The following is a 142968-nucleotide window of genomic DNA, read 5'->3' on the forward strand; positions in this document are numbered from 1 at the left end:
CTGTGTGTGAGGTACCGTGTGTGTGGTGCTGTGTGTGAGGTACTGTGTGTGTGGTGTCTGTGTGTGAGATACTGTGTGTGTGGTGTCTGTGTGTGAGGTACTGTGTGTGTGGTGTCTGTGTGTGAGATACTGTGTGTGTGGTGCTGTGTGTGAGATACTGTGGGGGGGAGGGGTGTGGGATGTGGGGATGTGTCTACTGTGTAGGGTGTGTGCATGTATGTTGTAGGGTGTGTGTGGGTGTGTGTGTGGTGAGGGGTGTGGGATATGGTATTTACTGTGTAGGGTGTGTGCGTGTATGGTGTGTGGTGTGTGTGGGCGTGGGTGTGGGTGTGGTGAGGGTGTGCGTGCAATATGGGTAAGTGTTGTATAGGGTGTGAGCATGGGGGCTATATGGTGTAGGGTGTGCAGTGTATGGGGCAGTGTTTGTTGCGTAGGGTGTGTGTGTTGTATGGTGTGAGGTGTGGTGTGTGTTGCCAAGTGTCTGTGCCTCTTACTGGTTCTGCTGCCCGGAAGAGCCCTCACTAACCCATAGGAAAACTGTGCAAACATGGAGAGGAGGGCCTACGGACAGTGCTGACAAAGCATTGAGAGCAGCAAACTCTACATGGACCAGCAGGCAAAGAACACAAAAAGCCAGTTGTCAAGGAAGAAAAAAACTACTGAAAACCTGCAATAAATACACCAAACATATTCAACCACTTAAGTAATTCAAGAAATGGATATTGAAACAGAGCGCAGCCTGACGACTCAGTGGCTAAATCCTCACCTTGCATGCACGAGGATCCCATATGGGCACTGAATCATTCCCAGCGGCTCCACTTCCCATCCAGCTCCCTGCCTGTGGCCTGGGAAAGCAGTGGAGGACAGTCCAAAGCCTTGGGACCCTGCACTCATGTGGGAGACCTGCAAGAGGCTCTGGGCTCCTGGCATGGGATCTGCTCAGCTCCAGCTATTGCGGCCACTTGGGGAGTTAATCAGCAGATAAAAGATCATTCTCTCTGTCTCTCTTTTTCTCTGTGTAAACCTGCCTTTCCAATAATAAATAAAAATAAATCTTTTTTTAAAAAGTGAGTTGAAATAATAGTATCTTTTTTCTCAATTAGCAAAATAATTAAAAGAATAATGAAGTTAAAACAATCACTGGTAAAATGTATACACATTTCGATCTTGCAAATGATTCTACTTCTGAAAGTTTCTCCGAAGAAAGTACTCATGAATATACAAAGGATAACACGATAGAGACATCCTCCATAATGCTGTTTTTAATCTGAAAATTACAGTGTAAATATCCAACATTAAGAGATGTTTAAATTCTGTGGTGTGTTCAGACTAAAGAACTACTGAAGACTGTCTAATTATTTGAGAAAACAGTCACAGTCTGGGGTCAGATAAAAATAAAATCACAAAAGACTTCCTAAACAGACGAACAAGTATGTACAAAATAGTGGCAAAATACGATAAAATTATATTAAGAGCTATTTCAGAGGTTACAGGTGATATTCATGCTTATGTTCTTACTCCTCTGTATTTTCTTTAATGGTTTTATGAACACACATTACTTTTTTAATAAGAAGAAAATGGCCTTCAAGAGCGTGCCAAGGCACCATGGCTGAGACATTGGGCTGGATACCACATAATGGTGGAAACAAGCTGGGTGTTTGGCCTAACAGAGCTTGTGGTACTGAGGTCTGTTCAGGCAGAGGTCTCAGTGACACCATGAACTATGGCTGTAGGAGACACAGCCTGGCTGTCCCCTGAGCCCCAGGACTCTGAAACCTACCCCACAGCAGCCACACACAGCTCTTGGCAGCCTTGTTTGTTTTTAATGGTCATTATCTCCAGAAGTCTTTGCATCTTGCAAACTCCCCAATCCAATCCAGAACAACAGCCCCTGGAGACCACCATTCGCCTCTCTGCCTCTAAATTTGGCCCCTTCTAAGCACCTGAGCTAAGTTGAATCAACATAGGGTGTGTGCTTGGTGCCGGTTGGTTGTGTTCACCATGGGTCTCCCAGCTTCCCCTGGGTTGCAGCAAGTGCAGAAACTCCTTCCTTAGAAGGCTGAACAATTCACCACTGGTGGACACCGTACGCAGTGCTTCCCACCTGTTTAATGCTTCCATCCTTTGGCTAGTGCGGCGTACGCTGTTAGGAACATAGATGTACAATGCTGCAGCAATTAAACTCCGGAGTGTAGTTGCTGAATCATGGTCATCCTATTTTCAATTTTCTATTTTTGGGAACTCCATATTGTCTCCAGAATAAGGGCTCCATTCAATATTTCAAGTGCTCAGGGTTCTCCTGCTCACAGCCATTGGGCTACCTTTGCTATTAGGAAAAGGAATACTTTGGGGAAGTTCAGGGTGAAGATAAACCGAAAGACGCAGGATGGTCCTTCAGCAACATATTTATCTGAAGGCTGAGGAGGGAAAGGGGAAGGCAGAAGTAGAGCAGACAGAGGGAAGCACCAGGGAGTGGGGTGTGTGTGTGCCTTGGGGTGCTGTAACCAAGCCGGGAAGCCCCACAGCCTGGGGAACTGAGGCTTGCAGGAACGAACTCCCAGAAGGTCTGCAGCTGGGCATTAGATCTTTATGAGCGTCTCTGCCTTGGACCTAGGTCACTGGTGTTAAAAATAAAGCTGCCACGGAAAAAATCAAGAAGTCAGAATTGGATAAGGTCACGTTTTAATGCACGGAGAAACATTAGCCAGTGTGAAGCAGAGAGGCCACATTCCAGGAAATAGGAGAGGACAGAACAACAGCAGAGGGGCACCTGGAGACTGACAGACACGGGAAAGCAGCGGACACAACAGTGTGGTGTTGCAGTGACTGATACCCCAGGGCATCTGGTGAGTGGCAATCCGAATTGCACTAGCAGCCGGAATTCCACCAGCAATGAGGTAGGAAGGGACATCCACTGGGAGCTCAGGAGGTGAACCCAGACAAAGAACTGCCCGTCCTGTTGGTCTGTTTGATTTGACCAGGAGCAGAGACAGAGCAGCAGATCTCAGATGGGCAGTGAGGGACAGGGTGAATTTCACAGCCTAGTCTGCCCCGTAGAGCCAAATCGGGAGCCATTTTTTTTTTTTTTTTTAAGAAATCAAGGGCTGTGGGGCAGTACTGAGCATGCACTGAGCTGGGAGTGAGCTCATTTCAGGTTCAGTGAACTGCAACAACATGGCATCCTACAGATTCCCCCCAAAATAGGTCCAGGTAACCCTTAGACCTGATGTCCAGCAGATCAAGAACTCTAGTAGAGGCACATAAAGGGCCGTTTTGCACAGTGTGGCAAAGGCTTTAAGACTGTAAGGACAACAGTGAGCTGTGCATGTGAAACTCAGTACATTGCATGGGTAACACAAGAAAGTAATAATGACTATGGCATTATATCATACAGGTCAAAATAGGTCTTTGTGGTCCTCAGACATAAAAGCCAACAGGTTCTGGCAAGATCACCACCAACAACAACCTAGCTATATAGGACATTTGGTATCTCCCCAATCCTGGGAACTACTCCAACCAGAAGTGGGAGAAAGTTTGTACAGACAATGGTGCCACCTCAGCACGATATCACAGGAGGTGGAGACTAGTGAGTCAGGAGCTGGGGCTGTGGAGTTCTTTCTGGAAATCTAACATAAAACCTAGACTTGGAACTCACTGGAGGGAGTGGCACAAGTGGCTGCAAACAAAGAGTCGTGAACCAACTGCAATAAGTAAAATAAAACTGTAGACCTGTGGGTGACACAGCTTAGAAACCTGCCCCAAGGAGAAGACTCTGATAATTAGAAGTACAATGACCAAGAGCAAAAGAAGAGACAAAAGCACAACGAATATTACTGAAGACTCCCCTGCAAAGGAGCAAAACCCTACGCCAACCTCAGAGGTAACTGAGGAAGACATCGAGAAAATGGGACACACAGAATTCGAAACACTGGTTATAAAGCTTCTTATCAACAATGAGAAGCACATACAGGAGTTCAAAGAATTTAAGGAAGCAATAAAGCAAATCAAGGCTGGTATATCAGAAATTAAGAATATAGTACTGCAAAGTAAAAGTACAGTGGAAAGTCTCCAAAATAGAATGAAGCAAGCAGAAGAAAGAATCTCAGAATTGGAAGGTATTTCCTGTCTCTAAGGGGAGGCAAACAAAAAGCTGGAAGCAGAGCTGGATCAGGCCAAAAAAAGTATTCAAGAATTGAAAAACACTCTTAAGAGGACTAACATAAGAGTTATGGGAGTCCCAGAAGGTGTAGAAAGAGAAGCTGGGTTTACAAATGTATTTAATGAAATAATAAAGGAAAATTTCCCTAATCTGGAGAAAGAATTGGGAAAGAACAACATCCAGGAGGAGCACAGAACTCCCAACAGGGCTGATCAAAAGCAATCTTCACCACGACACATGATAATCAAGCTCTCTTCAATGCAACATAAGAAAAGATCCTTACATGTGCATGTGAAAAAAATCAACTGACATATAAAAGAATGCCAATTAAACTCACAGGAGATCTCTCACAGGAAACTGTACAGGCAAGAAGAGAATGGAGTGACATATTCCAGATTCTAAAAGAAAAAACTGTCGGCCTAGGATAACATACCCAGCAAAACTTTCCTTTGTCTTTGAAAATGAAATAAAATTCTCCCACAGTAAAGAAAAGTTAAAAGAATTTGCCTCTTCCAAACCTGCCCGACAAATGATACTTCAAGATGTTCTCTTCACAGAAAAGAGGAATAGCACCAAACAAAACCAAAGGCAAATGCGAAGAACATCACAGCAAAATAACAACAGAAGACTAAACCAATGAACAACCCATTCCTAAAATGACAGGACCAAAGTACCACCCAATCATATTAACCCTGAAGTTAAATGGCTTAAACTCATCAATTAAACATTATAGATGAGTAGACTGGATTGAAAAACAAAACCCATCTGTTTTCTACAGGAGACACATTTCACCAACAAAGATCAGCAGAAACTGTATCTCATGGACTTTGATTTTTTTGTTAGTTTCATCTCTTCAAAACACTTTCTTCTCATTAAATTCTTCAATGACTCATAGATCATACACTAGCATCATTTTCTTCAAGAAGGTTCTTGATTTTATTTTTCATTTCTTCAGCTACACGTTAGACGTTTAGTAGCATGTCATTTAACTTCATGGTGTTGTAAATTTCTATTTTTCTTCCTGATATTGATTTTGTTTTGTGACTTTCATTTATGGGATGTACAATAACTGTGTAGTAGAGACTATCATATCCAGATGTGAGGATACAATGCAGTATGCATCTCTACTTCCTCACAAAGATGGACTCCCAATGAAACTGTTTACTATATCTTGACAATAGGATGCTGGTCTCTCTGCCATTGTCCCTGCCCGCAATGATGGACATATGATTGTGTATGAAGAACTATACTATAGTAATGATGTAGGGGAACTCAGTGGGGGGAGGGAAGTGGGGAGAGGATAAGGCAAATCCCAGGACCTATGCAACTCAGTCATAAAAGGATAATAATAAAAAGAAGTGAAATTGTAAAAATAAAAAGGTTAGCTGCCGCCTGCGGCACCTCATCCTAAGTGGGCAGTGGTTCAAGCCAAGTCCCAGCTGCTTCACTTCTGATTGAGCTGCTTGTGTTCTGCCCAGGAAAGAGCAGACCATGGCCCAAGCACTTGGAACCCTGCATGGGAGATTCCAAGGAAGCTCCTGGCTCCTGGCTTCAGCCTGGCCAAGCTCTGTGTGGCCATTTGGAGAGTGAGCCAGTGGGTGGAAGCTCTCTCAATCTCTCTTTCATAAACAAAGCCCCAGACTTTCTTACTTGTGGCTACAAGGTCTCTGTCTTTGGTGACGTTTCTCTCTGGGAAAGGACACTGGGTCATTTGTGTTTAGGCCGCACCTTAACAACCTTGATTTGGTGCACCTGTAGAGACCCTGCTGCAGCTCCAGAACGCCCATAGGGAATCCCTGGAAACACTAACATTTCAGCCCCCACTGGAGGTAGAACATTCTCAATTACAAACACCACCTGAGATGGGAGTGGCTCTGTCCCATCCCCAGCTGTCGACCGAGGCATCAGGTGACCTGGGATGACAGGCCGGCTGGACAAGGCAGGTGGCCACTTCCACTCTTCCTCTCTGCCACCTGAGGCTTCCCTGGACCATGTGCAGAGCCCTGACCCCCTGTGAAGAATGGACGGTAGAGATGTGCCTGAAGGAGCAACCAAGAACCAGACACATGAATCCCAGGTGAGAAGCAGGTGTCTTTACTGAAGGTGACAGAGTTCAGGCTCCCGTGGCGGCTGTCAGACCCAGTGGCACACAGCTCGCACCCCAGCACGCCCCAACAAGGGGAAGGGGGCTGTGGCCCACGAGGACAGATGAGCTTTCTCAGACTTGAGGAGTGGGACACGTGTGGATCTCCGTGCTCAGCTGCGTGACCTCATCAAGCATGTGCGTATCTGCCGCCTCATCGGACACTCGCTACCAGGATTCCACACGGCCTCATCCAGAGCCTGACTGTGCAGGCACACAATGACAGTGAGCGAAAGCAACACAGAAGCACAGGCTCCACTGGACGCCCCGAGACTGCAGACCCCCGAGCATGCAGCATCCAGGTGCTCCACCTGACCACGCTGCTGCCTCCTCCCCAGGCCCTTCACAGAACCACGGGCTGCGCGGCGGAACAGCTTCCCACTCTGAATCTCCCACACCCCACTAACACGCCCTCAGATGTCTCCAGAGTCCCCTGTGAGAGACAGCCCTCCATTCCAAGGCAACTCCCAGGCAACAGGAGTCCCCAGGAAGTCACAGGTGCCCAGGACACCACAAAGGGATGCTCAGCATACAGTCATGGTCACATTTTTAACTGTTTCATTTTTTTTAAAAAGATTTATTTATTTTTTTATCACAAAGTCAGATATACACAGAGGAGGAGATACAGAGAGGAAGATCTTCCATCCGATGGTTCACTCCCCAAGTGGCCGCAACGGCCAAAGCTGAGCCAATCTGAAGCCAGGAGCCAGGAGTTTCTTCTGGGTCTTCCACGCAGGTTCAGGGTCCCAAAACCTTGGGCTGTCCTCTACTGCTTTCCCAGGCCACAGGCAGGGAGCTGGATGGGAAGTGTTACCACCAGGATTAGAACCAGCGCCCATATGTGATCTCGGCGTGTTCAAGGCAAGGACTTTAACCGCTACGCTATCAACGCCAGGCCCTCATGATCACATTTGTTAATATCTGGACATCAATCTCATCAGAAATAAAAATATCAGGACAGACTCAGCCGATTAAAGTGCCATTTGTATGATTGGACTTCAAATGCTTGTGGGAAAATGAAATTGAAAGTTTCTCTTTGATGCAAAAAATTTTTGAAATTTTCATGATATGATGTGCATCTTCATGAACTGTTTGGAAACACCTTGTGAGCATGGATTTTTTAAAAATCCCATTTTCCAGGAACGTTTTGTAACACCTTGTGGTTTATATTACAACCATTGACAGGCTAAATGAAGATCCTACATCACTCAACGTCAGCATGCCATCAACTGTTGACTGAGTTTAGAATGCAGGAATGTTGTGTTGGGAGGAAAATCATGGGAGGGGACATGGAGAGGGAGCAGGTGGGGGGGCCCTACACCTACAAAACTATCAGAGAAGATAATAGTAACAATAAAAAGAATGCAAGAATGGAAAATTCCCAAAAACAATTATTGGGCTTCTTGCTGTTTTTTAAGGTTTTTTTTTTCTAATCTTGAAATGCAAAGAGAGACATACGGAGATCTCACAGTTATTGGTCCACTCCCCAGGGCCCACAGCAGCCGCCCTGGACCAGGCTGCAGTCACTGGTCCACTCCCCGCAGCAGCCGCCCTGGACCAGGCTGCAGTCACTGGTCCACTCACTCCCCAGTGCCCATAGCAGCTGCCCTGGACCAGGCTGCAGTCACTGGTCCACTCCCCAGCTGCCCTGGATTAGGCTGAACCCACGAGCCCAGGACTCCCACACGGTGGGGGTGGGGGTGGGGGCAGGGACTCAAGCACTGAGCAGTCGTCACCTGCGCCCTCCCAAGTTCTGCATTAGCGTGAAACTGGAATCAGAAGTGGATTCAAGACTCGAACCCAAACACTCCAGAATGGGAGTCACTATCATGCCAGAAGTCCACCCTCCAATTACTGATTTGAACAGCTCTTAAAACTTCATATGTTGCCCAAAAGTAATTTACCTTGGATAAAAGCATGATAAGCCATACAATAATCGATTTACCAAGTGCTGCTTTTTCTATGGTTGATTTTAACTTACCATGTCCAAGAGGGCAGCAACGCCACAGGGAGAAGCTTGTGTTTTAGCCCCACCTGCTGGCCATGTGCTGCTATGACAACACACCAGAGGCACCTGCTCCTGGTGCTTCCGCAGGAAAAACCGTCAACCCGGCTTTTAAAGCAAGGGCTCATAAATATCCCTCCCCCGACCCAGGAACCCCTGCAGGCCGGCCGTCCTGGTATCTCCCTGACCTCCGACCTCTACTCAGGCAGACGGAACTCTCTCCAGCATGAACCATCTCCAGCAGGGACCGGATGGAGGGTTCTTAGAGATTGGAACCCACAGCAACAAGAGCGAGTCGGATAGGAGCGAGGAGGATGCCCACTGCTCAGGGACCAACAACGCGCATCCGAATGCTTCGAATTAAAACAATGAGAAAAGCCCTACCTTCCAACGCCAAGGCCTCCTTCCAACTCAGAAATCCCGCTCTTTGGACCCCAGCTTCGAATCATCACAGAATTATTGCATCTCTCTTCGTCTTTTATTTTTGCAAAGGATGTTGCTTGTTCGTGGTGTGTTCGTAAGAGTGAGTCCCTTTCGCCTTTCTCAATGTGTGTCGTTTCTAGCAGCTTCCGACGTGGATCGAACCTGTGGACGCCTGGTGACTGTGTTCTCATATCACACAGTCACATTTCCAGTAAGCACCGGGCTGGAGTGGTTCATAGAACTGAAACTAAGAGAAAACTGGGCCTATTTGTCTGTTCCTGTTGATCTAAATGATTCTGCATTGCAACGCTGTGCTGAGGAAAATGACATACAAATAAATAAATCCTAGCATGTTAATTTCCTAACTGCAGGAGAACAGACCATCTGAGAAATAATTAATTTGATTTTTTTTAAAGTGATCTGCTTTGTTATTCTTTGCTTATCATTAGCACAAATATTTGTTTAACTTATAAACGAGACATGGTGGGGGATATTGGCACCGAGCCAAATCCATCTTCGTTCTACCTAATTACAAAAGGGCTTAAAAAAAAGTTCAAGTCCTCTTTGTGTGTGGAGTTGTAAACTTAAAAAAAAAACAGGCTTTTTAGATACGACATAACTTTGAATAATGAAACAAAATAGAGATTAATTTTTAATTACACTAATTTCCATCTCACTGTAGCCTTCTGCCGTGTCTTCAGCAGACGGAAAAGTGTTTTTCAAAGTAGACGCTTCGAACCAGTGGCAACAAAATAACCTGAAGCGTACTCTCTGTTGCTAAGGTAACAAGAAATAGACTGTGTTGCAGAGGTTGCTCGGCCCGGGGTGACCCTGGACCGCATCCACATAGACCACAAACCCAACGGGCAGAGCTGGACGGGGCGGGATTTCCTCCTTAGGAGCCAGGAAGGAGGGGAAGGCCCTGCCAGGAGACTGAGCCCTTGGCAGCAGCGGGCAATGCAGGGAGGAGGGACAGCGCCCAAAGCTGACGGGAAACCCGTCTCCTGCAGAGCGAGGCCGAGCAGGGCATGGCGGTGGAGCCTACCTGGGGTGCGGTCCGGGAGCCGGACGAGCGCCTGCTGAGCTCACGGTAGGAGCAGTCCGAGGCAAAATCCCCGTGCGGGGCGGTGCACGCAGCAGCCATGGCCGCAAGTCAGCAGCAGCGACCGGGGCAGAGCCGCAGGCGGCAGGCAAAGACCCGGGTTGTAAACTCCCCCCTGCACACAGACACCCCACCCATCACCCCCTGACACGTGGGCCCCGCGGACCGCAGCGCTTCCGGGACACACCGTGATGGGACCAGACAGTCAAGACTGAATCATCAGTACGCAAAACATCCCTCTGCCACTGGCAGGTGGAAAGCACTGCAGGCTATGCAGGCAGCGCAGGCAGGCTGCAGGGGGGGAGAGAGAGAGAGAGAGAGAGAGACGCTCTGGGGCAGATGGAGGGTCAGCAAAGAAAAGATGCTCTTGGGACGAGAGTCACCATTCATCTTTATTTCAGCGCCTGTCTCAGGGAAGCAGCTCAGGCCCCAAACTAATTTTGAACCCCGGGCAAGGACAAGATGCTCTTCTGCTGGACCAGGGCAGCCTTGTTCCGGAGATTGAACAAGAAAGTCAAATCATGCAGGAAAAAAAGTCTAATTAAGTAATGATATTAAGAATGACAGGTGCGTGAAGCCACACTGAGTTTCAGGTTGACGGGAAGAAGTGGGCAGATCCCAGAGCAGCTAGGCGTTGCTGGCTGTGCGGCCTCAGTGAGCCCCGGATGCTGAGCGAGGAGAGCTAGTCTCAGGCCCAAGTACTTCGCTGAGGTTGCTTTGTGGGGAGGCTTTGGAAATGCTGCTTCATGGTTTGGGTGTTCTGAAAGAAAGGGGGAGGACGAGGGAGAGGATGTTAGGAGACAGGGACACGGTGCACTTTTGTGATTTTTAGGGTACAAGGAACAGCTCAAGAGACGTCCTGACCCAGAAGTCCCAAAAGCAAAATGTTCTGAACAAACTTTCTTTGGGATTTGGGGGAAGTTTGGGATTTGGGAGTCTCCCAATTAGGGATACTCACCTGTTGAGGTCTATGCAAATTATCCAAACTTGGAGACACACGCTGTTGGTTCCCCAGCACCAGGAGAGCGATTTTTCTCCCTGGCAAACCAAGCCAGGCTGGCATCCTTTCTCTGTGCTGAGGACACATCCAACCCCTCAGGAGGCCAATACCTAATGTCATAGCTTTCCTGCTGCCCCGTTAGTGGGAAAACCGATGGGGGTCTCCAGCCCGGGGCTGGAGGAGGTCTCTTCCCAGGTGCGTGGATGGAGCGGGTGATGCTGTGTTACCCAGACAGCAGTCCCTCAGCCTCCTGGGACCCAAACAGCAATCCCATTCCCACCTCCAGTTCCCAGTGAGGATTCCTTCCCCTGCTACATTCGTTGTTACCCATCTTTGCCAGCGAGGTGCCTGCACTGCCTGTCACCAGGGAGCTGGCTTGCCCTTGACAGTGAGTGGCTTGCAGGAGGCCTGGCTGATGGCAGGCTGCAGGAGAGAACAGCTGGGGGGAGTGGGCTGGCCAGCTCACTCCTGCACTGTCCACACACTGAAGGGCTGATGTCAAAGTGGGAACCCCCAGAGGAGCAGGACGCTGTCACCCCACACAGCTGGTGTGAGCCCCATAAGGAGCAGGGCACTGTCACCCCCACACAGCTGGTGTGAGCCCCATAAGGAGCAGGGCGCTGTGACACTCACACAGCTGGGCCCTGACTCCAGCTCTCTACTGGCTATGCCATTTTGCATTCAGTATTATCTCTAACAGCTGTCACACCAGGAGAGCAGGGGGCACAGCAGGCAACCCATTTAAACAGCACTTGGAGTTCTCTCCTGCGTCCCTCGCAGGGCTCTCTTTCTGCCCGCAACAGGTCTCTGTCTTCAATACTTCTTCAATAGGAATTTGTAAAAACAAGTTGCTAGTTTTTTTTCTTTCTTAAGAAGAAGGAGGAGGAAAAGGAGACTCCCAGCTCACCCTCACCCTTGAAGACCAGGTTCATAACCAAAAGGAGTATCAGATTTGGAGAAAACCCATCAGGTAACACATCCAATCATGGGCTGGATTTGCTCTGTGATTTTTTTATTAGGCAGATTTACAGAGAGAAGGAAAGACAGAGAGAAAGATCTTTTGTCCTCTGGTTCACTCCCCAAGCGGCCACAATGGCCAGGGCTGAGGTGAGCCAAAGTCAGCAGGAGCTTCTTCCAGGTCTCCCACACAGGTGCAGGGTCCCAAGGCTTTGGGCCGTCCTCTGCTGCTTTCCCAGACCACAATCAGGGAGCTGGATGGGAAGTGGAGCAGCCAGGACATCAAACAGCATCCATATGGGTGGAGGATTAGCCTGTTGAGCCACCTCACCAGCCCCTGCTTTGTGATTTTTATTTTTTTGTTGTTGTTGTTGTTCTTAGGTGTGGATGATGATGGAGTCCAGCATCCTGTTGGGAAGATACAGTAAACTTTCATTGGGAGTCCATCTTTGATCTGGAAGTAGCGATGCAGGCTGTATCTTCACATATGAGTCTATTGTACACTTCCTCTAGATGACTATATGCACACATACATGTTATCTGTCAATCTTGTGTTTTGCATGAAGGTTGCCTTAAATCAGAGAGAACATACGATATTTGTCCTTTGGGGATTGGCTTATTTCACTGAGCAGAAAGGTCTCTAGTCAGGACCATTCGGTTGCAAATGATAGAATTTCATTCTTTTAATGGCTGAGTAGCATTCCATGGAGTAGGTGCACCAATTTCTTCATTCACCCACCTTTTGACGGGCATCTGGGTTGTTTCCACGTCTTGGCTATTGTAGATTGTGCTGCTGTGAAGACAGGATTACAGATCCCCTTCTCATATGCAGATTTCATTTCCTTTGGGTGTATTCCCAGAAGCGGGATAGCTGGGTCATATGGCAGGTCAATTTTCAGTTCCCTTAGCACTCTCCATACTGACTTCCATAGTGGTTGTACTAGCCTACACTCCCCCAACACCGAAGGAGGGTACTTCTCTCCCCAAATCCACGCCAGCAGGTGTTGTTAGTAGAGTTCTGAATGTAGGCCAGTCTCACTGGAGGTAAGTGGAAACTCAATATGGTTTTCATTTGCATTTCTCTGATTACTAGGGAGCCTGAGCATTTTTAAATTTGTTTTATTTTCTTTTTATCGGAAAGTCAGATATACAGAGAGGAGGAGAGACAGAGAGGATCTTCTGTCCAATGATTCACACTCCAAGTGGCCGCAAGGCTGGAGCTGAGCCAATCTGAAGCCAGAAGCCCGGAGCCTCTTTCGGGTCTCCCATGTGGGTGCAGGGTCCCAAGGCTGTGGGCCGCCTTTGACTGCTTTCCCAGGCCACAAGCAGGGAGCTGGATGGGAAGTGGAGCCGCCGGGATTAGAACCGGCGTCCATATGGGATCCTGGTGCGTGCAAAGTAAGGACTTAGCAGCTAGGCTACTGTGCCAGTCCCACGCCTGAGCATTTTTTCATATGCCTTTTAGCCATTTGAATTTGTTCTTTTAAAAAATATCTGTTCATTTCCTTCACCCATTTCTTCACAGCGTTGTTTATTTTGCTGTCACTGAGTTTCTGAAGCTTTTTGTAAATCCTGGATGTTAATCCCCTATGTGGAGTGTGCAAAGATTTTCTCCCATTCTGTTGGTTGTCTCTGCACTTTGTTGATCGTTTCCTTTGACATATACAAGCTTCTTATTTTGATGTCATATCGTTTGTTTCTTTTTTTTTTTTTTGAAGTTAAATGACATGTTACTAGATATGACAGTCTCCATTACACAGCTACTATACATCTCCTTAAATGAAAAGCCACAAAACAAAATCAACATCCGGGAGAAAAAAGAAATTAACAACACCATGAAGTTAAATAACATGCTATTAAATGACTAATGTGTAGCTAAAGAAATGAAAATCAAGAACCTTCTTGAAGAAAATGATGCCACTGCATGATCTATGAGTCACTGAATGATTTAATCAGAAGGAAGTGTTTTGAAGAGATGAAACTAACAGAAAACACAAAACCCATGTGATACAGTTTCCGCTGATCTTTGTTGAAGTGTGTCTCCTCCAGAACAACCCATTCCTAAAATGACAGGAGCAACGTAACACCCATGTGTATTAAACTCTGAATGTAAATGGCTTAAGTTTAATCAAACGTCATAGATTAGTAGACTGGATTAAAAAACATATCATTTGTTTTTTTGCCTGTGCTTTTGGTGTCTTTTTAAGAGGCCTTTACCAGCGCCTAAATATTGTAGAGTACTTCCTATGTTTTTTCCAGTAGCTTGATGGTTTCTGGGTGCAGATTTAGGTCCTTGACCCATTTAGATCTGATTTTTGTACAGGGTGACAGTGATTGTTGAAGAGAGCAGGCTTCTCCCCTGGATTATTTTCAGATCTCTTGTCAAAGATTAGCTAGCTGCACATGTGCGGGCTCCCTTCTGGGGTTTCTGTTCTGCTCCATTGAGCTTCTCCTCTGTTTCTGTGCTAGTACCGAACTGTTCTGATGACCACTGCTCTGTACAATGTCTTGAGATCTGGAATTGTGATTCCTCCAGCTTGATTTTTATTCTACCGACTAGTCATGGCTTCTTGTGTTTCCAGGTGAACTTTTATATCATCTTTTCTGTTTCTGAGAAGAATGTTGTTGGGGTTTTGATTGGGATCACATTAAACCTGAATATTACTTTTGGTAATATGGACATTTTGATTATGTTAATTCTGCCAATCCTGCAACATGATAGGTTTTTCAGTTTTAATGTCTTCTATTTCTTTTTTTAATGTTTTATTATTTTCATAATAGAGGTCTTCCACATCTTTGATTAGGTTAAATCCAAGATTCTTAAGGTTCCTCTCTGATATTTTTAAAGGGACTGTACTTGGAAGTTCCTTCTCAGCCATGGAACTATTTGTATATACTAGCACATGTACATTAATTTTATCTTCTGCTACCCTGCCAAGTTCTCTTTTAAACTCCAATAGTATCTCGATTGTTTTAATCCTCCTATGTAGAGAATTACATCATTTGCAAATAGGGATAATTTTAATTCCTCATTTCCCATTTGAAATTCTTCAATTTCTTTTTATTGTCTAATAGTTCTAAAGCAAGGATTTCAAATGCTATATTGAATAGTGGTGGAAGTGGGCATCCTTGTCTAGTTCCAGATCTTAGTGTAAAAGCTTCCAGCCTTTCCCCATTTAGTATGAAGCCATTGTTGGTTTTTCATATAATGTTTTGATTGTGTTGTAAATGTTCCCTCTATGCCTATCTTGTTTAGGGTTTTTAACATGAAGTGGTGTTGGATATTATCACATACCTTCTCTGCGTCTATTGAAATGATCATACAGTTATTGTTTTTCAATCTGTTGATGTGGTGTACCACATTTATTGATTTGCGAGTGTTGAACCATCTCTGCATGCCTGTGATGAATCCTACCTGGTCCGGGTGAATCATCTGCCTGACATATCGTTGGATCCTATTGGCTAGTTTTGTTGAAGATCTTTGTGTCTATGCTCATCAGGGATATTAGTCTCTTTTTCTGTTGCGTCTCTCTCTGCCTTTGTTAATTAGGTGATATTGTCTTCATAGAAAGAATTTAGAAGGGTTGCCTTCTTTTCTATTGTTTGGAATAGCTTGTGGAGGATTGGGGTAGGGTACGTTTTTCTTGAAACATTTGGTAGAATTCTGCAGTGAAGCCATCTGGCTCTTGGTTGGGAGGGATTTAACTACTGATTCAATCTCAGTCCTTGTTATAGGTCTATTTAAACTATTAATTGCTTCATGATTCAATTTGGATATATTGTATGTGTCCAAAGATTTATCCATATCTTCTAGGTCTTCTGATTTGTTGGTATATATTTCTTGCAATATTTTCTGATTATTCTATGTATGTCCAAAGAATTCGTTGTTATATTTTCTTGTCTCTGATTCTTTTGATTTGTATCTTATCCCTCCTTTTTTGATTAGTTGGCCTAGTGGGGTGTCTGTTTTGTTGATTTTCTTGAAGAGCCAGCTCTTTGATTCATTGATCTTACGTATGCTTCTTTTGGTCTCTATCTGGTTTATTTCCTCCCTTATTTTGGTTATTGCTTTTTTTCCTGCTAATTTTAGGATTGCTTTGCTGTTATTTTTCTAGCTCCTTCAAACGTATGGTTAGGTCATTTACTTGGTGCTTTTCTAATTGTCTTAGGGTGCCCGGCTAGCTCAGTCAGTAGAACATGAGACTCTTAATTTTCTTAACATAAATTTTGATTGAGATGAACTTTCCTCTTAACTTTGTTGTTAACTTTGCCTTAATTGTGTCCCATAATTTTGATATGTTGTTTTGATGCCTTCATTTGTTTCAAGAAATTTTTTCTTTCCCCTTTGATTTCTTCTATAACTCACTGTTAATTAAGCAGCATATTATTCAGTCTCTAGGTATTTTCGTATCTTCAGGGGTATTTTGACTTATTGGTCTCCAGTTTCACTCCATGATGGTCTGAGAAGAAGCATGGTATAATTTTAATTTTTGTAAATTTGCTGAGGCTTGTCTTGTGGCCGATAATATCAACAATTCTGGAGGAAGTTTCATGTAATAATAAAAAAAGAAAGTGTGTTCTCTGTAGAGTGGAGGTTCTATAGATATCTATTGAGTCTATTTGCTCTAGTGTCTGGGTGAACTCTGTTTTTTTCCTGGCAGAGGTTCTGTCCTCTTGACCAGTGCATGGATGTTACTGAGGTATCAAGGTCACCCACTATTATTGTATTGGAATCTATTTCTCTCTTTAAATCCATTAATATATACTCTGGTTTCTCTTCAGATCGTATAAATCTTTCGCCTTTTTAAATCCATTAATATTTGTTTCACATAGCTAGGTGCCCTGGCATTTGGCACATATACGTTTATTTTGGCAGTCCCTTCTTGCTGAATATATCCTTTGATCTGTATGTAGTGTTCTTCACCTTTTTTAACGCTTTTCACATCAAAAGTCTATATTATCTGGGATGGTTACATCCGCTCATTTTTCCTTTCCATTAGCCTGGAATACTTTTCCCATCCTTTCACTTTCAGTTTCCGCCTATCTTTGTTGGTGAGACGTGTCTCTGTAGCAACAGACAGATGGGTTTTATTTTTTTTTATCCAGTCTGCTAATCTCTGGTGTTTGACTGATGAATTTAAGCCATTTACATTCAGGGTTAATGGATAGATAGTAATTTGGTCCTGTCAGTTTAGCAATGGGTTGTCCATTGTTTTATTTAGTCCTCTTTTTTCATTTTAATTGGGACATTCTCCATACTTGTCTTGATTTTCGTGGGTGCTATTCCTTTTCTCTGTCAAGAGAACATCTTTAAATATTGTTTGTGGGGTGGGTCTGGAAGAGGCTAAGTTTTTGAGCTTTTCTTTACCATGAAATAATTTTATTTCATCATCAAAGACAAACTAAAGCTTTTCCTGGTAAGTTATTCTGGGTTGGCAATTTTTTCCTTTCAGAATGTGGAAAATGTCACTCCACTCTCTTCTAGCCTGTAGAGTTTCCTGTGAGAGGTCAGCTGTGAGTCTGGTTAGAGTTCCTCTGTATGTTATTGGATTTTTTTCATGTGCACATTTAAGGATTTTTCCCCCCTTATGTTCAACTGAAGAGAGCTTGATTATCATGTGTTGTGGCAAGAATCACTTTTGGCCAATCCTGTTGGGAGTTCTGTGCCACTCCTGTATTTTGCTTTCCAATTCTTTCTCCAGATTGGGGAAGTTTTCCTTTATTATTTCAAGGAATAAATTTTTGAACTGAGCTTCTCTTTCTGTACCTTCTGGAACTCCCTTAATGCTTTTCTTTGGTCTTTTAATAGTGTCTTTCAATTCTTGAATACTTTTTTTTAGCCTGATCCAGCTCTGCTTCCAGCTTTTGATTGTTTCCCCATTGTGGCAAGAAATATCTTCCAATTCTGAGACTCTTTCTTCTGCCTCATTCATTCTATTACTGAGGCTTTCCACTGAATTTTCAATTTTTCCACTGTGTTCTTAATTTCTAAATGTCAGCTTTCGTTTGATTCCTTGTTGCTGTTTTCTGTGCGACATATTCCTTGAACTCCTGTATGTGCTTCTCATTGTTGTTAAGCTTTATAACAAGTTTTAAGATTCTTAATTCCCCATTTCCTCAATATCTTCCTCGGTTAACTCTGAGGTTGGCAAAGGCTTTTGCTCCTTTGTAGGGGAGTCCTCGGGAATATTCATGTGCCTCTGATTCTTCTTTTGGACTTGGTCATTGCTAGTCTGGCTAGCAGATTCCTCTATTAAGGGCTGGTTTCTAAGCTGTGTTGTCCACTGCTTGATTTTACTGATTGTGTTTGGTACCCGGTTCTTCATTTGCAGTCACTAGTGCCACTCCCTCCAGCAAGTTTCAGTTTTGGGCTCTTGCGCTAGGCTTCCATCACAGTCTCCATAGCATAGCTCCTGGCTCACCACTCTCTAGCCACTGTGATTCCATGCTGTGGCCACACTGCTGCCTGCATAGCCTTTCTCCCACTTTTGGCTTAAGTAGTGCCTGGGATTAAGCAGGCACCAGTTGTCCTAAATCACTGGGCTGTCAGCAGTGTTGGTCTTGTTGGAATCTCCTGGCTGTTAGGTCTGAGAACCACCTAGAACCACCTATTTAGGGTGGAGAATGAAGGATGCCAAGTCGGTACTGTTTTCCCTGTGGGACCAGTGCAAGGCGTTGAGCTGAACATGAGTTTGCTCTTGGCTTAGCACATCGGCAGCCTGCTGTTATCCCTCCGGCCCCACAAACTTTTCTTCAACACACAAAACGGTGCCTAATGTGGCTCTGGTGGATGTCTGAACTGCAAAATCCATCCTGTTCCTGCATCTGCCTGTTGGGCTCTGCTGCTCTGCTTCTGCTTGGGGTGGGATTAAGCACATCAGCAGGATAGACAGTTCTGTGCCTGGGTTCCCAGTGAACTCTCTTCCCACCTGGCACTGGTAGAGCTCTGGTTGCTGACTACCACTGGGGTGTCTGGTCACTGCAGCATCATTCAGCTGTCTCCGATGCTTCCCCAAGTCCATGGGTCTCCAGGTGTCCCTCTGCCATAGACCTGTCCTTTCCTATTTCCTGGGATCATGCTCTCTGCACTTCACTCCAGCTAACACGTCCGTCCTCACCCTATTCTGACACCTTTGCCTCCCCTGCTTTGTGATTTTTAAGAAAGGAATCTCCAAAGCTTGACAGTCTAGTACTCAAGGGGGCAGCCACTGTCACCAGCTCTGAGATGTCCAAACAATACAGCGAGTGTTGGAGACTATCCACATTTCCACTACAAGCTGGAAAGAAGGGCAGGTCCTGCCAGTGCACGCAGGCTTTGGGACAGGAAGGGCTGCTCTGGGCAATTACAACTTCAGGCTCCTCTGCTAGTAAGTACATGCCCCATCACAATGCTTTTCTGCAGACCCAATGTGGGGTGGAGGGCTTGGTTCTCTCAAGCTGATCCACAGCGCTGGAGGTGTGGTGTGGACAAGAAGGGGGTGATCTAAAGAAAAATGCTCTTTCAGTATTTTTTTTGAGGACCAGAGTAAGAGGGCAAGCAACTGTTTCCTAGTAACTAGATAGCAACCTCCAATGCGAGTGTGAGGCTCATCAATCAGTAACTACACATTGTGCAGGTTTCCGTCTAGGGCTCGGAGCCTCAGCAGGGCCACACACTCACCCGGCCCCCTGTGTGGCCCCAACATGAAGGCCTCCCCACAACCTCAGGACCCGCCACCATCATCTGGTTCCTCCTCTGAAAGGTCATGTGGAGGAAGAGGAGGGAGAGAGTGTGAACAAGACTCCTCCTAGCCTCACATCACACCCAACACCCCCAGCCCCATGCATGCCTGGGCCATACATCCCCAGATCACCGCCCCACTCCTCAGGAGGGTATGCACACAGCGATCTTGGGCAGGACATGTGGGCTTAGGACACAGGAGCACTCTTGACTACTGTTCCCCCCAGGGAACTTGGCACAAAGCCCCAAGATGGCACGCTATTTTCTGCCCTTACCTGGAAAAGGTGAAGAAATGCAGGCACAGGCCTAAGAGTCTTCCTCGCCCTCCTCCTCGCCTCCTTCCTCTGCCCCGTCTACCTCTGCTTCCTCTTCAGCTCCCTCCTCCTCTGCTGTCTCATCTGGCCTCTGTAATAGAAAGTGCAATGTCGGCGAGCATTGACCCAGGGCCCAAGGAGGGAAAGAGTAGAGCATCTGGGGCCAGAGAAGACAAGCCCACCTTGCACCCAGCATTGCACATGAACACACACACACAGCACATATGCCACATCCCCTATACTCTGTACAGGTGTGCCATACACATAACACATACTCCACACATACCACATCCCCTACAATCCATACAGATGGACCATACAGACATACACCACATGCTATACACACCCAACATACATGTGCACCACAGGCAGCACACATGCCATGTCCATACCCTCCATACAGATGTGCCATACACATGCCACATCCTATACACATTCAACACTCACACACAAACACCCATACACACCACACATGCCACATCCCTACCCTCCAAATACACCATACACACTCCACATGTTATGCATGTATCACACATACACACACATGTACCACACACGCACTCCCCACATTGCATACAGACACAACTTACACATACCACACTCCACAAACACCATAGACCCTACACACACATCCCACCATACACGCACATCACTCACACTGTGCATGCTCATAGTCGCACCCACACACCAGACACTATACACCCTACACATACATGCCCCACACAAACACATCACTCACATATCAAACAAACACACATTCTGTACAATTATACCACACAACACACCCATACATACTACATGTCCTACATCCCATACACATCCATCATATACATACCTCATACTAGACACACACCACAAACGTGCAAGCCATACAAGTTGCATAGCACACACCATGTAGTCTAGGTGCACACATATCATACACACCATACATCATATACACTGCATGCGTACATACATACAGGCCACAGACATATGTCAGACATGCACAAAGCACACACCACACAACATGTAACACACACCACGTGCCACACGCGAAGCACGCTGCACACAGTGAAACACATGAGTGGGGAAGGAACCTGTTTTCCTATGTGGACTTCATGGAATGCTTTAGGAAAACCGCACACATCTAAATCACGCTAAAATTATCACTAAGGGACCAGCACAGTGGCGTACCAGTTTAAGCCACCACCTGACACACCAGCATGTGGGTGCTGGGGAAGCCCTGCTGTTCCACTTCCCTGTTACAACTGAGAAAGCAATAGAAAACAGCCCAAATGCTTGGCCCTTGTCACCCACGTGAGAGACCCAGGAGAAGCCCCTGGCTCCTGGCCTGGCCCTGGCCGGCCACTGCAGCCATCTGGGAAGTAAACCAGCAGATGGAAGACTTCTCTCTCTCTCTCTCTTTCTCCTTCTCTCTCTGACTTTGAAATAAATAAATAAATCTTAAAGGGGAAAAAAAATTATCCCAATTTCTGCATTTAAAGAAAGCAGGCCTTTCCTTACACCTAGTGTAATAAATATTAGAGTCAAGTTCAAATAAGTTTCTGTGGCCTCATGCTAATTCTTCCAGTACTCAAATAATCTCCAACTCCAATATGGAAAAGCAAGCCTTCGAGCTATACTCAGGGAATGTCAGCTATAACAAAGTAGAAGCATGCGGTTCTAATCCCAGCAGCTCCACTTCCCATCCAGCTCCCTGCTTGTGGCCTGGGAAAGCAGTTGAGGACGGCCCAATGCCTTGGGACCCTGCACCCGCATGGGAGACCCAGAAGAGCTTCCTGGTTCCCGGCTTCAGATCGGCGCGCACTGGCCGTTGCGGCTCACTTGGGGAGCGAATCATCGGACGGAAGATCTTCCTCTCTGTCTCTTCTCCTCTCTGTATATCTGACTTTGTAATGAAATAAAAATAAATCTTTAAAAAAAAAAAAAACAAAGTACAAGCATGTTAAATTGCATGTAATAGAAGAAAGTCTTTTTCCTTTTTTTGACCCTTAAAAGCCTTTTAAAATTCACTTATTGTTGACTTATGTTTCTTTCGGCGGTGTAGATGCAGAAAGATGGCTGAGAGAAACAGAGTTCACATTACTGGCTAACTCCCCAAATAGCTGGGCCAGGGCCTGTGGCCTCAGTCTCAATCCAGGTCTTCCAAGGGGGTGGTAGGAATCCAACAAATTCAGACATCGTTACTGCCTCCCTGGGCCTGCCTCAGCACGAAGCAGGGGTCAGGGGCCGGTAGGGTACTCCAAGGCGGGTCACCTCCTGCCCCCTCCGGATCTGAGGTGGGCTGGTCTCATTTTTCTTTCAATGTGTTTATCATACCTTCAAGTCACGTCCTTAGTATACTTGAACAGTTACTTTCTCCTATATACAATCCCCAATCTCTTTACCTTCGTGTAATTTTACTCTCCTGGATTTTAGTTGCTCTTGTCCTACCTCTATTGTAAGACATCTCTTTCTTAAATGCTTTTACCCTACTACATTTATAAGCAGGAGCTTCAAAACATTCAGAGAAAAATGCAAACTATGAAAAAGTCATGCATGAGTTTCCCATTCCTTTTGCATAATAACTGTGTCATTTAATCCCATTTGTCTATGAGGCTCCTGCAGCACCCTCCCAGAATACCCAGCTGGGCAGGCAGGTTCAAATCCATCCCTGTCTGTCATGCTCTCCCTAGGGGACCCCCACCAGAAGTCCTGAGCCAGTGGTCACATCCCAGAGGGACGTCAGACTTCCAGCTATCTCAAGGCCAGACCACCCCCCCACCCGCCCGCCCCGAGAGGTGGCTGGGGAAAGGCCCCGGCCATGACCTTATTCTTTTCCAACCACTTCCACCACAGGCAATTTCTCTGCAGGTGGCAAGTGTGGCTTGCATCGGCACCTCTTTGCTATGAAATGAGTGGCTCATCAGAGCTGCTCAAAAACACAGACATACCTCCCTCGTGGCTCTCTCTCCATCTTCCTCCTTAGGTCCAGTGAGTCAAAGTTAAAGGGGAAAAATATTTAAATTTAAGTAAGTTTTAAGTTGAACCTGAAGACTCAATCAGTTATGAAAAAACCACAAAAGCTTATCAAAGAGAATTCCACAGCAATATCTAAGAGATAGGTGAATAACAAAGAAAGAAACAATGTTGTCTACTCATCTCATGCACTAGAAGTCTCTTAAACTCTCAGAATAGTGTAAGACTGAAACGTTTTCCATGCTCACCATTGAGAGGGTAGAATCCGTTGCTGACAGTGTTGGATAGTCTCTATAATTTTGTCTCTATATGCAAGGATTACCAAAGATCTACAGCGGTGTAGAATAAAATCCCTTTCATATATGAGGACAAGTAAAAAAAATATTGAAACAAAAATTGTCTTTTCTACCTTTTCGCCTCCATAGGTGTGAATTTACTTTGCATTTGGGCTCATTAATTAAAGCAAATCAAAGCCTACTGCTCTCTGGATACAAAACTATTTCATTTCTGAATTGCATAGTATTTCAAAACAGCGACTCCTGCTAACAGCCTCCACTTTCTAAGCCACCGCCCACTCCATTTCCACCTGCCCCAGAGCAGTCACGGCATCAGGCTCTAAGGAAACGAAAGCTTTTGCCTCCCTTCCCAAGAGAGCTCTCCTCTAGCCCCTGGGCCAGCGACTTGCAGTCTCCTTAGGTAAGTGGAGAGGGGCCCTGGTTCTCTCAGAGCAGTCCCTACAAAGTCCCAGAGGTCTTACCACAAGGGCAGGGGGCTCGTGGGATCTTGGGGTCACCTCTACCCTCTCTCCCTGCCCGTTTCCAGAGCAAAGAAGATGCCAAGGTCACAGAGTTCAGTCAAAACCTGCTGGTTCCTGATTCAGTGGGCTTCTACCTGGTTCCTGGCTCAGTGGGACTCCCCCTGGTTCCTGGCTCAGTAGGCTTCTACCTGGTTCCTGGCTCAGTAGGCTTCTACCTGGGTTCCTGGCTCAGTGGGCTTCCCCTGGTTCCTGGCTCAGTGGGCTTCTACCTGGTTCCTGGCTCAGTGGGCTTCCCCCTGGTTCCTGGCTCAGTGGGCCTCTCCCTGGTTCCTGGCTCAGTGGGCATCCCCCTGGTTCCTGGCTCAGTGGGCTTCCCCTGGTTCCTGGCTCAGTGGGCTTCTACCTGGTTCCTGGCTCAGTGGGCTTCCCCCTGGTTCATGGCTCAGTGGGCTTCTACCTGGTTCCTGGCTCAGTGGGCCTCCCCCTGGTTCCTGGCTCAGTGGGCTTCTACCTGGTTCCTGGCTCAGTGGGCTTCTAGCTGGTTCCTGGCTCAGTGGGCCTCCCCCTGGTTCCTGTCTCAGTGGGCTTTCCCCTGGTTCCTGGCTCAGTGGGCTTCCCCCTGGTTCCCAGCTCAGTGGGCCTCCCCCTGGTTCCTGGCTCAGTAGGCTTCCCCCTGGTTCCTGGCTCAGTGGGCTTCTAGCTGGTTCCTGGCTCAGTGGGCCTCCCCCTGGTTCCTGGCTCAGTAGGCTTCTACCTGGTTCCTGGCTCAGTAGGCTTCTACCTGGGTTCCTGGCTCAGTGGGCTTCCCCTGGTTCCTGGCTCAGTGGGCCTCCCCCTGGTTCCTGGCTCAGTGGGCTTCCCCTGATTCCTGGCTCAGTGGGCTTCCCCTGGTTCCTGGCTCAGTGGGCTTCTACCTGGTTCCTGGCTCAGTGGGCTTCCCCCTGGTTCCTGGCTCAGTGGGCCTCCCCCTGGTTCCTGGCTCAGTGGGCTTCCCCTTGGTTTCTGGCTCAGTGGGCCTCCCCCTGGTTCCTGGCTCAGTGGGCTTCCCCCTGGTTCCTGGCTCAGTGTGCTTTCCCTCCACAAGCCCAGGCTGTTCCTTCTGTCCTAAGGAAGGTAAAGGGCTGACATTACAACTTTGCGGATCAGATGCCACCTATAATGCTGGCATTCCGTACCAGGGAGCCACTTGGAGTCCTGGATTCTCCGCTCCCCATCCAGCTTCTTGTCTCTCAATCTCTCTCTCTTTCTCTCTTTCTCTCTCTCTCTCGTGCGCGCGCACAGAGGACTGCTCACAGACTAGTTCAGGAATATTGAGCTCGGCATTTTCAGCAGAGTCCATAATGTGAACCATGTGTTCTCTCTGATATACAGCTACAAAATAAACAGATCTAGGGAAGGAAGTCTGCATGTATTTGCACAGATAAACTGTAACAGAGACTAGCATACTGGGAAGTAAAGTTACATTGCAGTACACTTCTCTACTCCTGAATAAAACTCCCATTAAAAGAATGTCCCAAAGCCTTGGGACCCTGCACCTGCATGGGAGATCCAGAAGAAGCTCCTGGCTTTGGATTGGCTCAGCTCTGGCCAATGCAGCCACTTGGGGAGTGAACCAGCAGACAGAAGATCTTTCTCTCTGTCTTTCTTTCTCTCTGTAAATCTGACTTTCCAATAAAAATAAGTAAATCTTAAAAAAAACATGTAAACACACCTGTACAGTATGAGACTATAAATTTTCTACCTTTGCCTATCCCTAGCAAGTCAGTATACATTTTAATATCAGAAAGTTAAACTTCAACTGTTACTAAGGATCTATGCTATCGTGATAATTCAGGGGAACATAGTGGTAGGAGAAGACAAGAAGGGAGGAAGGGGAGGGACAGGCAACACCTAGACCTACAAAATTGTATCGTGGTAAGTAATAAAGACACTTGAATAATGAAAAGAGCAACCACTTCCGCTTTCTGAGGCACCTGACCGAGACAGGATATGCAGATTTCTCCAGCCCTGGGACTCTCCGAAGTTATCCTCTCATGAGATGCCACTCGGAATCACCAAGGGTCAGGGCCAAAACCACATCCAGGAAGAGGGATCCTGGGCTCTGGGGGCAGGTTCAGGACTGACGTCACATCCAGGAGGAGGAGGGATCCCGGGCTCTGGGGGCAAACTTCAGGACTGATGTCACATCCAGGAGGAGGAGGGATCCCGGGCTCTGGGGGCAAAGCTCAAGTCTTGTCTTTACGATGACCACTGCACTGTGCTCCTTGAAGGCTGCCCCTCACTCCCTGCGTAGCTATTGTTGCTTGCTCATCTGCTGGCTAGAAGGTGTTCCCACGGGATCATGATCCACTGGGCTTCCTCCCCAGTCGGCCCCCACACCATATCAGAGGTGCTGAGCTGCCCTCCCATTTAGAAACTCCCATTTCCAGAGGACTCCAGGGTCTTTGGATGATTACAAGTCACGTGGGTCCTGCCAGCCCCACAAACTAATCATTTCACCCCCCTCCTCCAGCCATTCAGGATCACAGGCAAGTTTTTCAGGTCACTAGCCCCTTCCAGGATATGGTTCAGAATGTTGTTTCCAAAGTAATTTCCTAAACCGTCAGGGAGAGCCGGCCCTACATGTCCACGCCTGTGTGCACCATCACCTGATTGGCCTCCCCAACTAGCGCATATGCTCCTTGGCAACAGCACCTGTGTCTTTTTACTTTGGGCTCACTGAGACCCAGCCACTGTCAGAAAGCAGAGTGTGAGCTCAAGAACTGTGTTGATGGGGTCGAGGTTGTGGCACCTTGAGGTAAACTGCCCCCTGAAGTGCCAGCATCACGTATGGGCACCAGCGTCCTGGCCGCTCCACTTTCCGTTCATCTCCCTGTTAACACACCTGGGAAAGCGCAGAGGACAGCCTGAGTGCTACAAGATCTGGAGGAAGCTCCTGGCTCCTGGCTCCTGCCTCCTGCCTCCTGCCTCCTGGCTCCTGCCTCCTGCCTCCTGGCTCCTGCCTCCTGCCTCCTGCCTCCTGGCTCCTGCCTCCTGGCTCCTGGCTCTGCTCTGGATCAGCCTTAGCTATTGGAACCACACAAGGAAAGAACCAGCAAATGGGACATTCTCTCTCTCACGTCCCCTCTCACACTACTCCCCCCTCCTCCCTCTCTCTTCTTCTTTCTTCTCTCTCTTCATTCTCTCTCTCTTTCTCTCTCTTTTGTACTCTCCTCTCTCTTTCTCCCTGTAATTGTGCCTTTCAAAGAAGATAAATAAATCTTTTTTTTTAAAATGGGATGGAGGAACAGCACAGTGGTTCAATAGGCTAATCCTCCACCTTGCAGCACTGCCATCCCATATAGGCACCAGTTTATGTCCCAGATGGTCTGAGTGCCTGGGCTCCTGACACCCACATGGAAACTCTGGATGGAAAATCCTGGCTCCTGGCTTCAGCCTGACCCAGCCCCAACCAATGTGGTCATCTGAGGAGTGAGCCAGAGGACAGAAGATCTCTACCTCTCCCTGTTTTTCCCTCTTTTTATCATTCAAATAAAAAATGATACACAAAGAAAATAAAGCTATAAATAAGTCAGAAATTTGCAGTCATTCTCAGGACCAGCCTGGGGAGCAACAGGCACCCTGTGGAAGCACCTGCCGGCTCCTGTAACAGCACAGGGCCTGGAGCAACGGGCACCCTGTGGAAGCACCTGCCGGCTCCTGTAACAGCAGAGGGCCTGGAGCAACGGGCACCCTGTGGAAGCACCTGCCGGCTCCTGTAACAGCAGAGGGCCTGGAGCAACGGGCACCCTGTGGAAGCACCTGCCGGCTCCTGTAACAGCAGAGGGCCTGGAGCAACGGGCACCCTGTGGAAGCACCTGCCGGCTCCTGTAACAGCAGAGGGCCTGGAGCAACGGGCACCCTGTGGAAGCACCTGCCGGCTCCTGTAACAGCAGAGGGCCTGGAGCAACGGGCACCCTGTGGAAGCACCTGCTGGCTCCTGTAACAGCAGAGGGCCTTGTGCTTTAACCATCATTGAACAGCTCTTGATTTCTGGAAGGGTTTGTTAACTGGAGAAAGGCATGGCTCTGCAGGTTGTTAGAAACACTTGACCTCCAAAGGTTAAGTTAGCTCTGTGGGCATCGTCCCCTCTAACAACATAAGCTCCAGAAAGCAGGGACACTGTCCATCTCTGCTGCCTCCCCAGCCTCTGGTGCTCTGCCTGGCATGTGGCACTGCTCATTCTGTCACTAACATATCAAATGGAAGCATTGGCGTAATGCTAATTCTACCTCCAATCCAGCTTCGGACAAGGTGAGCCATATTCATTTGAAAATAACTGGAAACTACCAAACTGCTGCTCCCTGGATTACAAAACCTCAGAACCAGACAGATCCTTATACGTCCTTTACGTGGACAGTGACAATTACAATTGGCAGCTAATGACATCTACAGAAGCATCTTGTCACGGGTGATTGTGCAGCTCACGCCCAGTTCTGGGAAGTGTCTCACGACAGGATAAGAAGCACACACTTGCGGGTGCAGAAAACTGAGAACCGTCACACTCTGCTCTTCCGAGAAGGCGAGAAGGGGCAGCCCTGGGATTGGACACCTTAGGACCGCCCACAGCGGCTACTTTTGCTGGGAACCCGGCCAGGGAAAGAGGCTGCTGACATGATGTGTGGCCAGGATGGAGGGCAGGTGCCAGCACTGCTGAGTGTCAGGCAGTGAACAGGAGGGGAAGACCAGGTGGCCCAGTGTGACCCGAAGGGACAGCTGGCCTGGGAGAGGCTGGGCAGAGGAGCGCAGGAGCGGAGTTTTCACTCAACCTCCTGGGCTCAGCCTGAGCCCCTTGGCACCTAGACCTACACCTGTCTTTGACAACGCCATTATTCTTGATGCCAGTTTCAAAGGAAGCCCCGGGGGTGACACCATGATCAGACCAGGGACATTCAGATGCTTCCAGCAGGTTGGCAAAGAACACAAATTGTACATCATCTTCCCCTCATGCAAGCCAGTCACAAGCACGAACAAGCCACAGCATTTGCAGCCTTCATCTAGTCTTGGTATTTCTCCCACTGGAATTCTCCTACAGGCAGTCCCAGGGCACCCCAGCTCCAGCTGGCACCTGGCGCAGCCAGGGCTACACTCTCACTGGCTTCCCAGAACTCCTGGAGCAGATCATACCTGGGCTCCCCATTATCTCTGCACCCAGCTTCCAGGTCCGGAGCCTGCTGCTGCTGACGGGAGTCCCTGAACAGGAGCCCCGTACAGTGAGACCCTCTGCTTGGGCTCCCTGGCCAGCCTGATGGGGCAGTGTCTCTCCACAAAGGCCCCTTCGCATCCCCATGCTCCTGTGATCTCGCACAATGCACCCACCCTTCAGCTCTGTCTCCTCAAAGGCAGGGCTCCCTTGGGCACTCCAGACCAGCACCTGCCAATAGCCGCGACCCAGGAGAGAGCGCCCCTATTTGATGAAGAACACGAACCTAGGGCTGCAGTTATGATGAAACAAACTAAACCTCTGCCTGGGATACCGACACCTCATGTGGGTGCTTGGTCAAGTTCCAGCCACTCCACTTCTTATCCAGATCCCTGCTGATGTGTTTGCAAAGCAGCAAAGGATGACTCAAGTGGTCCCTGTACCCATGTGGGAGACCTGGACGAAGCTCCTGGCTCCTGGCTTCAGCCTATCCCAGCTCTGGCTGTTACAGCCATCTGGGCAGTGAATCAGTGGATGGAAGGTGTGTCTTTCTGTATCTCTCTTTCTCTGTGTGTAAGTATACCTTTCAAATAAATTTTAAAAATCAATCTTTAACTGGACAGCAAGCTAAGATAGCTCAGATAGCTTCATCAGAGCCCTTCTCCCGGCTTCCCTTTAACCTTCTCCGTGCCAGACGACAGCGGTTTACACACTGATAGAAAGTGCCTGCCTGGTTTCCAGCTCAACGCCCAGCTCCTCACCGCTCTCCCACTGCCCTGACCCCGGGCGGCTGCTAGACACCCAGAGAGCGTGTGCCACGTGCAAGTGCAGCCAGCGAAAGCGCTGTGACCACGAGCCCAGCAGTCACTCACGTTCTTCTCGGCGGCTTCGGGGTCGTCTTGCTGGGCCTCGTTCTCTCCACTCTCTTCGGTTTTCTCTGTCCCCTGGTAGTAAAGGAGACCCAGGTGTCACCAACGCTGGGAAGCTCCCCGGGGAGAAGCAGGCCACGCTGGGCTGCAGCCTGCTCCTTGAGGAGCATGATGCATAAAGAATACACACTCGGACCTCCGCAGCCACATGGCTACCGCAGCAGGGTGCGCTGAACCCCAGAACTTACCAATCCATACATGGTTTGCTGTCTAGGATTTGGATGGAGGGCTTTATGGTTGTAAATACTAAAAGATGAATGTTAGGTACGTAGGTGGGTGGATGGGGAGAGAGAGAGAGAGAGAGAGAGAAGAAGGAAGGAAGAGAAGGAGGAAGGATGGATGAAGGGAGGGAGGAGGAAGAGAAGAAAGATAGAAAGACAGAAGGCAGAAAGGAGAGGAGGGGGAGGGAGTTGGCAGGTGGGCAGGCATACAGATGGCTGGACAGACACACGGGTAAGGTAGGTAGACAGTGACAGGACCCATGGTCAGCCTGACAAGGCCACTGAGAGGAGAGCAGGATCTGCCCCCAGCCCTTACCTCTGTGGGGCTCTCCGCCTCTCCCACCACATCTCCGTTGGAAAGGGACGAGGCTTCCTCTGGCGCTTTTGTCACCTGCGTCACAAACGGAAAGCATCTGGGTATTGCCTTGTGGAGCGCAGCTTGCACTTCTCAGTGTCCTTGATTGTGAAATTACACGTGTGTTCACCCCTCACTTTGCCCTCACAGCCACACGGTGACCTACCCGGGTAGGACACGCATGGATTGCCACCTCGCATTAGAGAACAGACGTAGAAAACATCGCACTCAAGTCAAGACAGAACTAGGCCCACACCTGCTACCTTCTGCTCTAGGAAGCTGTTTCTCGTCTTTCAAATATCGAATTGCTTTATTGCAAAAGGCGCTTCAAGTTCATGGGAACAAAGTAGACCATGCAGTCAGCCGCTAGGTCCACTGTCCCACAGAAATCAATATGGAAGAGTTGGTCTGTGCCTAATCCTATCTTCACACACTCAGAGGCGCTGCTGGGAGTAGGAGGTTGGCCTGTAGCTTTTCTGAGAAGCATGAACAGAGCGACATCCGAACATGGGCTTTCCAACATGGTTCGTCACAGTCGTTCTTCTGACTTAATTCTTACAGTTCTAAGTATTAAAGATATTAACCATCTCCAACCATCCAGAATGCTCCCACATCTACAAAGTGCTGAGGAAGAACTCCAAACACAGCTAGGAATGAGATGGTGGGATTTGGAAAACTAGGTTTCTTTCCCAGTGGCAGCAGTAATGTGTCCCTTTTCCTTCATTTTTGTGACCAGTGAAGAGGGTTGCTCTTCTTAATCTGTGCCAATCTGTTGAGGAAAAATGGAATTTCACTTTTTGCTCTTTTACACTTTCCTGATTACTAAAAAGGAAATTAAGATTTGGATGCACTACTAGTCACTTACACTTCCTGTCCAGATTTTCCGCCACCCATGTCTTGTCTAACGTTTATCTGAGATCCCTTGTCAACAGAAATGTGACCTCTAGTCCATAATGTAGGTAAATCTGAAAGTGTCCTAAGTAATGCCTCAACTGTTCAGGAATTTTAACTGTTTCATCTGTTCAAAATGTTACACACATATACACAAGGCTACTTCAGAAAGTGCACAAAGTGGAATTGAAAAAAATTTATAATACATGGTTTTTTCATAATATGCATTTTTTTCAGCAATGTTTTGAAGACCTAAAAAGATACAAAATTTGAAACTTTTTGACAACTGCAATCCCAGCATGGCCAAGTAAGTCTCTGTTAGGCACAATCTTCCAACAGATAACGACCATAAGGTGCAGACAAAGCCAGGAAATAACAGAAAACAGAAAATAAACAACTAAGCAAAGCAAGAAGATTCAAGAGTGATGCTAAAAATGAGACTGATTTGCACGCTGTATTCACAGTCGCGTTATCCACAACAGCCAAGAGGTGGAATTAACCCAAGCATCCATTGGCAGGTAAATGGAGGTTGGTCTGTACTCAGTAGAATACTGCTCAACCTTAAAAACGGAGGAAATCCTGTGACACACTACAACATGGACAACCCTTGAGAGGAAGTGAGACAAGCCTGTTTTATAAAAACATGACACACTTGAGACAGTCCAATTCATAGAAGGAAAAACAGTGGTTATCATGGGCTGGGAGAGGAATAAATGATTGCTCACAGAATTTCAATTTCGCAAATCAGGAAGTTCTAGAGGGGTCAACATTAGGGTGCAGCGGGTTAAACCGCCAACTACAATGCAATATCACACATGAGTGCCAGTTTGAGTCCCAGCTGCTCCACTTCCAATGTAGTTCCCTGCAAGTGTGAGTGGGAAAGCAACAGAAGACCACGTAAATGTTTGGCCCCTGCAATCCACATGGCGACCTGGATGGAGCTCCTGGCTCTGATTTCAGTCTGGCCCAGTCTCAGCCTCTGCAGCCATTTTTGGAGCAACCTTGTAGATGAAAGACACCTTTCTCTGTTTCCTCCAACCCACCTCTAAAACAAATGTTTTGGAAATATGTTGCATAATAATGTGAATATAACTAACATAACTGAATGGTACACTCAAAGATAGGCTTTAAAAAAAATAAAGATAAAATTGACACAAGATCAGTTGCTGTTTTCAGAGAGTAAACCAAAAACAAGATCTTGTTTAGGAAATAAAAGCAAATAAAAAGTCCATAGGTTTCCTCCCATGGAGGTAGATGGGTGAGGGGAGCTGAGGAGAGGGACAGAAACTGGAATTTTATTATCCACTATATAATGAGAACAGAATCCTAGACAAGAAAGAAAGAGGAGCCCCAAATTGTCTTCATAAACTGCCAAAAATATCTAGCTTCAACTATAGAAAAAATACAATAACTCAGCTAATATTTGAGTGCTACTGATTGTGGAGTCTACCATTTAAACCAAGTCAACGCCTGGAGAAACCGGAACTTTACTGCTACACCTGCTCTGAAAGCCTGATCCCAGAATGCTCCAAACCAAAGCCTTCTGAGCAGACCTGACACCCCAAAAGTGTCATTCAACTTGCAATGCAAATATAAAACCAGGGAGTTTTTGCCAGAGGTAGACACAAAAGAAAAGCTGATGAGTGCAGAAAGATCTGGAAGGTACAACATGAATGCCCCTAATCAGCCTTCAAGTGCGTGGGGCCTAAATGGACAGAGCTGGACCCACCCTCTCACCTGGAAACCAAACATGCCCTCAGGCCACTATGGGGGCCAGCACAGTGGCTTAGCCAGCTAACCTCCAACAGCAGTACCAGCATCCCATATAGACAGCTCTTTTTTTTTTAAGATCTATTCATTTTTATCACAAAGTCAGATATACAGAGAGGAGAAGAGAGAGAGGAAGATCTTCCATCCGATGGTTCACTCCCCAAGTGGCCACAATGACTGGAGCTGAGCCAATCCGAAGCCAGGAGCCAGGAGCTTCTTCTGGGTCTCCCATGCGGGTGCAGGATTCCAAGGCTTTGGGCCATGCTCAACTGCTTTCCCAGGCCACAAGCAGGGAGCTGGATGGGAAGTAGGGAACCCCTATGGGATCCCGATACGTTCAAGGTGAGAACTTTAGCCACTAGGCCATCACGCCAGGCCCATAAAAACCTATTCTAATCCCAACTGCTCCACTTCTGATCCAGCTCAGCTACGGACTGGGAAAACAGTGAAGGATGGCCCAGAACCCTGGGCCCCTGTGCTCATGCAGGAGACCTGGAAGAAGCTCCTGGCTCCTGTCTTCAGATCAGCTCAGCACTGGCCACTGTGGCCATTTGTCAAGTGAACCAGTGGATGAAAAATTCTCTCTCTCTGTAAATTTGCCTTTCCAATTACAATAAGTAAATCTTTTTAATAAGTGAAACACTGGGCAGAGATAAGAACTGATTCATTTTCCTAATTTCAGCCTCTTCAGACATATACGTTAGGCTCACTTCATCTCCTTCTGCTGCGTTCACCCGTGGCAGCTCGCCCGAGTCTTTCCTCCTGCTTTTCCTTTCTTTCTTGGCCGCCTGGAGCGTGTTTTCTCCTTGTTTGCCCAGCGCCACCCCTTAGTGGTGAGAATCCTTTGGTTCTTAAAATCACTTGGTCTGGCCCTGCCACAGCAACCGAGGGCGGGACTGGAAATTCAATAAATCTGTAGCACGCTAATTGTTAATTGGATGGGTTCATAGAGTCCACAAATGTTATAAATAGCTCCAATGGCCCAAATGACAACCAGATGTCCAAACGATGTTGTAAAAAAGAGCAGAAAAAAGGTTCCCTGCTCCAACATTCTTCTACTGTCTTCCTCCCTCTGCCAACGACCCCCATTAAGCAGACAGATCCCTCCTTGGTGGGGGGCGGGGTTCAAGTTCCCTCCCCTCAATGGCATGACGGCCTTCCTCCATCTCACATCTAAGAGCAGCTCTTGTCCCTGTAGCGCATATCCATGCCCACAACTCCTGGATTCTCCCCAGCTCATGGAAAATTCCCAGCTTCACTATTATTAACGCTCTCCTTTAAGAAACACTCCCTAGGCCTGCACTGCGGCTTAGTGGACAAAGCTGCTACCTGTGGCCTCGGCATCTCATCTGCTCCCCTTCCAGTCCAGCTCCCCGCTAATGCTCCCGGGAAAGCAACAGACGAAGGCCCAAGAGGTTGGGCCCTGCACCAATGCAGGCCATGCAGAGGAAGGTCCAGGCTCCTGCCTTCAGACTGACGGCCATTGCAGGCCTCTGGGGATGAACCAAAGGAGAGGATCTATGCCTTTGTAATACGGAATTTCCAGTAAATACATAAAGCTTTTTAGGAAGGAAGGAAGGAAGGAAGGAAGGGCGGGCTCCTCAGCGGGGCAACAGCTTGACCTGTACGCTGCACTCCCAGCCATCTGCCCGCGCCCCAGCACTGCAGCTCCCTGGAACTTCCCACTGCACAGGCTCTGACCTTCTGGTAAGGAGAGTTCCCTAGGGCCTGCTCTGCCTCCCAGCCAGCTCACATTCAGTGTTCTGACAAAGGACAGATCCCGCTACTGACGCTGATAGCACGGGAGACGGCAGAGGGGCGAGGAGCTGCTGTTTCCAGGCTCCTCCTGCAGCTACAATGCAGCACTTGGTGGACCGAGGGTCCCGGAGAGCCACTCCCGTTCTCTGGAGCGAGGCACTGACTCTTCTCCAGCCCTGCTGCCTTGAGAACTCCTCTGAGGCGGCGCCCCTCTGTGCAATCCTGAGACCAGGGCAGCGGGAGGGGCTGCCGGCGGAACTGCAGCAGCATCTGCTGGAAGAGACCCGCCCAGCACCTCTCTCCCACCTGCCTGTGGTGAAGGAGTCCCTCTCCTCCACACTCTAGACTCTTGCCTTCCGCTCCTGGTTTCTATGGCATAGAGGACGGGTTTGTCACTCTGGTCCTCTTAAGCTGGTCACGTGGGCCTCCATGGTGCCCATTCCCCCTGATGCTCGCCTCTATGGTTTTACACTGGAAAACTCCAGGCAGTGCTTTGGCATTTCAAGTTTACGTCTCTTATGGGTCCCACCTCTTGCTTTGACACTTCTTTGGTTGAAGCCACCATCATATGTTCAGCGTGGGCTTCTGCCCCCTGGTGGCTAGGAAATGCTGTGCTTACTGAAGTCTGGCCGCTACTCAAAGAAAAGGAAAAATGAATACCAAAACTTGTCACTTTAAATCCTGGACTACAAATTAGATTCCCCAACTGTATCATCTACGCCGTATTCCTCAGACAGGAATCCACCTGCCAACAGAAGATGCTACCCTGACTCTGAGACAGGGCTCCAAAGCCTGTGTTCAGTCAGCCTGCTGAGCCCCTCCCAAGGCAGCTCCCGTGAAGAGGCCAGCCCCCACTGAGACGGTCCACTGCCAACACCGAATGGTCACACACAACAGGACTCCTAAATTGCAGTCTTTTAGGAATGTTGTGACTGGGGAAAGCGCCAACCACCTGTGTGCCATGGCTTGGATAGGGTCTAGGTGTCCCCAGTCCATGCATTGGAAGCTTCTTGGTCTTCAGCGTGATGATGCTAAGAGGAGGTGAAACCTTTAGGAAGTGAGCCTGGTAAGAGGTCAGCGCTGACCCATCCCCTTTCTCTGGCTTCCCATCTTCCTGTGAGATGTCTCCTCTCCACACCTCCCTCCATGATGGTCCCCTTTATCCTTGGTGACTCTGGCTGGGGTGGAGGGATGCTCATGAAAAGCCGAATGGATACCACCACCCATTACAGCCTCCTTAACTGTAAGCTAAATAAACCTCTTTTCTTTATAAAGTGTCTGACCTCAGTATTTATAGTAGTAAAAATCAGCCTCGTTCAATACGTAGCTGTTTTGGTTAGCTTGCTTTACTGTGATGCTTCCCTGAAAGGTTGCTACAAGCAGCCAGAAACCAGAATGCTCCCTCCATGGAGGACTGCTTGGAACCCCATGAAAAAGGATTCCAAGCCAAACACGTCAAGGGGCAGGTTTCAGATCAGATGGCTAAAAGAACTTTAACATCGTTCATAGCAGCACAATCAGTAATTGTCAAAAACATGGAAGCAGCCAAAATGCCCATCAGCAGAGGATTGGGTAAGAAAGCTATGGTTCATCTACTTCATGGAATACTACTCAGCTATTAAAAAAAACAAAATACAGTTCTTCGTGGCCAAATGGGCCAAACTGGAAACCATAATGCTAAGGGAAATGAGCCAATCCCAAAAGGTTAGATACCACATGTTTGCCTTAGTTTAAGATGATATGTTATATAAAACACGTTATGTTATGTATGTTATGTTATATGTTGTGTATAAACTAAAATTGAAATGTCAATGAGGTGGTCACAGAAGGTGGTTAAGAACTCGCATTTATTTTTAACATATTGGTTACTCAATACTATGTCAATTACTTCCATAATGATGTAAATTTTTGCTGATGGTATGTTGGAGCTTTTAATTGATCGGGATGATATTCTGTTGGCTCTGTCTTCAGACCAGAGAGGGTATACCTAAGAAGCCGTTGAACTTGACTGGACAATAAGATGCTGGACTCTATGTTTGGTATATGCTTGCAATGGGGGAATCTCAACTGAACTTGAACTGTGGTTATGCAACAAGGTGGAGGAATCCACCATGGTGGGAGGGTTTGGGGACGGGTGGGGAGAATCCCAGTACCTATGTAACTGTGTCACATAATACAATGTAATTAATGAATAAATTTAAAAAGAAAAAGAAAAAAAAATGAACTTTAACATCAGCAGGCAGAGTCAAAATTTTCCAAAGCCTTAGTCAGGACATAAACGGATGCAAGAGACTGCTAACCCAGTATCCAGTGGAATGATGAATCACACGGACTAAAGGAATCGGTTGGAAAAGATGCACAGTTTCGCTTGGAATATTGCTGAGGTCATTTTAATAATCCTACAAAGGGCTTTCCAAAAGCTCCTGGAAAACGCCTGTCATGAAAAAATCATGCATGCACTTCAGAAACTTTTGCCTCAAAACAAAGTTGCTTTTAATTCTATTTTCCTGTTAGTTCTTCTTAAAGATTAATCTATTTATTTGAAAGGTAGGATTAAAAGAAAGCAGAAGGGGCCAGCACAATGGTTCAATGGCTAAATATTCATCTTGCAAGCACAGAGATCCCATCTGGGCACCAGTTTGTCTTCCGGATGCCCTACTTCCCATCCAGCTCCCTGCCTGTGTCCTGGGAAAGCAGTAGAGGATGGCCCAAAGCCTTGGGACCCTGCACCCACATGGGAGACCCAGAAGAAGCTCCTGGCTCCTGGCTTCGGATTGGCTCAGCTCCAGTCATTGTGGCCACCTGGGGAGTGAACCAGCAGATGGAAGATCTTTCTCTGTCAATTCTTTCTGTAAATCTATCTTTCCAGTGAAAATAAACAATTATTTTTTAAAAAGATTTATTTATTTTTATTACAAAGACAGAAAGATCTTCCATCCGATGATTCACTCCCCCAAGTGACCGCAACGTCCAGTGCTGCGCCAATCTGAAGCCGGGAGCCAGGAACCTCCTACAGGTCTCCTACACGGGTGCACGGTCCCAAGGCTTTGGGCCGTCCTCAACTGCTTTCCCAGGCCACAAGCAGGGAGCTGGATGGGAAGTGGAGCTGCCGGGATTAGAACCGGCGCTCATATGGGATCCCTGTGCTTTCAAGGCAAGGACTTTAGCCTCTAGGCCATGCCGCCAGGCCCAAAAAATAAACAAATCTTTTTTAAAAAGAAAGAGAAAGCAGGAGAGGGACACAGAGATCTTCCATCTGCTGGTTCATTTCCCATATAGCCACAGCAGCTGGGGCTGGGCCAGCCAGGAGCTTTAGTCGGAACTCCAAAATGTGTGATTCGGCCATCTTCTCTGCTTTCCCGGGTGTTTTAGGGAACTAGAGCAGCTGGATCTGAAACCAGTATCCCTATGTGCTGCAGGAAGTGGTTTTACCTCCTATGCCACAATGTGAGCCCCTACTGACTTTTCTTTATGACTTCATTGAAGGGCGGAGAGAATGTTAGCAACAGAGAGCTCCCATCCTCTGACTCCATCCCCAAATGTCTGCAATGGCCAGGAGGCCTAAGCCATGATCCATAAACTCAATCTGGGTTTCGCACATGGCTGGCAGTGACCCAAGCACTTGGATCTTCACCCCGCCTCCCATCGCCTACATTAGCAGGAAGCTGGAACCAGGATCCAGAGCCAGGAATCAAACCCAGGTAGTCTGATATGGGACAGCAGCAACCTCACCGCTGTCTTAACCAATAGGTCAAACGCCTACTTTCTGTTACCATTCTCAAGTGCTCTTCCAATTTCTGGATACACAAGGAAGTCTTTAAGCTTTCCTCTTCAGCTTTTTATAAATCATAACCTTGTAGTAGACCCTGTTTCTGTAAACTGAAATGAAACATTGGCGACACCTAATCTCCTTACCTGAACCCCCTTCAGAACTTGCTATCCAACTAGGAATAACTATTTTGGTTTTTATGGCAACACAGCTATTTGCATAGTTCCAATGAGTCTCTGTCTCCTCTCTTGCCAAGGCACGGCTGCAATGCTGGTTTTGCAACAAGACCTGACCTGACATTCACTAGCGATGGCTACTGGAGCAGGTGCTTACAGAGCCTTCTGGGGGCACAGCATGGAAACTTAGTGGCTAAAGTCCTTGCTTTCCAGCACCTGGATCCCATATGGGCACTGGTTCATGTCCTAGCTGTCCCACTTCTATTCCAGCTCCCTGCTTGTGGCCTAAGAAAGCAGTGGAAGTCATCCCAAAGCCTTGGGACCCTGTACCTGCAGGGAAACCCAGAAGAAGCTCCTGGCTCCTGGCTCCTGGCTCCTGGCTCCTGGCTCCTGGCTCCAGACCAGCTCAGCTCCAGTTGTTGTGGCCACTTGCAGAGTGAACCAGCAGATGCAAGATCTTTCGCTCTGTCTCTCCTTCTCTCTGTAAATCTGACTTTTTAATAAAAATAAATAAGTCTTATTAAAAAAAAAAAAGCTTTCTGGCAACCAGCCTGGCGCTGCCCGATTGAGGCAAGAGAAACCTTGGAAGCAACAATGCCTCTTGGGCTGCTCACAATCCTTTCATAAGATACGTTAGTCTACCTCATGGCTAAGGAGACCTATCTTTAGCTTTAGCAAGATTGCTTTTGCTTGCTGACACTTCTCCACGATGCTGTTTACAACAACATGACACTGTGAAAAGCAATATCGCTTCCATAAATCAAGTGTTTGCATTCCCAGCTATACTTGACATGCTTCCCCCCTGTGTACGTGCATAAACACCCATCAACCTGAGCAAGGCTGGCCCTGCCAGGGACTGAGCGGGACGTGCTCTCAGTGGGGATGGGGGATCTCTGTGCAAATCGCTTATGCCCCCTGGGCTGCAGGTTCCCCCTGGGGAAGGGAAGCGTCTCAGGCATCCCACGCCTTTCTTCCACAGAAAGAAGATTCCATTTAATAAGATGAGACTTGCTCACACACTGGGCAGGGTCCACAAGCTGAGATTAGAGACTGAAATAAAACATGATGAGACATAGCAGAGTCTCGGATGGAGTCCCACGGATCTCAAAGCATTATACTGTCTTAAAAATAAATTTTTTATGGCCCAGCGGCATGGCCTAGTGGCTAAAGTCCTCGCCTTGAACGTGCCCCGGGATCCCATATGGGCGCAGGTTCTAATCCCGGCAGCTCCACTTCCCATCCAGCTCCCTGCTTGTGGCCTGGGAAAGCAGTCGAGGACGGCCCAATGCATTGGGACCCTGCACCCATGTGGGAGACCTGTAGGAGGTTCCTGGTTCCCGGCTTCAGATCGGCACAACACCGGCCATTGCGGCTCACTTGGGGGAGTGAATCATCGGATGGAGGATCTTCCTCTCTGTCTCTCCTCCTCTTTGTATATCTGACTTTGTAATAAAAATGAATAAATCTTTAAAAAAAAAAACACAAATTTTTTAAAGCAACGTTCCGACCCACCGTTCTCTCGATCCCTTCCGTTTGAAGGCGCCTGTTGAACATCACCTGAATGTTCCAGGGATTCCGGCTTCGCCATTCATCACTACCACCCAATCTGCAGAATTAAACATCTCCCATAAACTACATCAGTCTGAGGCTGTCAACATAATCGAAGCAGTTCTGGATCCTGTGTCTCACCTCAGTCTTCTGCATCGATGAGTCACGGGTTGTGTGAGGTGTAGCTGCCTCTGCTCTGCCCTTCCTCGTCTGTCCTCACGGTCACAGGAGACACGTACGACACCGCGCTACACACCCTTCTCACTCAGCTCCCGCCTCCACCCCCCTCCTATACTGGGTGGTCCGGAGACCTCTGCAGCCCGCCCCTCCCCTGGCTGTCCTGAGTGAACCACCGCCTGCTGAGAGCACGTCCCCTCTTCTGCAGGTTCCCGCACCGTCCCACAGGGGCGTCTTGCCTGTCTTGTCTACCTGTCTAGCTTCTGCTGCATCTTCAGGTGTCAAGTGTGCTGTAAACCTTTTTTTGGGGGGTGGGCGGTCAGGAGACATTCTTAGCCCATTTTCGGTTGCTGTCTCAAGAGCAGCTAAGACTCTGGGACAGTAAAGAACAGAAATGGGTTCTAAGGCCTGGGAATGTCCCCGGGCATGGCGCTGGCAAGGCCCCGGTGCTCCAACCGATGGCACAAGGCAGAGGGCCGGGCTGCATGAGCATGAGCGGAAAACAGGAGGGCGGCCTCCCCTTCCATCCCCGTCAGAGCAGCCCCATGACGGCCACATCGCCGCATCAGCGTTGGAGAGGACAGGCCCCAGGGACAGGAGTCGCCTGAGGTCGACAGCCCAGCCACACAGTCACACAATGACTAACTCACGGCGGTGGCACAGGCCTGCGCCTCCAGATCGCAGAAGAAAGCCCCCAGCTGCCAGCTCACTGCATGATACATGCTCAAGTACATTTTCCTAGAGGAATAAATTATTAACAACAGCCCTAAGTGGCAGGTGGGAGCATTTCTCTTTTAACTTAATAACTCGAAATAATAAACACTAAAGATGTTGCTCCCAGGGCAGTCACTAGGGATGCCCGCATCTCTCACTACAGTGTCTCTTACGGGGTTGGAGACCCAGTTTTTTATCCCAGTCTGCACCTCGACAGCAGTGGGTGACAGCTCAGGAACGTGGGTCCTTGCCATCCATGCGGGAGTGTGACAGAAAACACGGACAGAGACAGGGCACACCCAGGCTCTTCACCGAAAAAGCTTCTTACTCTTTTCTGTCAGCAAGACCCAGGGGAGGGTTTTGCCTGCAAATTCTGGTCCACAAACCAAGCAGGGTTCTGTCTTCTACAGTCTATCACAAACAACTTTTGGTCCCGTAACACATACTCAGTCATATAACTTTTGATTGGATATTTGAGTGCTGCAGCACTGTCTACCCAACCATCACAGAGCGTCCCACCTGCCCACAATCACTGCATCTGACCTAAGAGCAGTGCCTCAGTTGACCCAACTGCATTGTGGAAATTCTCAGAAAATCCCCTCCTTGCTGTTTCCAGAAAGCCCCTGCTTAAAAGGCCAAATAGAAGCTCGCTCGCTCTCCTCCTTTCAAATTAAATTAATAAATCCTCAAATAGATAAAGTGTATGTAGCTTCCAAAACATCCCACTGGCCACTTGGATCTTCCTGGCTTGACATAACTCTTCCTTTAGAGCAGTTTGCCTCGGGTTTTAGCGAGGCTGTCTGTAAGGATCCTGACCAGGCAAGGCACAGGCTGATCACCAAGTGTTCTCTCTGTTCTCCAAGAGGAAAACGTCAACCACACACCACGTGAAAAAACAAAGCATCAGCACTTGCTAACATTTCTCATGAATCACACAGAACCTCACCAGCACTGTCTCCCACCAGCAGGTCAGGTGTTCTAGGTAACTCCACGGCTTTTCTCACATTGATGATTCCCAAATGTCACCTTCCACCCAGCTCAATCAGATTGCCCAGGCCACCTGTAATGATTGTGTTACCATTACATCTTATGACCTGAACGCTCTTAAAGGGTACTGACTGCATTTCATTCTCACATCTCTTCAGCTGACTTCAGTCTAGAAGCAGTCCCATTTCCTTGAATTTATTGGCTTTCTGTGACACTGAATGCTTGTGAGTCTTGATTATCTTCTAAAATGGTCCCAAATTTGTTTGGGCTGTGTGGTGTTTTTTCTGCCTAAACTAAAACTTCAAGCTAGTATTTCTTTATTCTCTTGTTTGAGAGGCAGAGAGACAGAGACCTCTCGCCTACTCACCCACTCCCCAGACGCCCACAGCGGCCAGCAACGGGCCAGGCCAGCTCCAGGAGTCTCCCACGTGGGTGGCAGGAATCCAACCACTCACGCCGACACTGCTGCCCGCAGGGTCTACACTAACAGGACACTAACACCAACAGCCTGAGCCAGAACCAGAACCCAGAACCCAGCCACCCTCACAGGGCACCTGCGCATCTTAACTGGGAGACTGAACACCCACTCTCAAGTCTCTGTTCTGACTGTTAACATCAGGATAAAATATTGACATGACGGTTACCTCTATAGGAGACAAGGAGAATTTTTTATGGTTTACTTAACGACAGTTTCCTTCTAACAAATACATGAGCCCTAAGCATAAGGGGGTGGAGACACTTCTAAATTCATGCACACGACCTGATTCCATTTATGAATCAAATAGACTCAAATTCTAGCTTTCCTGTCTATAAGTTCTGTGACCTAGAGTAGGCTAGTTGGACATTTTCATCCTTAGGATTCCTTTACTTGTACGTTTTCTTTGATATCTGTTAAATGCTTGTGTGTGAGCTAGGTTTTTCTGAGACTAGAATTCCATTTGGAATTCTATTGTAGAGGTTTCTATCTGTTTTTGTGTTTGTTTTCTTTTATAAGGTATATTTACTTATTTGCAAGCCAGAGTTTACAGAGAGAGAGAGACACACAGAGAGAGAAGAGAGAGGTCTTTCATCTGCTGGTTTACTTCCCAAATGGCCACAGCAGCCAGAGCTAGGCCAGTGCAAAGCCAGCAGCCAGAGCTAGGCCAGTGCAAAGCCAGCAGCCTGGAGCTTCTTCCAGGTCTCCCGCGCAGGTCCAAGGTGCCATCCTTTGCTGCCTTCCCAGGTGTATTAACAGAGACCTGAATCAGAAGGGAAGCAGCCGGGACTTGAACCAGTGCCTATATGGGATGCAGGTACAGCAAGCAGAGGCTCAGCCTACTATGCCACAGTGCTGGTCCCCCTGCTTTGCTTTTTTTTTTTTTAAAGATTAATAAAATTCCCATGACTCCAAAAGAGGCAAGCTTCGGAACATTCCGTAAAATATGATCACAATTCCAAATGAAAAATAAGACAAAAAAGCAGCATGATGTTGTGCTTGTAGGAATAGAGAAGGGTGACCTCCAGGAAAGCAGGGAAATGGGCTTGGAAAAAGGAACAACAGGGTAACCTCGTGACTACAATGTTTGAGGTCTTCATCCAAGGAAAACTGGCTATGACATTTCTTCTGGAGAGGAACAGATAGAATTATAAAGTGGGCTCCAGCAGAATGGGTGTTGGACGGAAGTTGGCATCAACAGCCACAAAGAGCTTTTTCTAAGTACACATCCCTGGGCCTCACAGCAGGCTTGGAGAGCTCAGCCATCTGATTTGTTGTTGTTAAATTGTCTGAGAGTTTCTGAAACACAGCAGCCTGGTATACGAACAACAGACATGCTGAAAACAAAATTAAACAAAAAGTACCCACGTGTCAAGGCCAAGTTATTTACAGTGATCCATCGACCCGGTGGGTGAACAGTGAATACAGAAGGTCTAGTCATACAATGGACATTATCCTGCCCTAACAAAGAGGCACTGACTCAACCTGAATGGCCAGGCATAATCAACATGACGTTGATGAAAGAAGAGAGCCACCTGTTCTGTGATTCCGTTCAACTCTACAGAGGGGAAGCACAATCAATGCCTTCTATGGCTGGGACGATGTCTGCATTACAGAGTGACAGCTGAAGGGCACTGGGTATCTTTCATGGGAGTGGCACAGTGGCATTACAAGTTAAGCTGCCACTTGAGTGATGCTGACATCCCATTTAGGCAACACTTTGAGTCCCAGCTGCTCCACTTTAAAAAAAGGATTTATTTTATTTTTATTTGAAAGGCAGTGCTTACAGAGAGCAGGAGAGACAGAGGGAAAGGGATTTTCCACCCAATGGGTCACTCCCCAAATGGCCACAATAGTAGGAGCTGAACTGATTCAGAGCCAGGAGCTTCTCTGGGTCTCCCACATGGGTGCAGGAGCCCCAGAACTTGGGTCATCCTCGTTGCTTTCCAAGGCCAGAGCCAGGGAGCTAGATCAGAAATAGAATAGCCAGACTCGACCAGCACACCCACATGGGATGCCCCTGCCCCAAGTGAAAGGTTAGACCCAAGCTAGCCCTGAGCCCCAACTGCTCCACTTTTGACCCAACTCCCTGCTAATATCCTGGAAAAGCAGTAGAAGGTGCCCAAGGCCTTGGGCTCCTGCACCCATGTGGGAGACCCAGAAGAAGCTCATGGCTCCTGGCTTCAAGCCTGGCTCAGTCCCACATTGTAGACATTTGGGAAGTGAACCAATAGAGCTCTCTTTGTGTGTTTCCTTCTCTCATTCTGCCTTTCCCTCTCTGTAACACTGCCTTTCCAATAAAAGTAAATGTTTTTAAGAACTATGTGAGCCCAGCGGCGTGGCCTAGCGGCTAAAGTCCTCGCCTTGAACGCACAGGGATCCCATATGGGCGCCGGTTCTAATCCCGGCGGCAACACTTCCCATCCAGCTCCCTGCTTGTGGCTGGGAAAGCAGTGGAGGACGGCCCAAAGCTTTGGGACCCTGCACCCGCATGGGAGACCCGGAAAAGCTTCCTGGTTCCCGGCATCGGATCGGCACAGCACCAGCCGTTGCGGCTCACTTGGGGAGTGAATCATCGGACGGAAGATCTTCCTCTCTGTCTCTCCTCCTCTCTGTATATCTGACTGTAATAAAATAAATATTCAAAAAAAAAAAAAGAACAATGTAATAAGCTGAAAGTTAAGAAAAACAACGAACCTATATAGCAAGAATAAGAAGCTGGGCCCAGCCTGGTATCCCCGAGGCTGAAGTCCTCGCCTTCCATGTACCAGGATCCCATATGGGCGCTGGTTTTTGTCCCACCTCTGCTTCACTTCCCTTCCAGCTCCCTGCTTGTGGCCTGGAAAAGCAGTAAAGGATGGCTCAAGCTGCTGGCTTTGGACCTGCTCAGCCCCAGCCACTGCAGCCACTTGTGAGGTGGATCAGTGGGTGGAGGATCTTTCTCTCTGTCTCTCCTTCTCTCTGTAACTCTACCTTTCCAATAAAAAGAAATACATCTTTTAAAAGACAAATATATATATACACATGTATATATATGAAGCTATTCATTAAAGGAACATCCAGAGCAAACCAAATTTTCTAAAAAAAAGAGGGAGAACTCTTAAAAAATCAAGACAGGAAAAACGAACAAACAAAAAATAACAGTAGAAGAAAGATACAGTAGAAAGCTAAAGAAATATTACAGAAATCAGAAACAGAAAAGAATATGGAAAACGGCAGAGAAAAGACAGGAAAACCAGGAAATCATTCCAGAAGGTCCGACATTCAAGTAATAAAAACTGCAAAGAGAAGGGACAACCTACAAAGAAAAGCGAATGCCCACGCCCCAACACCTCCCTCCTACAACTGAAGAAGGTGGCTCCCCAGATTAACAAGCCCGCAAAGGCCCAGCACAAACCAAGGCCTACAACCTCAGGATTGGTCAGGCCCTAGATGCCCCCAGAGTTGGGAGGAGTAAACAGCACCATGCAGAAAGCCTCTGCTGACAGACAGCCATCCACATGTTCGCAGCAACTCGGGCAGCCTGAAAGGCGAGGGCCGCGGCACCTGCACCGCTGGCCGAGCGACGCGGCATCCCACTGGGACGCGAGGAGAGATGAGGCCCGGCCTGACGCGCCAGGTGTGAGCACAGGCACCTGTTTTATAATGATCCTTGAGGGACTGGTGGACCCTCCGATAGTATACTTGCATTAACTTGGCACAAAGTAAATGCTGAATTGTTTCAGTCATCCTCGGAGAAATGAAATCCTACATCGACAGGCAGACAGGATGAGTAGGTTCAAGAAATGTGCAATGTGACACATGAGTGACACAGCACATTTTGACAATGTGTGTTCTTGCCACAACAAGGGGCGGGGAGCAATCTGGCACAGCAGGTTAAACAGCTGCCTGTGACGCTGGCAGCCAGCATTTGAATGGCAGTTGAATCCAGTTATTCAGCTTGCAAACCAACTCCTTGTTAACACATCTGGGAAAGAAACAGTGACGGCCCAGGCACATGAGTCACTGCCATCCACATGAAATACCCTGTTTTCTTCAGAAAATCAGTCAACCCCAGGCAGGTCATCCCTGTAATGAAAACTGGACTGTCAGAAAAGCTTAGAGAGATAAAATCTCCTCTCCAAGACGGAACATTCCCTTACACTAGAAAACCCCTTAGTGGGCTTCGGTTACAAAAACTAGAGCTGGTCTAGGGTCACCACCGCCCATCAATCCAGGGTCTGGAAGCAGGGGGCTGAGCAGCCGTGAGAACTGGAGAAATGTCAGTAAGAGAGATGGGAGAACCGTCTGGAAAGCGGGAGGAGAGAGGAGGGAAGAGAGCATGGGCTCCCCATGCCAGGAAAGGGACAGGGCACCCGGAGCACGGGAAGGACAGGGCACCCGGAGCATGGGAAGGGACAGGGCACCCGGAGCACGAGAAGGGACAGGGCACCCGGAGCACGGGAAGGACAGGGCACCCGGAGCACGAGAAGGGACAGGGCACCCGGAGCATGGGAAGGGACAGGGCACCCGGAGCACGAGAAGGGACAGGGCACCCGGAGCACGGGAAGGACAGGGCACCCGGAGCACGAGAAGGGACAGGGCACCCGGAGCACGGGAAGGACAGGGCACCCAGAGCACAAGCAGAAGGGACAGGGCACCCGGAGCACGGGAGGGACAGGGCACCCGGAGCACGGGAAGGGACAGGGCACCCGGAGCACGAGAAGGGACAGGGCACCCGGAGCACGAGAAGGGACAGGGCACCCGGAGCACGGGAAGGGACAGGGCACCCGGTGCACGGGAAGGGACAGGGCACCCGGAGCACAACCAGAAGGGACACGGCACCCGGAGCACAACCAGGCCTTCCACGCTGTCCAAAGCCATGGTCTCCTTCAGCACTACTCAACATGACCAACCTCGCTTTGTTGGGTAGGAAATGACGCCATACACCCCTGGTCCCACACACGCTGCATCCTCCTCCACCCAGCTGCAAACGTGCAGCTTGCTCCCCACACCTAGCCTGGCTCCTTCCTCAGCTCCCTCTGCTTCCACAGCCTCGATCCCATGTTGTGGCTTCCGCATGTGCACATTAACCTGCCATAGTGTGCTACCCCACCGCCTCACTCACGTGTCTCACTGGAGCTTAATATCCCTGGTCACACGGGCCCCGCTTCAGCACTACAGGGTCCATTTTCCCTACTCGTAGCCTCTGGGCGTGTCTTAGCAACCCACCCTCCATGTAGGCTCTCCAGCTGTGCCTCCACTCCTGGCCTTCATGAGAGTGCTAAGAATCTGCCCAGCTCCCTCCTGCCTTGCTCGCCTCCTGTTTGCTCTTCCCTCTGCCCCATCCTTTCCCGTCCACTTCTCCTTCATCTCTGGCCAGGCAGGTGGCCGAGGGTCCCTAACAGGACATGTGCCTTCACACTAAAGCACCAGCTCTCAAATATGACACCTAACCTAATGTGACTCCAGTAACAAAATCCTATGCCAAATATTAGGTATTAAATCACATGTAATTGCCTTTTTCGTAACTGTTCATAAGATTGTGCATCACGTTACAAGTAAGTCGACCATGCCAAAAAAGTAATTTTCAATAAAAGGTAAGGCTTTTCTCTCATTAGCCAAATGCAAACACTACATACTGGGGAAGGAATTAGCCCAAGAAATCTTAAATGGCTCAAAGTGCTGGCCTGTGACAGACAGCATCTCCGCAATCCCCAACCAACAGTCTCTGCAAGGTGTAGAATTCAAGTTGTTTCCCCCATAAATCTCTCTTGAAATGAAGCTGGGGGCAATCAAATTATTAAACAACAAATACAGCAGAGGCTGGCATTGTGGCACAGTGAGTTAAGTTCTCGCCTGTGATGCCAGCATCCCTCATGGGTGCCACTTCAAGTTCAGGCTGCTCCACTGCTCATCCAACCTGTATTAACGCCCCTGGGAAAGCAGCAAAGATGGCATGCGCACTTCCTGGGCCCCCTGCAATCAGGTGGGAAACCGGGTTGAAGCTCCTGGCTTCAGCCTGGCCCTGCCCTACTCATTACAACCATTTCAGTGGGGAATCAGTGAATGGAAGATCTGTCTCCATCTCTTTCTCTATAACTTTCAAATAAGTAAATGAAACTTTTTCAACAATGAATGAATTAAACAATGTGCATCTGGCCTTGTCTGAGTCTGTGACATGCATGTGAGCCGCTGCTGATCCATGTCCAAGTTCATGTTTAGCACCGGCTCTGTGCGCACTGTCCCCGTCCAGTACCAGCAGTCGGCCGACAGAGAACGCTGTCCGTCCTGTGCTCGAGTTGACATGCGTTCTCCTTTGTCGTCAGACTCAACAGCCAAGTTCAACTCCTTTTCAATAAGTTAATTAACATAAGGGTATATACCATTACACACGAAAAGAATTAACACAAACCGTAAGACAAGTTCATTCATACCAATCTCATAGACACAAACCTGCAGCTTATATGTTTATAACTTTAATTAGTGCATTTAAGATTGTTGAAGGCAGTGCTATCTCTTATGTATTATAAAACTTACCAAAACAAAGTGAAAACACAGCAAAATTATATTTTAAGAAAACTAGCTTGGGGATATTTTTGTTTAAAAAAAAAGGCATTATCTCTAAACATAAGAATTTTCTCAGAATAATAAAAAAAAAAGTCCTTGCACTCGCTTCAGCAGCTTCCATACCCAAATCGGGGCCATTCGTGTTGGCCTCATACGGGGAAGATGCAATGTGCAGCATTTCATACATTTTTAAAAATCACATGTATCCTTTGTGTTTTGGGGTTTTTTTTTAAGAGTCAGAACTTGCAGTCACTGGTTCACTCCCCAAGTTCCTGCCAAGGCCATAGTGGGCCCAAGTGAACCAGCACCCCAGAACTCCGTGTGGGTCTCCATGCCGGTCTCCCATGCAGATGGCAGGAACCCAATTACTTGAGCCTCCTGGAATATGCATTTATAGAGAGCAGGGGCTGGCAGGTAGCCAGGACTCCAAGCGAGGCCCTCCAATGTGGGATGCGGGTGACTGCAGTGGTGTCTGAACCACTAGGCCACACACCTGCACATTGCTAACTGGCCTCTACTAAGCAATCCTGCATCCTACATGCATCTTCGTTTATGATCACCTGTGCAGAGCCACGGTGAGATGTGCCAGCTTACCTTTGAGCCTGGAGGCGGAGCCAAGCCCAGGAAGGAGTAGATAATATTCTCTTCTTTCGCAGAGAAGAAAGAATCAAAATCCTTGAAGCAGAGAAAAAGAACATTTACAACCACGGCACACTGAGCCCATAGAGCCACCCAAGTTCATCTTATTTAATTAGTCATCAACTTAGGCGCTAGCACAAAAGGTTATCCCGGGACGCTTTGTCAAATGGAATCCATCTCACAAGTTCAGAAGTCTGTGAACATCACATTTAGTTTTACATACTTTCATTGTGCTTATATAACAGTGAGACTATACACACACACACACCCCTGCTGTCTGCTCAGGAATTGCTGGAAAGACCCAGCATGCCCATCAACTGGTGTCTCCTGAAGTTTCACATCTGGAGTTGGCTTACGTACGATACGGCTCCTACAGATGTGGGCTAGATGCCAAGTTGGAGACTATGGGGCCTCCGTACTCTTGCTACGGTAGCTGCTGAGGACTTGTACCTGTGTCTGGCCACAAGCCCATGTGGGACATGGAGGGTGAAGAGGGGGAAACTGAGAAGAAAGCCTGCAGAGTGTCAGGAGGCCTGGCCCACACTGGTGCCCGCTCCCAGCTGAGGCCAACAGGGAGTCCAGTCCTCACCAGTCAACAGCTCCAAAGGGCCCACCTGTTCCTAATTAAGACATAAAAGCCCATCATCCTGATGACTCAGTTACTGCCAGTCTTTGTCCTTGGGGCCACAACGCAATTGTAAGTGCATTCCAAAAAGGCCCACCCAGCAACCAGTCTCTGATACAGTGGGTTAAGATACCAGCATCCCTCACCCAAGTGCAGATTCAAGTCCCGGCTTCTTGGCTTCTAACCCAACTACCTACTAATGGGTCTGGGAGGCCAGCAGGTGATGGCCAGGTGCTTGGGGCCCTGTACCCATGTGGGAGAACGGGGTGAGTTGCAGGCTCGGGGCTCCAACCTGGCATGGCTGCTTGCCATGGCAACCACTTGAGAAGTGAAGCAGCAGACGGAAGTTCTCCTGTCTGTATTTCCCTCTTTTTCTGTCACTCTGTCACCCATTTAGATAAACAAATAAATCTTTTTTAAAAATAACTTCTCAGGCCCAGCGGCGTGGTCTAGCAGCTAAAGTCCTCACCTTCAACACACCGGGATCCCATATGGGCGCCAGTTCTAATCCCGGCAACTCCACTTCCCATCCAGCTCCCTGCCTGTGGCCTAGGAAAGCAGTGCAGGATGACCCAAAGCTTTAGGACCCTGCACCCGTGTGGGAGACCTAGAAGAGGTTCCAGGTTCCCGGCTTCGGAATGGCGCAGCACCAGCCGTTGTGGTCACTTGGGGGAATGAATCATCGGACGGAAGATCTTTCTCTCTCTCCTCCTCTTTGTACATCTGACTTTGTAATAAAAACAAATTTTTAAAAAAGATTTTTAAAAATAACTTCTCTTTGATTCCCAGAGCACACATTTACTTGGTCTTGTTAAAACACACGGTTGACTCAGCAGTGAAATCATCAGTTAAGACATGCAGCCCCACATTGTACCGCTTGGATTTCATTCCCAGCTCTGGCTCCTGGCTCCTGCTTCCTGCGATCATAGACACTAAGGAGCAGCAGTGAGAGCTCACGCGGTTAGTTTCCAACTGCCCACATGGGAGCCTGGTGTGAGCTCCTGCCTGCTGGCTTGGCCCCACTCTACTGTGGATACCCCAGGCATTTAGGGAGTGAACCAACAGCTGAGAGATCACTTGATGGTCCTCTATTTGTCTGCCTCTCAAACAAATACCTTCTTTTAAAGATTTTATTTACTAGAAAGGCAGTGTTACAGAGAGAGATCTTCCATCTACTCGTTCATGCTCCACATGGCTGCAGTGGCCAGGACTGTGCCAGGCCAAAGCCAAGAACTTCATCTGAGCTTGCCACACGGATGCAGGGGCCCAAGCACTTGGGCCATCTCCTGCTGCTCTCCCAGGCACACTAGCGGGAGCTAGATCAGAAGCAGAGCAGCCAGGACACAAACTGGCACCTAAATGGGATGCCTGCACTGCAGATGGTAACCCAACTCGCTCTGCTGCAATACAGGCCCCCAAAAAACTGTTTTTAAAAATGACAAAAGCTAGGGCCCAGCGGCGTGGCCTAGCAGCTAAAGTCCTCGCCCTGAACGCACAGGGATCCCATATGGGCGCCGGTTCTAATCCCGGCAGCTCCACTTCCCATCCAGCTCCCTGCTTGTGGCCTGGGAAAGCAGTCAAGGACGGCCCAATGCATTGGGACACTGCACCCACGTGGGAGACGTGGAAGAGGTTCCTGGTTCCCGGCTTCGGAATGGCGTGCACCAGCCCATTGCGGCTTACTTGGGGAGTGAATCATCGGATGGAAGATCTTCCTCTCTGTCTCTCCTCCTCTCTGTATATCTGACTTTGTAATAAAAATAAATAAATCTGCCTTCAAACCTGAGAGGGCCTCCCTAAGAGGCCGTTGATCTTGACTGGACAGTGGGATGCTGGACTCTGTATGGTGTGAGCCTGTAATTAGGGAATCCCAACGGAACCTGAGCTGTGGTTATGCATCATGGTGAAGGAATTCACCATGGGGGAAGGGTTTGGGGTGAAGGGGGGAAAATCCCAGTACCTATGAAATTGTGTCATGTAATACAATGTAATTAATGAATAAAAAATAATAATTAAAAAAAAAAAGAAAAGTATACAAGATGGAGTTTCAGGAGAAAAGAAAAAAAAAAAGACAAAAGCTCATGTAGGAGGAAGTTAAGAATGCGCACAACTTCCCAGTCCTCTCCCTCCTCCCAACTCCAAAAAGGGAAACTACTGTGCCCCCACAACCCAAGGCTGTCTTCCCAGCCCACGAATGAGCCCTGAGAGGCCCTGTGAGGTCTGATGAGCCTCAAGTCAGGGTTGCTGTGATCCCAGCAGGCACTAGGATGACAGTCCACATGTTCATGGATGTTCTCATCAGTTTTCATGCAACAGTAACAATGATCACAAAATTCTGCCACTCCACTCTGAGAACACCGCCTGGGAGGAGCTGGTGCAGTAGAGCTAGCGTGGTGGAAGAGAGAGGAGGATGGGAGAGTCAGGGTCTGGGGCACCTGCTTTAGGAAGTTTCTCTGGAAGCATGAGCGGCTGAGTTCTGCCAACCTGGGAAGGAGATTTACACCACTGTGATACCCTGCCAAAGGACCCGGATCTCACACACACACACACACACACACACGGCAGAGGTTCCCAGGAAGAGGATGCAAACTTAACAACATCCCCAGGTCAGATCTGGTACTCCAGATTTCTGGAAAAACTGCCCTCATAAATGTGAGGAAAACAACAGTCTATCCCAAAAGGAAGTCTGTTGCCTCAAAAGATATGCCACCAAACTGCAGATGCACAGGATGCTGATGGAGAGGACCTGGGGGCCAGGGTGACCATCCTGACTTCACAGCACGCACACCAGGGACAGGGTCAGCGACGCCAGAATGAAGGGAGCAACTGCGGAAGAGCAGGAGGGCAGGAAAGCTCAGATAAATGACCACGTCCAGGGAGCAAAGGTCACGGAGACCCCAGGACCCCAAGACCTGCGAGCCCCAGGCCCCTGGAGCCTTGGGGTTCGTCGATGGAATGAGCAAAGTGAAAGATTAACGAACAGTGTGTGGAACAGCACCCTGAGCTCTGTGGTCACGTTTGGGAGCGGATGATCCGGCCAACATACAGCAGGACACTGTCCCACGAAGGCCCACGGGAGGCCTCACACAGCAGATGGGCCTTGGGCGGGTGAGACGGGCACCAAAGCTTTCATCTACGCACAGAGAAGCTCTGAGCTTGGGAGCTTTGTGGGAAGCCCCTGATGGGCAACCCAGAGTCAAAACAGCATACAGAGAGTCCCAGGACTGTCACACACACCACATCTGTAGCACAGATGCCAAAGGCTTGTATGGGTGACTCGTGCCCAGGACAGTGGCCAAGGTCTCGGGTCTCAAAGCACAGTGGAAGGACACGGGGAGACCCGCTTGCCACGCAGAGAAGACAGAACAGCTGTGGGTCCAGCGATGGCCACCAACGCAGGACAGCCATGGGAGACAAATGTCTGTGGGGAGAGGGGACAGGATAGGTACACGGCCTGGGCAACAAAGCCTTGGCTTGTACTGGTTTGAACAAATGGCTACCAGGTACTTTGCCTTCCCAGAAGCCCACTGCTGTGGTTCAGAGACCCGCTGTCCCCCTGGGCTCATCCAGCTGGAGCCTCATCCCCCTGGAGCCTCATCCCCAGGGGAGAAATGTGGGAGGCAGTGAGACCTGGAGAGATGGGGCCAGGTACAAAGCCACTGAGAGGAGAGCAATGCGTGTCTCATAGAGCCAGTCAGTGCTCACAAGAGCTGGCTTTCACAGAAGGGCCTGGCCCCCGAACCCCTTCCTCTTCTCTCCGCCTGCAATCTCCCCTACAATGTGATCCCATGACCACACAGCCCTCACTCAGGGCCCAGATCCCACCACCACACAGCCCTCGCTCAGGGCCCAATGGAGGCCAGCACCATGGTGCAGAACTGCACACTCAATAAACCTCAGTTCTTTTCCAATGCCTGCTGTCAGACATCTTGTTACGGGAATGGTGCACAGCATCTACTGGGCTCGGTACTTGTTCGAGTATTCCATAAATTCTCCAAGAAGCAACATTCCTAAATCCTCATTGCCGTGCTGTTGGTGTGAAGTAACCATGATGCCCTCTTTTTATTGTTTTAATTTAAAGCAACCAACAGCATCCAGTTTAGCGTGAGAGACTTCTAAATGAGCATTTGGCACAGCAATCATGACATGAGCTGGAGCACCCACATGCCACATAGCAGAGTGCCGGCACTCAAGGCCTGGCTCCATTCTCAATCCCAGCTTCCTGCTGATACAGGCACCAATTTGATGATGGCTCAAATGGTTGGGTCCCGGCCACCCACCTGGGAGACCTGGAGTCAGTTCCTGGCTCGTGAGGTCAGAATGGCCCAGCTTCAGCTGCTGCAGGCCTTTGGGCAGTGAGCCAGCACTGTCCGTGTGTGAGTGTGTGTACACCTGCCCGTCTCTCTCTCACATACATTCTCTCTCCTTCTCTTTGTCTTTCAAATAAACATAAACTCACTTTTAAAAAAATTTAAAGTGAGGACCCAGTGCAATGATTCAGCAGCCAAAATCCTCACCTTGCATGCACCAGGATCCCATATGGATGCCTGTTCGTGTCCCAGCTGCTCTATATCTCATCCAGCTCCCTGCTTGTGGCCTCAGAGAGCAGTAAAGATGACCAAAGGCTTGGGACCCTGCACCTGCATGGGAGACCCAGAAGAAGCTCCTGGCTCCTGGCTCCTGGCTTTGGACCGGCTGAACTCTAGTCTTTGTGGCCATTTAGGGAATGAGCCAGCAAATGAAAGATCTTTTTTGGTCTCTCTTTTTCTCTGTAAAGCTACCTGTCCAATGAAAATAACATAGTAAAAAATAAAAAAACACTAAAAAGCAGGGGTAGGTGTATTATGGCACAGCAAATTAAGCCACCACTTGGGGAAGCTACATTCCATGTCAGAGTGCCAGTTACAGTCCAATCCAGCTTTCGGTAATACACCTGGAAGTGCAGCGGATGATGGCCCAGGTATCTGAGTTCCTACCACCCGTGTGGGAGAGCCATATGGACTCCCTGGCTCCTGGCTTTGACCTGGCCCAGCCCTGGCTACAGCAGCCGTCGGGGAGAGAGTCGGCAGATGGAAGTTCAATCAATTGTTCTATTACTCTGTCTTTCACATAAAAGCAAGTTCTTTACTTAAAAGCATAGATGAAGTAGATACTAAAATTTATGGGATAAGAAGTTACAGAAACCAATTTCAGAGAAAAAGAATGCCTAAATAATCCTTAACGAAGGAAATTCCACTGGAATTTTTCCCACAGAGAACCCAAGTTCAATGAGCTTCACAGGTTGGCTGCAGCATGCCTTCTAGCAAGAGAGCACTCCCACCTCACACAAGCTCTGTCAAGGTGGGGCAGCATGAGGAGACAGAATTCACACAGCAACTCCAACAAGTAAGGTCTGACGCATAACTATCAACACTAGCAAGAAAGGAATCGAAAGGGAAGTGCAGGGTTCTCCAGCGCTGAGACAGGGTATCTGAAGAGGGAAGGCACTGAACCCACAGCGCACAGGGTACACAGCCCCATGGGATGAGGGACAATTCCTTTGGCTGGTCCTGGCATGCCGGGCAAGTATCCGAGGCTGGGCAGCTATCTACAGCAAGAGAAAGGGCTTTGGGAGCGCTGGAGGAGTCCCCAGGAGGAGGGCTGAGGGCATGTCAATGTTAGACTGGCAGCAGGGTTTGGAGCTAGGGCTGCAAACTGGCTGTGGCACTGCCTGCTCTGTGCGTGTGATGGGGGTGGAGCACTATAGGATCTCACACAGGCACACACGCACACCCCACTGCTGTCGCCACCTGCTAGGAGGAAGGGGGAACCATGACCCTTCCTTATACCACGTCTCTCCAGCTCCCTCCACTGGCAAAGCTTGGCATTGCACTCACTGCAAAGGCCTTTGCCACATCACAAGCAGGTGACAGTGGTTGGGGTTGGCTCTCAGAAGCGATAAAGAGACGACAGACAGAAGAAAAAGGAGATTGGCCACACCTGATTTCACAATGTCAGCCTACCCACCATGGATGCCAGAATTAGAAACAGCCTTTCTCTGTCTCATGCACATGGATCCTAAATAACAATCCTAAATAAAACATGAACAGGCCTAATCCAGCAATACAGAAAAACGTAATGCACTAAAACCACACTGGGTTTCTACACAGGAGCACCAGTCTGAGTCCTAGCTACTCTGCTTCTGGTCCAGCTCCCATCTGGGAAGGCACAAGAAGATGGTCCAGGTGTTCAGGATGCTCCACCCACAAGGGGACTCAGATCATGGTCCAGACTCCTAGCTTCTCCAGCTTCACTCAGCCCTGACTGTTGCTGGCATTTGGGGAGTGAACCAATGGATGGAAGATTCTCTCTCTTTTCTCTCTCTCTTTATCCTCCTTTTCTTACTCCATCCTTCCTTTCTTACTCTCTCCCTCTTACTACCACTCTGCCTTTCAAATAAAACAATAAATATGTAGCCACGTCACCTCCTCCTAGATGGCGAATGCAGAGCCATAGCTGTGGATTGTACTGCTCCTCCTCCAGCTACCTACTCTCATCAGACACGCTGCGTCCATATCCAAGAGCACAGAACGGTGTGCTCAGTACCAGGCTGAGAAGACCTCTCTCCACCCTACTTGGAGTAGCAGCCCATCCCTCCTTCGAGCTCTGAGTAGCCGGAGGTGCTGGCCTCTCTGCTGAATGCAAGGGCTCCTTTGGTGGCGGTTGGTCCAGGCTGCCCAGGCCCCCACGCCCTAGAACTGGACTAAGACGTGCAGATTCCCGCTTGTCAGCAGCAGCTCCACGACTCCTTCCAGCAGCACTTCGCTGCCAGGAGGGGCAACCTGGCCTCAACAGTGCCCGGCTCCCCTGCTGGTGTCTCCTTTCTCTAACAGCTGTGTGCCATGCTGGCCGGGAATATATCTTCATCTGTTCTGCCCAGACAGCACAAGTACAAACTGGCAAGGGACAAGATGACCCTCCGGACTGTCCCTGACACCTGACACTGATCCCTTCAGTATTCTTGGGCAACAAAACCCACTGCCTGGCCCCGAGGTTCCCCACCACCTGCTCTGCCACCGGGTTCTCAGAAACAGTAACAGTTGTATGTAATTGTGCTGTAATCATGCGGACAGATACAATGGCAATCATTCAGATTTATGCCATTTTAAAAATTTTTTCAGGGGGCCCGGCGGCGTGGCCTAGCAGCTAGAGTCCTCACCTTGAACGCCCCAGGATCCCATATGGGCGCCGGTTCTAATCCCAGCAGCTCCACTTCCCATCCAGCTCCCTGCTTGTGGCCTGGGAAAGCAGTTGAGGACGGCCCAATGCATTGGGACCCTGCACCCGCGTGGGAGACCCGGAGGAGGTTCCAGGTTCCCGGCTTCGGATCGGTGCGCACCGGCCTGTTGCGGCTCACTTGGGGAGTGAATCATTGGACGGAAGATCTTCCTCTCTGTCTCTCCTCCTCTGTGTATATCTGGCTGTAATAAAATGAATAAATCTTTAAAAAAAAATTTTTTTTCAGGGGCCAGTGGGTGGCACAGTGTGCCAATCTTCCACCCTGCAGTGCTGTCATCCTATATATGTACTAGTCCATGCCCCAGTTGCTCTACTGCTGATCCAGCTCCTTGTCTATGGCCTGGGAAAGCCGCAGAGAATAACTCAAGTCCTTGAGCCTGCATGTCCACGAGGGAGACCTGGAAGAAGCTCTGAGTCTCAGCTTCAGATCAGCTCAGCTCTGGCTGTTGCAGTTATTTGGGCAGTGAATCAGCATGTGGAAGAACTCTATCTCTTCTGTCTCTGTAAAAATCTGCCTTTTGGGCCTGGCACAGTAGCCTAGTGGCTAGGGTCCTTGCCTTGCGCATACAGGGATCCCATGTGGGCGCCGGTTCTAATCTCCACGGTCCCACTTCCAATCCAGCTCCCTGCCTGTGGCCTGGAAAAGCAGTCGAGGATGGCACAAAGCCTTCGACCCTGCACCCACGTGCGAGATCCAGAAGAGGCTCCTGGCTCCTGGTTTGAGCATCCCATCTGAGCTCCAGTTCAAGTGCCGGCTGCTCCAAGTACCTGGGTTCTCACTACCCATGTTGGAGACGTGGCTTGAGTTCCCACCTTCCACTTTTAGCCCAGCAGGGTGTGTGTCCATTGCACGCGTGTTGGGAGCACGTTTGAGGAGTAATAAACCAGTTAACAAAGAGATTCTCTGTCTCTCTGTTTGAGGTCTGGCTCCACCCCCAGTTCTAGCTTCCAGTGAACGCGCACCCTGGGAAGCAGCTGTAAGGACTCCTGAGACTGGGACTAAGCTCTGGCCCCTGACATCACCCAGTCCAGAAATCACCGGCATTCGGATGGCGCAGCCCGACACAGGGGCACCTGCCAACCGCTGTGAAAATGAGAAGCATACGCGGTGTGCCGCAGCACATCTAGGAATACACACCTACACAGAGATTTCTCAAAAGGCTCACAGAGAAGGGAACCAACAAGTTTATTTTGATTTTAAAAAAAGAAAAACTTGAAGTTCTTACAGATGAACTAACAAAAAAGTTCATGAGAACACACATTATGAAAAAAAAAACTATGTCTAAACTTCCAAACTCTCTCACGCCAAAACCAACCCATCTTTCTTTGAATTCCATTTTCCACAAACTGTTCTAAAGTACTCTCATGTTATGTGGTGTTTGCTTGTGTGGACACACACTTGCACACGCCTAGCAGACGCCAAGGTGTGAACAGTGAGGAAGCCTGCAGCCCTGTGTGGACGGCAAAGGCCGAACACAGCCCAGCTCTCCACTGCACAGCCATGCCAAAACCCGCTGTCACGTACAATGGAAAGTTTTCTAGCCAACGCAATTAAAAGCAGGTGTCACCAAGCAGTGACAGCTGGGATGCAGTACTAGGGGAACAGAGCAAAGGGGATATAGGGCGCACACACTTGTTCTAGAGTGATAGAGAACTACAAACACAGACCGAGGACTTTGGGGAAACCGAACAGGACACTGCTACATGGGCCACCTGGAAGCAGAATTCGTTATGGGATTACTGGGGACAGGTGTAAGATGAAGACATGAGGCCCTTCATTCCAAGTTTCTGCATTTCAAGACACAGCGATGTGCATTAATCTAAGAACAGGCACGTCCCAATCGCAGGCCCACGGAGCTTACCTGGCTCAGGGGAAGGTGGCTAGAGGGCAGGGGCAGGAGGGTCACTATGCAGCCACTTTCATTTCTCAATATACATGCTACATTTCAGTTGAAAGAAAGAATAACTACCGCCACCATCAGCCCGACCCTCCGTCCCCATTATACTGTCCCCTACCCAGCAAGAGCTTTAGCCCTCAGAAACAGGAGTTCGGTAGAGGGAGGTGGCAGGAATGTTGGGAACGGGAGAGAGAGGACTTCCTGCTTCCAGAGAAAACCCAGTGTGCCTTCTGGGAGCCCCAGGAGAGGGCAAGAGGGCCAGATGCGTTCCTATATAACGGCTGCCCACATTAAGATGGTCTGCAGACATTCCCACAGCCACAGAGCTTCTAGCCACACCTCTGAGAAAGGCTAACAGAGCCCCACGAGTTCACACATGAACATCCTCCTCGCATCTATGTCCACTCAGGGCCTCAGGAAGCGACCTGACTTGGAAACAGGATCTCAACAGATGCCATTAGCTATAAGGTCAGATCATAATGGACCCGAATGAGCTCCTAGCTGCTGTGTTTGGCATCAGGCCTCACGAACCCACACAGGCCACCATGCAAAGACACAGGCAGGGGCTGCAGCCACCGGCTGCTAGAGAACCCCAGAGCCCAGGGGAGGCGTGGAGCCTGCTCAGTCAGCCCTGGGCCCACAGCAGCGTGCGGCAGCCAGAACCCCAGGGAGACATTTCTCTTGCATTTTCAGCAGCCCCAGGGGAACTAACACAAACCCCCAGCGACAGTCCACACCTGCTTCCACTCCAAGGTCCAGAACCCTGGACAAGCAGACAGCAAGCATTTTGGATTCTCTGGGTCTCCCAGGCTCCGCTGCAAAGCCAGCCACAGGCAGAGGGTAAATGCATTAGTGCAGCTGTGATCCAGGGCGACTCAACTGACTGAAAACAGGGCGGGATTTGACTCTCAGACCAGATCTGGATGACAGGCGCTTTGGAAGAAAAGGCAGGATAACTTTCTCCAAGAACTGGAGGGGCTGTGTTGCAAGAGGAAGAAGTGAGTTAAGACACCACCACCTGGTTTAACTCCCAGCAGGGCTGCACACCAAGCCAGCCCTTCTTCCCACCCCGAGTTTTCTAGTCTTGCTCACCAGAGAAATCCCCGGACAGCTGACACAGTCCCTGGGGCGGCGGTGGGGAAAAACAACGACCCTACTCTGACACCCCTTGGGGTCTGTGGTATCTGAACTGCAATATTTTGGGGGAGCAGTGTGATCATTCAGTGCACACGTAAGATAGACAATGATCAAATCAGGTGAGTTAGCATTGCCATCTCCACGAACAGCATTTAGATGTTGTCACTAACAGGTTACTGCTGGGTCCAACACACAGCGCGTGCCGATGCCATCGGGGTCCTTACACACCTCTTGACCGTGACTTCACACCTGTCCTGTTTGTTCGCAAGATATCTACTAGGGAGCTGTGAACCGCAGTCACCCCTCCGGGCAGTGGAACACCAGGGCCCAGTCCTGTCACCCAGCCCCCAAGCAGCTCCCTTATTCTCACTCCAGTCATTGATACGCCACATTCAGATCAGCATTTGGGGGGCCTTGAATTTTTTTTAAAATGCTTCTTTTCAGCTATTTGACCTGCTATATACACTCTGTGAACTGTCAGGAAAAAGTGACTGTGTGTCAAAATGTCCTATTAAATGCATAAAAAGAAATCAGTGTTAAAATTACAGAATCCAGACAGCTGTGTTTGTGTAAATTCATTTTGTATCAAGTACGACTTCTGGGGCTGGTCTTGTGGCATATCAGGTTACACCGCCTGCAATGCTGCCATCCCATATGGGTAGCTGGTTCATCCCCCAGGGTCTCCACTTCCAATCCAGCTCCCTGTTAATGCGCGTGTGAAAGCAAGCAGAGATGGACCAAACGCTTGGGCCCCTGCCACCAACTTGGGAGACCAAATGGAGCTACCGACTCCTGGCTGTGGTCTAACCAAGCCCTGGCTGTTTTGGCCACATGGAGAGTAAATCAGTGGATGGATGATCTCGCTGCCTCTCCCTTTCACTATAATTCTAACTTTCAAATAATAAATAAATCTTCAAACTTAAAAAGAAAGGATTTTAGGTTCGGGCCTTGGGATTCGGGGGCAAGTGCCGCTCCGCACAGTGTGGCGGCTGTGGGGGGTGCCCCTGCCGGGTCAGACCCAATGCTGGGGGCTCACGCCAAAGACACTGCCACAAGGCAGTGAACGAGTCCTCGGCCTCCCCCAGGGCAGCCAGTGCACCATGTGGTACCAGGCTCTGCCTGCTGGCCGCCCAGCCAGGGAGCTCTGGGGTACTGGTTGTCTGAATCGCTGCTTAGGTAGCTAGTTGAGTCAAGGACGCTAAGTTACACTGACTAAGGCAGAGGCCAGGACAAGTGAGGGACTGAGATAAGCTGAGTCAGAGCAACCACTGGCAGGCGCATGATCTATGGCTAGGAACAGGCCCAGTTGGGGAGGTAAGGGGACACCTTAACTGGGTTGAGGTTCCCACCAAGGGGTGCGTGTGCTGGAATGGGGGCTGCGTTCTATCTAGGAAACAGTTGTAGTCACCCGAGGCACTAGTGTGGGCTGGGATTGGATGCACCAGGCCAGTTCAGATCCCTACACCATCTGGTGTCATGAAGAACCAGAGGGTAGATGTGGGACTGACTAGGCTGGGTCCCAATCCCCTCTTAAGCCATGCGTGAGCTGTATGTGGGTATGGACGAGCCATGGCCGGGCTGAAACATCCAACAACAAGAACCAGAATGGGGTGAAAGCCAGCCAGGAAAAGCCACTGTTCCTGCTAGGACAGGAACTGGGTAGGGTTGGCTCAAGGAACCCCTGGCATGCGCAAAATCTGGCATTGGGAGGGGTTCTGATGGAAGAGCCTGGGCAACTCCTGTGGCAGGACACAGTCCCTGCAGGTTAGCGCAAGAAGCATGATAGGAAACAGCCCAGAATAGGCCATGGAAAGTTTCCCACTGGCACACATTCAGCATGGGTCAGGAGCAGACCAGGCTGAATCAGTTTATGTCACCCACTGGCAAATCCGATCACCAGAACAGAGTGTGGGATGAGCCAGGTTTGGTCGCGACAAAACCAGTACACATTATGGAATGCCAGGGCGTGGTTGCCTGTACTGGATATGAATGCAGCACCCATCCAGCACACGTGAGATCCAGGAAGGGAGGGGCAGAACCAGCAGGGGGATTAAGGGGCTGGTCCCCTCGCTGGACAGCTACTCCCACTGGAGAGCGTGGGCTGGGATAGAGACAGACCAGACTAAGCAAGGCTACATCACCTGTGCCCTGCATGTGGATTAGACCAGGGAAAAGCCAGGCTGGGCTGATTATTCCTGCTGGTGCAAGCATAAACTAGAGTGGGTGAGGGATGTATGGGCATAGCCGCAAAAGCTGGCAGAAGCTGGCACTGGGGACTAATTCTGTCAAGTCAAATCACAGGACCACATAAAGAGTGCATAAACCGGGACAGAGAGACCTGGGAGGGAAAAAGTGGGCTCCCCCTTCTTGGGTCACTATTCCCGTGGGAGGGCATGAAAACTAGGACGGGGGCTGGGATGGCTAGATAGAGAGGCACTCAACAACACCAGTGAGGGGTGGATGGTTGAGTTGGTTAGATAGAACTAAGCTTTAATACCCATTGACAAGTACAAGAGCCAAATGGGATGGGGGACAGATTGGTCTTCTGCTACACATACTGGCAAACCAGGGTAGGGGGCGGGCCTGGTGGGGGTTATTGTGGGTCGCCCCAACTAGGCTGCAGCTCCCACTGGTTGACGTAAGGGCCGAACCAGACTGGACTACAACACCCATTGGTTCCAGTGCAACTCGGGACCGAAAACAGAACCAACACAGCAATTGAAACCACCAGCTGATCGGGGTGATGGAGTGTGCCGGGCCCTGTGCTTGCTAGAACATACAAGAAACTAGTCTGGGAATACCTCAAAGTTTCTTTGGAGATCTCCCCAATCAAACTGCTGGACTCAGAACTCTAATCAAGAAAAGTCAGAAGACAGAGCAGATCAATCATTCATCTCAGCTATATGTTGGCAGCGAAAAATGGGGCAAACGGAGACTTTATGATGGACCATATCAATCAGTGGACGACCTCATCGAGCGAAAATGGCAGCGATTCATAACTGGAGAACTATTAACACCACTCGAGCACATATCTCAGAGCATGCCCCACATCCGGGACTCGGGGTGGGCGGGAAACCGGGTGGGGCTTCTCCCTCAATATCCCCCTTTACCTCAGATACAAGATGGAAACAATATGGACATAATAGTATTACCCACTTCCCTATCCCCCTGAACCTTTTTTTTTTCTTCTTTTTCCTTTAACTGTAATTAACTATGTAAAGATTGTCAACAACAATACAATAAAATAGATTTAAAAAAAAAGGATTTTATTTCTGCAAATCAATCTTCATTAATGTGGAACTTAGCTTGAAGGTGCAAAAGTGAAAAGAATCCCTAACTAATGCACATTTTACATTGACGCTGACTCCAGTTCTCCGAAACAGACAAACTTCTGATCTAAATCCTGAATCAACCAGTTCAAAGGGACTGTGTGCAAGACACAGTGCAGGACCTAAGAACTGTGAACAATTCAAAATGCCCTCTCAGAATGAATCTGCTTTTGAAAAAATTTCTGCATTGTGCCACAGCCAGTGAAGCTGTTGCCTGCCAGGCTGGAGAAGCCCACGTGGGCGTGGGTTCAAGCCTCAGCTGCTCCACAGCTGATCCAGCTCCCTGCTAAGGGCCTGATTGGAAAGCAGCAGCGGATGACCTGCGTCCATGTGGGGGACCCAGCAGAAGCTCCTGGCTTCAGCCAGGCCCAGCCCCAGCTGTTAGAGACATTTGGTGAGTGAAACAGTAGATGGAAATGTTCTCTCTTTCTCTGTAATTCTGCCTTTCAAATAGATAAATCTGACACCCAAAAAGCTTTCAATAAACAATCGTACACACACACACACACAGTTTTCCGTAAGACTGGAACTCACCCCGCAGTACTGCTCTTCATTGAAGATCTGGGGCGGTAACGGGATCCCATTCTGGGGTTTCTTCTCTCCAGGCACATTGTCTCTCATCCACTTCCTGTTGTCCTCATCTCCAGCGATATCCAGTTCTTTAAAGTCGATTTTATTCGCTTCCAAGAAGCCCACCACCTCCTGCTGCTTCTTCCTGATCTGGTGCAGAGCAAAGAAAGGTAACCCCACCGCTGCTCTCCAACTGCGTTCTCCCCGTAACGACCCACACCGCTCCCTCTGCCCAGTGCCTCTGGATGACACCAATCCTTTCATGAAGAATTCAGCCAAGGAAGACATCAAGTCACATCGCTTCATAATAAGCAATCAACAGAGTAACTACTTTAATTCTGCTTAATTCATGATATAATCAATGGACCAGAATAGACTAGAGTCAGGGGAGGGTAAGCCACAGCTTGCAATGTCAACATCCCATAGCAGACTTTCTGGAACTCTGCTTCCAATTCAGTTTCCTACTAATGTGTCCAGGAGGCCAACAAAAACTGGTCCAAGGACGTGGGGCTCTGCCACAGATGTGGAAGAGCTGGACGCAGTTCTCGGCTTTGACTCCAACCTACCCCAGACTTGCCTGTTGCAACCATTTGGCAGTGAACCAGCAATGGAAGATTCTCTGTCTCTCATACTCTCTCCCCATTCTATCAGAAAGATTAATCCATTAAAAAAGAGATTGTAATCTTCAAAAAATCACATGGCCAATCAGTAAATAAGAATTGGGAAGAGTTCTGATTAAAAGAGGAAAAATAATTTATTTTGAAACCCAAACACCAAGTACACTCATACTAAAATGCATTTCATTCAAAATTACAAAAACAGGTTAATGAACCGCATTGAACCAAAGGTAGCTTTGGAAATAACACGGAATATTGAAAGGCCCACACAGAGATCATTGGAAGGGGAAGGGAAGGAAGGTGGGGCCAAGTTGGCAGTTATTTCCTCCAACACAGAAAACTAACAACGAGAAGAAATTCGATGGAGTGGTGAAGACACTGAGATGACTGCCTCCCGTATCAGAACGACTGAACTCAAGCTCCGGCTCCGCTCCGGCTCCGCTCCGGCTCCCTGCTAACGTGCATCCTAGGAGGCAGCTCATGACGACTGGGGACTTGGGTCCCTGCACCCATTGTGAGAGGCCAAGATGGAGTTCCTGGCTCCTGACCTGAGTTGCAGCAGTGGTAACTATTTGGGGAGTGAACCAGGAGAAGGCAGAGCTCACTCTCAGGCACATGCTCTCCCTTCTTCTAACAAAAATAATTTTAGTGGGGGAACAGCGCTATGGCTCAACAGAATAATCCCCTACCATCAAGCTCCAGAATACATATAGTCACTGGTTCGTATCCTGGCTGCTCCACTTTCCATCCAGCTCCCTGCTTGTGCTCTGGGAAAGCAGTAGAGGATGTCCCAAAGCCTTAGGACCTTACACCCATGTGGAAAACCCGGAAGAGGCTCCTGGCTCCTGGCTTCAGATTGGCTCAGCTCTGGCCATTGTGGCCCCTTGGGGAGTGAACCAGCAGATGGAAGATCTTTCTCTCTGTTTCTGCCTGCATCTCCTCTCTGTATATATCTGACTTTCCAATAAAAATCAGTAAATCTTTAGAAAGAAAGAAAGAAAGAAAGAAAGAAAGAAAGAAAGAAAGAAAGAAAGAAAGAAAGAAAGAAAGAAAGAAAGAAAGAGAGAGGAGACACAGCTGCTTACTGGTGAACCGGTCACTGTAGACTGCAGAGCATGCTTAAGATCCCCAAAGGGAAACGGCCCAAGGGCGTCACCAGTGAACTGATCAGTGACCAGGGATTTCTGAACTCTCAGCTGAACAGGACATTGTGCCAGGAACCGGATACAAACGGGCTCTCCAGTGTGGGCGGGCAAAAGAGCGGAAAGCACCACTCTGCTCAACATAGATCTCAGAGCGCTAGGAGTGACAAAGAAACAAGTTAACCATCACTTTGGTGATAATTGGAAATTTTAAATATGCTTTCACTCTGATACCAAAGACTGATATCTGCATATTTCCCAAGTCTTCAAATAGAATATTGTCCCATAACAAAAACAAGCCATGGAAGATGTTTTCCAAGATGCAAGTGCACTGGTTGTCTTCATGTGGCTGGCTGGTAACACAGGACTGATCTTGGGGGTCCCAATCAGTGCCATCCAGGAGCACATTAGTCTCAAACCTCGCATTTTGATTTTTCATTTTTGATTGATTTACTCATACATTTAAAAGCCAGAGTTATAGAGTAGAGAGAGAGAGACCAAAGAGAGAGAGAGAGAGAAAGAGAGAGAGAGAGAGAGGGAGTCCATTTTCTGGTTCACTCCCCAGATAACCACAACAACTAGGGCTGAACCAGGACAAAACTGGGAGACTAGAATTCCATCTGGGTCTCCCATGGAGATGCAGTGTGGCCAGGATGTGGCAGTTGGACCCCCTTCTGCTGCTGTTCCAGGCACATTAGTAGGTAGATGGCTCAGAAGTAGAGTGGCTGCTACGGCATGCTGGCATCACAGGCAATTTAACACACTGTACCACAATGCCAGCCTCTCAGATCTAGACTGAAATCCTCCTCGGATCAAGTCCAAATCCATATATATATATAAGGAGATTGAGGCTAAAATCGTTAAAGCAATAAATTAAAGAATGACATTGGCTCCAACACAACATTTATAATCAATAAGACTCAATCCCAGACATGCATTGCAACTTGGAGCAAGAGCAGCCAATATATATATTTATATACACACACATACATGTATACACATATATATACACACATAGATATGTGCATATATAGGGGGGATGAAAGATGCAGTATCCCCTAAAGTGCTAACTTGTTAGAACTCATGCAGCCACTGGGACACACACAGTTAACCTGAGCCCAGTAAAGAACAAGTCTGAAGATGTTAGGATGAAATTTTATTTCCTGAAACTCTGTGATTCTGGTTCTTACAGCTGCCTACTTGACCCAGACAGCCCAAGCTGATAAGCACACCCACTGGGAACTGTAGGCTTGGCCAAACACCTGTCAACGGGGTCTTCTGCCCGCGTAAGCCTGCCTTCTCTTGGTGGACGTGGGTCTCTGACACGCATGTGGCCCCCTCTGCCACCAACAGCATAAACAGGTTGCTACCCACAGCCTGCGGGGCCAATCTTCCAGGATCTCCCGCACCCCATCCCAATCACTGCAACCTTTCTTTCTCCCATCTCATTGTCCCGACTTCAATAAAAGTCTTTCCTGCTTTAAAAGAGCTGCCCCCTTGCCTTCTAGCAACCCCAGAACACCATAAACCTCCCAGTCAAGACCCTCCTTGGCTGCCGTCTGGTGTCCCACCAACAAGAACAGGGCCACCCCAGCGAGGTGCCTTTTGTGTCCTTGCTGCGGGTACCTACCCCAGAGCTCCTGCTTCTGTGCCCAGAGACCTTGCAGCATGCCACAACTTTCAGGCTGACTCTCTGGACACAGCAAACTGCTGGGCTGCATCGCTACTTTAATAATCACATTTTCTATCCATTTTCCAACCTGCCCACATGACACGTGCTGTTCTACAACTTCTGCATGCCCTGGAGTCCAGATGTCTTCTTGATAAACACACTGGCTTTGAATGAGACAGTTCTGAAGGCAACCCCCTTGATTCTGTCCAATTCCCCATGTGCCCTCTCTCCAAACCCTCTCAGATCCACCATCAGGAGCTCAGCTCAGCCCAGCAGGCTGCCTGCCCGGCTTGCTTTCCATTTCCATCCCATCATGCTTTGGTGGAATGGTAAAGGGATGACATTTTCTGTCACAACCCCTGAGTAGATGAGAAACATCTCCTAAAGTCTTGCCTGCTTTCTCCCAAGACAAGAGAGGCAGTCCTGGTGCCATGCGACAGCTAAAGCACACGGGAAGTGAGGGGAAGTGCTGTTAGCCCCCACGCCCTCCTCCACCTCCCCCCAAGTCAGCAAAAAGGAAAAGGAAGCATGGCATGGGGGGCAGAGAGCACATGACCTGGCCAGCGCTGCCAGCTCTGCTGCTCCGCCCAGACCCCAGGGTGGGCTCTGACCCCCAGTCTCCAGTGTCTTCCCTCATGTGGTGCAGTTCTTCTCGGTGTGGGGCCACTCGCATTCCGCACCCTCAGGGCTGCGCTGTGCGGTAGTCCAGGAGTTCTCCCACACACGTTCCCTCTGTCTCCCCCCTGTGCCCCTTCGGGGTGCCCTGGGCCCACGCCAGCTCCAAGGCTGCAGTGTTTGTGCTAGGTGGAGACTCGGGATCTGGGGTAGCTGGGTCAATGTCACCACTGAGGCTCCAAGAGCTCCTTTTTCCTCTTGTCCTGTTTCCTTCCCCACAATCAGCAAATGCCGTTCTCCGACCTTAAGTCACCCAGCCACTGCGAGTTGCTCCAAATGTGTCGCAGTGGCCTGAAAGCAGCACCTCTCGCTGTCACTTGTCTGTCACCTCCTGCTCATTGTCCTGTACAGTTAGGAGCCTTTCCAACTGAGGTCACTGTACGGCAGTAAGAAGCACGCTGGATGCGAGTCATCTGAGCTCAGAAGTTGGCCATCTGCGCTGGGGCTCACACCCCCAGCTTCCCCGTGTGTAACAGGGATGTAGCGATGGCTCCCTCGGAGTGGGGTGAGTGGAGCAAGACCAGAAACAGAGAAGTTTCTGTACCCTAAGCCGAGAGCTGCACAGTCAGGCCCCCAGCACACTGTCCCTCCACCTCCAATCCAGCTCCATCGTAATGCTCCTGAAAAAGCAGAGCCCTTTCTGGGCCCTGCCACCCACACAGGACACCCAGATGGAACTCTGGGCTTCTGGCTTTGGCCTGGATGGGCTCTGGCCATTAGGGCCATAGAGAGTAAATCAACTATTGAAAGGCCTTGAGCATTCTGCCTGTCAAATGAGTAAATAACTTTTAGAAAGAAAGAGGGGCCCAGCAGCATGGCCTAGCGGCTAAATTCCTCGCCTTGAACGCACCGGGATCCCATATGGGCGCCGGTTCTAATCCCAGCAGCTCCACTTCCCATCCAGCTCCCTGCTTGTGGCCTGGGAAAGCAGTTGAGGACAGCACAAATCCTTGGGACCCTGCACCCGTGTGGGAGACCCAGAAGAGGTTCCTGGTTCCTGGCTTCGGAATGGCGCGCACCAGCCCGTTGCGGCTCACTTGGGGAGTGAAACATCAGACGAAAGATCTTCCTCTCTGTCTCTCCTCCTCTCTGTATATCTGACTTTGTAATAAAATAAATAAATCTTGAAAGAAAGAAAGAGAGAGAGAGAGAGAAGGAAGGAAGGAAGGAAGGAAGGAAGGAAGGAAGGAAGGAAGGAAGGAAGGAAGGAAGGAAGGAGGGAGGGAGGGAGGAAGGGAGGGAGGGAGGAAGGAAAGAATTATTGTATTGATTTGGCTTTGGACAGTTCCTACATCCAGTGATTGTAGACCCAGTTCTACTAAATACTAGGTGATAATTACACTAACTAAAAACAGCTGTGATTCTAATTAACATCAATTCACATGAATTGAGAATTATAGAAATTACAGTAGTAGCTAATATTAACTAATAGTGGCTACTAGGTATAGCATTAACCAACAATTCTAGATGTTGCTGAGGGCTGATGAAATGCCTGGTGCCACGCTGGGCACTGCAGCCTGGCATTTCCTAAGTCCTCATGGCAACGCCATGAGGCGGGTACTATTCTTATCCTCATTTTACAGACAAGGAAATTGAGGCTTGGCAAGGTGAAATAACTTTGCCCAAGGTCATGAAATTACAATGTCCCAGAAACACATCCTTAGGCCACCAGAATTCACCTGCCCTGTCGAGACCCTTGCAAGAACAGCATCCCTCCAGGGCCTCCAGGGCCGATTACATTACAAACACCTCCTAAACGTAAACACTTGCAGTCCCTCCAAGAATGGGATCAGGTCCACAGAAAACTACAGCAGACTGGTAAGTAGGTAGGCCAAAGGTCAACAACAAGCATTAACAATATCATTGAAACGCATTTGTGCCATTTTGCTCTATTAAGAAACGTAATCCAAACACTCCAAAGATGCATTCACCACAGGTCCATGCCACGCTGGCAGCCATCAGTCATCACCACAGCTTTTTCAGACTTTTGCGTTTGGGGAGAGCTACAACAATCGCAAACAAAGGGCGCTCAGGAACCACCACAGAGCCCCCTACTCCTGCCTTCCGCTCTCTGCTGCCAGAAACCACGTGGATTTCCAGGCCTGCCGGGGCGACACTAGGCAGTCAGCTAGCCAACTGGGGCTGCCACCCCAGACAGCACCTTCCTCTGGAGACTCACTTGCTTGGCACTCTCCGGCCCCCCACACCAGGGCAGCAAAGCAGAGCTTTGGGAACATCCAAGGGGACAGCCCCCTGGCCCATGTCCCACTCCCAAGATTGCTGCAACTGGTTCTGCAGCCCTCCTAACTCCTGCCAGGACGCTGCAGGTGCCAGAGCCCAAGCTGTTGCCAGGGAGGAGTCCCCGTTCCCCAGCTCCTGTCTGGACTGTGGCAGAGGGTGAGCCAGCATCGAAGGTCGCTGGTCCCAGAGCAGACCACTCTAGCCTTAAAGATGCTTGCTTTTACAGCTGTGACATCACCTTCTTCAAATAATAGAATTACACATGCTAACTTTACACTTTCTGTACGGTCAACATCGCATCTGCCCACCGCACGCTCTAAACTGCCGACAACAGTGCCCTAGCTTTGCGACTTGAGAGGAGTAGCAGAAACACGACCCCCCACACACACCAAAACAAACAAACAAAAAAAGAATCTGTGAGTGACACAGGCAGAAGCCACAAACCACACATCAGAAACCAGCCTCCTGCCTGCAGCCCCCTGCGTGCCAGCTGTGCTGGGATCACACACTTGCTCAACTCCGCGGAAACAAAACAAGGGGTGTCCACGCTCAGCGAGTGCAGCTGACAGAGTGGAAGGGTGGCACAGGCCAGCTCCTTCCCCTTCCAGAAAACTAGGCCAGGAGGAAAGTGCCAGCCACAGAGAAGACCTTACCGCTATGGACCCGGAAGAAGTGGCCACAAACACTTTGATAACCATGTCGGTAGAAGGCACGGGACGGCCCCCAACGCACCCGTGCGAGGGAACGCGGCGCAGGACAAACCCAGGACAGGCCAGTACCAGGTGCGCTGGCGGCTGCCCAGGGCTGCTCTGGGAGCCTGCCCCTCCCACCACCTCTTAAGGGGGGGAGCGCCGTCAGGAGAACATTTGATTGGCTGATAAAAGCAGCCTCTGGACCCTTTCCCTTATCACTTCAAAGGCCTGGACAACAGGCCCTAAAAGGCCAGGCTGCACGACGCACCAATCAGAGGCCTGGAGGGCAGAGGGGAGGCGGGGCCGGAGGACAGAAGTTGGGGGTGGGGGTGCTGTGGGGCTTGGGGGCTGGAAGGGCCCCCGGAGAACATCATGGAGGCTGCAGCCACCATGATCCCAGGGGGCAAACTGGAAGGGTCCCAAGGTCCAGGCAGAGTTCTTTTTTAATTCGGTAAGCACTTACACACTAGAGGCCACGTGGGAGTGTCCCAGCTCTCGCCCTCCCAAGCCCAGAAACAGACACCCGGCCAAGCAAGGGAGCAGCGGCTGGCTTGTTAGCCAGGGCCCTGACTGTTTCAGAGACGGTGGTGGGACAGGGGAGAATCACCCACGTGTTTAAGCAGAGCATTCGAATTCTGTTCCAACTGAGAGGCAAACACGGGGAAGAAAGCCAACCCCAGGCACTCGCAGACTCTCCCGAAAGGTTTTCAAAGTCGGGATCAAAGGCACTGGTGGCCAAGTCCAGGTTTACAAGAAATGCTGGGAAAGGCTCGGTCCTCCTAAACAATTGGGTGACCCTCTTCTTTTCTTAAAGCCCTTTGATACAAGAACACTCCAGCCGGTGAGTACAACTCGAGTTCACTCACAGTGGACTGTTGAGATGTCTCCACCGGCACTGCAAAGTTCACTCCCCACAGGCAGGTCCCGGTGAGGATGGCTGGTGCTTCCCCAAGTTGAAGTTGCTAGAACTGTTATGTCTTCTGAAGCCCAAAGATGACGGATCAGTTTCACTCTGATTCTTTTACTTTCAAACTTTTTGATTTTTCACACCGTCCCCTCTGCCCAGGAAAAATGTGTATTTTCTACCTTAAAGCCTGCCGTACAAGCATGCTATTTGCCTGCACTGTTGAAGAAAGCAAGAAGCCAGGCACTTTTCTTAGTAACACTGCAAGAAAGTGACTAAGCTAGAGCTGGGTTCTCAGGTGCCCTGGAGAGGTCGCACCATCCCCGGCCGTCTGGGGCGGGAGCTGCCTTCATGTAGGACACCCAGGGGGAAACCCCTTTCCTTGCTACTGAGACGGCAGCTGGCAGCTGTGCTGGGTAACCATGGCCCATGCGCCAAGTCCACTGCTTGGCCTTGGCACAAACCGCCCCCAACACCTGGGCTCCAACAGGACCCATCCATCCAGTAACCAGAACAAGTCACACCCAGACGTTACTCGACCCAGCTCCTACACACACCACCCCCCAAACTTGCACGCAGTACCCCCTTTTCTTTCACTATCAACTCTCAAAAAGGAGTTTGCCCTGTGAAAAACAATTCGGAAAATGTTACAATGGGGACTGTGAGGACCCCTTGCTGAAACAGTGAGCCTTAAGGTGGCACAAATGCCAGACATTCCAAATGAGCTTTAAAATAACACTCAATCTCGACTTACAAAACCATCTTCACAGGTCTTTTCTGTGCCCCACTGAAAGTGCCCACCCATTTGGTCAAACTGTTCATGAAGACCTACAAATGCAAAAGATACCCTCTGCTCGAGGCCTTTAGGAGGGCAGATACCTGTCTTTGGATCATTTTTTGTCACAAAGTAAAGATCATGAACTACCCTTATTTCCTTTTTTTTTTTAATGTTCATTTATTTTTGGTTTCACTGAATAGTAGAGCGAGACACATAAAGACAGAGAGAGTGGCACTGGTCACTCCTCAGATGCCCGTAGCTGCCAGCGCTGGGCCAGCTGCAGCCAAGCGTCAGGCAGTTCGTCTGGGTCTCCCATGTGAGTGGCCCAGACTCAGAGAGCTGTCATGCGCTGTCTTCTCAGGTTCATGTTAGTAGAGAGCTGGAATCAGAAACGGAGCCAGAACTTGAACCAGGCACTGTGCTTGGGGATGTGGTAGCCCAGCGGTGTTATAAATGCTAGACTTAACGCCCACACCTGTGGACTATCACTGCAGGCACTGGCCTGCCAACAACAAGTGCTTCCATAGATGGGTAATAACCTCCTAAATGTGTTGTTACCACATGTCCAATAGAGTGTCCAGGGAGAAACATGATTCCCACTTGGCCATGAATCCTGACTAAGCAGATCCCAGCCCATTCTCCTGCCCCATCCAAATCGCTCAGGACATTTGGGCCTGAAGGCAGCAATGTGGAGCGTGAGGCCCAAGGGCAGGATGTGAGCCCCAGGTTAGCTGTCTGACCAGCTCTGGCGTTTCCCTCGGTGACTTGTCAACTGTTAACACGCAGGAGAGTGCACCGTTGCCTCCTCTTGAGCCGGTTAACTGCCTCTGCAAAGGCTGACATTTCTCCTGCAGTAAGATGCCATCCTTTCTTTCCGTATAGCTTGATGAGCTTCAAGAGAAAAGGCATTCTTAGAATCGCCACAACTGCTGTGGACCTTCTGTGTCCTACGTGGAGCCGTCCAACGGCCGTGGTGATTTCGGACTTCCCGGCAGTAGGGCTTTGGTGTCCGTTCCCAACAAGCCTTCCCATCCACAGACATGACAGACCAACTGAGTCCACTTTTCCAGCCAGCATCCCCCCTGAAACTCCTGTGAGTCCTGAGGCCACGTCACTTCCTAAAGAAAAAGGTTCCTCTTTGGCCTCCTTGACCAATAGCTAAACCTATGCCAAGGGTGCGGAAAGAGCGGCTGAAGGGCTGCAGCAGGAACTGGCAGTGTGCCCCAGATCTCCTGTGATCTGGGAAGAACTCAGAGGCGGCCCAGATCTGGGAACATGTGGCCTCCAAGCCAAGGACACGTCATGATCCTCAGGTGGTTCCCCCAGGAGACTTCAGGCCACGGGCCACACACCCAGGGCCTCCACCAGGCTCCACCACTCAGAAGCACACCTAGAGGGTCAGAGGGGTCAGCGCCTCCCAGATCTGCAGAGTCCAAGGACCCCTATAAATTTTTTTTCTTTGGGGTCCAGCATTGTGGCACAGTAGGTTAAGTTTTCACCCACTCTAGCCGTACCCTATAGTGGAATGCCAGTTTTAGTTCTCAGCTGTTCTGTTTCTGCTCTAGCTCTCTGCTGAGGCAAGTGGGAGATGGGAGATGTTCCTACAAATCTGGGTCCCTGACACCCATAATGGGAAACCTGGACAGAGTTCCAGGCTCTTGGCTTTCACCTGGCCCAGCCCAGCTCATTGCAGCCATTTAGTGAGCAAATCAGGGAGTGGAAGATCAATTTCTCTCTCTCTCTCTCTCTCTTTCTCTCTCTCTCTCTCTCATTCCGCCTCAAAAAAATAAAACAAATTTTTTTAAAAAAATCTTTTAAAATCTATTATTTTTGAAGTCATCAGAGAATTGAACTTTGTCAACACCAATTAATGGAAGCTAATTAATGCCACTGACAGCAACACAGTGGACAGGACATAAGCACACATATTCAAGCAATGATGTTCAGCCGATATGACCAGAAGACCACACACAGACCTCATTCTCCATCCTGTGTGATCAATGGCTTTATTGTCCAGTGCCTCACCACGTGGAGACAAATGTGGAGACTCAGACCAGGCCCCCTGGCAACACTGAACGCACAGAGACATGTTTACAAGTTGCGTGCAAGGGAGGGGTATTCACCAGAGGTGTCCTTGGGCCCAGAAGACTTTCCAGATGCAAGCAGATTTGCCCCAAGGGGCCTTGCCTTGCTCTATAAGCCACATGACTCCCTATGGGTCCCTAAAAGGGACAGGGGTGGGGTGGGTGGGGGAAATCGCTAAATGGCTGCGGCTCTCAGCTCCCACAGTCAGGCGCCTACTGGTAGGAGACAGAGGTGCAGGCGGGCAGTCCAACAGGCAGCCCCACCTGGGGGACCAGCACCAAGTGTCCATCACCCAATGCCTTCTGTAGGCAAGCTCTGGGACCAGGAGAGCATCTGCTGTGCGCACAGCAGGCAAAGGAGGGAAAGGCCCTCCCTTCTCATTGCCGCACCTGCTGGCTCCAAGAAGGGGCTTTTCTAGGGACAGTTCAGAAGGCGGACTGAGCTTTATTCCTTGGTACTTCTTCATCCCGGCTGTGCAGATCCTGGTGGATCCAACCTCAGGACTATTGCCAAAAGCTCAGTGCCTGTTCCCAGTGCCCCGTTCAAGTAGAGGACAAGGCTTTGAGGTAAAGCAAAGAGAACGTATCCTCTGTCAGCAGACTACAGGGTCTACCACTCCCCTGGATCAGAGTATCTGTGATGTATCAAGGGGCTACCAGGCAAAACCAGGACAGAGCTGCAGGTCTCTAGCGCCAGGCACCAAGGCTAGGTGTCATGGTGGTCCCTGAGATGCACAGGTTATGAGGCTAGATCTAGCCTGGCCAGGACCTCCTGCCCTGCAAGGAAGCCGAGAGAAGCACAAGGCAAGCTGTACCTCAGGACACAGACACGCTGTAGGTCAGGGGTTAGTCCTGAAGCATCAGCTTCCAGCTTGGCTTGTAAGCAGTAAAAACTGCCTGCTGATGGGATTTCAGAGTGGGTTCTGTGATCACCACAGGATACTTTTCTTTAAAGTTCTATTCTATTTTTATTTGAAAGGCAGATCTACAGAGAGAAGGAGAGGTAGAAAGGTCTTCCATGATTTGGTTCACGCCCCAAATGGCCACAGCATCCAGGGCTGAGCCAATCTGAAGCCAGGAACCAGGAGCTACTTCCTGGGCTCCCAAGCAGGTTCAGGGTTCCAAGGTCTTGGGCCTTCCTCTGCTGCCTGCCCCAGGCCACCAGCAAGGAACTGGAGTGGAAGTGCAGCGGCCAGGACAGGAGCCTGCACCCATATGGGATCCCAATGCTTGCCAGTGGAGGAATAGCCAGTTGAGCCACCGTGCCACCCCCTGGATGTATATTTAATAACATATCCTTATATAAGGTAGATAGCTAGACATGAGTGACTGAGGAGAGGCCTCATTCAGGGTGAAGCCAAGGGCCCCGCTTGTGGCCGGGGTCCAACCATGCCCATGCTCTTAGAAGTTTAACTTATGGTTAAGATGTTCCTATAAAACAGGAGTTCAGGCAAACCAGAAAAGTCTAGTTTATAGCCACATGCATACATAAAGCAAAATATGCAACTCCCACATGTCAATCAGGAGTGACATGGCCACCATCAGTCACACTGCAAGGTTTACGGAGAAAATCCCCAAAGCTGGACGGGAACGTGCTGCCTGTCCCCCCGCCGGCCTCACCCCTTCCTTGGAGCCTGCCTTTACCACCCCACTCCCGACTCTGTGCAGTTCATCTTCTGTATCGCGGCCAGCCAGCCGCCTTGGTGACACCGGTCCAGAGCCCAGAGGAGAAGGAGGGATCCCGGGCATCCAATGTGGGCCAAGATTTAGAAGCACCTGTCCAGAGGAGGCTTTTATCCCAACCCTGAAGACTCCTAGATCCTCACCAAGGACTATCAGTATGAGCACCGAGGACTATATCCCTACTGCCAAGGAGACCATCGGGAAATGGAGTGCCTTCGGAGGCCAAGAACTCTGAGGTCACCCACCCCCATTTGGATCTACCACATGGGATGGAAGAAGCCCAATTCCTGCCTTGCAGGATCCAAGGTCATCGGAACGACAACCAGGAGCACTGAGCGGTCCGCAGAAACAGAAGAACAGTAAACTTCCTCCGGGACTAGGGAGAGGAGCTTTCTCTGGTCCTTGCCTGCTTCCAACTTTGGGTCCCCACCCCCCTCTCATAATAACCATCAGGAGCGCTCCAGAAACCCCTCAAAACAAACAACAAAAACTAGAATAGACAGACAGAGAACAACAAGGAAAGCTTAGAAACAGACAGGAAACGGTCAGCGGGGATGCACTTATACCTCACTGGGTGGGACACAAAGATTAGTTACTCCTCACTGGGGTATGGAAGATTTCTCTGCACACCCCTCCTGAACATGCTCACCTAAACTGTTGACATATATCCTGTTAGAATTATAGAGTTAGATCACCCGAAAAACAGCCAGGTTCAGTGAAATCATGCTTCAATGCTATAAACTGCTAAAGACTAAAATTAAAATAGGCATGAGACAGTTGAATAGCAATCTAAGCCATTTTAAGGTGTATAGAACACGGTTGAATGTAAACCAAAATTGAAATGTCTATGAAGAAGTCACAGGTCGTGGTTGAGAACCTGCATTTTCCTATTAACATATTGGTTAATCAATACCATGTCAATTAATGCCATAATGTTGTAAATGGTTGGAAATATTATGTTGGGGCTTTTAATTGATTGGGATGATACTCTGCCGGCTCTACCTTCAGACCAGAGATGGGCTCACCAAGAAACCATTGAACTTACCAGGACAATAAGATGCTGGACTTTATGCTTGGTAAATACCTCCAATGAAAGAATGTCAACTGAATTTGAACTATGGAAATGCAACAAGGTGGAGCAATCCGCCGTGGGGGGAGGGTGTGGGGAGGGGCAGGGGGGAATCCCAGTGCATAAAAAATGTATCACATAATGCAATGTAATTAATTTTTTTAAAAAATGAAATGCAATAAAAATACATGTTTAAAAAGAAGAAGAAGAAGCACCTGTCCAGCAGGCTACTGGCATGTGAATCCAGAAAGCCTCAACATGGGCACACGCTCAGCTCTGCATGCTGCTGTTGGATCTGTTCTGAGGAGGGAGAGTGAGGTCAAAATGTGTCTACGAGGATTCCTGCACGGCCTTGAGGCAGTAGCCAAAAATAAAAACAGAGCAACGGAGGAAACGGGAACGACCCCATGTGTCTGTCAAACTTTGCTTTCAGGCTTTGTCAAGGGGTTCGAGCTGTGACACAATGGGTTCAGCTGCCATCTGCAAGCACCAGCATCCCATACAGGCACCAGTTCAAGTCCCAGCTGCTCCACTTCCAATCCAGCTTCCCGCTAATACACTAGGAAAAGCAGTGGAGGATGAGGCCTGTGTGCTTGGGCCTGCACCCCCACGGGAGACCCGGAAGAAGCTCCTGACTCCTACTTCGACCTGGCCATGGAGGCCCTCTGGGGCATGAACCAGCAGATAGAAGACTTTCTCTCTCTCTGCTTCTGCCTTTTCCTTTCTGCAACTCTGCCTTTAAAATACAGAAATAAATATTTTTAAAATAAATCAATAAATCTTTCTCAAACTGGTAGGAATGATATAGTACAGTATCAATGATTTCGTGACTGTTTTAAAACTTACGTGAAGTTGAACATCATTTAGCCTGCTTATTTATTTGAAAGTCAGACTGGCAGATATTCCATCTGCTGGCTCACTCTCAAATGATCACAACGACCAGTTACACCTGTCTGAAGCCAGGAGCCAGAAACGTCTTCTGGGTCTCCCAAAGTGGGTGTAGGGTCCCAAGAACTTGAGCTACCCTTCACTGCCTTCCCAGGCCACAAGCAGGGAGTTGGGTGGGAAGTGGGGCAGCTGGGACATGAACTGGGGTCCATATGGGATCCCGGGCGTACAAGATGGGCTTTAACCACTAGGCTACAGCACCGGGTCCACTATCAATATTCTTAAACGACGTCTCCTTCCTAGGCAGTCATTTCAAAAATCACCCACAGTTCTAATACCTGGGCTATTTTTACACACCTAAATTCTCCATACCCAACAGGTACCATTGGGTTGATGATGGCTGAGTTTCCGAAGACCCTCATCTACATGAAAACCGAGTTAACCCGCCTCTGAGCTTGGTGCACCTGCTCCCCAAGCAGGCACTGGGCGTCTACACTGGCCTGCCAGGGAGTCGGCGCAGCCTGCGGGGGCTCTGGGGCGGGGTCCTGGCTTGGACAGGCCTGTTCACGCTCACGCACAGCTCACCCCGCACAGCGCACCCCACGCAGCACACCCGCGAGGCCCGTGCACCGGGACGAGGCGCGGGTGTCCTGAGTGCGCAGGGCAGGCCGGTCCCAAGAGGCCCAGCGCGTCTCCAGGGCGACGCACCGCATCCCGGAGGCTGCGGGGCTGGCGCTGCAGCGGGAGCCGCGCGGAGCAGGTAACTGCCGCCGTCCCCCGCAGCCCCTTGCGCCGCTCCAGCCCGGCCCTGGCCCCTGCCCAGGTCCTGCGCCCCGGCCCGGCGGAGGTGGCGAAGGGCTCCCGGCCCGGGGACCGCGAAGGGCCGAGCCAGGCCCTCGGGGAGCCACGCTCCCTCCTTCCCACGCACACGTCGAGGCTACCGCCTGTGGTTTTTTTAGTCCCACCCCCCGCGGTTCATCTGAATCTCCGGCACTCAGTCCTGCCTCTGCCGGATTGGCTGTTTGTTTCTAACCCTGGCGTCCGCAGGTGCCCCTTAAACTGGTCTTCGTCCCCCTTTGTGGCCCGCTCACCGCTCTCCCTGTTACCAGGCTTGGGCTAACAGGTCACTTTTCCCAGACCAGCTTCTCTTGGCTGCCCGCGACCTTGAACTGTCTAGATGAATTCCTCAGATGCAAACTCAAACGCTAAAGGAGAGCTGCGCCCTGGGAGTCCTCCCACCACCACAGCCCCCAGGGTCGGGTTGCAGCCATTTGCCGGGCGTCTGGAGGAGGGTCCAGATCTTACCCCACTCCTTCCCGTCCCCGTCACTCCTTAGAGAAAGCTGCGGGTGGTGCTCCCCGCTCACTCCCCAGCAACCGCCGCACCTGCTCCTCAGGCCTCCTTCCTCTCCCACCCCAAGGTCGCTGCCCGCCCCACCGCGCCTAGGACGCTCAGTTCTCCACTTCCCTGCCAGTGTAAATCACCCGGCCGGCCCAGCTGGCATTTCCCCCGCAGCCGTTAAACGCCAGGCCCCCACCTTCACCGCCTGCCTCCCCTGCGTCACCCCTGCCTTTATTCTGTTTTCCCAGAAGGCAGAGCTGAGTCAGTCTTCCAGCTTTGCTTACTGCCAGCTGCGCACTGCCCGTGGGTTAAGGCTCCACGGTCCTCCTCACCCCATGCCTCCCAGCGCGGCTCTGGAAGCCCTGGGCCTGGCCTAGCCACCAGGCCACGCACGTCTCTTCTGTCTGTAAGGTTTTTCCCTGTTCCGCCTTGTAAGGAGTTATTCCAATAGCCCACCCTGGACCCGGCGCCATTTCCTCTTCCTCACAGCTCACGAAATTCGCGCCAGTCCAGCCGTCCACCAATCGGGCACTTCACCTCAGAATCCCACCCCCAATCTCCCAGCCCCTTCCCCAACGCCGCCCCCTTACCCATCATTCTTAGACAATCACCTGTGACAGTCTCGGGCTCCAATCCCCTGGGAACTGCCCTCAACCCCTCCCAATCCCCACCTCCCACACCTTGCTGCTCACCTGAGTGACATAAGGGCCCCAGGTGCGGCTCTCTCTCTCCTTCCGGCTACCCCTTCCTCCCCTTTCCCCTTCTCTCCCCACCACCTCCACCCCGTTCCTGCCCCATTGGAATAAACCTCCTAAGATACCTCTTTGCGTCTGGTGTTTTCGGCTCACAGTAAAGCACCAGGCTGCGGGAATTAATTTCGTGTAGTAATATTGTAACAATATTGTAATAACGTATGGACTAGACCTCTAACTGTTTTAAATAACATTTGGAGGGCCCGGAGGCGTGGCCTAGCAGCTAAAGTCCTCGCCTAGAAAGCCCCGGGATCCCATATGGGCGCAGGTTCTAATCCCGGCAGCTCCCCTTCCCATCCAGCTCCCTGCTTGTGGCCTGGGAAAGCAGTCGAGGACGGCCCAAAGCTTTGGGACACTGCACCCCCATGGGAGACCCGGAAGAGGTTCCTGGTTCCCAGCATCGGATTGGTGCGTACCGGCCGTTGCGGCTCACTTGGGGAGTGAAACATCGGATGGAAGATCTTCCTCTCTGTCTCTCCTCCTCTCTGTATATCCAGCTTTCCAATAATAATAATAAAAAAAAAATATTTGGTGCAATAACTAACACTCCTCACCTGTCTTTCTAGTTCGTTCCCACTAACCCTTCACATCTCAACTCAGAAAGTACTCATACAGAGACGGCTTGCCACATGCCTATCGGAATCCCCAAACCTGAATTCCAAAATGCTCCAAAGTCCAAAACTGTGTAAAACAGATGAACCCGAAACTAGACCTGAATCTCATCCCGCAGACATCTCCCTGTGTAGAGGCACATATTCTAAAAAATCCGAAGTCCAAAAGGCTGTGAATGAGGAACACAGGCCCTCTCAGAGTTCACAGCTCAACCAGGGACTACTGTAATGTATCACCAATTCGTCAGCTCCACAACAAACAGCCACTCCTGTTGGTGGTCCTCATTGTTGTCCCACACTTGGCACATTCCCTGCTCCTCAGACATGTGTGCAAGGAACGAAATGAACATTGTCACCCAGAGGACATATCTAAAGAAGCGGGCAGCAGGGGCTCCCCATGCAGTGCTTCCCAGGACTCCAGGCCCGTTGTGCCGCAGAGTACGTCGCGTTAACCACCACTGGGTGGAAATAGACACACAGCAGCGTATCTTGCTTCTGTGGGCACCAATATGGTAAGCTTTTCATCAAACAATAAATACAAAAATTACTAAATGATCAAAGCCTACACAGCTAGTCTATTATTATCGAAGTTTCAAGTGTGACACACTTGCATGTTGTCAAATGAAGCTTGAAGTTTCTGGTTGATGGCTCAACCTAGACTTTAGAAATCATTAAAATTTCAAATTTATCATTTTCACCAATTTAAGCCAGTTTATTGTATTGGCTGAGTGGAAACTATAGCTCTAATACTTTTTTTAATTTATTTATTTTTATTGGAAAGGTAGATTTGCAGAGAAAAAGAAATAGAAAGTTCTTCCACCTGCTGATTCACTCCCCAAGTGGTGTCAACAGCCAGAGCTGAGCCAATCCTAACCCAGGAGCCTCTTCTGGGTCTCCCACACAGGTGCAGGGTCCCAAGGCTCTGGGCTGTCCAGACTTTCCCAGGCCACAAGCAGGGAGCTGGGTGGGAAGTGGAGTAGCCGGGACGTCAACCAGTGCCCATACAGTATCCTGGCACATGCAAGTTGAGGATTTAACCACTGAGCCATCACACCAGGCCTGAGATATAGTTCTACTAACTCATCTCACAGTTCCTTTTCCCTCCATGGCATGTTGCTGCTTTTGGGTTTTGGGGGGCTGGGGGAGTTAGATTTATGTATTTTATTTGAAGGGCAAATTTACAATGAGAGAAGTCAGATCTCCTGTTCACTGGTTCACTCTGCAAATGGCCACAATGGCCAGAGCTGAACTGATCTACAACTGGGAACCAGGAGCTTCTTCCTCATCTCCCACAGGGTACAGGGGTTCAAGGAGTTAGGCTCTCTTGCCCTGCTTTCCCAGCCCATAAGTATGGAACTAGATTGGAAGTGGAGCCGCCAGGACATGCACTAGTGCCCATACGGGGTGCCAGTGCTGCAGATGGAGGATTAGGCTGCCACACCACAACACCTGATTCCACTTGTCTTAATCAATATTCTTCTTTCATCAATATTTAATGCACCCAAACATCTGAAGCAAAAAAAAAAAGTGTATACACAATCATAATGGTAGTTAAAGTGTTTGAAATGGTGTTCTTGACAGCCCTAAGCTACTGCCTATCTTGACCAAGTTAGTAGGCTAAGGGAAGAGCTTTCCTATTCCGTAAGCAGTCTGTTCAGCCGCATGGCCAAGAGTTTGTGTTCATGGGTTCAGACTTTTCGTTCCGTAGGAAGACACTGAACGTGGGTCCAGCTGCTCCTTCCTCCAGAGCAGACGGAGGGCTGAGGGTGAGCTCCTAGTGACAGGAAGCTGACAGCCAAGCCCTGCCCTTCTCAGTGCCCGGGGTGTACGTGAGGGCCACCTGCCCCACGCCCGTTCCTGTGGGCTCTGACGTCTTCCAGGTTTCTCTACAGTCGTCGGTCTTCCTTGTGTGTTTGATGTGTATTCTAGGAAGTGATTCCCTGATAAAACTGCAAATCCTGCTCCTTGCCCACCTAGACTCACCGACCTTCTGCATCCATCGGCAGCTCCTGCCTCTTCGAACTACCTCTGGTTTTCAAGCAAGGATTATCTATTTCTGTCTTTCCTGTACTTTTGTTAGTAGTTGTTCTATCATAAGGAAGTGCTTTCCATCCCTCTTGGGTTGCCATTCCCACTGGTGAGCATGAGAACCAGGCACGGCTAGACAGAATGGCACCCACTGGCATGTGTGTGGGCTGGTTAGTGGGGCTGGTTGGGTTGAACTAGGCTTCAGTGCCCATTGACATGTATGAGAGCTGAATGGGATGTGGGACAGACTGGACCAGTCTACTGTATATACTGGCAGGCACGGGAGCCAGAGCAGGGGGCAGGACTGTTGGGGGTTATTGTGGGTCACTTTGACGAGGCTACAGCTCCCACTGGCTTGTATGAGGGCCAACTGTATGGTGGGCAGGACAGGGGTAGGCTGCAACACCCATTGCTTCGTGTAGAAGACAAGGCTGGAGAAAGAACTGACCTAGCAATTGCAACCACCAGCATATGCATAGGCTGATTTGGGCGAAGGACTGTGTTGGACCCTATAATGACAAGCACACACAAGAGTCAGGTCTGGGATCACCTCAGATGAAGTTCTTCTGGGGATCCCCCAACTGAATCACTGGACTCAGAACTCCAACCCTAAAGAGAAGTGCAGGTTCCATTGTCTGACAGTGGAGTGCATGTGTCAGAGCTGGGCCTCCTCAGTGGCTGAGACGGAGCAGTGGACTGCATATCCATGTGCACATGGAAGATGTGGCAGTACACTGGAACCTGCAGAGGACACCTGGAGGACAGAACAGATCGATCAACTACCTGAGCCAAGTGTTGGCAATGAATACTTGGGCAGAGACTCTAAGGTGGACCAAGTCAACCAGTGGATTCTGGAGAGATTTCATCATGCTTAGAGCGGTGAGATCAGCAGTTATACAGAACTGTTGAACTATCAAAATCTCTTGAGCAGGACCCGGAGGTTGCCCCACATCGGGAACCCTGGGATGGCATTGGGTGGCTGTCTTCCATCACAAGGTATGGAGGCAGTTGGGAGGCTGGCTGTGGCTATTCCCCTTATCTCTGCCCTTTCCCCAGATACAGGAAGGAAAAAAACAGAGAATGTGGAAATGGTGATCTCTTGACCCTTATCATCCTAATCAACTATGTAAAAACAAATATAATTAACTTAAAAAGGAAGTGCTTTCCCTTCCTTTGTCATTTATTCATTTCTCTCAGTAGGGATTCTCAGATTCCCATTTCATTCACTGGGTTGTAACTCTGTGCCCTCATTTATTCTGGATGCTCGAGTTATCTCGGATTTGACCAATGAAGGCTTCCGCAAGCTGGCTCTGTGAAAGGACCAGCCTTATCTTGTCTGATGCACCTGCCATTGCTTTGTCACGTCCAGTGCTGCTGACAGGTACCTCCAGAACAGCCTTAACCACTGTGCTGATAGGCTTTCTTATCTCAGTCCTTAGAGCAATGCAATTAAAGCTTTACCATTAAACATAAGACTCGTTTTTAATGTAAGATATGGATTTATAGGTAACATAGGGAAAGCATTCATGAAAAGCGCTCTGAGTTGGATTGGCAGGGGTGAGAGGCACCATGGAGACAAATTCAGTGGATTTGGAGACAGGAGTTAGCAAAGCATAGAAATACCCAGGAAGTTGATTAATATTTACTCAACACTTGTAGGTGCTGAAAATAGAGCAATCAACAAAACAGTCCAATGCATGCCCCATCAGGAAGCAAGCAATCTATTCATTTCCAGAATTAAGAATTTTGTGGGCCCGGTGGCGTGACCTAGCAGCTAAATTCCTCGCCTTGGACGCGCCGGGATCCCATATGGGCACCGGTTCTAATCCTGGCTGCTCCACTTCCCATCCAGCTCCCTGCTTGTGGCCTGGGAAAGCAGTCGAGGACGGCCCAAAGTCTTGGGACCCTGCACCCACGTAGGAGACCCGGAAGAGGTTCCTGGTTCCCAGCATCGGATTGGCGCGTACCGGCCCGTTGCGGCTCACTTGGGGAATGAATCATCAGATGGAGGATCTTCCTCTCTGTCTCTCCTCCTCTGTGTATATCCGGCTTTCCAATAATAATAAATCTTTAAAAAAAAAAAAAAGAAGAATTTTGTAGTTGTAATGACAGCCAGATCACATGACTGATTGTTGAGCCGAAAGATTTCACTTGAGCATACTACACTAAGTCAGTTGACAGATGTCAGTGCTTTTCGAATAAGATCCAGTGCCCACCAGTAAGTACCACCAGGGTCTTCTGCTTTCGGGTTTACAAGCAAAAACTCTGTGTTCAGCTTCACACCGGAAAGAAAGAAGAGGTGAGCGAGCCACAGAATGTTTTGTTCTGCGTTTAAAAAAGAGAGAGAGAGAATGGTTCTGCTCTGTATGGTTCCTTCATATTTTGCTTCAGTGTGATCATTATGACCAAGAACTTGATCATCTCTCAATAGGAGATGCACTTTGAGAGAAAAAGTCTGTATGTGTGATATATACAGCTGTTTGTTGCAAAAATGAAGACATAAAATTAATACTATGGTGAAACATTTGTGTTTGTGTTTCTTTGAGACTGTAATGCATTCCTTTTGTGATGTCATTTTAGGTTTTCTGAAACATTGTCTTTCTTTAAAAAGAGATCAAATCATGTCCAAAAATACTGCTCTGAAAGCCTCATAAATACTTTGGTGTGAAGAACCCTCCGCTTAGAACAATCTGTCTTCAGACATCTTAGGGGAGCTTGGCACAGGACAGCAGGTACGCGGGAATTCTTGTTAAAGCAATTGAACGCATGGTTTATCTTTTGTCTTCCTTGTGGCGAAAGCAAGATGGAAGACCACTGAGTACAGTATTGAGGATGACTGGTATGTGTGTCTGATGTCAAACATTACTATTTCTTATTCTGTAACTAGATTAACACAATATAAAGGTTTATTGTTCCTTTACTCCAATAGCGCATTCCAAAAAAACAAAAACAAAAAGAAAAAAGCGTCCACCAGGTCAGATCATTCCACCCTAAGCTGGTTGTCCTTGCGAGCTGTGCTTGTTTTGAGTCATAAAGCAGCGATAGCTCCACGAGTGACCGGCGCCCATTCCCCACCGTGCTTCAAGTGCGGTAAACAGGCACTATCACACCGTGACCATGCCCCTGGCCTACACTGCCTTACACCTGATTCAGGAAGCGCCAGCGTGCTGCCCACAGCAGACATTTAGTACAGACTTAGTAACTTTGTGTTGAGAACTTGGGAGGCAGAAGTTTCCCTTTTTTTTTTTTTTTATTTGTATCATTTTTCTTTTGATTTGGTCAAGAAGAGTCTAAAGAAACATGCTAAAGGTTTAATCAACTTAACTATGCAATCATAAACCTGACACTAGTCACCCATCAAGTTTCAACAGGTCAATGAGAAAACATTTAACAAGCCTGAGTTTTCAAGGAACCATTTGATTTATGCATTCAGGACCCCTCTCATTGGCGGCTATAAGAATCAAAGTTGGTTTTACTTTGGTTTACATTGCTGACAATGTCTGTCAAAGTTTGTTTCATGAAAAGGAAGAGGGGCAGGCATTTGGCACAGCAGTTGAGACACATCTTGGGGACCTGCATCCTGAGTTAGCACATCTGGCTCCTGTTTCCAGTCCAGCCACCTGCTAATCCTCACTCTGCAGATGACTCCAGTCCTAGAAACCCAACCGCCCAACGTGAGAGACGCGGCTTGAGTTCTAGGCTCCTGGCTTTGCCCTGGCCTCGCTCAGGCGACGGCAGCACTTGGCAGGTGGAAGATCTCGTTCTCTATCCCTCTGCCTTGCAAAGACAAATTTAAAAAAGGTAATAAATAGAAGCAATGGCATTCTCCCAACAAGCCCAGGTGAACCCAAAGAGATCCATGTCGAGATCATATAGACAGAAATTTGAGTACAGGTTGGGCCTGTGATTTCCAGAATAGTAAGAATATTTGGCCTTTTTGGCAGGTATAATTCATATTACACAAGCATACATACAGGTGCTCCTTGGTTTATACAGGGTTTGGTCTTCAAAAATACATGATCAGTCACAAGTCAAAAATGTATTAAATTCACCAAACAAACCATAGCTTAGTCTCACTTACCCTAAATACTCTCAGAATGTGTGCCACAGCGTGCAGCTAAGAACAGTGATAAAACAAGATGTTTACGTTAAAATAAAGCCTGACTATACATCACATAATAAATACAATTTCATCATCAAAACAAGGAAAGAGATAAACCAAATAGAAATCAAAAAACAATACACAAAATCAGCAAATCAAAAAGTTGGTTTTTTGAGAAGATAAACAAAATAGACACCCCACTGGCCCAACTGACAAAGAAAAAACAAGAATTAATAGCATCAAAGATGAAAACAGCAACATAACAACAGACACTGCAACCATCAAGAAAATAATTAGAAATTACTACAGGCAACTGTACTCCAACAAATAAGAAGACCACCAAGAAATGGAAAAGTTCTTGAACTCCCATTACCTGCCAAAAATTAGCCAAGAGGCAACAGAATACCTGAATAAACCTATAACCAAGGCAGAGATTGAATCAGTGATTAAAGATCTCCCAACAAAGAAAAGCCCAGGCCCAGAATGTTTCACTGTAGAATTCTACAAAACATTCCAAGCAGAGCTAACCCCAGTCCTCTACAAACTCTTCAAAACAACAGAAAAGGAAGCAACCCTTCCAAACTCATTCTATGAAGCCAAAATCACCTTAATCCCAAAACCGGATAGAGAACTAACAGAGAAGGAAAACTACAGACCGATCTCTCTGATGAACATTGATGCTAAGATTCTCAACAAAATCCTAGCCAATAGAATTCAAAAAAACATCAGATCATTCATCTGGATCAATTAGGATTCATCCCGGGAATGCAGGGATGGTTCAACATTCGGAAATCCATAAATGTGATACACCACATCCAAAAGCTGAAGAACAAAAATCATATAATATTCTCAATAGACACAGAAAAAGCTTTTGACAAAATCCAACACCACTTCATGCTAAAAACGCTAAACGAGGTAGGCATAGAAGGAACAATCCACAACATAGTCAAAGCAATATATGAAAAACCCAATGCCAGCATCATACTGAATTAAGAAAAATTGGAACCCTTACCACTGAGATCTGGAACAAGACATGAATGTCCACTATCACCACTGCTATTCAACATAGTACTAGAAATACTCGCAGAGGCTATAAGACAAGAAAAAGAAGGGTCCAGTGCAGTGGCCTGGTGTCTAGGGTTCTCGCCTTGAACACACCGGGATCCCATGTGGGCACCTGTTCTAATCCCAGCAGCTCCACTTCCCAGCCAGCTCCCTGCTTGTGGCCTGGGAAAGCAGTTGAGAATGGCCTGGAGCCTTGGAACCCTGCATCCATGTGGAAGACCTGGAAGGGGTTCCTGGCTCCTGGCTTTGGATCGGCGCAACACCGGCCATTGCAGTCACTTGGGGAGTGAATCATCAGACGGAGGATCTTACTCTCTGTCTCTCCTCCTCTCTGTATATCTGACTTTGTGATAAAAATTTAAAAATAAAAATATATCAAAAAGACAAGAAAAAGAGATGAAAGGAATTCAAATGGTAAATGAAGAAGTCAAGCTATCACTATTTGCAGATGACATGATCCTTTACATAGAAGAACCAAGAGACTCAATACAGAGACTGCTAGAACTTATACAAGTTTGGTAGAGTGGCAAGATACAAAATAAATGAACAAAAATCAATGTCCATAGTGTATGTAAACAGCCCCAAGATGGAAAAAGATATAACCAGCAAGGTACCATTCAAAATAACCGAGAAGAAAATGAAGTATCTAGGAATAAACCTAACTAAAAATGTAGAAGAACTCTTTGAAGAAAACTACAAAAAACTTTAAAAAGAAATTGAAGAAAACTTCAAAAAATGGAGAAACATATCATGCTCCTGGATAGGTAAAATCAATATCATTAAAATGTTCATACTATCAAAAGCAATATATACATTCAATGCAATCCCAATCAAATTACCCAAAACATTCTTCATTGAACTGGATAAAATGATACAAAGGTTCATCTGGAAACACACACACAAAAAAAACACAAATTGTTAAAACCATCCTGAAGAATAGGAATCTAACAGGGGGATCACAATTCCAGACCTCTGGACATACTTTAGGGTGGTAGTTATTAAAACAGCCTGACACTGGCAGAAAGACAGAGAAGAGGATCAATGGAGCAGAACAGAAGCAGCAGAAGGGAACCCACACAGATACAGCCAAATAATCTTTGACAAAAAACAGACAACAATCCAGGGAAATGAAGGTCTCTTCAATAAATGCTGTTGGGACATCTGGATGATAGCCTGCAGAAACAAGAAGTTAGACCCACATCTTTCACCATACACTAAGATCAAATCTAAATGGATAAAAGACCTAAACCTACATCCAGAAACCTTCAAACTTTTGGAAGAAAATGTTGGAAACACCCTGCAACATTTAGGTGTAGGCCCTGACTTCCTAAAAAAATCACCAAAAGCAATAGTAATCAAGACTAAAATAAACAAATGCGATTGCATCACACCAAGAAGCTTCTGTACAGCAAAAGAAACAATCAACAAAGTAAAAACGCAACCCACAGAATGGAAGAAGATCTTTGCACACTACACAGGTGATAGAGGGCTAATCTCAGAATATACAAAGATCTCCAGAACAACCAAAACACCAAAACAAACAAACCACTCAAGAAATGGGCATGGGAAACGGGCAGACACTTTACAAAGGAACAAACCCAAATGGCAAACAAACATATGAAAAAATGCTCAAGTTCCTTGGCAATAAGGGAAATCCAAATTAAGACAACAATGAGGTACCACCTAACGCCAGTAAGGATGGCTCACATACAAAAAACCACGAACAACACTTGCTGGCAAGGATGTGGGGAAAAGGGAACCCTACTCCACTGTTGGTGAGGCTGCAAGTTGGTACAGCCTCTGTGGAAATCAGTATGGAGAACACTCAAACAGCTGAAAATCAGCATGCCATATGACCCAGCAATAGCACTTCTATGAATATATCCAAAACACCTGTTACACAGAAACCAACATGCACCCCTATGTTCATAGCAGCACAATCAATAATTGCAAAAACTTGGAAGCAACCAAAATGCCCATCAACAGAAGACTGGATAAGAAAACTATGGTTCATCTACTCCATGGAATACTACTCAGCTGTTTAAAAAATGAAATGCATTTCTTTGTGGTCAAATAGGCCCAACTGGAAACCATTATGCTAAGGGAAATGAGCCATTCCCCAAAAGTTAGATACCACATGTTTGCCTTAATTTAAGATGAAACAATGTGAGCCCAGGGGCGTGGCCTAGCAGCTAAAGTCCACGCCTTGAACGCACAGGGATCCCACATGGGCACCAGTTCTAATCCCGGCAGCTCCACTTCCCAGCCAGCTCCCTGCATGTGGCCTGGGAAAGCAGTTGAGGACAGCCCAAAGCCTCAGGACCCTGCACCCGTGTGGGAGACCTGGAAGAAGTTCCTGGCTCCCGGCTTCAGATTGGCACAGCACCGACCGTTATGCTCACTTGGGGAGTGAATCATCGGATGGAAGATCTTCCCCTCTGTCTCTCCTCCTCTCTGTATAACTGACTTTGTAATAAAAATAAATAAATCTTTTAATAAAAGATGAAATCATGTCAATCCTAAAAATAGTACCTGTAAATTGTAATATTATTACACCCTCAAACAGCCTGTATCACACGTAATGATATTGTGATGTAACCAGTGATTCAATAATAATTGAGAGACAGACTGCTTATGATCTACATCAAGGAAATGAAAAGCCTGATATGCTTTTAATACCCTATGTTATTCCACAATGGGTCGGGAGAACAGAGAAATCTTCCACCTTCTTAGAGTGTGTGAGGAAGATGTTAAGTATAATCTATCAAGATTATAACAGGTAACTTATAGACAGTAGACTCGAATCTGCATTAGACATTAGCAAAAACTATAAAGACATACAATGGGATCCAAGAGTGATCCTGACAGCCCCTTAACAGGAGGTCATATACTCAGAGCAGGAGGGGACCCCAGAGTGGAGCAGGAGGACAGGAGGAGGCTTGTATCCTAACCCGGGAGACTCCCGGTACGTCACCAAGGACTAACAGTATGGGCACCAAGGACCATATCTCAACTGCCGAGGAGATCACAGGGAATTGGAATGCCCTCATAGGCCAAGAACTCTGAGGTCAACCATTCCCTATCGGATCTCCCACACGGGATGGAAGAAGCCCAGAACCCTCCTCACAGGTCTAATGACAACAAAACAACAGCTAGGAGCCCTGAGCGGTCCTCAGAAACAGAACAGTCAACTTCCTTCGGGACTCAGGAGAGGAGCTTTCTCTGGTCCTCACTTAGCTCCAACTTTGGCTCCCCACCTTCTCTTGCATCGCACAGCACACTCTCCCCTGTGCTCACACACAGCCCACTACACATTCTCCCCTGTGCTCACACAGCCCACTACACGCTCTCCCCTGTGCTCACACAGCCCACTACACACTCTCCCCTGTGCTCACACACAGCCCACTGCACACTGTCCCATGTGCACACACAGCCCACTGCACACTGTCCCATGGGCTCACACAGCCCACTGCACACTCTCCCCTGTGCTCACACACAGCCCACTGCACACTGTCCCATGTGCACACAGAGCCCACTGCACACTCTCCCCTGTGCTCACACACAGCCCACTGCACACTGTCCCATGTGCACACACAGCCCACTGCAAACTATTCCCTGTGCTCACACACAGCCCACTGCACACTGTCCCATGGGCTCACACACAGCCCACTACACACACTGTCCCATGTGCACACACAGCCCACTGTACACTCTCCCCTGTGCTCACACACAGCCCACTGCACACTGTCCCATGGGCTCACACACAGCCCACTACACACTGTCCCATGGGCTCACACAGCCCACTGCACACTGTCCCATGGGCTCACACACAGCCCACTGCACACTCTCCCCTGTGCTCACACACAGCCCACTGCACACTGTCCCATGGGCTCACACAGCCCACTGCACACTCTCCCCTGTGCTCACACACAGCCTACTGCACACTCTCCCCTGTGCTCACACACAGTCCACTACACACACTGTCCCATGTGCACACACAGCCCACTGCACACTGTCCCCTGTGCACACACAGTCACTGCACACTGTCCCCAATGCTCACACATGCAGTTCACTGCTGTTCACTGTCCCCTGTGCTCACATACACAGCCCACTGCACACTGTCCCATGGGCTGGCACACAGCCCACTGCACACTGTCCCATGGGCTGGCACACAGCCCACTGCACACACTGTCCCATGTACACACACAGCCCACTGTACACTGTCCCATGGGCTCACACACAGTCCACTACACACACTGTCCCCTGTACACACACAGCCCACTGCACACTGTCCCATGTGCACACAGTCCCCAGTGCTCACACATGCAGTTCACTGCTGTTCACTGTCCCCTGTGCTCACATACACAGCCCACTACACACTGTCCCATGGGCTGGCACACAGCCCACTGCAAATCATTTATTTGGTGATGATTTATAGCCAGAATATATGAAGAACACTGGAAACTCCGGCATAAGCAAGCAAGGAGCGGGAACTGCCTGCAGTGAAGCTACCACTTGGACATGGGTCCCATGCTGGGTGCCTGGGTTCAGGCTCCACTATTAGCCCCCTTGGATGCAGCAGGGCCGATCTGAGCCTTCGATCCCAGGGGAGTCCCTTGCTTTCGGTCCAGCCCTGTCCCTGCAGGCAGGCATTTGGAGGCTGACCAGTAAATGGCCTGTAAACGGAAAACCCTCTCTCCCCACCCCTCACCTTTTCTCTCTCCTTCCTTCCATCCTCCCTTCCTTCCTCCCTTCTCTGTGTTGTCTCTCAAATGAGCAAAAATGACTTAAAACAAAAAAATCTAACTTTATTGTAGCATTTATTTATTTGAAAGTATAACAACAGAGATAGACAAAAGAGAAATCTTTGACCTTCCGGCTCATTCACTAAGTGGTCGCAATGCCAGAAACCTGGAGCGTCAGCCCGGTCTCCACGTGGTTGTGATTGTAACATGTTTGTGTGTAATAGCAAAAATGTTCATTCACAGGTAAACAACCAAATTATCACTTAAACATAAAATTAGTCACTGCTAATTTGAATTTTTTTTTTTTTTTGGAAAGGAAGATTTATAGAGAGAAACAGACAGAAAGATCTTCCATCTGCTGGTTCACTCCTCCATGTGGCTACAACTGAGCCAATCTGAAGCCAGGAGCCAGGAGCTTCCTCTGGGTCTCCCATATGAATGCAGGGTCCCAAGGCTTTGGCCGTCCTCTATTATTTTCCCAGGCCACAAGCAGGGAGCTGGGTGGGGAGTGGGGCCGTTGGAACAGAGATCAGTGGCCATATGGGATCCTGGTGCTTACAAGGCAAGGATCTAGCCACTGAGTCATCACACCAGGCCTAACTTTTTTTTTTTAATGAATACACTACTAATACACATCATAATATCTATGGATTTCAAAATAATTGCACTGTGTTAAAAAACCAAGTGAAAATACATAAGACTCTAGAAAATGCTAGCAAATCTTTAGTAGCAGAATCTGTGGCCACTAAGGAAGAGAATGTGGGTACGTAGGAGAAGAATTCAGAGGTTGGGGGAACATCTACGGGTCATGGGTGTTCCTCTCACTGCACGAGAGTTCCATACATGTATGCCTATGTCTATTAATAAATATGTACAGCTCACTAAATCACACGCATACCTCCATAAAAGGGACTTGCAACACAATCACACCCAAAAAACTGCTATTTTTAATGAGAATAATCACGATTTGTTATAACAAAAAGGAGCACCTTACATTTACCTAAAACTGATTTTTGTCACCCTGACAATAATTCTGGCAGGTCACTTAGAGTCAGCCTTTTCAGTTACAAACACACTGTTTTCAAAGAATATACTCTCTACTCCCCGGTGCAGTAGCCTACCACGTAAAGTTTTCACCTTGCATGCGCCAGGATGCCATATGGACACTGGTTCTAATCCTGGCAGCCCAGCTTCCCATCCAGCTCCCCGCTGTGTCCTGGGAAAGCAGTTGAGGACAGCCCTAAGCCTTGGGACCCTGCACCCATGTGGGAGACCCAGAAGAAGCTCCTGGCTCCTGGTTTTGGATTGGCTCAGCTCCGGCCATTGTGGCTACTTGGGGAATGAACCATCGGACAGAAGATCTTCCTCTCTGTCTGTCCTCCTCTCTGTATATCTGACTTTGTAATAAAAATAAATAAATCTTTTAAAATAAAGAAATAAAAAATCATCGGCCTGGCACAATAGCATAGTGGTTGAAGTCCTCACCTTGCACGCACTGGGATCCCATATGGGCACCGGTTGTGGACCTGGTGGCCCCGCTTCCCATCCAGCTCCCTGCTTGTGGCCTGGGATGGCCCAAAGCCTTGGGACCCTGCACCTGCATGGGAGGCCCAGGGGAGCTCCTGGCTTCGGATTGCCTAGCTCCAGCCATTGTGGCCACTTGGGGAGTGAATCATCAGCCGAAAGATCTTCCTCTCTGTCTCTCCTCTCTGTATATCCGCCTTTCCAAATAAATAAATCTTTAAATACATAAATCTTTTTAAAAATTAAAAAAGAATATAATCTCTATGCTAAACTAAAGCATATATGACAACTATCTGAGTTCAGCAAGTTAGAAAAATGCAGTGTTTCAGGGCCCGGCGGCATGGCCTAGCGGCTAAAGTCCTCACCTTGAAAGCCCCGGGATCCCATATGGGCGCCGGTTCTAATCCCGGCAGCTCCACTTCCCATCCAGCTCCCAGCTTGTGGCCTGGGAAAGCAGTTGAGGACGGCCCAATGCATTGGGACACTGCACCCGCGTGGGAGACCTGGAAGAGGTTCCAGGTTCCTGGCTTCGGATCGGCGCGCATCGGTCCGTTGCGGCTCACTTGGGGAGTGAATCATCGGACGGAAGATCTTCCTCTCTATCTCTCCTCCTCTGTGTATATCTGGCTGTAATAAAATGAATAAATCTTTAAAAAAAAATGCAGTGTTTCAGGCTAGGTTACGTGACGGTTTATGATTTGTAGGTATCTGTGCCTATGTAACGGTAAAGCAGTTAACGCATGCAGTGGTGCTCCTGAAATGCTCAGAGGGTTTTTCTCCTGTGAGATAGTTTAGGTTATTGTAGCCATCAATAACAGAACTCTCACCGTGTGTTTCAGAAACTGGATGAAAGCAGACCAACACACATCTTTTAGTAAATTAGTGCCAGTCAAGAATTTGCTATCCTTATCCACATAAACAAGCGTGGGTAAAGGAAGACCACATTTGCTGAGGAAGCTACCTATGGCATCGGTAATGTGAATTACTGATCAGGAAAGATTGTGGCCAACCTCGCTAGTAAGGCACACACTTGTTAGGGCTTTTAAATCATTTTTATTTAGTTAGTTATTTTTTTAATAATGATTACATGGTTGAGCAGGGTGGGAAGGATCAAGGTTTAGGGGAAATTGGGTGAATTCATTGCTTCCATATTTGCTATTTCTTCTTGTTGTTCCTGGGAAAAGGGCAGATATAAAGGGGAAACCATTCATGACTTTCCACACGTCCCAGTCCCCAGGGATGAGGAACCGCCACCTCATATCAACCCAGAGTCTCAGTGTGTGCATATTCCGAGGGTTCTGCCCAAGTGGCTTGGATAGCTCAGAAATGCTTCCAGTCTCACTGATCCAAGGATGGCGTCACCCTCCCGACGTCCACTGGCTCCATTCACTGAGATTTTGCTGTCATCGTGTTTGGGGTAGTTGTCCAGTTAGTTCTGTTCTCTTCCTTCTACTATAGTACCAAATGAGCTGCCATACTCTCCTTTTACAGCAGGGCCATGTCCACTGCTCCACCTTTTTCATTAAGGAGGGCATGTTCTTACAGGCAAGTCCAAGTACCTGGGCCAGGTGTCCCAAGCCCCACTGAATCCCCCACTCCTGGGGCTCACGAACCCAGAACTCACCTAGTAGCTGGGCCCTCCTGTTCCTGGGATCTGGAACAGGAGACCCCAGCCCTGCCAGATCCCACAACCCTAGGGCCCACGAACCCAACACCCACCTAGTAGAGGGCCCCAGGACCCAGGCCAGGAGACCCCAGCCCCGCCAGATCCCATACCCGTGGGGCTCACGAACCCAACATCCACCTAATAGGGAGGCCCCAGGCCCCGGGCCAGGTGACCTGAGCCCTGCTGAGTCTCCCACTCCTAGGGCCCACGAACCCAAGCCCACCTAGTAGGCGGGCCCCAGGACCCAGGCCAGGAGACCCAAGCCCTGCTGAGTCTCCCACCCCCGTGGTTCACAAAACCAACACCCACCTAGAAGGCAGGTCCTAGGATCTGGGCCAAGCGACCCACACCCCACCAGTTCCACTGTCCCCAGGGCTCAGGAACCCAGCCCCTACCACACAGGGGCAATGACCTGAGCCAAGCTACCCGAGCCCTGTCAGATCCCCCATCCCTGGAACTCGCATGACTCGCCTCACCTGAGCTTCCACAGTTTTATTGTGCAGCCTAGTCTGTCCCCTGTTCCTGCTCCTGTTGGTGGGTGCTGCAGCCTAGCCCAGCCCAGCCTGATTGCTGCCTGGTCCTAATGTGAACTGGCTGGTGCTGCGCCCCGATCTGGCTCCTCCTGCCCCCTGCCCTGGTTCTCAGATCTGCCAGTGACTGTATGTGCTGGGCCAGACTGGTCTGTCCCCAGACCTGACCCACATGTATGTTGGCAGGTGCTGTAACCTGGCATGGTCTGGGCTGTCCTTGCCTTGCTTCTTGCACTGACCTGCAGGGACTGCATCCCAATGAAGGAGTTTCCCAAGCTCCTCCATCGAGTCTACTCCCAGTGGCAGTTCTCACTCACACCAGTGGGTTGTTGGCCCAGGTTGACTATGTCCACCTCCTGTCCTTGCTCAGCCGGCCACACCCGTTCTGGTTCTTGTTGTTAGGTGTTGCAGCCCAGCGCTACCTGGCCCATGCCTAGACCCAGCTTTCACATAGTTCAGTGGAACTCTAGACCTAGTCTGGCCTTTTCTACACCCAAACTGGCTCTCAAGAGTACCAGTGGGGCTGGAATCAAGCCAATCTGTCGCTCCACCATCCCAAGAACCACAGATGGGGTCAGACCTTGCTGGGGAGCTAAGGGAGTGCCCCAGGTGAGTTGGGGTTCCCACTGGTGAGAGTGAAAGTAGGACTGAGAGCATCAGGCATGACTATACATGGCCTCAGACTGCATTAGCGAGGGCGTTTTAAATGGTACATGCTATGCAGCATTTTAAAGGAGCTGCAGTTACTATCTCCTGCTCTGAAAATCCTGCAAGGGGCAGGTTATGGTGCCCCGGGTAAGCCTGCTGGATCAGAGTGTCTTGATCAAGTCCCACCTTTCCTGGCAGCCCAGCTTTCTGCCAATGCGCACTCCACAAAGCAGCAACTGGCACTGTTGGTTCAGATCTTAGGGTCCCTCCCGCCAACCAGCAGAGTAAACCAGCAGTCAAAGGACTGCTCTCTCCCCATCCAGCTCTTCATAGGCTATTCTGCCTTTCAAGCAACAACAAAAACCCTCCAACTTACAGGGACCCACAGGAGGCAGTACTGAAGGGGACAATTTAGTCATCACCGAAGCTTAGGACTCTTGCAAACCCACTGAGCCAGGCACCCTAATACCTTCAAACCCACCACCTTTCTTACAACTGAACTTGCGACACCTTCCTGAGGGAGTGTTTTGATCTGGTTTAGGGGTACAGGGGTCTGTCGAGTCTTGTTTATTAAGTCTTACATGTCCCTAATGGGTTTCCACTTGGGTTTTTCCTTCCTTTCCTCACTCCATAAATCGTTATTAACCTGTGAGACTAGGATGGCAGGCTCTGCAACACACACGGACCACCCACGCTCATGCGGGAAGGAAGAAAGCTCCTGCGAGCCCTTGGTGAGCTAACCTGGAGGGAATCTCTGGGGAAAAAAAAAAAACAATTTTAGGTAGGAGACAATCACAGTGTGAGTCCTCAGCATTGTGACATAGGAATGAGAGAGAAACCCACTGTGCCACAGCTTCCTGAGCGTCTCCGGCGCCCCAGGATCAGCTCACGACAAATTCTGTCTGTATGAGGTCAAGCAAGAACCTCGCTTCTCCCACTGCCTGGCTCCTGGACACCTTGTTCAGTCTTTCTGGGTCTCAGATTCCTCGTCTGCCAGTTAATAACACCTGTTTCTTGGAGGGTGTCATGCCACAACAAGCTAAAGCTCCGAAAGCCACTTTTGTCTGTGCTTGGCACACAGTAGGTGGCACTGAGTGTGGTGACCATCCAGGCAGGCCGCAGGGCAGCCGGGCTGGGCCTGAACTCCGGGACGGGACATCCTCTCTGCTTCAGGAGCTTCGCCTGTTGGGATTACTCAGGCAGCTGTCCCTACCGACGCAGTGGACGGGGAGCAACTGAATCTTGATTTCTTTTTTTCTTGCAAACCAAAGTGTTCCATCTATTGCTTCACTCCCCCAAATGACCACAGCCAGAGCTAGGCCTGGTCAAAGCTGGAAGCCAGAAGCCTCTTCCGCATCTCCCACGTGGGTGCGGGGGTGCAAGGATCTGAGCCATCCTCTGCTGCTTTCCCAGGTGCATTAGCAGGGAGTTGGATGGGAAGTGGAGCAGCTGGGACTAGAACCAGTGCCCGTATGGGATGCTGGTGCTGCAGGTGGAGGATTTGCCTATTGAGCCACCACATCAGCCCTGAATCTTGGTCGTATTCTTAACACACAGACACCAGCAGTGCCCGTGGCAGTCTTTACATTTGTGTTGGAACTGCTCTTCCAAGAGGGCAAGGTAGCACCTGTTAAAGGCTCACCATGTGCCGGACACTAGCATTTCCTGCCTTAGTGACCCTCCAGGATCAGTGCTGCAGTTCACAGTTTACAGACGACCAGGAGCAATTAAGAAACTTCGAGACCAGATCCAGGCCTGCGAACCTTCAGGTTCTCCCCTTGTATCCCATCGCGTTCTTCCACTGTAGTAGCCGTTGGCTTATTTGTGAAAGTAACATTGAGAGGCGAAACAGAAGGGGGAACCTGTTGACTGAAGCCTCTATCCATAAATGGTGGAATCCATCTTCTCCAAGGGGTGACGTAGGTGGGAAATGTTTATGGGGTTTAGAAGAAGAACTCAACAGAAGCCTAGCTCAGATCAGCAACAGCCAGCCAACACCCAAATTCTGTGGATTCGCAACCATTGTTTGGGTGCTTGCATTTATTGTGAGATACAAGAAGGGAATCGGGGGCTGGGATCCCGAGGGAGAGCGATGGCACGAAGGACCAGCAAAGCTCTGCAGGTGGCCATGGAGCATGTTCAGGCCTTCCGGTCTCCTGGGCCTGCATCTTGGAGTCTTGTGAGTCCAGATGTCAAGATTCACAAATGGTTGCCTCTGCTTTACCCACCGCCGGAGGGCAGGCTGCACCTGGCAAAGACAGATTCTGCCGTCCTCGTCCCTGTGTGGCTTGCAGCACTGTCCCCTGGAACTGGACAGTCCCTGCAGCTGCTCCCTGACTCCGCCTGATCCCTCTGTGTCGCAAGGAGCCAGACAAGCTCCTGGCTTCAGCCTGGCCCGGACCCGGCTGTTGTGGCCATTCGGGGAGCGAACCAGTAAAGGGAAGATCTCTTTTGTAACCCTGCCTTTCAAATAAATCTTTGGGATTCATAAATTGTTGTCACTGGTGTGATCTTATATGCACTTTATCTTTTTTTTTAATTTATTCATTTTATTACAAAGTCAGTTATACAGAGAGGAGGAGAGACAGAGAGGAAGATCTTCCCTCCGATGATTCACTCCCCAAGTGAGCCGCAATGGGCCGATGCGCGCCGATCCAAAGCCGGGAACCTGGAGCCTCTTCCGGGTCTCCCACGTGGGTGCAGTGTCCCAAGGCATTGGGCCGTCCTCGACTGCTTTCCCAGGCCACAAGCAGGGAGCTGGATGGGAAGTGGAGCTGCCGGGATTAGAACCGGCGTCCACATGGGATCCCAGGGCCTTCAAGGCGAGGACCCCAGCCGCTAGGCCATGCCGCCGGGCCCTATATGGACTTTATCTTAAACTACCTGTGAATATTATCAAAGTGGGTCTCTGGTATCTTCTACTTTATGCAGAAATACGAAAAAAAATCGAATTCCAGAAAGTATTTCTGCTTTTCTCACACACACACACACCAGTTAGCCACATACAGTTACAGAAAAGACAGTGCAGCTCTAGCTGTCTTGCTGGCAAGAACAAGAAATTCAAACACTGCCCTTCTCTGCCAGGATGTCTACCATGTCTATGGTCGATCCCACAAAGCCAGCTCTGGACGAGCGCTTCCCCAGCGTGGTGCTGGAGTCCAGCGGGGCGCCCGCAGCGAGGCCGGGCAGCCCGGGCGGCCGAGCCCTGTCCAGGAACAGCCTGGCGTCCGACAAGAGCGTGGACTACAGCAGGTCACAGTGCTCCTGCAGCAGCCTCAGCTCCCGCTGCGACTACTCGGAAGACTTCCTCTCCGAGTGTTCTGAGACGGCCAAGAGGAGAAACTGCTTGGGGCAGCCCGCAGGCAAAGGAAAGGGGGAGGAGAAGAAATGCAACATCCCCAAACAGAAAGGTAAGACATCAGGGTGTTGAGACGGTTTTGCTGTTTAATGCATTAGTAGCTGGGTGACCGTGCTCTTTTATGGAGTTTTTTTTTAATATACTGTAAATGTGCATTTCAGCAAGCTCTGAGAGAAGGAGTTAGGAAACAGAAATTAAGAGCAATCATAGAATAGCAGAAATGTTTGCCATGAAGCCTAGCCCTCCTCCCACAGCCACACCTCCTGGAGCCAGCCGGTGAGGTTAGTTCCATTTCTAGCCAACAGGTGGCCTTGTAACAGACTTCCACAGTACCGGGAGCTCACTGGCTTCTTGCCCTTCATCTCAGCTGAAGAATCCAGTTTTGAACGGACAATGAAAGGTACACGCGTGTCTCAGCACCCCAGGAGGGTAGTCTGCAACTTGGGTGAGGCATCCTGGCAGACAGCCTTTGGAAACAGAGCTGTTCAATGGGCCGTCTGTAATGTCCTTCCCTGGGGGACTGTAAAACTCCCAGGCCGGTCAACTCCCAGCTGTCCAGAGAGGAATCAGCCTTGTGCTAACCCTGACCTCCTCCCTCGCTGCCCCACCGTGTGGTCCCCTCCTCCCACTTGCAACACTCTTGAGAGCAAGTAGCTGGAAGTCCTCATCCCTGTGGCCACTGCAGAATCCGCAGTCAAGGGCTGCCAGATGTCTAGGAGCCTGCGGTTCCCGGAGTACAGACCGCCACCAGGTTCACCTCCTAGAGCTCCCCCGCCCAGCCGTGAACCAGTGACAACCACTTGTGGAGCATCCAGAATCTTCAGGTCCCCCCTCTGCTAGCTGGAGACCCAGCTGAGGTCAATGTTCATGAACCTCCTAAAATCCTGGGCTTCTGTTTCGTTTCTTTGCTGTCCATCTGTTTGTGAACTGTTGTAGAGGGTAGGACCCCTAGACCACACGAGTCCCGAGGGGCTGAAAGTGCCTCTTCAAGGTGGTCCAGGGACCCCTCTGTTCCTCCCTAACAGCAAGGCTCCACAGAAAGAAAAGCAGAGAGCAAACGCCAGCTGGCGGCATCGGGAGAGGCTATCTCGGTGGAACCTCACGGTGGTTAGTCCCACAGTCGCACCGCCCTTAACCACATTCCACATTCACAAATCTCTGAAAACCAGCTTTTGACTCCAAAATAAGATTTAGCACCAAAAACATGATTTGAACTGATCTGAGACTGAACAGTCGGTTGCCTAGAGTGTATTAATAATCATTGGTTTTCATTTAAAAAATGATTTGGTTGAAGGGTGCTGTCTGCAGAAAGTACTGTCCATGCAATCAGCTAAGAAAAATGATGGCACTCAAAATTCTCTAAACAGCTCCGGCCCCACAGGTTTACACCACAGGGTCCTAAATCTATCCAGCAGGTTCTGCATTTTTTAAACATTGATTTATTATCTGAGACACAGAGTTACAGAAAGAAACATAGACAAAATATCTTCCATGAACTGGCTCACCTCCCGAATGGCCCCAGTGGCCCAAGCTGAGTCACTCTCAAGCCAGGAGCCAGGAGCTTCCTTCGGATCTCCCACATGGGCCACATGCTCTCTCAGTCCTTTAGCAGGGAGCTGGATCGGAAGTAGAGCAGCCAGGACTGGGACCAGCGCCCACACAGGAAGATGGTGCCACAGGCAGAGGCTTGGCACAATATGCCACAGCACTGGACCCCCAACATGTTTCATACTGAGTCTACATTTTGATGAGATTGTGTGAGAAAGCAGTTAGCATCTGTAAAAATATTTCTACAAAAAAAAACCCACTACATTTTGAGTTCTAAGTGTCTTCTCACATTGCTCATTAGCAGTGACTTCTCGTTTATATCTCCTATAAAGGCTCAAATATCTATTGAGCCTCATTTAGCCAGCATACCTATTCACAAATCAGCATCCACCTCAATCAATTCACTCACCTCACCGGAGACTGGAATCCAGAAGTCTGTCTTCCAGGAGAGTGAGAGGCAGAGGCTTAGGCTTCCTCGAAGGCCCTCTGTGCCTCACTCCTCTGCCGTTATTTTAAATAAATTTGCACACATCTTTAATTACAATTGTCACCGATGACCCTGGCTGGTATGTGATGTACTCAGGACATTCATAGCAAGATTAAGCTGTGGGGGCCCGGCGGCATGACCTAGTGGCTAACGTCCTCACCTTGAATGCCCCGGGATCCCGTATGGGCGCCGGTTCTAGTCCCGGCAGCTCCACTTCCCATCCAGCTCCCTGCTTGTGGCCTGGGAAAGCAGTCGAGGACGGCCCAATGCTTTGGGACCCTGCACCCATGTGGAGACCCGGAAGAGGTTCCTGGTTCCTGGCTTCGGACTGGCGCAGCACCGGCCATTGCGGCTCACTTGGGGAGTGAGTCATCGGACAGAAGCTCTTCCTCTCTGTCTCTCCTCCTCTATGTATATCTGACTTTGTAACAAAATAAATAAATCTTTAAAAAAAAAAAATTAAGCTGTGTCACAGGGGTCGATGAGCCCGGGAAGGCCTGGGGGGAAGAGGGCCCAAACGGTGAATTCTCTCGATGAGTAACTGCGCAGGCGCACTCAGGGAAGCGGACCAAGGACACAGCTTAGCATTAGCTATGTCAGCGGCGTGTCTTGGCTAACCATAGACTGAACTGTGTGTCTGTCGTTGGCGAACTGAGTTCATTAGTGTGCCTGAGCTCAGTGGTTGTAAAATGAGATATCTTAACGGCAGTTGAATTTCTTATTGTGTGAAATGAAATCAAATGATAAGCTATAGTATGCATAGGATGCATTGGTTAGGATCAAGAGATATTAAAGTCATTAAGATTAAACTCATTTCCATTTTCTCTTTTATAGCTGCACAGTATGAATAACGTATGTGGTATAAATTGGTGTGTCCCAGTCAAATCTAGCCCTGTATTTACCTTTCTGAACCTCAACCCTTCCCATCCAAGCTCACTTATGTAGATAGGAAATTCCATCTGAGGCATGTTTAGCGGGACGCAGGGAGCCCCCGAGGGGTGGCCTGCCACCAAAACCCTTGGGAAAGATCCACGGCTTCCACATTCCCATCACTTACATGTTCCTTGTCCAAGGTCATGTGTGTCTTTTTCTTTTTAAGATTTATTTATTTGTATTGGAAAGGCAGATTCACAGAGAGAAAGAGAGACAGAGAGAAAAATCTTCCTGGTTCACTCCCCAAGTAGTTGCAACAGCTGGAGCTGAGCTGATCCAAAGCCAGGAGCCAGGAGCTTCTTTCCAGGTCTCCCACGTGGGTGCAGGGTCCCAAGGCATTGGGCCGTCCTCCACTGCTTTCCCAGGCCACAAGCAGGGAGCTGGATGGGAAGGGGACCAGCTGGAACACATACTGGTGACCATATGGGATCCTGGCACATGCAAGGAGAGGACTTTAGCCACTAGGCTACTGTGCTCGGCCCTAGGCCATGTAATCTTTAAAAGCCAACACTTCCCATTTTCAAACATCACCCCCCAACAGAGATAGCCCCAAGGAGGGCGAGAAGAGACAATATACTTTGTGCCTTTGGTACGTGCCACTGCCTACAGCCCAGAGCCTCACGCGGGCCTCTCCCAGGGATGCGGGCCACCCTCTGCTGCTTTCCCAGTCACGCAGTTTAACGGCTTTTTAAGGGTCATTCTGAATACATGACATCTCACATTGGGCTGCTAACAAACGGCTGAAGGAATTAACATTCGATGATCCAGGTGCAGCACCTAGCTCAGTGCTTAAGCTCTGATGCGCACTGGCAGAGTGTCAGCCACCCCAGGACCGCGGGCCCTCACGTAGCTTTGTACAAGAGCTCCAGCTCCGGCCTCGCGCGGCAGACGGCTTGGCTTTGCCTGATTCTGCGCACTTCGCAGCTCTGCGACCTTGGACACACGACTAAAATCCTTCAGTCATAAAACAGAATAAACGCCGTATTAAACAAAGTGTCCAGGCCTAAACCTCAGGTAGTCATTAAATGCTAGTTCTTCCCTGTTTCATTTACACTTCCATTGGCGTACATGTGTACAAGGTGGGGCGGAAGGAGGGGAGCTGTATCGGCCTCTATATGAATCAGTAATAAAGTGGATTATCTGCTTACACAGGCCAGCAGGAAGTCTCGTTCGAAAAAAAGCACACCTGGAATACATTTTTAAATTCCCAGATCAATATGATTGCCCAGAGAAGAGATGCCATGGCTCAGCGCATACTGTCAGCTCGGATCCACAAGATCAAACAGCTGAAGAACGAGCTTGCTGACATACAGCGGAAGCTAGAGGCCATCGTCATAGAGAACCAGTTTTTAAAACAACTTCAGCTCAGGCACTTGAAAGCTATAGGAAAATACGAGAATTCCCAGAATAACCTACCTCAGATTATGCTTAAACATCAGAACGAAGTAAGAAATCTAAGGCAGCTGCTTAGGAAATCCCAGGAAAAGGAGAGAGTCATTTCCAGGAGGCTGAGAGAGACTGACAGCGAGTTACTGAAGACCAAGGACGCGTTGCAGGCTCTGCAGAAACTGTCGGAAGACAAGAACCTGGCGGAGAGGGAAGAGCTGACGCACAGACTGTCTATCCTGACATCCAAAATGGAGGCCAACGACAAGAAGATACAGGTCTGTATGCCAGAGGCCGGCGCATCCCAAGATCCCAGTGCGTGCTGAGCGCACCCGGCTCCCTCCCGAGCCCGCCACTCCTGCTGGAAGGCTCCTGTTGGCAGGGCAGATGGGCAGGCAAAGGGGACAGAAGGTAAGGAGCTGGGCATGCTGCTGCCGATCCAGCGAAAGCGAGCCAGGCTGGTCTGTCAGCGAGTGAGACCTGTGTGTTCACGAAGCTTCTGTGTGTGCTGTGTGGTGTGAAACCTTAGATTTCAACCCTCTGCTTGCCACTGTTGCCCTGAAGACAACTTGTCTGCCGGTCTGTATCCTCGCTCGTATTCTCCCTCTGCAATCTGGCCAGTCACTCCCACGTGCACACTCTTAGTTCTTTCACAAATGAGAATTCTTCCAGGTGAGGGTCCCGAGAACTAGGCAAGACAGGAAAGAAAGCAAGTGCAAGATGAATGGCAACAGGGACCGTGCACGGCTGTCGGGAGCCGAGGGTCACCCAGCAGGGGCGGCACAGGAGGGGCCGCTGCTCGCCCACAAGTCCCCTGCCCAACTGCCACTGGAGATGGCTTTGATCTCTACAGGCATAAACATAAATGCAGCTTACTCTCTTACTCGATACTCAGTGGTAAGGCAAATATTCCCTACAGTCTTGGATTCAGTAAATGCCGAGTTTCATTTCATCCTCAGCCTTAATTCTTGCATTGGTAAAATCCTCTGTTTTTGAAGAAAACTTTCTCCTACGTGTGCATGATGCAGAACACAGTGAGTGAAGTCATTCTCCATCTTTGTGCACCAAAGTCACGTTATTTGCTCTTTTAATTCATACAGGATCCATCTGTCCACGTTTGTGTACCTATCAACAAGCCCAAATTGAATGAAAGAACTAAGAGTGTCCTTTTTTTTTTTTTGGAGGGGGGATCGGGCAGTTCAAGTGTTTGACAAAGTGGCATCTTTAGTAATGATTTCATCATTATCGTTTTCCACTTGGCCATAGCGGGGAAAGTGTCAGTGTTAGTGGGAAGACCCAATTTTTATACAAAGAAAAAAGATTTAAGCTCTTTTGATAAGAGCTGTCATCCCAGCAAACGGGTGTGTGTGTGTGTGTGCCGTCAGCTGCAGCTTACAGTAGGCACCGCATGGGCTGGCACAGTCCAGCAAGGGGCGCACCAATGGCTAGGTGACCCCTGCTTGTCTGTGTCCCCCAGAAAGGCCCCACCTGGCCTACAAGGAGGCAGAGGCTCTGATGGGGAGAGGCCTGCCCAGATTTGAGAGAAACCTATATAAAAACAGAAGATTCATTCGTTTGGACAGAAATCTGGTTCCATTTTTAAATCAGGCAGTGTTTATTGATGTTCAGGATGCATCTGAAAATTTTTTTAGCAAACACCAAAATCAAAGAAAAACAGACAAGCAAGCAAGCAAAAAGCCCCTCGTGCTTGAAGCACGTGATACTGACGCTCTGGGTTCTTGGGCTTTCGGTGGGGGCGGGTTAGGGTGAGTGAGGGCTGTACTCAATTCTAGCAAATGTCCCCTAGAAAGCCAGTCACTTCAACCCTACTGCAAACCTGCCCCTACCGCTGTAACGACTTCTGCTCTAGCTTCTGTTAGCACCGAGTTGGTTACAGAATGGTCGAAATGTATGCCGTCCGCAGAGCCTGGAGAAGCAGCTGAGGCTCAACAACAGAGCCTTCAGCCGGCAGCTGGCCACCGAAAACCGCAAGACCCTGACAGCCCAGACAGCCACCAAGAGCCTGCAGATGGAAGTGAGGCGCCTCCAACAGAAGCTTAAGGTACCTCTTGCAACACAAGACGGAAGACAGACGGTGAAAATCTGTCTGTCAGAACTGCTCATGCACACCCATCTTTGCACTATTTAACTTCAGAGCTGGCAGTGTGGTGCAGCTGGTAAAGCCATCCCCTGCTACACCGGCATCCCATATGGACACAGGTTCAAGTCTCAGCTGCTCCACTTCTGATGTAGCTTCCTGCTTGTGGCTCAAGGCCCTGAGCCCCTATCCCCATTTGGGAATGAATCAGCACACGGATAATCTTCCTCTCTGTCTCTCTACCTCTCTGTATATCTGACTTTCCAATTAAAAAAAAATCTCTGGAAAAAAAAAATAAAGCAGTGCACATACTAAAAAAGACAGTTCTGCAAGTAAGACATTTTTAAGATTTTTTTAAATTTTTATTGCAAAGTCAGATATACAAAGAGGAGAGACAGAGAGGGGGATCTTCCATCCATTATTCACTCCCCAATGAAGCCAGGAGCCAGGAGCTTCTTCCAGGTCTCCCACACGGGTGCAGGGTCCCAAGGCTTTGGGCCGTCCTCGAGTACCTTCCCAGGCCAGAAGCAGGGAGCTGGATGGGAAGCTGGGCTACCAGCACCCATATGGGATCCCGGGTGTGCAAGGCGAGGACTTTAACCACTGTGCTATCGCACCGGGCTTGCAAGTAGAACTTTTAAATTTATGGGCCATGGGCTGCCCTGGTGATACAATGGGCTCTAAGTCGCTGCTTGTGTAGCTGGCATTTCAGTAGGAGCGTGGCTCTGCTTCCAGTCCAGCTCCTTCCTGATGCCCCTGGACAGATATCCTCTGTTTACTGATTCACTCCCCCAAATGGCTACAACAGCCAGAATTGGGCTGATCTGAAGGCAGGAGGCAGTAGCTTCTTCCGGGTCTCCCATGTGGGTGCAGGGTCCCAAGACTTTGGGTTATCCTCGACTGCTTTCCCAGGCCACAAGCAGGGAGCTGGATGGGAAGTGGGGCAATCAGAACACATACTGACGCCTATATGGGATCCTGGCACATGCTAGGAGAGGACTTGGCTACTGTGCCAGGCGGGTACACTGCTTTAAAAGAATTTGTAAATATTTTTAGACTGATGTCTTCTTGCCTTCAAGATTTCTGAAATGTTCAACAGCTTGACGAAGCTATTTGAGATATCTAAATTATAAGTTGTTTCATAAACTAACAAATTATTTTCAAAAGATTTATTTACATATTTATTTTAAACGTGGGCTACTAGAGAGCGAGAGAAAGAGTAAGAAATAGATCCTCCATCTGCTGATTTACTCCCCAAATGATCACAGCTGGGGCTGGCAAGCTGGCCTGTTGGGTTAATCTTCCACCTGCGGTGCCAGCATCCCAGATGGGTGCCAGTTCAGTTTCCAGTTGCTCCACTTCTGATCCTGCTCCCTGTTCAGGCCTGGGAAAGCAGCAGAGGATGGCTCAAACGCTTGGGCTGCTGCACCAATGCTGGAGACCTGGAAAAAGCTCCAGGCTCCTGGCTTCAGACTGGCCCAGTTCGAGCCACTGTAGTTATTTGAGGAGTGAACCAGCAGATGGAAATCTCTGTCTCTCCTTCCCTCTCTATAAAATTTGCCTCTCAAATAAAAGTAAATAAATAAATACCCAGTGGTGAGAGCCCAGAATGCTGTCCTGTTCTCCCACACGGGTGGAAGCGCCCACGCACCTGGAGCACCAGCTCTGCCATCCAGGCACATTAGCAGGGAGTCCATCAGGAGCAGAGCTGCGGCCACTTAGACACTCCGATAAGGTGTGCCAGCCTTGCAAGCAGCAGCTTAGCCGTTGCTACTGCAACTTGGCCCCTTAACTAACCAATCTTAAACTGTACGACAAGAATCTATAACGTTTTCTTATGACAGCCATGGAGTTCATACCCAGGGGACAACCCAGGAGCTGTGAGGTGTCTCTGAGGAAAGAGAGGGCTGTGACAGCATGGAGAGTGCTCACAGATTCTTCTGTAAAGCCAGGAAGAGTTGTTCTCACACTGTCTTCTCCGGAGTTGCAGGAAATTTAAGAAAGACTATTCCAGAAAAGGACCATGCCATAGCAACCTTGTCAGAAACCTAACAGAGGAGTCTTCAAGATCCACAGAGACAAAGCAGGGATTTTTTTTTAATTAATGGTACTTATTTGAAAGGGAAAGAAAGAAAGAAAGAAAGAAAGAAAGAAAGAAAGAAAGAAAGAAAGCAAGCAAGCAAGCAAGCTTGCATCCAGTATCCACCCAGATCCCACACAGTCCCGGCCAAGCTCGGCCACAGCTCCATCGGGTCTGCCCCAGGTGTGGCAGGAGCTCAGTCACTGGAGCAGGACTCAAACGCAGGCCCTCCAGATGCCAGCAGCATCCCAAACCCTGTGCTAAAGGCTATCCTCTACATCAGTGGGTTACTAAGGTAAATTTTGCTTTTCCTTGTGCAAACTTCAAAATATAAAAAGTATTTATTTAAGAAGCCCCTTTTGACAGGAAAAACGCCCAATAAAAATTTGAAAGTTCCAAAATAGTTTATACGGTGTGACTCAAATTGATTTTGAAGAGGTCAAGGGTGGGTGTTTGAGGTTCCCATTACGGCATTGCTTCTGAGGCTGGCATCGTGGCAAAGCAAGCTAAGCTTCCGCCTTCAACATTAGCATCCCATTTCGCAGTGCTGGCTCGAATCCTGGACACCGTATTTCTGACCAGCTCTCTGCTGATGCGCCTGGAAAGGCGGTGGAGGGTGGCCCAAGAGATTCATTCTTTCTCTCACACTCCTCCCTCTTTCCACCCCCTTCCTCCTTATCCCTCTGCCTTTCAAATCAAGTAAAATCTTTGTTTAAATAGTTTTTATTTGAAAGGCAGATTTACAGAGAGAAGGAAAGACAAAGAGAAAATTCTTGCATCCACTGATTTACTCCCCAAATGGCCGCAACAGTTGGAGCTGTGCCAAGCCAAAGCCAGGAGCTTCTCCAGGTTTCCCACGTGGGTACAGGGTCCTAGAGCTTGGGCTGTCCTCTGCTGCCTTCCCAGACCACAGGCAGGGAGCTGGATGGGAAGGGGAGCAGCCAGCCCATTTGTGATGCTAGAACTTGGAGGCGGAGAATTAGCCAATTGAGCCATTGTATGTCCCTTTGGTCCATTAGCTCAATGCAAGTACGTAAGTCTCCTGTACTGCATTCCCACCCTGTTGGCCTAGACGTCTGGAGACCAGTCTTCTATTCGAGGCCTGAGAGAGGACTGTCCATCTGTGGTTTCCTTTTGAGCCAGTCATGCCCACACTGGACACTTGCTGGTCCACAGTTCTACATCCCCTCCCTCGCCACTCTCTATTGCAAAACCCTTGAGCATTCAGACAAATTAACACGTATCATCTTCCGTGTCATCAACATATGCCCCTGAGGCAGTAGGCATTTGATGCAAGGGTTAAACCATTGCTTACAGGCCCGCCTCCCACCTCAGAGTTCCTGGGTTCAAGTCCCAGCTCAGCTCTCCACACCATCCTCTTGCTTCCGCCCAACGGGTGACAGCTCAAGCAGCCGAGTGCTGCCGCCCGTTGGGAGGCTGACCTCCTGGCGCTGGCTCCTGCTCAGCCAGCCCTGGCTCTTGGGGAAGTGAGCCAGCAGATGGAAGATCTCTGTCTGTCTCTTTCAAACAAATTTTTTAAAAAAGAAAAACTTTAATCTAAAAAACAGTATGCTACTCTAACATCAAAATCCCTGTCTTAAGCAGATGAAAACAGCATCCTTCAATTTTGTATATAATATCCTTCTTCTTAAAAATAATATCCAGATCATACAAGGGCACTTTAAAAAGTTAATGGAACAATGAAGCTAAAAGGTATATTTGTTCTGTAGTCATCCATATGGGGCAGTCTTCAGAAGGTTAGTAAAATGCATCTTATGGGGGGGAAAAACTAGAAGTGGATTTCAAAATTCGGGTCTTCCAATAAATTTAACTTTTGATTCCGTATCATGCCCTTTGTGAAGCACCCTCCTCCTGAACCCCCTCTCGTGGTGATGAGCTGTCATCATGGTGGTTCTTTTGACTCAATGTGACACAGAGGAAAGAAACAGAGACACTCCCCCTCCACAGGCCTGCTCCCAGAGACTCCGAGCCCTGCAGCTCGTGTCTGTTGTCTGATGACACGACCAACCTGGGCGGAGCCCTGCCCTGTCCTGCTCACCTGCAGAAACCTCACGTCTCCTCTGCTTTCTGTAGCTGATCCCCAGTAGCACACGGGGAGCAGGAGGAGGGGCGGTCTAACCCCAAGTTGTCTTTGAGGTTGTTTTCAACCCTCGCAGAAACGTCCTCCACCTCCGTGACAGCTCTTGGAGCCTGAGGCAGAGCACCTGCTGCTGGCCTCTGAGCCCCGCCTCCTGGCCCCTGGCCCCTGGCCAGACCTGGTTCTACTGAGCAGTGACTGGTCTCTACCCCACCCAGACCCTAGGACCCTGGCTGGCGTGCCCCAGATATAGCCAGTACCTTGGGCCATCAAAAGCAAGGTCAAACCTTGGCTGTCTTCCCTCGCTGACAGATAGCAAATGCTCTAAGAGGCAGCCTCTGCCAAACGCCACACTGTGCCCTTGTCTGCACCTGTGACCCGAAAGACGCCAGAGTACGCTGCCAGCCCCACTCACAGCTGCCCCACAGGGGTCTCCGTGAGTGTGGCAGAAAAGGAGCACCATTGGGGCCCCTTGCACTGTGTCCTGTCCTCTAACGCACTGCCTAGTCTGTCTCCATAAGAAGTGGGACTCACAGTTCCTCCAGGATGTCCCAAGGCCTCCTTCTCTGAGTTTTCCAAACCTCAGGGCTGCTTCCTCCCCCACAAACATCCCTTGGCCCACAGATCTGCTCTAATCATGAGATGTGGGATTGTGTGCGTGAGTGTGCATGCACACACGCCCGTCACAACCTCACATCCCAGACAGCGAGAACCTCCTAACCAAGGCTATCGCTAGAACTCAGCATTGCCTCTTACTCATGTGTGAGAAAAAATGTTTGGTATTTAAGAAAATCTTTTTTCCCTCATCAAATTGGAATTTCAAAACTTATGCTTTTCCATGATCCAAAAAAAAAAAAAAAAGCCCTCAGTGCTGAGACTGAAAGCGGCAGTGGGACGTGGAGGTGGGACGCACCTGCGCTGGTCTGCACGCTTCACAGCAGTTCCGGAACGATGCAACTGCTCTCTGCTCTGTCTGCCCCGTGCTGGATCCATCACTGATCCACTGGTCAGACAGGTGGGGCGCATCATACAAGGACAGTTAGCCATGTCTCCCCCTCATTTAACTTGCAGTGCACAGCTAGTGGCTGCTACCTGGACAGTGAATGAATGTTCAGGAACAGGGACGGGAAGGGGACAGTGGAAGAGGTGTGCCTGCAAGGTTACTGAGCTGTGTTGTCCTCAAGCCAGTACTGTGGTGCACTGGGGTCAGCCACAGCTTGTGACATCAGAATCCCACGTCACACACAGCTGAGTCCCAGTCGCTCCAGCTTTCCACTAATGTGCCTTGAAAGAGTGTTTAAAAAAAAAAAGTTTAGGACTTCCAAAGTTCTTCGTGGTATACAATGTATGAACGATTCCTGGTTTCTTCTTGAATCCATTGATTTTTATTCAAAGGATACTGAGTTCACTTAAATTGCTTTTTTAAATGAAGAAATCAATGCTGAGAAAAGCAAATATTTATGAGAAACTGGATATTATGTTTCTTTTTAGGAGAAGGACCGTGAGCTTGAAATTAAAAACATCTATACTAACAGAATTCTTAAAAATCTGCTTGATAAAGATGAGTATCCAAAAGGTGGGTTTTAATTACTTTGTTTCAAATCTAGTTTGAAGTATCTGGTCAGATCTCCGTAGTTTGTAGAGCCAAACTAATGGATCATTTTGAAAAATCATTAGGCACTGAAATACACTCTATGATTCTAGAAGATGACATCAATTAAATTGTGATCTGGCAAAAAAAAAATAGTTAGAAAAAAATTAAAATGACTTCCTGCTTCTCCATTGTTGATTTGTTCCCTTACATCTTTTTTTCCTGATGAAACAAAGAATAAATTTCCTTGGAACCAAAATGACTGACAAAAATTACACTTTGTTTAACCTTCCCCAGGTTCAACTGAACTCAATCTTTCTGTTAACCAATGTATGGCTTTTGAAAACGAAGGTTCTTGAGGTATACTTAATACTTTTCAGTGTGGAGTTCAGTCAGTTTTGACAAACCGCATGCCCCTTAAAACCACCACCCCAATCCAGATACGGCTCCTAACCTTCTCCCCAGGCCCCTCGTGCCCTGTCCTCAGCCCTGGCCCAGGCGGCCACTGACTTCCTGCTTTCACAGCAGCTTCGTCTACCCCCTGCAAAACTTCCTCAAGCAATCATAAACACACGCTCCCGTGTCTGGCGACTTCTGTTTGCTGTCATGTTCACTGATTCACGTGTGTCAAGGTAGCTATCACAAGTTTGGGCCCTTTTATTGCCAAGTAGCATTCCTCCCTTCAAGGCAGTGGGGTCCCTCTCTCCCCCACCATCTCTCAGAGGACCCATAGGAGCACTTCTTCTAGCCTGGGAAGGAAAGGAAAGCAGCAACCTCCAATTCCTCATCTTCCCTGGTTTGGGGCATCTAATACAGAATAACAGCCAGCAAGAAAAAGAAAAAAAAAGCTGAATCAAACAGGGGTGCTTTACGGAGATCCTCTTTCAGGGCAGCTGCCATCCTGGCTGTGCGCTCCAGACACGGTCTGGCCACTTGCCTCACAACTGTGTCACTGGTGAGCCCGTCTGCAGGGGACAGCCTTGTCCCCAGGGAACAGCACTGTCTCTTGGGCTCACTAACCGCGGTGGAGCCAGTGACACCCTGGGCCCAGAAGAAAGACAAAACAGGAGACAGCTGGTGGGGGATGGGGGGGAGGAGAGAAAAGAAACCAGCAAATGCGATACACATATTGAATATTCAGCACATCTTTGCTTTATTATTACATCACATACTTTCGCGTTTATTTGAATCTGTGTTGCTTTCAACAGTAAAAATATTTCCTACATACAAATCTACCTGTTCTGCAGCTGCTTCAACCAAATCGGTACAAGCAGACAAAAAAAGTTTGCCGTCCATCAATGTGCGACACCAAGAGACCCAGAAGTCGGCAGAGCTCTCAGGCCTGACCACGAAGGTACGGCAAGCTGGAACCTGGCAATGTTTCACCAAATATGTCTCAGCAGAGACAGATCAGGCAGGTCCACTAGTCTATACAGAAAGTACGTTTGCCTCATTAGAGTAAAAGTGCCACTTCCCAGCACGTAGCCCAGCAGTCGAGGGTCCACGTGCCCTTGTCAGATTCCCGTCAAGCAGTCCCGTCAGCTTCAGCAACTGCGCCCCTGCACCCACATCCAACTCCTGGCTCCCAGCTTTCATCCGGCCCCAAAGGGCCCAGCATTCACTCTGGCGGTGAACTAACAGAGAGAAGCTTACTTGCTCACTCTCTCTAACTCTCTCTCTCAAATAATTTTTAAAATGCTCTAGACCCATCAGTCAGCACCTTAACACAGTAGGCTAAGTCTGCATCTGTGACCCCAGCATCCCACATGGGAACTTGCTCAAGTCCCCTGCTCCTGCATACAGCCTGGGCAAGCAGCAGAGGATGGCTCAGGTCCGCGGGCTCCCGCTGCCACGTGGGAGACCCGGAAGAAGCTCCTGGTTCCTGGCTTCAGACAGGCTCAGCTCCAGCCGTTGTGGCCATCTGGGCAGTGAACCAATGGATGGAAGACCTCTTTCTTTCTGTCACTTTGTCTTTCAAATACAAATAAATCTTTCAAAAAATTATCTAGATCCCCTAAAAATATGTTTTTGCTGGTTTTCTAAATTACAGGATAAAAAGGCAACAAGAAACATTGGCCAGAAAGAAAAAATAATTGAAATTAATTATGAAACTCCTCACTGTATCAGTAAACTACCAAACAAAGAAGATTCTAAGAGAAAACATGAAGGTAATCTTTTTGTTTCCTCTATTCTTTGCTTTAAATTATAAGTTAGTATGTATGGGCGTAAAAACACTCATAGGTTTATGAAATTTTAACAATAGGAGCCTAACTTTAAAAAAAAAAAAGAAAACTTCCTAAAAACAATAGAGGCATTACACACCCAGCATATTGCTTAAGAAACCAAACAATCAGGGGCTGGCATGGTGACGTGTGGGCTAATCCTCTGCCTGCAGTGTCAGCATCCCCTTGGGCACAGGTTCATGTCCTGGCTGCTTCAGCTTATGGCCTGGAAAGCAGCAGAGCATGGCCCAAGTCCTCGGGAACCTGTATCCACATGGGAGACCCAGAAGAAGCTCCTGGCTCCTGGTTTTGGATCAGCTCAGCTCCAGCCATTGTGGCCACTTGGGGAGTGAACCAGTAGACAGAAAATCTCTCCCCCCCTCTCTCTCTGTGTCCCTCTCGTCATCAAATCTGACTTTCAAATGAACAAACCTTTTAAAGAAGCAGAACCGGAACGTCAGTGACCTTCGGAACTTCCCTCAGCCACCTGCTCTCCCTGCCCACCACGAAGCGGAGCTTCTAGAATGTCAGGCCCATCATGCCCTTGTTTCCTCCCACAGCCCCTCCACCCTGTCCTCTGCATGCGTTGGCTTGAGCTGCTGTAATGAAAATACCAGCAGACGTTTATTTTCTCACAGTCTGGACGCTTGGAAGGCCGGCTCCAGGCTCCGGGCTCCGGGCTCCAGGCTCCGGCTCCGGCCCCTTGGTTCCTGATGAGAACTCTTTCCGGTCTAGATGGCGTCTGCTTGGGGCTGGAGTCCCAGGAAGAGGGTGAAGGCAAGAGCAGCACCACTCTGCCAGGGACAGCAATCCCATCACCAGCCCCCGCTCGGAGCCTCCTGTGACCTGGAAGGCTCTGTCTCAAGCTGGGGGGACGCAACCAGCCAGGTCCGAACCAAAGTCCTTACACAGCACGTGCAGGTCTGCAGATCCCGGTAGCAGGGTCAAACCCAGAAGGCTCCCAGCAGGAGCTCAGCTAAGACTGCAGGTTTCCCTGAAGGCAGAGGGCCCGGTGGGTGGGGCCTCCAGCTGTCCTGGAGACAGAGTAGCCATCAGTGCCGCCAGCAGGCAGAGCTCCTCCAGCAGGTGCAGGAGATGTGGGGTCAGCGGGCAAGGGCTGCTCAGAATGTCTAAGATGGACACAGCACATTTCCAGCACTGAGGGGCAGGTCTCTGCAGAGCGCCTTCTTAGCCTGTCCAGGCTGCAGGCTTGACAGGAAGCCCCACATCTGACCAGTCCCTGGGCAGGGCACACTGACTCATGGGCATTGGGCACCGGGGGGAAGGGGCAGAGTTCCATGAGGATCTTGAACACCCCTGCCTCATCTCCTGCAGGTTCCTGTCAGTGTCCCCTACTTTCCTCTGCTTTCTAAACCACACCCTCCTGCCTCGCAGCATGGCATCAGTTCTGCAAGTGGGAACAGGTGTGTAAGGCAAACGCCTTCCACCTGTAAACGGCAGTCGCATCCCTTGCACTTGACTGACACTTTCTCACAGAGAAGACTCCAGGTTCTTCCCTCCAGAAGCGGGGGGACACTGCCCTGCCCTGCCCCTGCGTTGCTGCTGGGAAATGCCTGAGGCACTGGACGCCACACGAGCAGTGTGCCATGCTCCACATGAGGTTTCCAGTTCCCAATCCACTTGGACAAGTCACGCTGCCCTAGAAAGCTAATTCTTTCGTTTGCCAAACATTTTTTTGAGGATATGTGTTGGACGGTATCCTACCACTGGGGAGGTGGCAGGGAGCCTGCGCTGCGGGCTTCCAATACACGGTGAACACCTGTCTGCCTGTCGCGTTGTCTTTATCCACCTTATTCTATGTATGGCCTACAATCCCAAAGACTGCACCTGCAGTTCTTATTGAACCACTATTTTGCATCGGTACGTATTTAGGACATTTTGCCATTACTGCCCCACACAGCAGTAAACATTCCTTTTCAGTTTTTGTAGTTGTGTTCCTAGAAATAAAGTTGTTGGGTCTAGAAATAGGTACACTTTGGTAAGAACTACCACACTGCCATAAAAAAAAAAAAAAAAGCAGTGGTATCAATTTACATTTTGGGGAGGTAGGGGGAGCTTGCGGTGATGCAAGCTAAGCCACTGTCTGGGACAGCCACAGCCTCCTTCACCTCCAGGCAAGTCCACTTCCTGCCCAGCTTCCTGCTAAGGCACCCGGGAGGCAGCAGATGAGGACCTGGGTGCGGGGATTCCTGCTAGCCACACGGGAAAACTGAATGGAGCTCCTGGCTCTGCGCATGTGGGCAGTCAACAGCAGATGGAAGCTCACTCGTTCTCTCTGACCAATCCGGATGCAGGAACCTCCTCCGGGTCTCCCAGGCGGGAGCAGGGTCCCAAGGCTTTGGGCCGTCCTCCACTGCCTTCCCAGGCCACAGGCAGGGAGCGGCATGGGAAGTGGAGCTGCCAGGACACAAACTGGTGCCCATGAGATCTTGGCACTTTGCAAGGGGAGGATTAGCCAAATGAAGCATTGCGCCGAGCCCAAAGATTTATTTTTTATTTGAAAGGCAGATTTACAGAGAGGAGGAGGAGGAACAGAGAAAGATCTTTCGTCCCCAGGTCACTCCCACAACAGCTTCCAATAGCCAGAGCTGAACCAGGAGCCAAGGCGCAGGACCCCAAGGCTCTGGGCCATGCTCTGCTGCTTTCCCAGGCCACAAGCGGGGAGCTGGATGGGAATGTGGGGCACCTCGTACAAGAACTGGCACCCAAATGGGATGCTAGTGCTGGAAAGCAGAAGATTAGTCTGTTGAGCCAACATGCCAGCCCCTGAATAGGTCCTTTAAAAAAAATTCTAGTTTCCCCATATTCTCATCAACTCTAGAAATTATTTGAGGGCCCGGTGTAGTTGCCTAGTGGTTAAAGTCCTCACCTTGAATGCGCTGGGATCCCAAAAGGATGCCAGTTCTAATCCTGGCAACCCTGCTTCCCATCCAGCTCCCTGCTTGTGGCCTGGGAAAGCAGTCGAGCACAGCCCAAACCCTTGGGACCCGGCACCCACGTGGGAGACCCGGAAGAGGCTCCTGGCTATGGATCGGTGCAGCACCAGCCACTGCACTCACTTGGGGAGTGAATCATCGGATGGAAGATCTTCCTGTCTCTCCTCCTCTCTGTATATCTGACTTTGCAATAAAAAATAAAATAAATCTTTGAAAAAAAAATTATCTGAAAACTGGATTGGGTGAAACATGTCCTCATTGTTTTAACTGACACCACACCCAGTTAATGATGTTAAACGCCTATTATCTATTAGTAATCTTCATTGGCAAAATTATTTCTTCCCATATGAAGATGGTTTTCCTGCGGGTTTCATAATTCCTGCTGACTCGGGATGTAACATCCCAAGCTTGTGTTGTGGCCTCGTGTGCATTTTAAGTGCTTTTCAGAAGGAGTCAGTAAGTGTGCCTGAAATGCCACCTTGGCTAGAAACCCATTCATGGTCAAGAGCACAAACCTGTCTGCTTTTCTCCTGCAGTTATACCGAAGGAAGAGAAACATCTGGAAGCACAGGCACCTCTGGAGAATACCGGAAGGCAGAAAGAGAAAAAGGAAGACCAGGAGAAGAACATGGCTTTAGTGAAAGAAAAGCCAGAGAACCCGCCAGCACAGAGAAGTCAGGAAATCCACCTGGAAGCAGCTAACCAGCAGGAGGAGGACCCAGGCCAGGGAGCGGCATCCGAGCGGCTCACGGCTCCCAGCGCCACAGGGCCCTGGAGGCACAGGAAGCGCTACTCCTTCACCGAAACCATCGAAAACCTGCACCACGGCCTGCCCACGTCGGGGGCCACGAGATGCCACCACGGCCCGGGGGCACACCACAGTCACCCGGCGGACGCGAGGCTGGAGCCCTGTGCCGGCGGGTATGAGCCCTCTTTCGGGAAGTCTTCCAGAACGAAGGCCAGAGAAGCCGCCTTCCGAGATAAGAAAAGCAGTCTAATGGAAGAACTCTTTGGATCAGGCCACGTCTTCCAGCACGACCAGGCGAGCAGCGGCGTCCCGGGCGCGTGTGAGAAGACGCAGAAGACCAAGGCGATGGCCCGGCTGCCTCCCAGCCAGGCGTCCGCCAGCAATGCTTTTGGGGATTCTAAGGTAACGGTGGTGAACTCTGTGACGGCGTCGTCTTCACCCACAGAAGAAACAAGAAAGATAATTATTTAAATATAATCACTATGCCAGTACAGTCTGGTCTGATGTACTGCGACCGTGCCTTTATGCGTTAGAGATGGAGGTGGTGCTGGTGCTGCTGTGCGTGTGTGCGCACCTGTTGGAATTTAAACGGACTTTGGATAACTAACGTTTTATTTTATTGCTAATCTGATTTTTTTTTAAACCCACTGCATGATATTTTGTGTATAATTTTGGAGAACAGTGTAGAATTCTCCTTGACAAATGTCACATCCTTATTTCTGACCTAAGGCCTGCTCAGGAGTGGATTCAGCTCTGGCTTGCTCTTCCTCTGCCACCAGCATGCAGAGGAACTGTGGACACCCAAGCACCCATGGGCTCACCCTCAGCCTTTGCACAGCCAGCTCTGGCCCAGCCACCTGCACCTCAGACCCCAGAAAGACACACGCTCCCCACTGCCCACCCCGGGAGCCCCAGCTCAGCACACTCCCTGCTGCCCGCCCTAGGTGGCCGTGGCTGGGCACACACTCCTTGCTGTCCACCCCGGGAGCCCTGGCTCAGCACACTCCCCGCTGCCCGCCCTAGGTGGCTGTGGCTGGGCACACGCTCCCCACTGTCACCCCGGGAGCCATGGCTCAGCACACTCCCCGCTGCCCGCCCTAGGCGGCTGTGGCTGGGCACATGCTCCCCACTGTCACCCCGGGAGCCACAGCTCAGCACACTCCCTGCTGCCCGCCCTAGGCGGCTGTGGCTGGGCACACGCTCCCCACTGTCACCCCGGGAGCCCCAGCTCAGCACACTCCCTGCTGCCCGCTCTAGGCGGCCGTGGCTGGGCACACACTCCTTGCTGTCCACCCCGGGAGCCCCGGCTCAGCACACTCCCCGCTGCCCGCCCTAGGTGGCCGTGGCTGGGCACACGCTCCCCACTGTCACCCCGGGAGCCCCGGCTCAGCACACTCCCTGCTGCCCGCCCTAGGCGGCCGTGGCTGGGCACACACTCCTTGCTGTCCACCCCGGGAGCCCCGGCTCAGCACACTCCCCGCTGCCCGCCCTAGGCGGCCGTGGCTGGGCACACACTCCTTGCTGTCCACCCCGGGAGCCCCGGCTCAGCACACTCCCCGCTGCCCGCCCTAGGCGGCCGTGGCTGGGCACACACTCCTTGCTGTCCACCCCGGGAGCCCCGGCTCAGCACACTCCCCGCTGCCCGCCCTAGGCGGCCGTGGCTGGGCACACACTCCTTGCTGTCCACCCCGGGAGCCCCAGCTCAGCTGGCCAGTAAGACTGCCAGATACACTCACTTCACCCTGCTGAGCGGCCGTCCGTACAGAGAATGCAAAGGTAATATCTGAAGTAGAAATTTACTTTTTTTTCCGTCAAGTGAGACATGTCAAGACCTCTTACAAGACTCATTTATGATATGGCATTAGACGGGTGTCACTCCCAGGAAGGGTGTTGTCAGGGACAAGGCTTGAGGTTAAGGTGCCAGTTAGGATGCCCGACTTCCACAGCAGAGGGCCTAGGTCCCCCCAGCCCAGCTCCAGACCCAGCTCACTGCTAGCTGGCACCGCGGAGGCAGCAGAGCGGGTGCTTGCGTTCCTGCTGCCCACGTGGGAGACGCAGACAGACCCCTGGTCCTTAAGGACCACAGGGGAGTGACCCTGCAGACGGGGGTCTGGGTTCTCTCTCCTCTCCCTTTGTCTGCTTCTGTAGTTAATTTTAACATGTTTATCAGTCTTAGGGTTTATTGTAACTTATACACATGGTAGCCGCTTTGAAAAGGAGCGATATTATCCAAGAGTCCATTTTAAGAGGAGTGTGGTGATTGGGCGTTCTCTGGGTAAAGTGGGGCTCTAACGCCCTGCTCCTGCGTGATTCCCTCACATACACCTGAGATCCGGCCTGTCTCTGATAATCCTGTTCTACACAAACAAAAGCACAGCAGTGTAGTTAATGCCCACTCAAGCAGCCGCTCCGTCCTAATTCACGCATCCATCACACTTAGAATATTCTAACAGGATCATATAAAAGCGGCTGAACGTCCAGACCATCTTCCCCGAAATTTATTTTCTTACAGGGTAACTTCTTCATAACTGAGACACCCAAAGTGTCACAGATGGTGAACACTGACATACTTTTTAAGGTTAAAAAGTTATGACGAAAACACAATTTTACTTAAAACCACACACAAGAAAAATACTACCATTGGCGTAAGTTCGACCTCTATGGAAGTCAAGGAAGGTTCCTAGGGGAAACACACAAACGTCCAGTCAATGTCCTTTCCATCATACACAGAGCATTTACCAAAACTTCACCCTGGGGTACTGAAAACCAAGAAGCAGATAAATCACAATACTATGCAAACACCGACTCCAGAACAAATACAGAACCTGAGGAAGGGGCCACTAGGGGCACAGTGGGTTAGGCCACTGTCTGTGACGCCAGCATCCCATAGGACCACAGGTTTGAGTCTTAGCTGCTCCACTTCCTATCCAGTTCCCTGCTAGTGCGCCCAGGAGAGCAACAGAAGACGGCCGCCTGCACTCGCGTGGGAGACCCACCCGCTCCTGCGTGGCCTGGCCTAGCACCAGCCATCACAGCCATCTGAAAAAGGAGCCAGCACATGGATGTTTCTCGCTCGCTTTCTCTCTCTGCAATTCTGCTTTTCAAATTAGTCTTTAGAAAAAAAAAAAAAAGCCCTGAGTAAATCTAAGATACATAAGGAAACAAACCAGATATTCAAATCCCTACAAGAAAAATAAGAGACAAACACAGATCACTTCGACTAGCCCCAAGTTCATCATACAGTGAAAGAAGAAATATTAATTTTATTTTTACAATTGAAATTCCTTTTTAAAAAGTTTTACTCTTTAAGAGAAGTTAACATAAAAAATTGTATTTACAGGCTATAGCGTGAGGCACTGTGCAATGTTCAAACCCAATCCCCGTTTTAACCAGCCTGACCCGGGAGAGGGGGGACATGTCCAGCTCCCTTTTGTGAGGCTTCCAGAACTTTGACACTCAAACTAGAGGAACAAAAAGGCCATCAAGTTCACCATCACCACCTTTATTCGACATGGCACTGGAGGTCTACTCAGAGCAACGAGGCAAAAGTGAAAATAAGACACCCAGAATGGTCCAATCTTCATAAATGACGTAAATGCTCAGCCAGGCACAATGGTTCAATTGCCTAATCCTTTCCTTGTAAGCGCTAGCATCCCATATAGGCGCTGGTTCATGTCCCAGCTGCTCCACTTCCCATCCAGCTCCCTGCCTGTGGCCTGGGAACGCAGTCGCGGACGGCCCAAAGCCCTGGGACCCTGCACCTGTGTGGGAGACCCAGAGAAGGCTCCTGGCTCCTGGCTCCTGGCTTCAGATCAGCTCAGTTCCTGGCTGTTGTGGCCACTTGGGGAGTTAATCAGTGGATGGAGGATCTTTCTCTCCATCTCTCCTCCTCTCTGTAAGTCTGCCTTTCAAATAAAAAATTAATCTTTTTTTAAAAATCCCAAGTATTTCACTAAAAAACTATTAGAACTTGTAAGTTCATCAAGTTTGCAAAACACTAGATCACTATACAAACATCAATTGCATTTCTATGTACTTGTTAAGTTTTTAAAAATCCACTTAAAACAGCTTCTAAAAGAATAAAATATTTTCTAATACATTTAACAAAGGAAATGCAAAACTTGAAATTCTGAAAACTACATAACACAGCTGAATGAAATTATAGAAGATTTTACTCGAATGGCATCCCTACATTTATGACAACACTCTCCCAGCGAGCAGGTCCAACACCACCTGCCCAGAATCCCAGCTAAGTCTCTGCCGTAGCTGACAAGGTGACTCCAAGACTCCATGGAAACGCAAGGGACTGGGAACAGGTCTGCACGCGGGGGGAGCACACGGCGCTCTGCCAACTGAGGAGTAATCCTGAGATTCCAGGGTGAGACAGGCAGCTGGGGAGGAGAATGAACGAGGTGATGGGGCCGGGTTCCAAATTTCATGACAGTTTTTCTTTATCAACATTTTTTAGGAGTTAACCATGGGACATTATTTTTGACTCTCATCCGAAATCCCATGTTGGGCTGGCAGGGGTGGTCAGCATCCTGGGGGCAAAGGTAAACGGAGGGGTGACTCGAGATAACCATCACAAGCTTCGCTGTCACAGGGTCAGGATGAGTGAGGAGGAGAACCAAGTCGGGAGGTCTACACCTCACCAGCAACAGCCATCAGAATGCCGTGGTATTCGCACGAGGATACATGTGTAGATCCACGCGACACACGTGAGAATCAAGAAACCAGCGTATCCGTGGTCAGCTGGTGGTCACACGGTTTCTGAGAGCTCTCGACACGGAGTCCTCTTCAGTCACTGCTGCCCGGACAGCCACATCCCCGCAAGACACCACTCAAGATGAACATGAACTCAAGATGCCGAGATGCAGGCAGAGCACCCGAGCTGAGACACCCACCTCCGCCTCCCATTCCCTCCTTCTTGCTAACGTTCACTCCGGGGAGTAGCAGGCAATGGCTCAAGGAGTCGGGCCTGCCACCCAGGAGAGACCCAGACTCCGTTCCTGCTCTGACCTTTGGTCTGGGCCAGCCCTGACCATCGTGAGCACTTGCAGAATGGTCCAGCAACTGGGAGTCCTGTCCAGTGCTAGCACTTGCTCGCTCAACTGCCCCTCCCTCTCTGCCTCTCAAATCCAAACTAAAGGAAAACAAGACTGCTGTGAGTTTGTGGAACATGAACTCCGTATGCGATTAGCTTGAGATTAGAAGGAAAGCATTCATATATTTCTAAAAACTGAGTGTTTGTACCAAAGATACACAGACATAAAGCCAGAATTTAATGCTATAAAGCAAAAAGATGTTAACAGTTCACAGAAATCTTCCACCTTTCAATTTCAAACTTCATTTTCTTTTTTTTAATTCTTTTGGGGCCAGAGCTGTGATGCAGCCATACAGGCACCAGCTTAAGTCCTGGCTGCTCCACTTCTGATCCCGCTCCCTGCTCATGGCCGGGAAGAGCAGCAAGGACAGCCCACGTGCTTGGGCCCCTGCACCCACTGGGAGACCTGGATGATGTTCCTGGCTCCTCTGGCCGGACCTGCTACAGCCATCCAGGAAGTGAATCATCACGCAGAGCACAGCTCTTTCTTTCTGTCTCTCCTGTTTTTCTCTGTAACTCCGTCAAATCACTAAATCAACCTGTAAAAAATTCTTTCTACTCACCTTCTAAGCAATACACTTTTTTGCCTGTGCATTTGATTTATGAATGTCCAGGTTTTACCAGTTCATCTGTCTCTGGCTGTTCTTAATTTTGTACATGATCCAGGAAGCCATGATGCTGTGTGCCACGTGGAAAGCTCCGTGTACTCTGGTCTGTACCAAGTTGTGACGGCCTCAGGGGAGCTGAGTTCTACAATAGCAGACAATCTGCCTTACACGTGTGACGGCTTTCTAACAACTGATTCGTCTACACCTCCGTTTAAAACACTCGGAACTGAACTGGGTCCCCTCAGCTGCTGAAGCCTGTGCTGTGGACAGCACACCCAGGTGCACATGCAGGACATGATGACCAGCTGGAGACTGCAGAGGACGTCCAGTACCATGGAGGGCAGAACAAACTGGGCAGCTCTGCAGGCCAAACTTCGACAGTATCTGGGGGAGTGGGCACTCCGCGGTGGACCATGTCAGTCTGCGCACCCTGGAAGGATTTCTGCAACCTTGAAGCAATGAAATCAACAGCATCTCAGACTATCCAAACCACTTCAGCAGAACCCTCGGAGCATGCGCCACATCAGGGACCCTGGGATGACACTGGGTGGCCCCAACCCCTGGGTACTGAGGCAAATGCTGGGAGCAGCCCTCTTCCCTTCTCTGCCCACTTTCCCCAGACACAGGAAGAAGAGAAGAGATTGGAAACAGCTGTCTCATCCAGTCTCCCCCACTCCCTTGACCCGCCTCCCCCTAATCACTGGTCCAATGCACATGCATCCTTTTTAACTATGTAACCAAAATAAATGTATTATACATATATAAATAATACACTGATTAAATGGATGTTTATTTTTTCAAAAATAAGATTGAGTTCTTACCCCTCCTATGTGCAAAATTCAATAGAAACTAGATCAAAGATATGTGTAAGAGCTAAAACTATAAAGCTCTTGGAAGCAAACATGGGTATAAAACTTCATGACCCTGAATGTGGCAATGGGTTCTTAGATATGACATCAAAAGTACAACAGGCAAAGAAAAAACCCACCCAAGTCAAAGGCTGTTAAAATTAAAAAAAAAAAAAAAACTTGTGTGCTTTCTTTAATACTATCACCAAAAAAAAGCGACCCACAAATTGAGAAAACTCTTGGAAGTTAGAAAATCATATCCAGAATATGCAAAAGAAAAAATCTTTTAACTGAAAGCATTCCAATCTAAAAACAGGTAAATATGTATTTCTCCCAAGAAAATATACGAGTGTCCTAGAAATATTTAAAATGTTCAAAACCATTTGTCACAAGGAAAAACCAGATCAAAGCCTCCATTCAGTGTCACTTCACATTCACAAGGATGGCTTACCCAAAAAGTCAGATAATAGAAGTTCTGAAAGATGAGAGGGACCAGAGAAGTCAGACAGCACAAGTGGGACGCGAAGCGGCCTGCAAGAAACGCTCCGAGGAGTCTCTGGGTGAAATGGAACAACACCAGAGAGTAACTTCTATGAGAAAATAAACATCCTAAGAAAAGCAAATACACCAGCCATTACTGCAGCTAACATTGTAACAACGGTTTGGCAGCTGTGTTGTGGTGTAGCAAGGTAAGCCGCCATGTGCAACCTGGTATTCCAGCAGGTCTCAGTCCTCTCACTTACCTGCAAATCCAGTGGACTTGTCTTTCGGAGTCCTTTGGCAGTCACTCCTCACCTGCATTTCTGGTGGCTTTTCCCAGGGCTGTCCCTCGGCAGTAAGTCCTGACCTGGGCGTGAATTCACAGCTCACTGCTCTCCCTCAGCTGTGTGATACCCCGGTCTCCCTGCCCATCCTGGAGCACGCCGGGCGGCCCGAGGGTTGCATCCAGTGCCACTGGAGCCCAGGTTGCCCATCCCGGAGCCACCCCAGGCAGTGGCAAAAGGAGCCCTTAGCAGGCAGGAGGGGCGGCGGGGTCCAGGGGGCCAGCCCACCCGGGGCCAGCCCCTCTCGCCGTCACCCTTCTTCACCAGCTGACAGAAAAGCAACAGCAGCAAACAAGCAGTGCGCTTCTTCAAGTTTTACAACTACCAAAACAAGTTATTTTAAGGAATACACAGCATTAGAACTGCACGGATATCACCGAACACTCTGCGAGTCGGATTACAGGCTCAGCTCTGGTGTGCCCACACCTCGACACCACAGGTCAGTTACAAACGGCTCATGGCCACTAAGTGGCTGCAAGGAAGACCACAGACAAGCTCTTGGAAGGATTTTAATGTTAAAACATGTGTTTTAAAAGGTAGATTTAGCAGGATTACATTTTGTGAGCTGAACAGACAATGCCCACATTAATTCAGTCAGGCCTCCCAGCTTGCTTCGTGGCTCTGTTAAACCATTCTACAGGGCATAAATATTAAACGCTTACAAAATACATGTCATTTGAAATGTTTTAAATACAAATCACAAATATGAACATAAGACAACACACTGCAGTCTTACATTTATAAACAGTGTAACAGTGAAAAATCAACAGCTTCCAATAAGAAGACAGAGCTCGGCAGGCGCCTGGCCGCCCGCGGCATCGCAGACAGGAGCAGCTGGGCTAGTGTCATTCTTTCAGTTGGACAACAGAAGATGAAAAAACAAATGTTCAAGTAGAGATACTAAAATTAGGTTCCTTTCTAAACTGAATTTCAAATACCTCTAAGTCTTGAGGAGTGCTGAGGCTGTCAGATGGACTCTGGTAGGAATCCAGCCGGAACAGGTCAGGTTCAAGCCACAAGGCAGGACGGGAGCTAGCGCGGGGTGCTTCACACTGCTCACAGAGCCGGCTAGGACCTGTGTACCCACGTCAGAAAGCCTCTGGCTCAGTGACTAGTGGAGAAAACCCAGATTCTCAAACAAGAATCTCGCATATGAAGTCCAAGAACAAATAGGTTCAACAAAAACAAAAACCAAAAATTAGTCTGTGCGTTTTTGTTATTTAAAAAAAAAATAGTGTACACCAGGTCTTTGAGCTGATCTTGAGCAGCCCCCGCTTGCACTCCTCTCCTGGTGTTCAGCTGAAAGGGTGCAGGACAATAGCCACCACTTTGTTACAGACTAAAATCCAGCAGGTGACACCGACTCCACCTAAAGCAGAGAAACACCGTGAGCAGGCCGGCCCCTCTCCCTCCACTGCGGGCGACTTGAGCCTTAGCTTCTTCCTGAGAGCTATGAGCTGAGAGAGACCAGGTTTGTGTTTCACAGGTTCAAGTTCATCATACTGTCTACAATAGATTCACAGCACCGCATTCTCTACCAGGCAGGAACGACACCTAACCAGACACAGCGGGATGCCCCTTTCCTCACGGGGGGCGTGTGACGTTAGGGGACTGCAAGAGAACGGGCCTCTCCTCTCACAAGTAAGCATAACAAAGGTTTCATAAGCAAGTATTCACCCATGACTTGCTGGTCTGAAAACGGACAGGGCAGAGCAGCCCTTGTCCCGGAGCACTGCAAGGGGCCTACAGGCCGTGTGGGCGCCTGCAAGGGTAGCCTGCCGTTCCCCTGGGACCACTGCAGAGGGCCTGGTGCCTTCAAACCATGGTGCCTTCTCATACAGGAATCGGCTTCTAGCATAATTACTAAACACAACCAGACTGCTACAAGCCTGGGTGCTGTGGTGCTTTGAAAAGAAAGTTATTATTTATTTGAAAGGTAGAACGACAGAGAGAGAGACACATGTTCAGTGTGCTGCTTTGAATGCCCACAACAGCTGCGGGCGGGCCAGGAACTAACTCCAGGCAGGTCTCCTGGGGAGGGGAGAGGGGAGAAGAACTCCCAGGGGCCCGAACTCCATCCAGGCAGTCTCCCCCCGCCCCCGGGGCAGAAGTCAGGTACCTGAGCCACAGTGTGGTGCTTCCCAGAGCCAGCAACAGCAGAAATCCGGATGAGAAAGGAGCAAAAGTGAGCAGTGTTGTGGCACGGCACGTTAAGCCACCACCTGACATGCCAGCATCCTGTGAGTGCGGATTTGAGTCCTGGCCGATCCATGTGCAGCCCAGCTCCCTGCTAAGGCACCTGGGAAGGCAGTGAAGGATGGCCCCAAAGGTTGGACCCGACACCTGCACAGTCCCAGGCTCCCGGCTGCACCCTGGCCCAGCCCGTCACTGTGGCCATTTGAGGAGCAAACCAGATGACAGAAGAGCTCTGGTCCTCCCTCTCTAACTGCCTTTCAAATAAACAAATTAATCTTTAATAAACAAAAAGTGGAGTAGGACTTGGTCCTGTGGTGTCCGAGAGGCACCTTACCCCGCTGTTGCACAGCACCCACTGCAGCACACGCTAACAGCACGCCAGGAGGGCCTAGACACACGCTGCTGCACAGCCAAAGCAGCACCTCTGACACAGTACACTGAGAACAGCCACTAACGAGCTCTTACTGAGGCTTGGCGAGGCAGTCTCAACGTCTCAGCGTCTGCATCCTCCCTGCAAAACGCAAACACGGAGGGCCGAGCCCCGAGTGCTCACCAGAAGCCCTGTGTCCCAGCGCCTCCCTGCTGCCGAGCCCCGCTTCCTGCAGTTACACACCCTGGAGGGCAGACACAACGACTCCAGGAGTCAGGTCTCAGGTCTCCACCACCCAGCTGAGAGTGGGTTGCCAGCACCCCTGCTGCAGGCATCTGAGTGGCAGACAGGATGGAGGGTGAGGGAAAGGGGTGTGAGTGTACAGGAGAGTGGCTAGATAGGATGGGGTGTGTGTGTGACAGGTGTGTGGTTACACAGGATGGAGTGTGTGTGTGTGACAGGTGTGCAGCTAGATAAGATGGGGTGTGTGTGTGTGTGAGAGAGACTAGACATGATGGGACAGTGTGTGTGTGCCTGTGTGTGTGTGTGTGTGTGACAGGTGTGCAGCTAGGTAAGATGGGGTGTGTGTGTGTGTGTGTGAGAGAGAGACTAGACATGATGGGACAGTGTGTGTGCCTGTGTGACAGGTGTGCGGTTAGATAGGATGAGGGGTGGTATATTTGTGTGTGTGTGTGTGTGTGTGTGTGTGTACACCAGTACACAAATACATTTCTACCTTACAAATAAATCTTAAAAATTGTTTTGGGACTGGCACAGTGGCTCCACAAGCTAATCTTCCACCTGCAAGCGCCTGAATCCCTTACGGGAACTAGTTCATGTCCTGACTACTCCACAGCGGATCCTTCTCCCTGTTCATGGCCTGGGAAAACCTTGCGCCTTGCACCCTGCACCCAGGGAGACCCAGAAGAGCTCCTGGCTTCAGAGTGGCTCAGCTTCAGCCACTGTAGCTATTTGGGGAATGAACCAGGAGATGGAAGATCTACCTCTCTGCTTCTTCTCTCTGCAAAACCACCTTACAACAATAAATAAATTTTTTTAAAAACTAGTTTAAGGGCCAGGCGGCATGGCCTAGTGGCTAAAGTCCTCGCCTTGAACGCCCTGGGATCCCATATGGGCACCGGTTCTAATCCCAGCAGCTCCACTTCCCACCCAGCTCCCTGCTTGTGGCCTGGGAAAGCAGTCGAGGACGGCCCAAAGCTTTGGGACCCTGCACCCGTGTGGGGGACCCGGAAAAGGTTCCTAGTTGCCGGCTTCGGATTGGCTCAGCTCCGGTCATTGCGGTCACTTGGGGAGTGAATCACTGGATGGAAGATCTTCCTCTCTGTCTCTCCTCCTCTCTGTATATCTGACTTTGCAATAAAAAATAAATAAATCTTAAAAAAAAAAAACTACTTTAAGTTCCTGTGTTGAAGCCTTAACCTTCACAGCGAAGTGTGAGGGGTAGGACCTTTCGGGGTCTTGAAGGCAAAGACCCCATGAGTGGCATGGGTGCTCTCAGAGAGGCCCCAGGCCAGCGCCCCAGAAGCCCGAAAATCGTGTCACCAGACATGGCAGCTGCCAGCACCTTGAGCCTGTACTTCTAGACTCTGCTTCTGCAAGAAATGAATCCTGCTGTTTGTACGCTAACAACTGGTGGTATTTTGTCCTACAGCAACCCAGACAGACACACAGGGAAACAGCTCACGAGGTGACACTCAGCACGGGCCTAAAACACTGTGTGCCAGCCGGCCTTAACTGTAGTTAAAACAGGTGGGGAATGCGGTGAAGAAAAACACCTCTTTAAGGGGAATTATCCACAGCTACTGGGGCTTTCGCAAATTCATGCATGTTTTTTCAATCATTCTACAAAAACAGGTACTACTACTCTTCATGTCTAAAAGAGAGAGGAGTGTCCCTGGCCAACAGCAGGATGCCACGAAGAGGCCCTCTACAACCGGACGAGGGCAGGAGAGACACACTGCCAATCCATGGCCGAGGACTCCAAGCACTGGCGTGGGCTCCAGGGCAGTCTTGGGACCACGCCACAGCTGTGCCCCTCAGCCTTGCGCTGACACAGGACAAAGGAAGGGACTCCTCCAGACCCCAGTTTCCTCACAGCAGGCCTCGTGGAGTCGCGACCTCAAAGCACGGAGCACAGCAGGACACAGGCCCCCTGGGCCTCCACCACGCGTGTCCGCAGAGGCACATCCAGCCTCTGGCTGCTTTCAGAGCCGTCTTACCTGCCACCCTGGTAGGAAAAGCCACCAGACGGTCAAGCGGGGTTATCCACTTCCTGGGCACGACAGCCACGGGCACGGAGTAATACTTCCAAATGAGCGAGATCATCAGGGCAGCCTGGAAAGACACCAAGGTGAGGCAGACGGCCCGGCCCCTGCCGAGGCAGCCCGCGCCTCGGGCCCGGCTTCGTCAAACGCCCCAGGAGAGGCAGCGCTCCGGTGCAGTGCTGAGATGCCACTCCGCAGTCCCACGTGCCCTGGCAGAGCGCCAGGCCCAAGTCCCAGCGCCCACTTCCACGCCAGCTCCTACAAGTGTGGGCACTGAGAAGCAGTGGTTCGCGGCTCAAGCACCTGGGTCTCTAAGCCCCACACGGGAAACATGAGATTAGCTCTGGACTCCCGGCTTTGGCCTGGCCCAGCCCTGGCTGCTAAGACAGTCAGATATACAAAGAGGAGAGACAGAGGAAGATCTTCCGTTCATTGATTCACTCCCTATGCGGTCACAACAGACGGAGCTGCGCCAATCCGAAGCCCCAAGAGCCTCTTCCGGGTCTCCCATGTGGGTGCAGAGTTCCAGGGATTTGGGCCGTCCTCAACTACTTTCCCAGGCCACAAGCAGGGAGCTGGACAGGAAGCAGGGCCACCAGGATCAGAACCGGTCCCCACGTAGGATCCCTGCGCATGCAAGGTGAGGACTTTAGCTGCTGGGCTACCACGCCAGGCCCAGCAGATGAGATTTTAAATACACTCCTAAAAATTGGGGGTTTTGCACGTATTGGCTTACATATTCTTCCTCAGGGAAGATCACCCCCAGCGTGGAAGCAGTTCAGTATGGGCAGCCACTGCCCAGTGGGTGACGCGGCACAGCCAACACTGACAGCAGCAGAAACGGGAGGAATTCCGGGGGCAGCACAGCACAACACAACAAACTCTCCAGACGAGGAGCAGAGCCTGGGCCCTTCCCTGCAGGTGCTTGCTGAGCGCACCGAGGACAAGCAGCAGTCAAGGTCCTGACCATCACAGAAGACACAAGGTCCGGCCAGCTGCCCGCCGCAGGGCCCGGCACAGCTGCTCAGACAGAGGCACAGACCACGGTGACCAGTCACACGTTGGCCAGGCCACGGGAGAAGCCTGAGTGCCCAGCCTGCAGCACACGCCGCTGGAGGCCATGCCAATGTCCGTGCCCAGGATGACAGCACAGCACGCTTACCTGCAGGATGTAGAAAGCAACGCTTATAACCCATTTTATCTTGGCTAGCTGGGCTGTCCGTGCTTTCACTGAAAAGAAAAACAACAAAATAATTAGGTAAGCCATGAAAACCCAAGAAGATATGCATGTACTGTGCACAGAAATATTATTTGTCCTTATGAAGTATTTTCCAATGTAAGCGGAATAGTCACTCAGTATATGTCAATAACTTAGGCACTTTGTGTGGCGGTGAGCCTGTCACTTGGGACACCCACAACCACCGGGACAATGCCTGGGTTTGCGCTCCACTCGCACTTCCGACCTAGCTCCCTCTGAAGCACACCCTGGGAGGTGGCCAGCGACAGTCCTCCAAGACCCTGGGCCCCCCACCCACAAAACAGACCCAGCTCCAGGCTCCTGGCTTCAGCTGGTCGCGCCTCAGCTGCGGCAGGCAGAACTATGGATGGGAGACGGGTGTTTCTGTCTTTTGTCTCTGCCTCTCTCTCTATCTCTTCTTCTAAATAAAATAAGCTTTTAAAAATAAAATGGAGGGCCCGGCGGCGTGGCCTAGCGGCTAGAGTCCTCGCCTTGAAAGCCCCGGGATCCCATATGGGCGCCGGTTCTAATCCCGGCAGCTCCACTTCCCATCCAGCTCCCTGCTTGTGGCCTGGGAAAGCAGTTGAGGACGGCCCAATGCATTGGGACACTGCACCCGCGTGGGAGACCCGGAAGAGGTTCCAGGTTCCCGGCTTCGGATCGGCGCGCATCGGCCCGTTGCGGCTCACTTGGGGAGTGAATCATCGGACGGAAGATCTTCCTCTCTGTCTCTCCTCTGTGTATATCTGGCTGTAATAAAATGAATAAATCTTTAAAAAAAATAAATAAATAAAATAAAATGGAAAGGGGCCCGGCGGCGTGGCCTAGCAGCTAAAGTCCTCGCCTTGAATGCCCTGGGATCCCATATGGGCGCCGGTTCTAATCCCAGCAGTTCCACTTCCCATCGAGCTCCCTGCTTATGGCCTGGGAAAGCAGTCGAGGATGGCCCAATGCTTTGGGACCCTGCACCCATGCGGGAGACCTGGAAGAGGTTCCAGGTTCCCGGCTTCGGATCGGCGCATACCGGCTGTTGCGGCTCACTTGGGGAGTGAATCATCGGACGGAAGATCTTCCTCTCTGTCTCTCCTCCTCTCTGTATATCTGGCTTTCCAATAATAATAAATAAATCTTTAAAAAAAATAATAAAATAAAATGGAAAACAGAATTTTTAAAAACATCCATCATCTCAATAATTATTCAAAATTGAATCCAGTTCAAATTGTGCGATCCTTTAACTTTAAAAACACACTGGAGACTCCTTTATACTGCAGATACTCCCTGCCAGCGGGACCGAATCCCCTTTCCTGTTTTCGGTCTACACAGGAGTCCAGCTCAGGCCCTCGATCACTTTGACTCCCTCCCTCCCTACACAGCACAGCTGCCCGCACACACGCCTCCTCTCCAACAGCTCACTCAGTGAGGACACTGCCCGGTCCTTCCCAGACTGGCAAAGCCCCCGGAAGCCTTCTGGGAGAGGTTGTTCTGGGTTTTTCTCAGAAAGGAGCTGACCCTGAGCCCCTGACACCACGCTGGCTCTGAAGGAACCTAACAGGACTAACCACACGTCCGTGTTTAGAAACCAAAGGCTCCCAGGACACAAGGAGAGACGAACGGTCATTCCACTGAGGCAAGTGTGTGTCCCCACCTAAGGGCTCCCAGCCCCAGGCTCCCCGCGCCTCACAGCCGTACCGTGAGTTTTGAGTTTATCCGTCATCTTGTTGATCTTCCTCTCCAGCCGGGCGTACCGGGCAAACTCGTCCATCATGTTGACCGTGGACAGCTCCTGCTTCATGTCCTGGATCTCAGCTCGCATCTGCGACTCCTGCTCGGCATCCTTCTGCAGGGCCCTGGACATCTGGCAGGACGGACAGCGGGATCAGCACTGCCCACGTGGGGACAGAGGGCCCCACATCCCTGGCTCTGCCTCTGGGTCCTGAGCCAGCAACACAGAATCTTGGCCACTCTGTGGCCTGACCAGCTGCACGCTTTCCCTGCAAGCTGGAGCCATAAACGCCCATGGACACTGACAAAGCCATCTAGTTTCCTGCTAAAAAAAAAAAAAAAAAAAACCACCGCGAATAGCACGACTGCTCACTGCACAGAATCCAGGCCCGCTTCTGAGTGCAAGCCCTTCAATGTTCCAGCCAGCAGATCCAGTAAGACCAGGTGCTTTTAGACCCAAGCCTATTCCTTGTAGAGCTCAGCTTAACAAGTGCTAATCAACTCCTTAGCCCACAACACTTCAATACTGACATAAACTCCACACCTGCCTGGATAAGGCATCCCTTATCCCTTATCCCTTATCCCACAGCAGGCTCCAAGTCCCTGAGTGCACTGGACTCAGCAGTCGGTGGCTAGCACTTTCTGGCTGGGCATCCCAGCCCACAACACCGCCAGTGTGGGGCGTACCTTGGGGGAATTTGTCTTCACTACGGCAGTGACACTGCAAGTATAAAACAAAAACCAAGTCCATCACCTGTGGGTCGGGTGACAGGAATAAGGAAATTTTAAAAAAGGAACTCAGTCAAAGCATGGCAGAGGCCACATGGGGTGAGATGGCATGCACACTGGTGACAGAGTGGGCACAAAGGCCTGACCCGTCACCAGGGCAACACCTTGAGGAGGAAGGAAGTCAGTCACCTCGCTGTTGCACTGCGTCACGCGTCCATACCTGGCATGGCCGCCAGAGGGCACTCTGTGCCAGGGAGGGCAAGGGACCAAAACCCCCCAGGGGGCCCTGGGAGCACCCCCCTCCCCGCAAAGTCTCAGCAAACACCCACTGAGCCTTAGGACACAGGAAAGGCCGAGTGGGGCGTGAGGGCACTGCTGCCCCACACCGTGAGCACCACGCCTCGGGAGGACTCAGGCGGGAGGACTCACTCTCAGGTGGGCCAGGAAACAAAACTGGTTCTCCATGCTGTACAAATTCACTTTTCTGCACACTTATAAATTTCAAATTTTTAAAATATCTTAATAAAAATTATAAAAAGAATTTTTTTAGATATCTGAACAAGCCAGGGGCGTGTACCTGAAGTCTATGGTATAATGCAGAAGCACAATGAATGACTTTCTCTCCCACAGCCCACAGGTCTCTTCTGCCAACCAACAGTGAGGCAATTCCAACTCAAGCTCAGTAAGCTGGGCCCCTCCGTCTCCCCGGGCACCGCGTCAGCGCCGGACCCCTCCGTCTCCCGGGGGCACCAGGACAGCACTGGGCCCCTCCGTCTCCCGGGGGCACCAGGACAGCACTGGGCCCCTCCGTCTCCCGGGGCACCGGGTCAGCGCCGGACCCCTACGTCTCCCAGAGCACCGGGTCAGCGCCGAGCCCCTACGTCTCCCAGGGCACCGGGTCAGCTGTGCAGGGACGCCCTCTGCATGGACCCTGAGGTGTGGCCACCCTGAGGTGCCTGCAGTGTCTTGGTGAAGGCACAGCTTTCAGACTTTGAATCCGAAGCAGGTCGCGCACGCGCATACACACGCACACGTTCACTCTTATTTCTTTGAAAGGCAGAATTCGAGAAATTTCTCATCCACTGGTTCACTCCCCAGATGGCTACAACAGCCAGGATCAGGCCGAAGCCAGGAGCCAGGAGCTCTTCCAGGTCTCCCACGTGGCTGCCGGGTCCCAAGGCTTTGGGCCGTCCTCCACTGCTTTCCCAGGCCACAAGCAGGGAGCTGGATGGGAAGCAGGGCCGCTGGGATTAGAACCAGAGCCCATATGGGATCCCAGCGCAGTCAAAGGCGAGGACCTTAGCCATTAGGCTACCACGCTGGACCCGAGACACCTTCCTCTTACAGCTATCTGCCAAGAACAGTGGCACAGAAACATTATACGCCCTTATGAAAATACAGTTACTAACCAGAAAGGGCAAACAGTCACTCGTGACTTGGCGAACACCAGCACTGGAGAGCCACGCGTGGCCATCCAAACGCCCCAGAATTATGGGCCACATCTGAATTCCAGTAGAGCAATGCAAACACCTGTTTTCTTACAGGAATACCCCAAAACTACCTGACAGGTCATGGAACACTCAGAACTGGAAGGAACGCTCACGGGCCGGGTCAGGCCCACCAAGGACTTCGCAGCAGGAAAGGAGTTAACAGACTCCTGTCAAGAGGAGCAGAAATCCCGAGAAACCCAGAGTGGACTCGGCCCTCCCTGTCCACAGGGCCTGGCCACAGTCGCCCGCGGGTCCCCTTTGGTCAGGTGAAGTGGCCTCCCGGGGCACCCCCAGCGGCTCCCCGCCCTGGACACTCCTGGTCCCTCCAGGGCAGGGCTCCGCAGCGGCTGACCTCGCCCTCTGGGGGAAGAAGCAGGTCCCTCTGCAGCTCTAGGCCAGGAACCGCCCGCATCAGGTCAGCCCGGGCTGGGAGGCGGGCAACCCGCCAGGCCTGGGCGCCCTGCCCGCCCCGGGCGCCCGCAGACGGGCAAGCACGCTGGCATGGGCACTCCGCCCTCAGCGCTCTCGGCTCTGCAGCAGGAACTCCAGGGGAGACTCCCTGCGGCAGGTCCACCTCTCGCCTCAATCCCACACAGGGTGAGAGAAACCCAACACCAGCGGGCGGCCCAAACCCCAGGCCCAGCACACACTGGGCTGCCCTGGCTTTGGGCGGGAGGAGCGCCTGGCGCCTGCGCAGTGGGTGCAGCTCCCGGGCACCGGGCTTGGCGCCTGCGCAATGCGCCTCCCCTGCACCGACAGACTCGGATTCCACCCAATGGACCTTTGTCCAGCTGCCCCTCCCACCGCCTGACAACGTCCTGGATCGCCACAAAATGTAGCGAGCGCCCTGTGGCCAGTTTAGACAAAAGAAGAACTCCAACCCGTAATGCCAGGGACCGTGTGCCCTCGTGCGCCCATCGCCCAGCCCAGCAGGTGGCTGAGGTCCCCATAAGGATCTCCAAGCTGGAGCAGGTGGTCAGCAGCGGATGAGCACGGCCCCGAGTCCACCTTCGTCGCTGACCATGCGGGCAGCATCTCGTCCGCCAAGGCCAGCAGGTTCCCAGCAGCCTTCTCAGACCCAGCCACGAGGCAAACCACACGGCATTATTACTTTCCCGTGTTTGAACAATTACAGGGGTGAGCTCTGCTGGGATGACCTCAGGTTAATCATCTGCGCGGCGTAACAATCAGGGCATGGGCTTTACAGCGCTCAGTGGCCTGAAGTTAGAGGCATACGGGGCAGACACCGGTCCAAGGCGGAGCCCAGTGCGCCCTCCCACACCCAGATGACCAATGGGCAGCCTCACAGGGCACCAGCCCCGCCCACGTCTAAGTGGACTTGTCCAGAGCACAGGCTTGCAGCAGGCGTGGCCAAGGCGCCTAGGTGACAGGCCTTATTCACAGCACTGCCACGCCGGAGCACATCGTCCTCGCTATCAGCTGAGCAATTAGACTCCAAGCAGACCAGCAGCACGCAGCGGCTCTGAGCAGCTCAGAGGTGAACCGGCTGCAGGGGCGCAGGAAGCACGGGGGCAGTGCACCAAGAAAGACAGCTCACAGCGTGGAAAAGTATTCAAACTTCATGCCTGTAAGAAGTCAGGCTCCACGGGCCAACACCGTGACACTGCCTGCAGTTCCAGCCTCCACACAAGCGCCATGTCAAGTCCCAGCTGCTCCACTTCCAATCCAGCTCCCTGCTGCATGCCTGAGAAAGCAGACAACGGCCACGTGACTGGGCCCCCTGATCCAGCTGGGAGGCCCGAATGGAGTCCCACGCTCCTGGCTCAGCCTGGCCCGGTCCACACCTGAGTCAGGAAGTGAACCAGCAGATGGAAGACTCACTCATTCTCTCTCACGCCTTATCTTTCAAATAATCTTAAGAAAGATTAATATCCAGAATAAAGACCTCCTAACTCAATGCCAAAACAGGCACCTGGCTTAAAAGGGGGTTGAGGGTGGCGAGGGACTTGACCAGACACTTGTCCAAAGAACATACAAACTGCACACGGATCAGATGGACCCATCTCTCCTGTGTGCTCACCACACAGTCACGTCCAGGCTCCCAGGCCATGCTCCCTGACGGCAAGCACCAGCCCGGCCTCTTCCCATCAGCCCGCTTCTGATCCCTCCCACCTGGACACAACAGCCAGGACGCAAACCGGCACCTCAGTACGGACTGCCAGGGCCTGGAGCAGCAGCTTAACGCACTGTGCCGCATGTCCACCAAACAAACAAAAACTGCAAGTCCAAAAAATGACCGTGGAGGATGAGCAGCTGTGACCTTGGGCAGTGCCGACGGGAAGCTAAGAGACCACAGCCACAGTACAGAAGGACAGACCAAGCAGGGGACCGGGCTGTGCCAAGGGTTCCCAGCTGCTTCTTGGCCATGGGGCTGAAGTCACAGCACTCTGCTTCAGTTGGGAAGGCCCACGCGCTGGGGTCCTTGCTGCAGGAGACCAGATGCAACTCCTGGCTCCTGGCTTCGCTCTGGCCCAGCCCTGGTTGTGGCCATTCAAGCGGTGAACAAGCAGATAGAAGACAATTCCCTGCCTCAAATAAATAAATCTTTAAAAAGAATTAAGCATGTACAATCCAGCAATTCCATCTCTGGGTAAATACCCTAAAGTACCGAAACCAGAGATTCTTAGCAGTGGTATACCTGTGGTCCAACATTACAGAAGCATGAATGGTAACAGCTAAAAAGCAAAAACAGGGCCCGGCGTGGTCTAGTGGCTAAAGTCCTCGCCCTGAATGCACCGGGATCCCATATGGGTGCCAGTTCTAATCCCGGCAGCTCCACTTCCCATCCAGCTCCCTGCTTGTGGCCTGGGAAAGCAGTCGAGGACGGCCCAAAGCCTTGGGACCCTGCACCCGCGTGGGAACCTGGAAAGAAGTTCCTGGTTCCCTGCTTCGGATCGGCGCAGTACCGGCCGTTGCGGCTCACTTAGGGAGTGAATCATCAGATGGAAAAATCTTCCTCTCTGTCTCTCCTCCTTTCTGTATATCTGGTTTTTCAGTAAAAATAAATAAATCTTTTTTAAAAATAAAATAAAAAGCAAAAACAACTCAAGTGCCCATCCACATGCAACAGGCTAAACAAAAGGCAGGAAGCAAAAAGCAGGCAGGAGAGGGCAGGTGGGACAGGGCAGGCAGGACAGGGCAGACGGTCCGACCCCCCCTTCAGGTGAGAGGGGCGCATGGGGCATGGAAGTGCCAAGGGCACCAAGTGTCAGATGAACATGCTCTGGATGGCGACAGAGGCACAACAGTGTGACAGCACCATGCACACTCCCAAGGGACATGAGAAACTGTCCTGGATCCTGTAAAATTAACAACGACAGGGAGGAAAACAGGCTGAGGCCAGCTCTATAACTCCCTAAAGCAATACTAAGGACCCAGGTCATCATCTTAAAGCGAACAGGCACGGGGCAGGCACTGTGGCACGGTCAGTTAAGGCACCGCTTGGGCGCAAACCGGGGTGTCAACCTGGAGCCTTGGCTCCTCAAGGCTTCAGCTCCAGCTTCCTGCTCACACACCAGGGAGGCAGCAAATGAGGGTGCAAGTCCCTGGGTTCCCACCACCACACGGGACACCCCCTAAGTTCCCACTACCCACATAGGACCTCCTGAGTTCCCATCACTCATATGGGACCCCCTGGCTCCCAACACCCACACAAGACCCCAAGTTCCCAGCTCTTCACTTAAAGAAAAAAAAGAGAATTAGCCGTAGCCCAGGACCCTAGATCACAGCTGTGCAAGCAGCACTCCCACACTGCTAGAATACAACACACAGATGGGTGAGCACCACCACCGGGAGGACACAGGATAACATGCCAACGCAGGCAGCCCCTCACCGGCACTGTGGGCACCCAGAGGACGCCCCTGGTTGGGGCAGCCCCGGATGGCCCGCCGGGGCCCGAGCCACCCTTCGCAGCCACTCTTGCGGTACCATTCACCGGGTGCAGCAACCCTGACAGCTCAACACGTGGCAGTGCAGGAGAGTGGGTGTTGCCCGAACCCCGACAGCCTCCCGCCTCACCCACCCCACCAGACCCGCCACAAAGCCTGGGGGTCCCGGGGGCTAACGGAAACCGGGGAGCGAGCGGGGTGGCGGCGAGCGGACACGCGGCCAAGGAGCAGGTGCGCCCGCTCCCCTACCCCGGCACCGCCTCCCCAAGCCGCAACTGAGGAGAAAACTCTGCAGCTTCTGGACGCTGACTGCCGTCTGCAACCCGGCGCTCTCCGGCCGTCCGAAGCTGGCCCTGGGGCGGCCCAGGGGAGACCGCTGCCCACGCCGGCCTCGGGAAGGCCAGGCAGCCACTTACAAAGGAGGACAAGGAGGGCAGGAGGATCCGAAGGACATTGCAGCCGAACACGAAGCTGAGCACCAGCAGCCACGCCCAGCGGTCGGCCTCGGCCGCGCTCATCCCGCCCGTTCCCGGGACGCCCCGCGCCTCTGCAGATTCCGCTGCCCGGGGGAACCACGCCGGCGGCCGCGCCTGCGCGCCGGCACTCGCGGCGCGCGCCTGCGCACTGCCCGCGCCGATGCGGGGACGGAGCCATCTTGGGTGCGGCGGCTTCGCTGGTTTTTGGCCTTCCGGGGTTCCGTAGAGGCCTGCTGCCCGGCCGCGGTCCACGCCGGCGCAGTTTTTCGAAAAGTGGTTTTGTAGAGCTGGTCATTGTCTGCGAACCAGTTATGTCATTTAATTAATTGTTTTTAGGTTGACTCGCTTTTGCTACAAAATTAAAGTAGAGCTTTCCAGAACTAGGAGGCCTCATAGCAGTTGATAACTGGAAAAAAAAATAACGTTTCCTGAGGCGGGTGTTGGACAACTGGGTTCCGCTGTCCAGTCCAGCCGCCTGCTCACACGCACCGAGTGAGCCCTGCCACCCACACGGGAGCTCTGGACGGAGCACCCCCTTGGCGCCAACCTGACCGAGTCCCTCCCCGGGGGACAGTTTCAGGGGTGGCCTGTCACTTGGGTACTCACATTCCCTCCTCTCCATGCCACTCAGATTTTTGTTTTGAGCCAAAAGGACTTTCTAAGAAACTCTATGTAAAGTTTCTTTAAAACTAATAACATCTGGAACATAGGCATTAATTAACCAGCAGGCACTGGTTATAATGTGCCTGTGATAATTTTGGAGATTTTAGCAGTTTAAGAATCCCAAAACTTTGGTGTAACAAGTAAAGCCTCTGCCTGCCTCACTGGCATCCCATGTGGGCGCTGGTTCAAGTCCCAGCTGCTCCACTCAGATGCAGCTCCATGCTCATGGTCCAGAAAGCACGGGAAGATGGCCCCTGCACCCACGTGGGGGACGGGAAGAAGCTCCTGGCTCCTGCCTTTGGCAGGCCCAGGTCCCGTCATTGTGACTGTTTGGGGGAGTGAACCAGCAGCAGCTGCAAGATCTCTTTCTGTAACTGCCGTTCAGATTTAAAAAGTTGTTTTTTTAAAGATTTATTTATTTTTATTACAAGGTCAGATATACAGAGAGGAACCAGGAACCTCTTCCGGGTCTCCCACGCAGGTGCAGGGTCCCAATGCCTTGGGCCATCCTCGACTGCTTTCCCAGGCCACAAGCAGGGAGCTGGATGGGAAGTGGAGCTGCCAGGATTAGAACCAACACCCATATGGGATGCCAGCACTTGGAGACTCCTGCTTAAAATTATGCGAGGTGTGGTTCCACAGACTTCTGTTTCAAGAAAACATGCCACGTGATGGGATTTAATGGCAGTGGGGTGACTCTTACCCCTGAAAGGGCATGGTGGCAGGGAGATGGCTGTAGCACAGGGCAGAATACAGCCCAGGACTGGCGCCTGCGGCTGGATCAGTCATTGGTCACGGCCAGGCTGGGCTCCGCTAGCCACTGGAGACGCAGGTGGGGTTACAACCGCCCAGGAAGACTTGAGGCGCTTCATCCCAAACCCCCTCGTGCACCGCAGGCTCTGCAGTTCAGCTGCAAGATAAAGGTCCCGCCAGACCCCGCCCAGCCGATCCCAGGACAGACCAGGTGACTCCTGGTGGGGCAAGCAGGGTTAAGGACTTTTGTTATTATTTATTTGGAAGACAACATTAC

The 142968-nt window shown here is 50.0% G+C and overlaps 3 protein-coding genes across 6 annotated transcripts; 1 reads left to right on the forward strand and 2 right to left on the reverse strand.

The window, feature by feature from the left end:
- Nucleotides 1-10497: 10497 nt before the first annotated feature.
- On the reverse strand, nt 10498-71732 carry SH3BGR (SH3 domain binding glutamate rich protein). Its single transcript, XM_012929507.2, has 7 exons — nt 71516-71732; nt 64480-64665; nt 49634-49714; nt 30187-30261; nt 29593-29664; nt 19785-19914; nt 10498-10592 (listed from the first exon to the last, which is right to left on the reverse strand). The coding sequence occupies exons 1-6, from the start codon at nt 71558-71560 to the stop codon at nt 19816-19818; spliced, it is 558 nt and encodes a 185-aa protein (XP_012784961.2). The 5' UTR covers nt 71561-71732; the 3' UTR covers nt 10498-10592; nt 19785-19815.
- Nucleotides 71733-79612: 7880 nt separating this feature from the next.
- On the forward strand, nt 79613-119969 carry LCA5L (lebercilin LCA5 like). 4 transcript variants are annotated; one of them, XM_058661613.1, is made up of 9 exons: nt 79613-79720; nt 86273-86424; nt 101057-101382; nt 105451-105962; nt 107609-107746; nt 113452-113536; nt 114799-114905; nt 115602-115719; nt 119267-119969. In XM_058661613.1, the coding sequence occupies exons 3-9, from the start codon at nt 101058-101060 to the stop codon at nt 119947-119949; spliced, it is 1968 nt and encodes a 655-aa protein (XP_058517596.1). In that variant the 5' UTR covers nt 79613-79720; nt 86273-86424; nt 101057; the 3' UTR covers nt 119950-119969. The 4 variants fall into 4 exon arrangements, with proteins under 4 accessions (XP_058517596.1, XP_058517598.1, XP_058517597.1 ...); XM_058661614.1 differs by lacking the exon at nt 79613-79720 and adding an exon at nt 85903-85991; XM_058661615.1 differs by lacking the exon at nt 101057-101382.
- Nucleotides 119970-128117: 8148 nt separating this feature from the next.
- GET1 (guided entry of tail-anchored proteins factor 1) lies at nt 128118-141339 on the reverse strand. The gene is made up of 5 exons (XM_004594105.4): nt 141216-141339; nt 134640-134805; nt 132876-132943; nt 131669-131783; nt 128118-128231 (listed from the first exon to the last, which is right to left on the reverse strand). The coding sequence occupies exons 1-5, from the start codon at nt 141315-141317 to the stop codon at nt 128158-128160; spliced, it is 525 nt and encodes a 174-aa protein (XP_004594162.1). The 5' UTR covers nt 141318-141339; the 3' UTR covers nt 128118-128157.
- Nucleotides 141340-142968: the final 1629 nt, after the last annotated feature.

Source organism: Ochotona princeps, chromosome 3 (assembly GCF_030435755.1).
Source record: "Ochotona princeps isolate mOchPri1 chromosome 3, mOchPri1.hap1, whole genome shotgun sequence".
Taxonomy (NCBI): Eukaryota; Metazoa; Chordata; class Mammalia; order Lagomorpha; family Ochotonidae; genus Ochotona; species Ochotona princeps.

What these genes read in the sequence shown, in the direction of transcription:
- GET1 (XM_004594105.4), bottom strand. Translation starts at nt 141,317, where the DNA reads ATGAGCGCGGCCGAGGCCGACCGCTGGGCGTGGCTGCTGGTGCTCAGC. An exon ending in TGCCCTCCTTGTCCTCCTTT is followed by an intron (nt 134,806 to 141,215) that starts GTAAGTGGCTGC and finishes CCGTCCTGCCAG; the next exon opens with ATGTCCAGGGCCCTGCAGAA. An exon ending in TTGCTTTCTACATCCTGCAG is followed by an intron (nt 131,784 to 132,875) that starts GTAAGCGTGCTG and finishes GTGTCTTTCCAG; the next exon opens with GCTGCCCTGATGATCTCGCT.
- SH3BGR (XM_012929507.2), bottom strand. Translation starts at nt 71,560, where the DNA reads ATGGTTATCAAAGTGTTTGTGGCCACTTCTTCCGGGTCCATAGCG. An exon ending in CTTCTTCCGGGTCCATAGCG is followed by an intron (nt 64,666 to 71,515) that starts GTAAGGTCTTCT and finishes GCTCTGCACCAG; the next exon opens with ATCAGGAAGAAGCAGCAGGA. An exon ending in CTCCGCCTCCAGGCTCAAAG is followed by an intron (nt 30,262 to 49,633) that starts GTAAGCTGGCAC and finishes TTTGTGACGCAG; the next exon opens with GTGACAAAAGCGCCAGAGGA.
- LCA5L (XM_058661613.1), top strand. Translation starts at nt 101,058, where the DNA reads ATGTCTACCATGTCTATGGTCGATCCCACAAAGCCAGCTCTGGACGAG. An exon ending in CAACATCCCCAAACAGAAAG is followed by an intron (nt 101,383 to 105,450) that starts GTAAGACATCAG and finishes CTGCTTACACAG; the next exon opens with GCCAGCAGGAAGTCTCGTTC. An exon ending in TCTCAGGCCTGACCACGAAG is followed by an intron (nt 114,906 to 115,601) that starts GTACGGCAAGCT and finishes TCTAAATTACAG; the next exon opens with GATAAAAAGGCAACAAGAAA.